This window comes from Agelaius phoeniceus, chromosome 6 (genome assembly GCF_051311805.1).
Source record: "Agelaius phoeniceus isolate bAgePho1 chromosome 6, bAgePho1.hap1, whole genome shotgun sequence".
Lineage (NCBI taxonomy): Eukaryota > Metazoa > Chordata > Aves > Passeriformes > Icteridae > Agelaius > Agelaius phoeniceus.
The window spans coordinates 20,116,766-20,232,760 of NC_135270.1; the positions used below are offsets into that span (position 1 = coordinate 20,116,766).

The 115,995-nt window shown below is 38.9% G+C and overlaps 2 protein-coding genes across 2 annotated transcripts; one reads left to right on the plus strand and one right to left on the minus strand.

Moving 5' to 3' along the window:
• Nucleotides 1-38,748: 38,748 nt before the first annotated feature.
• Nucleotides 38,749-51,948, minus strand: APIP (APAF1 interacting protein). Its single transcript, XM_054634572.2, has 8 exons — nt 51,746-51,948; nt 49,425-49,525; nt 46,506-46,554; nt 45,074-45,191; nt 43,879-44,014; nt 41,155-41,322; nt 40,498-40,620; nt 38,749-39,474 (listed from the first exon to the last, which is right to left on the minus strand). The coding sequence occupies exons 1-7, from the start codon at nt 51,848-51,850 to the stop codon at nt 40,521-40,523; spliced, it is 777 nt and encodes a 258-aa protein (XP_054490547.2). The 5' UTR covers nt 51,851-51,948; the 3' UTR covers nt 38,749-39,474; nt 40,498-40,520.
• Nucleotides 51,949-52,112: 164 nt separating this feature from the next.
• PDHX (pyruvate dehydrogenase complex component X) lies at nt 52,113-89,005 on the plus strand. Its single transcript, XM_054634573.2, has 11 exons — nt 52,113-52,295; nt 58,432-58,515; nt 63,350-63,450; nt 68,172-68,377; nt 69,641-69,739; nt 74,660-74,831; nt 76,243-76,390; nt 78,864-78,922; nt 81,601-81,759; nt 83,900-83,964; nt 85,225-89,005. Exons 1-11 carry the CDS (start codon nt 52,154-52,156, stop codon nt 85,487-85,489), a joined length of 1,500 nt encoding a protein of 499 aa, XP_054490548.2. The 5' UTR covers nt 52,113-52,153; the 3' UTR covers nt 85,490-89,005.
• Nucleotides 89,006-115,995: the final 26,990 nt, after the last annotated feature.

A 115,995-nucleotide genomic window follows, 5' to 3' on the forward strand; every position in this document is an offset into this window, starting at 1 on the left:
AATGAAGATGTCAGGAAAAATAAAAATTAAGAGGCGTGCCAAGTTAGTTATGGGAGAAATCTTCACAAACAGCTATTTGCATTCATGTGAAGCACCTTAGATTAATATTTATTTAATTATTAGCTGATAACAGATTTACTTTGTTGTTGTAAAGTGAAGATGTAGAGGCACGTGGAGAATCAGTCATCACAACTGATGGAGAAACATCAAACCCTTCCCAGAAGCTGACAAGAAGAGATGCACAGAGTTGCTGGGCAATGCACTTGGATACTTGAATTAAAAAAACCATCCCTAAATGGGACTCGTTGGTAATTGAGCACCTCACAACCATCATCACAGCACCCATCACATAACTGAGCCTGGCCTAGAGAGGAACAGCATATTTTAATGAGGGCAGATCTGCAGGTTGGTACAGGGGAGCACTGGGGCTGTCCCAGGCCACACAGGCAGTGCCAGGATGAGGACATTCCTGTGGCTTGTTTCTGTTAATCCAATACATTTGTCTTCATCGTATAGAAGAACATAGTCTAAACAAAAACCTGGCAGATGGGTGGAATTTTTGAGGTAGTTGAAACAGTGGAAGAATTTTATTTATAAACATAGGTGATCAAGTATTTGAGAGGTTTTCCCAAGAAAACACCAGCAAAAAACTGCTTTTTAAAGGCTTGGAGGAAAAATTTGGCAAAGCAAGGGCAGGTCACTAGGGAGCTGTAGGATCTCTGGCCTTTCCAATGCTTCTGAACAATATCCAGCAGTGAGTCAGTGCCTGGTGGAGGCTGGGCACTTGCTGGTCCCATGGCAGAGTCCCTGTAGGTCACACAAGTTTGTCCCTGTCCCCAGTGCTTGCTCAGCAATGCTGTGGTTGCTTTGAATCAGGTGGCCAAAAGGAGCTGCAGCTTTCTCCTGTGGTGACTTTGTTTCCCTTGGTTTACAGGCTGCAGTCATGCACGTTCCCAGAGGTAACAGGGCACAGCTTTGGGCAGAAGGCATACCTGATGGCTTTCTTTCTCAGTTCTGATCCTGCATTTCCTTCCATGTGAGCTGCAAAATTCTTGATTTCTCTATTGGTGGCTGGTATAACCCAATGGTTACCTTGAAATGCGGGTGTGAAGCCAAGTGCCTGGGAGGCAAAGTTTTGTGCCCAGGTTAAGTGTCCCCTCCAGTTTCTACATAGAAATGATAATTTTATTAATACCTAACATTTTCTTGTCTTTGTTACATGTAATGATGCTAGAGCAAACTTGGTGAAGTTGCAAAAGGAGCAAGTTTATCTGATTGTATTTGTTTTCCTCCACAGTTCTTTCAAAAATAATTAGATGTGATTAGTAATATTTGCTGTAGCCTGGCAATCCATATAGCGGCAACAGATGAGATTCAATCTCAGGTGAAACCGTCATCCCCAGCTAATGTGTGTGGGAAAGGCATGCAGACAAGATTTTCAGCCCATTTATTCAGTTATGTAATGGCCTTTTAAACATTTTCCATTTATAGTCCCTTTTTAGTTTACTCTAAGTTACAATGGCTTCATGTCAATCCAAGCCATAACATACACCAGACAGCCCAGCCATAAATCAGAGCAGCCTATGGTCTCTGTAAATCTCCTCTTTAATGAAAAAAATGTTCATTCCCTGCCCTTTAAAATGAGACTTGAGAAAATTATTATTTTGCTTGCTACATTGAACAAACCTGTTCAGGGAGACTAAATCTTCACTTAAAACAAATGTTTCAGAATATAATAATGGTTCAGAAAAGCTTAATTTTTAAAACATTTGAACATACCTTTTGTGTTATCTGGCTTCAATCATGATTGAGAGAGCAAACATGGTGGGGAAAATCAGTCATGCAGTATAACTTTCAAACTCTCCAAAGTCAGGAGCACTGGCAGGCTCTTTTTGCAGTACTTCCATACATCTCATTAAATGAGGTTTGGATTGGTGTGTAAATTAGGGTATTTATGGGGCTAAGAAAAACCCTGGCTCTACTGCAAACTAGTCACAACATGAGTTTCAGCAGTGTTTGCTTCTTTAATTATCTTCACTTTAGAGCTTCACTCTCTTCCTAACTTTTTCAACCACCACGTACCTAACACTGAGGATGTTTATTTCTTTTTATTAAACATGTCCATGGTGAGTTATTTGAGCTTCAGTGTTGGGAGTCAATGCTTTTCCTTCCATCCCCCCTCCCTCTGGGCCCTCACCATAGGCATGAGCCAGGATGCAAACCATGAAGATGGGGCCCTAAGGAGTGTAACCCAAACCCTGTGATACCCACCCTGTGTACCCCAGCATGGACTGTGCAGGGTTATGCAGTGCAGTCAGGCCCTCTGCAAGGTGCATCTCATACATCTTCCCCAAAAATGAGCAGAAAAAGTGAGGAACTGGTAATGCTGGTAAGAGCTGTGTTTTCAAGAAAATCACTGTGATGTCCTGGGGCTCCCATTATGTCAGAGCCAGCAAGTTCAGCTCAGGTGTGACTCAGGACAGGGTGCAGTGTTGAGGTGCCCTGGGTCATCCTGAGCAGCCAGGCTGGGGACAGGCTTTTGTGGAAGCAGGATGGCCACAAAATTAGCACAGCTGCTCTGCTGAACTGCCTGTGCACAGTGCAGCAGAAATCCATCCCCCGTGGTTTTTCACCTGCTGCCCAGGGCTGTTGTAGCTCCTTAATTAGCAGGGCTAGCCTCTTACATCATTAGGTGGATCTCTGTTTTAAGGATGATGTTGCTTCTGGTGTTTGGACTGGCTTGCACAATTTTGCATGGTACTGCTTGTCACCCTGACAGACAAACTGAAACATCTGATCAGATCTTTTGCCTCTGTACTGGGCAATGAAAGGCACACGGACAATTATGCACCCATCTTGTCAAGGTAGACAACCCATGTGATTAGAGAATGTGCCAGGGGGGCATGCAGCTGTGTTCCATTTGGTGTGCCCAGGTACTGGTGGCACTTGAATTGTGTGTACATGGCCAACAGCCAAACCTTCCTGGGAAATGGGATAAGCCTCTGGCAATCAGCCCATGCAGCACTCCATGCAACCACTGCTAGGTCTCCAAGCTCTGGGTGAAAGCAGCTGGGGTCTGGCCCCTCTGTGCTGCCTCCTGTGTGCCTCAGGATGCACCCCCAGTGCCCTGGGTGCTCCTGGTGCTGAGAGGCAGTGCAGGAAGGAGAGGCATGGCTGTGCTGGGGCACTGCTGAGCCTCCCTGGTTCAACACCCATGGCCAGGGCTCAGCCTCTCCTGCTCTCCACCTTTCACTGTGGTGCACCCCACATTCTTTTTTAATCTATTTCTCCCTTGCTATGAGGGACCCATGAAAACATAGTGGGCCATAGGATGGATGTTAAGGCCCTGCCAGCAAACTGATTGACAATGTGGGTGCCTCCCTTCCAGCTGCAGGCAGAGATGGGGATAAGGTCAGTCCCTTGCTGAAGGTCTCTGGACAGGTGCTCCCAGGAAACCAAAATGCTGCCTGGTCTGTCTGCCTGGGGGAGAGCAAGTCCCTTCCAGGGCATTTCTGAGGGATGTGAGCTCTGGTGGAAAACCACAGATCTCCAAGTTCCAAACTCCCACTATTTCAGTGTAAGAGGCTGGTCCTGCTCTCTGTTGGGTTAACAGCTGCAGAGGGAGACTGGCACTGCTCTGCCTGTTTCTGTGCTAATAAAGACAGACTGTACACTATATTTCTTCTCTGTATTGACTTTATCAGATTGAAATCTGATGGGTCTGGTGTATTTGTGAGAGCCTTGTGTGCATTGTTCTGCTGTTTGGTTTTGATAAAACGTGGTATTGTACTTGATGTTCTTTAGCTACGTCAAACCTTGCTTCATGGCTAATGCATGGCATTAGTCCATACCACAAGTTGTGCAATGCTTTACAGCAAAAATATTGATGCTTCTTGGGGATTAAGAGTGTTATTTCAGTGTAAGTTCAATTGAAGAAGGAAACGCAGGATTGAGGGAAGAATAATTTCACTGCAAAATTAATTTTGGCAAGTTGGTTAAAGAAAAATCCCCTTTTTTCTTTACCCATTCAAGCATTATGTATTCATCTGTTTCTAAAAGCAAACTTTTGTTTTCCTTTTTGGTTTTAGTTTCAAGCTGAAGCAAAAGAGTAATGATAAAAAAGGCAAAAAGTTAATGTTTTGTCTGGAGCCCTTCAGAAATCACACCTAACCCAGGCTGGGGGAGAGAGAGAATTATGTAAGATTTTACTGTATCTGGTCTCTTTCCCATTCAATATTTCCTGTAAAGTCTCAAGAACTGGGAGAGTTCAAGCCAGTAATGTTTCTTGTATCTGACCAAGTTTCTATAATTCTGCTGAAGAGAATGAGGTGTCAGCAGAGGTGTATTTAGTCAATTCTGCACAGACCTGGCACTTGAACATAATGATTCTGGGAAGCTCTGATGGGAAGTAAACACATATGGCCTCTGTGGTTATATCTGAGCTGCTAAATTGAACAGTGAAGAAACACTCCTTGCTTGATGGTTTATGCCATCACACTTTCACAACATCCCTGGCACACTTTTCCAGCAGTTCTCAGCATGTTTTAGGATGGGCTGCTCCCCACTAGAAGTCTGCATGGAGAGAGGGAGGCCGATGGTCCTGGGCACTGCAGGGTTTAGTTTGCCTGCAGGGACATGGTGGTGGGATCTGCAAACTGAATGGGCTTTGCAGTCCTACAGAAGCAGGGTGACGAAACCACCTGGCCCTTTGGCACCCCAGGCCTGTCTAGCTGAGCCCTTGCTGAGCTTGCAGCTCTGTGGTTTTTGCCTTTATGATGAGAATTTGAGATTCTTTTCCCCTGCCAAGTGGATAGCTCCTTTTCCTAGCAGGGCTGAATTTATTCTGCTCCTTTTTCCCAGCCAAAGAGGCCCCTGTAGTCTGGAGGGCAAGGACCAGTGTGGGTTAAATGGTCCTGCTTTACAGGAGAAATGCCACCTCCATTTCTACAGGTAGCAGCAAGATAATTCTCTCACATCCACCCTTTGGACTCTGATTCATGAGCTCTATGCATTCATGCTGGGCTGATAAAAGAGATTAACAGCATGATGGGCTGCCACACCTGTCTGTCTGTTATTGCTCTGCAACAGAGGCAGTGAAAAGGCAGAGTGTCAGCTTTGTATGCTCTCCAGGTCATATGCTGGTAGAGACAAACAAGCTGATTTTTGCTTTTGTTTTATGCTACTCTGCCTTAAAACAGTGTGTGGCAGCAGTGTGTGACACATGACCCCTCAGATAAATAAATAAATAGATTTTGCAATTTCATTTCCTGCATAAATTCTTTGAGACTTGTTCTGCCTTTTTTTTTTCCCTTACAAAGCCCAGTCTCTACTAAGACTGGCAGATTGTTATTAGCACTGCTACTATTAACCACAGGAATAATAACAGCAGTGAATACCTACATGAACCAGATGAGTTTATTAGATGCCACAAACAATTTTTATCACACGATGAAAACGTTTATGTCATATAGCTTAAATAGCTAAAAGCCAGACCACTGGCTTTCCTCCAGAGTATTTGTGACTATCCACAAAGTAATTTTGGGGTCAGTGTTGCACATTCAGAGCCAGGCTGTCTGAATCCAGAAGTTCAGAGAAGGATGTTCCACACTTATGCAATGACTTATTCCAGCAGGATCACTCCATCTTGCTCTAAAGCCAGCACTCATCCATATTACAGGGATCTTTCCCCACTGAAGTTTGCATGTGGTCTTTTTGCATATTAAATTCCCGAGTCCTCAGGTCATCATTTGCATCGTGTATCTTCCTCTCCTGGGCTGATGAAGTTGCAGTGTAACAACACTGAGGCTAATTGTTCCAGTGCTACAAAGATGTCTTGGAACAAAGCAGGTTTGGAGGATGATGCAGAGCAGGTGCTCTGCAGAAAACAGGATGATCTGTTGTCCAGTGGCAGGTACCGCATGAAACCATAGATGGTGTCCTTGGCATTGGCTACACTTATCTCTAGATGTTTCAAACCTTCACAAAAAAGAGAGGCAGCATAGACAACCTCCACAAGTATCTTCCACATCTAATCCTACAAGCATAACATTAATTTATGTTTTGCATAATTACGTGTGTTTTTCTTGAAGTAGATCTGCCTTTATTTTATTTACACCGTGTTACAGCTGTTACTACATTCAAGGACATAGATTCAAAACTGGATTTAATCTCTGTGGATAAGTCATCTTGAACAGATGAAGGGAGGAAATCCTGCAAAGTCCAGTAAAAATATTTTCAAGTAATACAAATTTTTTTTATAGGATTTTGTAATTTACCCTAATGATCCATAAAGAGAGATATTGCTGTAGCTGAGCTGCCTAAGGGTTTTAAAGTTTTTACAGAAAGATTATACATTAAATTCCACAAAATTTCCATGAGGAAAATGAGAATATATGCTGTTATGATGACTATTTGTCCTCAGGCTATAGTAAGAGAAACAAAACTTTAGCCAGTGAAAGCAGAGAAAGCTAAACATCACATTGCAGTTCCTTGCAAAATCTGTCCTTTTCTTTTAGCTGCAAGTATTAATTGGTGGTAAAGAAAAGTGAGTAAGGGCAGTGGAGTCAGATATAGCAGTAACCTTATAAAGGGCCACTCAATTTTTAAAAGTAATTTCCATATTCATATACCATAAAGTATTTTTTTAATATAAGCTTTGTTTTGTTCCTGGAAACTTGTAAGTTTCCAGGTTGTAGTTGTAATCAAAATACAATGAACAAACCTAGGAATATTAGAAATATTACTATCAAATTATTCATGAAATACTGACAAAACAAAAGCTGGAAAACAACTGTAGAAATCAATATGAAGGGGGTTTAGAGGTATGGTTGGAGGTTTTTTTGGTGGCTTAGTGGTCTCAAACCAAGATACTTTTCTTTGTGGTTTTTTGGTATATAAAGTATCTTATTTTTCTTCTTCAATATGAGTAGCATAGGATAAAGGAAAACCTAACTAAAATGCAGTAATTCCAAAAGTGAACCTGGAGAAGCTGTGCCATTATTTTACCCTGAAAGAAAAACTGTTTTAAGCTAGCCTGTGAAATTTACTGTTTGATTCAGCTGGACGTTCCAGGAAAATACCTTCCATATAATACCCAAATAGTTCAACTGCAAACACACTGGCAACTATAGCAATATCCAATTACAGTACTCTATAGTCAAGCAACATTGTTTTATAGCAAATACCTTTGATAGCAATTTCCTAGTGTTTGTTTTATGTTTAATTTAAAGCAGGCTCATAATAAAACACACTTATAATGGCATGACTCCTTAAAATATATATTTATATACTGTACCTCATCAGTTAAAAAAAATCCCAGCAAACCAAGAGAAATAATCATGCTTAGCAGAAGAAAGTGCAGGGGAAATTAAAAAAATAACAAAAAGCCCAAATGACATGTAAATGAGTAGTTATCTCTTATCCTGCAGTGATGTCCAGATGAATAAACAAGAATTAGTGTAAGCTTTTTTTTTTGTTAACAGATCATTCCATAGAATTATATATGTTTGGTTCATTACGAGCTTGTGAGCTGTAATTAGGGATTTTCTAGGTGCTGTGCAATGAGCAGGTAATTCAGTGTTGTAGTGGCTCTCACATTAACCCCCTCACATACATGTGCTTCCAGTGCACTCAGTATTAGCAGCTAACTAATGAAGTAAATGAGCTGAAATTACTGCATGTGAAGAGTTAATTAAGAGTTTTTAATACACTTTATGATCATAATTCAGTGTGCTGCACAATTACATACCTGGGAAGAGTAGAGCTTTCAACCTGATCAGAGGCTAATATGGTGGATCATTTCTCTTTTATAAAGGCTGCTGATTTAGCATTCCTTAGTTGATAGAGTTGATCTCCATAAAAATAGATGGTAAGAACTAGGTAGAAATAATAACTAATTGCATAAGGCTTTTGGGATATGCATTTGCATTGCATATATTCATGCCTACTTGCTAACTGCCATCTAAGAAATAGATGTATGTATACATATGTGCCTTATGTGAATGGATGAATGGGTGATTCATATTTTTCAGAAACTTTATAGACAGAAATTCAAATATTTATACTAGTTTTAGGAACACCACGAAGTTAGATTTCTTAATAGCTTGTTTTCTTTCTAGAGATAATGAATCACATTTTATGTTTCTTAACTACCTAGGAGTAGTTCATGAATAATCAGTCATGCAAAGCTGTCACACTTGGTTAAATAGCTCAGTCCTGTTTTTACTGCTTCAGTCCTTTATATCTTTAATTACCTTTATTTAGCTGATATGAATCACCCCAGAACACATACTCTCCTAGGCAGCCATATTTCTGCCTGAATTCTGCAAAGCACTGATTGCATTTCTGGCTGAAGTGCAAAACCCAACAATGTATCTCTTTTTCTTTGGCATGGTTATGGGAAGATTTTCCGTGGTTCTTAATCCTTTTATCTACAGAGAGCTTGTTCTTCCCCCCTCCACCTTCCTCCTTTCACCCCCTGCCCCCCCACTTTCTTAGACATATTTCACTGCATTGGTATTTTTGCTCAGTTGCTTTCTCATACAGATACACACATTTTTGCTTTATGCAAATCCCTTGTGAGAACACTTTTTCCAGCACCTTCAGTCCTGGAATAAAGTTCTTTGGATATTCAGCCCACAATGTGTTTGTGGTTCCTCCGTTTGCAGTCGACTCTGCACTCCTCTGTGCCCAAAGCACACTGACTCTAAAACCACCCCACACAGCTGGTCTCCAGCTGGCAGCATGCAACCCTGTGTTTAAGACAGCAATTCACTCAGAAGGGGCTTGATAATTTCAAACATAAACATTACTGACATAATAAATGCCTGAAAAAGCCGCTTGGCAGCCTAACCTACTGCACTGCTCGGGTACTTGTAATGAAAAAGTGATGATGGGTTAAAGTCATAGCAACTAGAAAAGCCAGTTGGTGACTGCCAGAAACACTCTCAGGCTAATGTGAATGTCACTTTCCATTTATTTTTTCATAATCCTGCTGTTACAGTGGACAGACAGATTTGTTATAATGGCTAGTGTCTGGAGATTAAGCGTGATTAATTCTCCAAAATGAAAGGACTTCATCTTCATGCAAAAAGTTAATTAAGCTCTAAAAATTGTCTTGCAAATCTCCAAAGGAAAGACTGTCAAAAAACCCCAAAGAAGATAAACTAGCTGGATTATTTCAGGTTGATAATTTAGTTAGATCTATTACTTCAAATTCTCTCCCCTTTTTTTGAATATGTTTTAACTTCTTTTCAAGGACTGCAGCTTATTATGTATACATGAATATAAACAAATTACTCTTCCTTGTTCATTGCAAGGGGTTGGTCTAAATGACATTTCAAGGTCCCAAGCCATTCCATGATTCCACTACTGTAGCTGAGAAGATGTGCTTTGGGCACAGAGGAGTGCAGAGTCGACTGCAAACGGAGGAACCACAAACGCATTGTGGGCTGAATATCCAAAGAACCTTATTCCAGGACTGAAGGTGCTGGAAAAAGTGTCCAATATTTCTGATTTTTTAACAGGCTTATGACCAAGGAGATGGTATTTCACATTTCTGTGTTTTGGACTAGGTAATGTAAGTATTCAGACAAGCTTTCTCTTCTTCCCAGTCCCCTTGAGTCCCCTTGAGCTTTTATCTTGTTTTCAAAATTTTCCCTTGAAACTTCCAGCTCATGAGTAATAGGGAAACATGTATAAAAACAACACTTACTTTGAAAATACCTGCTCAGAGATGGCTGCACATCAACAAGTCATTAGCACCCTAACCTTCTGATGCATGGTCTGACATCAGCCATGCCTGCAATCAGGCTGGCAGAAGCTGCTGTTCTGGCTGGTCCTGCTTTTTCAAATTCCTCTTTGCATATTCACTGCCAACTGCACAAAACTGATACGCCTTTTTGATGAAACAAAGGAAATATTATTGGACAAACTGCTGATAACAATGTGCTGTTATTTGCATATCTAAATGCTGGCTTGTGAGTAAGCACTCTAGATCTGGGAATGGGTGGGTTTCAGTCAGAATGCCTGAGACTGTACCTCTGCTTCAGTGAATAATACTCACCAAGTGTCCTCCCATTGTCTGTACACAGGAAGGTAAGAGCCACTCTTTCCAGTCCACCTCTCAGTACATACAGAAAAAACAGTAATTTTTTACTCTAGTGTGATTTTTCTTCTAGATGTTCCATGAATACATTGATAACCTTCATCCCAGAAAGTTACATGGAATGTTCACAGAGGTATTTAACCACGTTTGAAGTTTCTGATACCCACAACTGTGATTCCACTTGAGTGCCGTTTATTGATATTTCTAACACAAATGTGTTATCTTTTCCAAGCCTTGGACAATGAAGCTGATGAGGTCATTTGTGCCTCGGTCTGAATGTTTTACCTCTTTAATTGGGATGTGGTTCCAATGTTTTCCCATTCTTCTTTTCATCCCTACCTACCTGCTTATCTTACTTGCCTTTTACAGTTCTGCTCCTCCACAATTTCAGTGATAGGCAGCAATGTCCCCTCCAGTTCCTCTTGTACTTCCAACACTTGATCTATTTTGGTAAACAAGATGACAAAGGTGCTCTCTTACACATTGTGCCAGGTACAACATGGCTCAGAGTGCAGGGCAGGGGTTTTACCCACCTACTGCTTATTTATTCCCTCCAAACTGAAGCATGCACTTGGGAGCTAGCACAGATAGAACAGCTCCACATACCCACCCTTTGAAGGGAAAACCCCAGGTGAAAATCAAAATGAAACAAACTCTTTATGACCTATGGACCTGTTTCTTGTAGAACAGGTGTTTCCAACACTGGAAATTCAGGTGCTTTTTGCCCTGCTCCAGGCTCTGGAGGTGGTCCAAAGCTGCTCTAGGAAGACCCTGGTGAGACAGGTGTATTTGGCATGCCATAAGCCAATGTGTCACTAGTCCACAGTCTCTCTGAACTCCATAATTTCCTGAAAAAAGGATCTTCCTTCCAAGTCCTTTGATGGATGAAGACCTTTCTCAAGATACTGCAGCTTTCCACCCACAGAAGAGATTAATTTGGAAAATGCCAGCAGTGAGGCCTCACACTGGCAAAAAGTCTTCTGCCCTGCATTTAGCTGAGCAGCAGGTGCTCCCTGTGCCATCCCTGTGCACAGACAGGGGAACAAGAGTCCCCAGCTGTGGCACTGGGACATGGGGATGATAAGCAGGGGGTAGCCTGTGCCTGGGTTTTACCCTGGTGTGAGTTTGTGTGTGTGTGTGTAGCACTGTCTGAAATAAGATTCAAGGGATCAAAAGCTCCCTGTCTCCCAGGCTGTATGTGCATGCTTTACCACCAGGAAAGCTCTGCAAGTGGTGATATTGTTAAGGATTCTGGGACAGTGGGGATTGTGCTTATGGATATAAGCTTTGAAAATTCAAAGCTGTGAAGATGATAACCTGTGGGACTTTTTAGGAAGCACAGGAAGCAAGAAAGAAAAGGATAAATAAATAAAGGGGCTAATGGACTTTCTCCCCTATGTCTTTAGTTCATGCAACACCCAGATCTTTCAACTCTCATCTTCACTGTAAGAGCCCTAGTGGAAAAATAGGAGCTGGGTTGATGTTAGGAGTGCTGCACAGTAGACCCATCCATGGCAAATCTGTGGGAGATGATTCCTACCCTGGGTCTTAAAAAGCTACTCATGTTCTCGTGTTCTATTCAGCACTTTGTCCTTCCAAATGGTCAGGGCAGTTTGGAAAAGTTGGTACGGGAGTACTTGAACAAATAATCCCACAAAGTAGTGAAGGATGTTGATGGACAGGTCTGTTTAGTAGTGCCATTTTAAAGAATTCTCCTCTCTGCTGTAACCCAAAGTAGGCCATTTTCATTGTGCCCCTGCAGGAGCCCCTCTGCAAGGGCTGTGGGAACAACTGGAATCTGAGTTTTCAGAGCTCTGCAGAAGGCACTCCTACTGAGAGCAGCGTAGCTTCTCTGGCTATGACCGATCTGACCTGGTCTGCAGGCAGGATTGGGTAGGTGATGATGCCCTCTAGTGACTTCCTAAAGAGAAAATGGGATGGAGCAAATAATGAGGGAATGTTTTTGACCTATGCTGATAAAGAATTTAGGGCCCCTGTCTTTATTTTTTTGTCTGACTGAATGCAATTATTGTATTTATTGCCAGCAGCATGTTAAGCTGTTCCAACATAACGAGACCTTTGTGAAATATTGGGCTTGGTATAGTTTAACTCTTGAGCCTTTTTGTTAAGGAATTCTGCTCTACTCTAGTAGAGTATGCATAAAACAAAATAACACAGCTATACTATTCCTCTTTAAATAGCAAGATATTTTTTTATAATACAAGGGCTATGTTTTCATACAAACCTTATTACTCGTACTGTGTCAGTTTTCTTGCCAAGGGAAATTCAGATTAAAAGAATATAAAAACTGGATTTATTCTCTGCACTCATTTAGTGGTCCTTACTTAACTTTTGGGGATGTCTCCACAATTTCCTTATTTTTTTCCAGCTGAGTAAAATGGAATTTGAATCAGATGTTTTATAAGAACAGTGTTAGTTTTGTGGGCAGTGCTTTCTGAATGCAGCTGAGTCAGTTGTAAGGAGTGTAAGAACTGTGGGTATAAAAGGTTGACAACCAGCACGTTTGCATTCAAAGTACCCTGACCCACTCAGCCCCTTTGGTATGCCCTCAGTGCTCCATGAACTGATCTGTTCTGCAGAGATGCTCTTGTTTGCTCCCACACTCTCGTGTCTGTGCAGCTTTTCTTGTTTCCCTTGTAACAGAACATCACAAAAGATCCTCTTCTGTGAGATCTATCACATATACACATACTGCTTTAATTCTTGAATTACAATCAGAGTTTTGCTATATCATTTCTCTTGGAAAGAGACCTCTTTTGTGTGTGTATATGTGCATCTTCTCACTGAAAATATGCCAGTGCTAAATAAAAAACTCCAAATCATCTCACATCCAAAAACTCCAGTAGTTTCCCTTGTTGTTTCACCATGGTTGTTCATAGCTTTGTTTAGCCTCAGTCAGAGGTGAAGGAGTAGGATAATGAGGAGGGGAAAATATATCCCCTTTGTGCTTGGCAAAGGAGCCACCATCCTGCCCCTTCAGTGCCTATTATTTGTTCCCAGAATGTGTGAATATGGCGAAACATTTAACAAGCAAATATTGTACCAAATCTGCATCCTCTTTGTTTGCTTTACCCCTTGTATCTTCAAATACTCATCCTGCAGGATCTCCAGGATGAGGGGAGGGCTGTCCTCCTGCTAATGGATTGTGCCCAGCCCAGCATGGCCCTCAGCCCTCCCTGTCACCTCCAGACCAGCACTGTTCCAGTGGGTGGTGTGTGAGGTGGCAAGGGCTGCATGGGAAGCCTGCAGGCATAATGAGCACCAGGTAGTACTGGTGAGCTGAAAAGGGATGCAAAATAGGGAGAGGGCACTTAGAACAGAGGTGATAAATTGAAAAAGGTAGGGAAAGCAGAATTATGTATTTGACTTCCAATTCAACCGGGTTTTGTGTGTCTCAATGCTCCCAAAGTCTGGGAAGCAGAGGTGCCATGTTTGTAAGAGTAACAAGGGCGACAGAGGAGGAGAGAAATGCACAAAGAAAAGTGTGTTGGAAATGGGGCAGATAAAACCCAAGTACATGCCACAACATGCCCCAGCCTTTTATCTTTGCTGTCACTTGCCAAGTGACCATCTGAAATCATCAGAGGCTATTAATTAGATTGGCAATAAGAATTCAGTAGGTGGAAAAGTGGGACAATCTGCTTACATTACACATGTCAGCACGTATGACTTCTGTGCTAATTCAAGGTGTCTGTTTTGACAGTTCTTTCAAGCTGACAGAAAAGTGCTCTGGATGGAAAGAGGTGTACTTAATCTGTATTTCACTACTTACAGGTCTCAATTAGAAGAGGGTAAAAAGTGTCTTAGACCGTGTATTAATAGGCCCTGTGTAAAAAGGGCATTCTACCTACAGAACCTCCCATCTGAGAGGATAAAGTGAGATGTGAAATAGAGGGAGGTGCCTCTATTTGTTTGGCTTGAGGAGTCCTCAAGTAAGACTGTCAATTATCGAGGTTAATCTTATTCTTTGATCACAGTCTTTTTTTCATGTAGTAGCTGTCCTTTTTAATGTACACAAATGCTTTAAAAAAAGAAAGCCCTGCCTTCTTGGTACTCATAATTCAAATTGTTTTCTTAGTAACTTTTTGTGCACAGGTTGTTTTTATATATAGATAATATTTTTGAAAGCTTGAGTGAGTTCATGCAGTACTGGAGGAGAAGAAAGCAAGCCTGTGCAGGTGAGTTTGAAAGAGCAGGTCTCTTTAGGACATGTGATGTGCAAGTTCAGAACTGTATGACATGGTCTTTACTGGCTGCTCTGCCTGCACTTGTGGGCATCCCTTCAGCTCTCACTCTGCCTGATTCCCTCCTATGGAAGGGTGCTCTTTAAGGGTGTGCCTGGCCATCACCAGAGGACAGTTCCAATTTACTTGCTGTTTCTCCACATCAACAGTTAGTACAGATGGTGCAGGTGCAGGATGTCACACCTGTGTGCCTACATGGGGTGAGGAAGAAAATAGGTTTTCTCCTTGTCAGGCAGGGTGATGGTGAAGGAAAAAGTCTTTCCTAGATATACATTAAATATTTGAGCAGGGATTGACAACAGAACTGGAGAATGCCTCACTGCTATGTCCCTTTAGTTTAACAGGGGGAAAAAAAAGAATTAATTAGTAAATTACTTCTATTAGGAATTATTGGGGCAGGTTTTACTCAATTACTTTATCCCAGTATAAGGGCTTATCATGGACCTGGAAAATTTATTTCTGAGTGTTTACAATCCCTGTGTGTTGATGTATTGGGGTTTTTGTTTTCTTTTTAGTATCAAGTAGTAATCTCTGAAACTGTGGTTTTTAAAGTACCTCTGTGCATGTACTCAAACCACAGAGCTTCCAAGTTTATGCTTTTTCTTCATGCTGTATCTGAAAAAGCAGAATAGATAAAAGAAACACCACATTTTCAAGGGAATCAACACTTCGGGGTTGGATGGCTCTTACATTTAAGCAACTTGTTCTTTGCCTATTGTTGGAATATCACAGACAGACTGACAGGAATAGGTCTCTGCAGGCAGAACTGAGAGCAGGGTTTGGCTGCAAAGCCTGGATGACTGGGAAGGGTACACAGGAGGGCAAGAACCTGTGTTGTAATTGCATAACCGACAGTTGAAAAAAGCTGCCTTCAATTATGAACTAAAAAGTGAACAAGAAACACTGAGATAGAGATTCTTTTAATCCTACACTTTCAGTCACATGATGGGACAGGACCACACTTCGAGGCAATCTGATTTTCTTCCTATAGATTTAGAATTCTTCCACAATTCCCTAATTGCTGTGGAATGTTGGTAATAACAAGCAGGGCATTATCACTACATCTGAATTGTACAACACTAGAATAGTTTGCATTTCTTTAGTCTCATTTACCATGGGGAATTTAGATGTAACCTGACTGGTGAACCTACATGATTATATTCCTCTTTTTAGGCATGCAGAAATTGAGATGAACTGTGCTGGTATTTTTTTTTCCTCCACACTGTATAGACTAGAAAAGCCTGAGACTGGAACACATCCTTAAAGGATTAATTGCCTTAACCCCTAAAGTATATCTACAGCTTGCACAAAAAAATCATTCTCAGCTTCAGGGTCTTAGGCATAGTCCAAAGAAATTCACAGAAGGAACTTCTTTAATGGTTCTTAACTTCTGTGTTCTTTAACACAGAATAGGTTTTCTCAGGCTTTCAATATACATTGCATTTCTAAGAAACACATTAAAAATGTATTAATACTGAGAACATGCATAATCTCCTATTCCTGAGACCTGCTTTGTGAATGGTTGTTTGAGTGGTCAGATCACAGTTCTAACACTCTTTCTAGGGTCTATTTCTACAGCACACAGAATTCGTACACTTCTTACCTGCTGGTTTTGACTGCACTGTAAGACAGCAAAAGATTTGAACCAAGGCTTATTTGAACTAAATAAAAATTTTAATGCTTTTAAAATCTACACAGATTATTTCTAAATACCACTTCATTTTGAGCAAAATGTAGTATATCTTGTCAGTAGAAAGTGGATCTTTACTTTCTCAGAATTGACATCGGAAAAACTCTGCTCCTCTGGCAGATGAGGTTTACAAATTAAGTGAAAGTGTGTCATGCTGACTACTTTAAAATGCTTCGTTATTAATATCTCTCCTTTCTTTTTTTTCCTCTTGGAGAAACACATGTAATATAACAGAGTGGTTTGGATGGTGATTACCAGACAGTGGTAAACAAAGAACCAAATGTATTAAAGACAGGAGGATCATGTGTGTGTGCTGGGTTTGGCTGGGATAGAGTCAATTTTCTTCAGAGTAGCCAACACAGGGCAATGTTTGGATTTGTGCTGGAAACACTGCTGGTAGCACAGGGACTGGAGCAGCTGTGTGGGGTTTAGTGGCTGGCTGAGGTTGAGTCACAACACAGTGGGTTGAACTCTTCCTGTGAAATGCTCTTACACACTTAAAGTGCAAGTCACGAGAAGCAAAATGACAGTCTCTCCTTTCCATACAAGTGTGAAAACAACTAGATACCCTGTGTTGATAGATGGAGGAAAAAAATTACATAATTTTTGGGTTTTCTGTTTCCCAGCAGCACAGTTAGCAGTATGCCCAATAGCTCACTATACATTATGACCCCAAAAGTGTAAAATCAGTGTCACAAAGAAGTAGTTTTTGGTCTGATTGGTGAGATCTGGTGAGACTCAGGACCCTGGAGAGATGGGTATTTTGTATTTCCTTCTCCCCTCATTATTATTCTGAAGGATGTGTGCTGAAATGCCCAGCCCATTGCCCAGGATCTCTCAGCCATCTGGTGACCCTGACTAGCCTTGACCAGACTGGAATGATTGTTCAGCCATTTAACTGTGGGAGATAACATTAGCCCAAGTTCTTGGCCATAACCCCTCAGGTTCCAGGCTAGTGCATGTAGGCAAGATGAACCTATCACAGCTGTGGTTTAATGGGTAGAAACAATTAGGTAATTATAAATCAATGAGCTCTGTAACTCCGGCATTATAATAATTACATTTTAAAAGGCACTACTTAGTTACAATTCAGGAATTATTTACAGGCAATAATTAAGGTCAAACTGACTTCTTCCTGTTACATAGAGCATTTGTATGAGCAGCATGTCAAACTATAAATAATTAAAGGCAAACCTAATTGCCTAGTGTACTGAAGTGTGTCATTATCCTAGAGATTATGCTCTTGTGTCTATCACTGGTTATATTTTAAAGATAAAATATGTCTTTTTTTAATAAAAATGCAAATTGTCTTAATATGTTACTTTTTGCTTAGAATGGTATAATTTCCTTCAGGGTTTTCTTACTCAAGCCACAGGAAAGGGAATAAACTTACAGGAAAAAGAGTATGGCATATTCCATGTATGAAGCAATCCTATGAAGAAAGAATAGATGAGAAAAATTAGTGCAATCATTTTACAGGATTATTCCCCACAGTATATTTCCCAGTGCTTTGTCTGGTCTAGTTTGCAAAGATGCAAATGATGTTGGTTTTATTGCTTCCCTTAGGGGAGATTATTCCAGTCTAATAACACTCACAGTTAGGAAATTTTACTGATGTTCAAACTGTTTTTCTTTACCTGACTTTACCCCCATTGCTCCTAGTCATAAATTCCCACAGGCAATTCAGAATAGCTCCTCTCCTTCCTGGGTGTTCTGAGCCAAGCAACACACAAGTATTTCTTTTAATCTTCCACCGGAGTCTCTCTACACGGTGGACGCTGCAGCCTTGGAGAGCCTCCAGGCTTGGAGGCAGCCTCTGGTCCCTGCCCTGTGTCCCCACCAGGGTCAGTGCCTGGACACAGCTGTGTGCAGAGATGGCCATTCCTGCAATGCTTACCCCACACAGGGCCCTCATGGTACCCACTGACCCCTCAAGCATTCCCTTGCAAAAGGATTTCTTTTCCAGTTAGAAGAAAAGTCCCCTCCATGGTTGGTAACCTCAAGGAAAGTGAATCCATAGGATCAGCACAGTCATAAAGGTAGGGAGGGATCCCAGGAGGTCTCTGCTCCGACCTCCATCACAGAGAAAGGCAAACTATGAAAGCAGACCATGTTGTAGAAGGTTTGCCCAGATGGGTGTCAAAAGCCCTCAAAACCACACATTCCCCAGCCTGTCTCAGTGATCTGTTTGGACACTCCATTTTGTAATTGAAATAGATTTCCCTTGCACACAGCCAGAAACTAATCTTGTGCTTGGTAGTCTCCTAGGATTCATTTTATGTTTTAGCAGAAACAGCAGTCAAAAATTGTCTCGTGGGCTTTGAAAGGTAGAACACACCTCTCCAGTTCTGGGTCAGCAGAATGCTGTCAAGTTACCTTCTCTCTTTCTTTCCAGTCCACTGTCAATTTGTTTAAATGTTAAACCTGGAAAAAAAGTCTTTGCAGTAACATCTTAACGAAGCATACTTAATGCTTGTGTTAAAACACTTTGAATTTAGTCTTATAATTATGAGAGTCATTTCATAAAATGCTGCTAAGTTTCTAACAAAATATTTCACATTACATGACCATGGTTGTCACACTGTGCAGTGTTTCTGCATTATTTGTATGGAGAGTGGAATTTTCCACAGGGAATATTCTTCTCTCCTGTCATGATATTGACACCAGATGCCCTTGGTGACATCTCCTAAAGGGATTTGCTTTCAGAGTGTGGTGTACAACAGAGACTCTGTCACCAAACTGTCATCCCTGTCAGTGCTCCTCTGCTATCTCTGTATTCCTACTGCTGAACAGGAACTGAGCCTTTTCCTGCTCCATCTCACCAGTGCAAACCTCCTCTTTTTGATCTCCATTGCCACTGGATAATTAAGTCACTTATGGTTCCCTTCCCTGAAATATATTGCTGTATCTCAGAGTTCTGGCAGACTTGATTCTCACCTGGGAATTGTGCTCCTCCCAGATGGATGTGTCACTGATAAAGGGATAATACCTATCCTTTTTGCAACTGCAAGTGTAGTGCACATTTATTTGAACTTTTTTTTTTCAGTTAACAATCTCTTGTTCTTGCAGTCTTTTGGAGACCCCTGCCTCTTCTTGCTCTCCTCTGTCACTTCCGGATGCCATATTTATTGAAGTGGGATTATCAGTTCCATAGGCTCAGTATTTCAGCTAAAGTCTTGCAAACACTAAGAACAGATATTTCATGTGTCTGTCAGGCTGTGCTCTGCTTCACACATCTGAGGGTGATGTCAGTCTCTCATTTTTTGTTTGTGGCTGCATAATCTTTATTCAAGTGCAGCCTGGGCTTTGGTAGATTCCCTGCCTCCATGTACTCAAAATTATTTTTGAACAGTCAGTTTTGAATTGCCCATTCTCTTTTTGTTGAGTTGAACATATCTGTGTAAGTGTAGCATCCTCCACCTGACCCTTTCTCAAGTTCTAATCTGTTTTTCTTCCAGTTTCTTCAATTTTCTTATTGATAACTACAACAGTCACCATTGTTTTCTGAGGCTCTTCTCCATATTTTATTCTGAGTAAAGGGTTTTGTAAAATATAGTTGTAGTGCCCCATACACCAACAGAATAATTTGACTAAAATATAAAAGCCACGTTATTTGTAGTGGGGAAAATAGGCATTAGGTTAGGAACAGGTATATCTGTAAAGGGAACAAAATAGAATGCCTGCTTTATAAATTATTGCAAGGGAAAAATTATATGTCTCTATGATAAAAGGTTTCTAAAACTCAAGGATGATGTATTTCATACAAGGGCTGCCTAGGAAACTGTTTCAAAAATAACAAAATGAAAGAGTTATGTTCTAAAGCAAATGTGTTTATTTTTCATTTAACAAAATATCGGGTTGACAATAAGATTCTTTTGTGGAGATGAACAGATACGCATAGAATCCAAAATAATAACTTAGGGATACTGGAATAGCCTTTAGCAAAAGTATTTCAAAGGGGACAGGATTTTCAAAAACTTGGCTTTGTCTTAAGAACCAAATCAACTCACCCTGTTCTTAAAGACTTGTGGCACACACGGCTTTGAGCACTTCTGAAAATTTGCCTATGGAGGTGGATCCTGAGCACTTGAAAAAATTATCCTTGAGCTCTTTGGAAAATCTGGCTAGATTTTAGACAAATGCCTGTTCTATGATCTCTTGCCCTTTGATATACCAAAGCTTCTCATTGCTATTTGATGAACTGCTTGCTGACAGATATTTATTAGTTTTTAGCTGACTTTAAAAAAATAAGGGAGGAGGGGAATCCTGGATTTTGTAGATATGTGACTAAACTATAGAGGGAAAATAAAACAGCCAGCCAAGCAATCGATGGAATTTTTCAGTCTCTTGAGATGACCCAGAGGGTACAGTCCAACTGCAGGCCTGGAGAGACTTTCTTGCACTCCAATCTTTAGTTGCATAGAGCTTTCAAGGTTTTATTAATGTTACTGAGAAATGTTTGCATAGCCTTTTCCACCAGCAAGGGGTAAGAAAACAGAACAAAATTTTGTGCTTATGCAGAGAATGGTTAGACAGTTTGGGAAGTATTTAACAGGTAAGTACCATAATTAATCCCACCACAGAATAAGTTTTTTTCTGATAAAAGAAACAATAAGAGCATGTGTAGTGAGATGTATCCTATATTTCACAAAAAGCTGATTTTAAGTATCACTTACAATGGCTGTATTAATCTAATTAAGTGTAGCAGGCATTTATCAAGGTTTCTGGATAACATTCATTACATTACATTCATGTTTTTCTGGTACACATTTTGACACAACACATCATGCCTATTTTCCATCCTGACAGCATAAATGTTCACCTGGGCATTCTTTTCCAGCCTCCCACCCACTGAAGAGCATCTCAAGTGAATGTACAGAATACACATTCCTGTATATTTAACTGACAATTAAAATTTTAAGGCTTCCCTGCATTTCTGAATATATATTGGACAAAATGCAATCTGGTGCAAATTCAGATTGGATCAGCAGGGATATTTTGGCTGGCCTGGAAGTGTTGTAGGTGAAACTGTAAGGTACCTGCTGCAATATACTCCCAACTGTTACATGAGCAGAGGCTGATTCCTGCCAGACTGTCTGGAAGAACTCTGCTGAATTCTTTTTCATCCATGTATATTGAAATGGGCCATTTTTTTTGAACATGCCTCTCTTGCTGTACTCGCAGATGTTAAATTTACAAGAGTAGTAATTATTTGCAGGACTAAGTGGTTAACTTGCTCGTTTCAACTACCAGTGTTATCCTGACTAATCAGTATTTAATTCTGCATTCCACCTCTCTATTGACCTTTGAAAATACTTTTTGCTATCTATCAGATAATAGTACATAGTAGGAATTATTTCAGATCTTATGTGGATGATTAATTCTCTGCTTTTCAACATGGTGAGAAGGGTAGGCTTCTTCAATGCATTTCTCAAAATTACATTGAAGTAGTTTCTGACCAATAGAAGTGGCAGAATTGTGCTATGGGTGCAGTGATCCAAGCTACATGATAGAAGACAACATTAATGCTTTGTTTTTAGAAGTTGTTTGCTTATTCCCCATAGCCTCTTTTCAAAGATTATCCAAGAGATGCTTAACTATAGGAGCAAGGTAAAGATATGATTGCATAATACATATGGTTTAGGATGAGTTTTAATCTGTACTGAATCTTCTCACTAAATAATGAATGATATGTAGCTGATGGAAGAGATACAGGAGAGAAAGAGCAGCTGGTGTTTTGACTGATTCTATGATATTGTAATTATGTTTCTAAATCTGTGCCAGGTGCTTTAATAATTCTAGCAAGGATTTATTTTATGTGGATGTAAATAAATACAGATTGTGGTTAATTTTCCTGTTTCCTGAAATAAAACTTTATAGGTGTCAGTGAAAACAATGAGATTGAGGCCTAGGAAAAATAGGAGAATTTATTACTGGAACTGTGCAGCAAAAGTAATGGGGTGCTTGAGAGATTGAGTGGGCAGAGAGGGGTGATTTAGAGAACATTTAGCAGGTTATTTCAGTCCACCAAAGGGTCTCAGTAAGCACATGAAAGCTAGGAAGTGACCAAACTTAGGGCATGAGCCCACTGGGCAGAAACTGACTGGATGGGTACATATTGTATGGCTAAGTCATTAATCAATTGAAAAATGCCTTGCAGATTGATGACAGAAGCTAAGCAGCAGGGAATACAGGGGGGAAAATCAAAACAAACAGATTAGATGTAATTAAAGAGCAAGGCAGAAGAGATTTGCATACAAATTTTTTGACTCACCTGCTTGAAAGCTTGACCAGCATCATGCTTGGTTATTTACTGACTTACACCAGTACAGGGAACCAAAGCAACAGGTCTGGTCTGGGTTTAAGCAGGTGGTGAAGGGCCACTGGCTGAGTGAAAGCCCCTGCCTGGCAGCAGAGAGAGGCTCCTGCCAGGGGTGAGGGGCTAATGAAGGCACAGCCACGCCTAGAGCAGCACCCAGGGACCCCAGACCAGCGTCAGCGGGGCACAGAGGGCAAGGAAGGATTTGCAGCTGGCAATAGCACACGTATCCGTTTGAGGACATCTTAAATTATTATATTCTTAAGGGTTTAACTTGATTCAAATTTAGATATATATATTTTAATGCAACATAAGTCAGATAGCATTGGGAATAAAATGTTATTACTTACTCCCAAATAACTGTATTTAACACTGGTTGTCTCCACTGAAAGCATAGAAATAAATGAGAAAGAAACAGTCTTGTTCAACCCACTGTGGAAAAAGCTTGAGATTTTTGTGAAATGAGGTCATATTTTCTATTTCACAAAATTGTTTTTTTGGTGGGTTGTTTTTCTTTTTTCTTCTTCTTTTTTTTTTTTTAATATCCTCTAAAACCATATGAGATTATAACAAATCTTATAATTTTCCATTTAAGTCTTTATGACAATGGTTATTGTGCAATTTACATTTCAACATACAGTTATGCTCTCTGGACTTGAGCCCTACTGGAGCATGATCAACCTCAGGATAAACAACAAAGAGAGGATATAATTATATATACTCACAGGAGATGAAAATTAAAACTGTTTTCCAGTTTATAGATGTCAAATGGGCTTAAGTCAATTAGAAAAATCATCTTTTGCCATATGTTATAGCAGTTAATTAATTTTAAAGTGAGGGATGGTCACCTAGTACAACTTCTTCAGCAATTGTGCTTTTTTCAGTGATAAGCAAAGTATTAAATCTTTTCCTTGCTGCAGTCCCTAGCAGCAGAAACCAGTCCTTGCCAAAATCATAAAACCTTATTCCTTATCCTCCTCTAAATCCCTCCTCAAAACGTTTTTCTGCTGTGATGCTCATGAACCACTCCCATCAGTTAGACAAGTAGTGAACTGCAGTGAAGTCTGTTTGCTTTACAACTGTAAAGCAGACTTTCCAATCCACTCCCACCTTGTTCATCTCTTTCATCCATTGCTTTTATCCTGTCTGATAAGAACCCTGTTAGATCTGTGATGCAGGAACTCTTTCTTATTATTGTTTGCAAAATACCTAATTAAATGGAATCCTTTCATTTGGGGTTTCTAAGTGCAACTATAATATAAACAGTAAATAGTAACTTTGTGAGATTACCATTAATCCAAAAATCTCAAAATAAGACAGACCTCATTAGTAGGTGATGTGCAGTGCACTGGGGTGCCACAACAGAATCTCAGCACCAGACAAATCCTGCCCACTGACATGGAGGAATGTTAATAGATTTGTGGAACTGTGCATGTGTGAGTCTGCGCAGCTTGCTCTCAAAACACCATCCAGACTAGGATGGTAGAACAAAAAGTATTTCCATTGTAAGATATTTTGTAGTACACAGCATAGTACTCTGTACATACTTAGGTCTGTTTTATTGGTTTTCTGGTGCCCAAAGAGCCTCCCACAGTAACAGAGCTTCGAAAAAAAGTGTAATATGGGATTGCTCACACTGGGACCATAATAGCATATCTTGTCCTGCTGTGAAAAGTGTTCCATCCCAGAAGGTAAACCTTACAGGAGAGGTTGCAGGTGAAAGTGCTGGGTCATTTCTGTGTGACTGGGCTTTTAGCATGTCAACATGGCTGTGGTATTGATAATTAAGTCAGAACTGGCAATGAAAATGAATACCCAGGGCATCACTAAGCCAGGAGGAGAACACTTTGTCTTTTGAGAAGTCTGTGTAACTGGTCATACCTGTTCTAAAATGAGTACATTCTTTGAAAAGCATTAAAGGAAACTGACCTTACCTTAGTGCCTAATCATAATAAATGACAGACTGAGTTAATTATTACTTGGCAATTCTTTATTTAAACTTTGTACTAAGATTCATTTGCAGTATATTCTTTCATGCAGAACATAAAAGATGTAATTGTGTGCAGAGTGGGAGTGGTGTTTCCCTAGGTCAAGTAAGGAATAATTCCTTTATATATTTGCCCTGTATGAAAAATACATGCAGGCTGTACATGAGTATCCCAGTTTATGGGACTGCTTCTAGTAATTGTTTGCACAAATTGAGGACAGTCACTTTCCTAATGCTTGGGTGTCACTTTTCTTCTTAGACTGGTAGAAGGGAGCAAGATATTGATGTGTTTGCACAGTGCAGCAGAAACTGGGTGAACCCTTCAACACCCAGTCTTCATCCTTGCCCGCCACATGTATCATCAGTATTTCTGAATTAGCTGGTTTGGTCACTCCATGCCACAGTCTTGTAGGACCTGGTAAAAAGTCAGGGCTCAGACCTTGCTCCCAGGCCATTGATTAGCCATCCCCAGGGATAAAACAAAGGAATTTTTGCTGAACCTTTATACTCAGTGGACTGAAGCTGGCCTCCTGCCTTAAGAAACCTGTTACAGACCCTGTCTCACTGGATCATTTTTCTGACCCAAAACATGTGTGTAGCTTCGGTATGTGTCCCACATGTGTAGTTGTTGCACCATGAAATTTTTGTGAATTTACAGAGGTATAGGACATGTGGAATTAAATGTAAGCAAACAGAAGCAGAAGTCAGGTTGGAAAACATTAATGTAACTTTCTGAAAATAATGCAGCATCATGAGAAAGGGGGAATACTAGCAAATACTCTGGGGTTTTATTCTGCAAAGCAGGATTCTTCTTTTTATTTAGTCGTCCTCTTTCCCCCTCCCTAGCTCTCCCCCCCTCCAAATAACAAGTTTCACCTCCCTCCCTCCCCCATCCCCCCAAAATAAAAACTAAAAGACAAACCCTCTGAAAACTCCTGAACCTGACTTCCCTGGATAACCATCAGGTTTCTATCAAAATCAATAGGATCCTGTTGAGATTGAGATAATTCAATGCCAAACTTGTAAATAATTCTCAGCCAGGCATGAAAGATTTCTTCTCCTCAAAACTCCTGCCTTTTCTCCCATCTTTGAGGGCTCTTCCTACAGCTCACAGCTGTATTTTGAGCCCTTGGCCATTCCCTGCCTTGGGAATGGTGGCAAGCTGGTGGCAACTCCCTGGGCTGGTTTTTAGCAGGGCACGAAGCCTGCCATGCACGAGAAGGGTGAATGAGCTGAGTCAACATCAACACAAAGGTTAAGAGTGAAAGTCAAACCCAGCCACTTCAGTCATGGCTGGCTGATGTTTGTTAGTAATGTCTGGGCTGGTACAGGTGAGCTAGAGAACACCAACAAAAGCCTAGACTCCATTCAACTTTAGAAGTTTCCACGGAGAGGGAAAAGGAAGAAAAGTAATTGCCTTTGCTGCAGGGGATCAGGAGTGATGTCTTAGCTGCACTACACACACAGAAATAAGCTGTGAAAGTCATCTCTGGACATCCTGTGGGAGACTGGAACCACAAAGCTGCTAACAGACACTTTAATTAGTGCTAAAGTTACCAGCCCTCAGGGCAACTTCTTTTAGTAGCCTTTCTCTGCAAGTACTTTGGGTTTACCTACTCAGCTCTCTGGGAGTCTCTGCACTGTGGAGCTCTCATCTCAGAAGGGTCCAAGATGTGTGGCTATATCACAGAGGAATGCAACCAATTACAGAGGAAGGAAACTTGTTTTTCCAGCGTAGGGAAAATGATTGGTGTGCCACAGAGTGCTCATTGTTTCATCACAGAGCCACTGTTTTTTCTGTTATCAAATACTTTTATAAAGTAAATGTTTTTCTAAGCTCTACTATTTTTCTGCCCTTTAGATACTCTTGTTCTAGGTTCTTCACCCTATATTTTTCCTAGTGCTTTCTTCATGTGTGTGTTTCTTAATGTCCTCTTGGCATCTTTGTCTTTGTCTTATTTGACTTTTTCAATAGGCTTCCTTTTCCTTTCTTTTTTTTTTTTTTCCCCCTTTATTCTCTCTTCTATACTCCTCTCCCTTTCCCCCAGTATTGTATTTATTTATTAACTGTACTTAAACAGCCTCAGTTGACCACAACCGACCTTCTACCATGAGGGCATATTATACTGGTCACAATCTACAGAGCACAGCAGAAAGGAATTTTATCCTCTTTTCACAGATAAGGAAAACATGGCTCTGGCCATTCAGTGTCTTGACCTAACCCATGAAAGGAAGCCAGATGCTTTTTGGGGTTGAGAGGAGGACAGGATAGAATAAGATAGCATAGAATAGAATATTGTACTTCAGTTGGAAGGGACCTACAGTGATCATCTCTAGTCTAGCTGCTTGGCTACTTTCAGGGCTGACCAGAAGTTAAAACCTGTTATTAGGGAGAGTGCCTATATTATCAGGGAAAGTCCCAAATGCCTCTGAAATACTGATGGGTTTGGGGCACTGACCAACTCTTTAGAAAGCCTGTTCCAGTATTTGACCACCCTCTCAGTAAAGAAATGCTTTGCAATGTCAAGTAAGGGTTTATCTCCCCTGACACAGCTTTGAACCTGTCCCGTCTGTCCTGTCACTCAGTACCAAAGAGAACAGATCAGCACCTGCCTCTCACTTCCCTTCTTAAGAAGCTGTGGGGACCAAGGAGGCCACAGCTCTGCTTCCTTTTCTCCTCACTGGACAAAGCCAAAGACTTGGCCTCCTTGCTATAGGACATTCCTTCCAGCCTTTTCATCAGCTGTTTTGTCCTTCTCTGGATGCATTCAAGTACTTTCATATCCTTCTTAAATTGTGGGGCCCAGAACTGCCCACGGTGAGCAAACTGAGGTTGCACCAAAGCTAAATACAGTGGATTGATCACCTCTGGGGATGCTTTTTGGTGCACCCCAGGATGGAATTTGACCTCTGGGCTGTCAGGGCACACTGCTGACTTCTGCTGAGCTGCTGCCAACCAGTATCCCCAGATCCCTGCTGCTCTCCAGCCACTCCTCTCCCAATTTGTACTTGTGCTCAGCGTTCCTCCATCCCAGGTGCAGAATCCAGAATTTGTACTTGATAAATCTCATCCCATTAACAGTAGCCTAATGCTCCAATCTATCCAGATCTCTCTGCAAGGCCTCTTGTCCTTCGAGCCAGTCAACAGCATCTCCCAGTTTGGTGGTGTCAGCAAACCTGCTAATGATGCATTCAGCTCCTGCATCGAGGCCATTGATACAAACATGGAGAGAGACTGAGCCCAGAGCTGAACCCTGAGCAATGCTGCTGATGAATTGCTGCCAGGCAGGTGAAGCCCCCTTCACTACAACCCTGTGGCTTTCAAACACATCTTGTCCCAGCACACTGTGTACCTACTCACCCCACAGCTGGACAACTTGTCCAGAAGGGTACTGTGATGGATGGTATCAAAAGCCTTAGGAAAATCCAGAAAACCCAGATTGTCCATGACTCCCACTGATACAAGGCTATCAGTCTTTTTTTTTTTTTTTTTTTTTTAACCACACCCTCTATGTACACTTTGTTTCCTCTTTTGTACTTTTCCAGAGCGAACAGTACTCACCCCTGGCCACTTTGCTGAGTGGATACATTTCCACCATTCAGTAGCAAGGATCTCAGGTTACAGGATGTTTCATCAAATACAGAACACCTGTATTGCATAACTCAAGCAAGTTGAACAGTACACCCATCTTGAAATAACACTAGACACACAAGTTAATTGCATAGTTGCTGTGGAAAAAAAAAAAAAAACCGCCACTAAAATTAATTATTTGGTGGTAACTATTCTGTGGCTCTATCAGCAATGGCAATAACTTGCATGTTTAAGTTAAGATAACATGTTCAGTGCTTGCTATTTTCCAGTAATCATGTAACTGACTGATATTTAAACATTTTAAAATGACATTTTGGAAGAATGCTTGCACAAAAAATCCCAAGCTAACACAGCAAGAAAATGTTACTCCCATGACCTCTCTAAACATTACTGACAACTCTTATCATAACTTATTAAAAAACAAGTGGAAAAAAATAGAGTGAGTACCCTTGTTTAATTTTATCCTTGTGCTGCTGTAGGGCAATGGGGAAAGGTGCATAACTGGGGGAAAAGGAGGAAGAGAAGAAGTACTTGATTGACATGCATAAATGAAGATCAAATAGTCTTTTTGGTTTTGTTGTCCTCTTGTGTGGCAAATGATTTGGTTGAGGACAGGTTTTTTGAGTTTCATGGTGAAATTAATGCTCTATCTCATTTACAAAGCAAAAGGACTATTGTCCTTTTACTCTGGGTGACATTAACTCTCCAAACCTCAACTTCTACTTCTGAGAGCAAGATAGAATCAGCTTCATTTAATGGGAGTGGAAATGAAATATCCAATAGATCTAATAATTAGATTTGAAGTTCCTGATGTGGAAATGAATATTTGGCTGATAAGGGAGAAAATTTGATCTTTAGGCTCTCTAAAAAAATCCTGGTTCAGGACAAAAAAAAAAATTATTAAGAAAGAACCATTTTTTTTCAATTCTCTCAAAAGAAGTTTTGAAAGAATAGGTTTTCTCAGTGGATTTTAGCATTTATGGTTGCATGTTAACAGGAAGAGCCATGTACACCTACCATTAAAATAAATAGGATACAAATAAGAGATTGTTTATTCACATCCTCAATGTATGTCTGTATTGCAAGAAAAAAACTTATCTGTATTAAACCACTTGTTTTAGAATAGAAGACTTCACCGGTGGTTACAATGATGCTGTTACAGAGGTATTAAAAACTCCCTTCCTTTCATACCACACAAAGGGGCTTCTGCTTTTATTTCGGGTGAACTTAACCTCTTTCTAGTCAGAACAATGCAGCATTTAACACTGTAACATGACTGCATTCACAAAGGCACTATGTATCTGTGTTACTGCATTATTTTGAAAGTGCATTTACTCATTTTTACACGTCAGCAGTTGAATAGGGCCTGGTATCTTTTATTCTGGGTGTCTGGAAGATTGGGATTCAGTGTTTTGAGTGCTAATGTAATACAGAGATCTTGCAGGAATAGTTTCTAGTACAAGCTCACAGCAGCTGTTTTTCTGTCTGTATTTTGTTAAGATGCTTCATTATTAAAGGAAATTCTAAGGGAGTTGTTATCCCATATTAACACATAACAAGAGATTTCAATCTGTTATTGAGTCATAATAGCTACTGGCACAGTGTTTTTTTTTTTTTTTTTTTTTGAGTAGTAACTGGTTGGAGAGCAACTTCTGGACATGTTCCTGCAGCAACACCCACTCTTCTAGGGAAAAGGATTATCAATGCAAATTACAGGGGTGTGTTTATTAAAGGTTACTAATTTGAAAAATGAAAAATTTGCTGAGATGAATGATTGGACCAAAGGAAGATTATAAGAAACATGGAAAGCAAAAGAGGTTTTTGTTAAAAGGGTGGCCTGGAATCTGTAATTGCTCATTTCTTTAGATTTATTCCAAAGTGTTTATTCAAACCTCCATTTCAAGATCAAGGACTTTTCTCAAGCTTCTTAAGTATTTGTATTAGAGATATCAAATCCATAGGTTCTTTTCCTTGCCATCTAAATTTCTTCTGGAATTGTGTGCAATAATCAAAAGCCTTGAACAACCAAGCACATACATCAAATTTAAACCCTTTCAGGAGCCAAAATCTTGATGTCTTTGGAGGGTGTGAGCACATCTGGGTCAGGCTCTGAATGAAATGTTTTTTGTAACTGACACAGAAAAGAAGCTTTTACAATTCCATTTTATATAAATGACACTCATTCAAAAATCTCCAGTACAGAGTACACTGTGATTCCTTCTGCTGCTGAAGGTTCTTCATTTCTGCATCTCCCATGACAAAAGCTTTGCTGAATGACAGTACTTTAGCTTCCTTCTACTTACTCATCTTACCCTAGCTCAAGCTAAAAAAACCTGACCAACCAAGAAGTAGGACAGAGATGCAAGCATCTATCTATAAACTAAATCCAGAATAAAATTCAAGACTCCCCTGCCCCATGTAAATTACTTATTGCTTGCTTGAGGTTTCATAGGTACCCCTTGCTATCTCTTTCTGAGCCAGTGAATAATTTCACAGCATTTTCAGCCAAAAGGAATGAGAGTACTCCCACCAAATTTAGGATAACTAAAGTTTTAGCTCTTGTCCTGAGATGGGAGAAACGTAGTTGTACCTCCTTATTACAAAAGGGTACCAGGTTTTCATAATTCTGAATAACTGCCTTGGATACAACTTGATGGAACTGGTACTTCCTTCTCCTCAGGAAAAAAAAAATTCCCTGGTTACATTTTATTCAAAGACAGTGCTTAGTCATCCACCTTTAGGAATGGATTCTAGGTTGGGATTTCTCAAATAGGAGGAGGCTGCTATTCCGCTCTGTTCAGTCTAACACCCAGATATGGCTCAAGATTAAAGAGCTACTGCTGCTCCCATTGTCTGCTACTGGTTCCTTATTTTACTTCACATACAGCTTACATTTTAAAAATGGAAATTTTCTTCTATTGTTAAGTACAAAATTTTTACAAGGCAGTTCATTCCAGGTATCAGAAACCTACCTCCTTTTTTTGGGCAGCACTTTCAAGCCATAAATGCTTGGAAGATCCATAAGGAAGAACAAAACAGTTACAGAGCTTAGGTACATCACAGAAGAGTTAAACACCTGATATTACTTCTCTGAACAGGAATTGATTTGTACCCAACTTGGAAATCACACCTTTCTCTTTGTGCTGGTTTTGGCTGGGATAAATATAATTTTCTTCATGGTCCTTGGTGCAGGCCTGTGTTTTGGATTTGTGCTGGAAACACTGTTGATAAGAGAGAGATGTTTTTTGTTATTGCTCAGCACTGTTACACAGAACTGAGGCCTCCTTGCCCCACCCCACCAGTGAGGAGGCTGGGGGTGTACAGGGGAGAGGACACAGCCTGGACAGCTGACCCCAGATGGCTGAAGAAGTGTCCCACACCATATGGTGTCATGTTCAGCCTATAAATCTGGGGAAAGAAAGAAGAGGGATATGTTCAGAGTGATGGCATTTTCTTAAGTCATCATCCTGGCTGATGGAGTCCTGCTTTCCAGGGGATAGCTCTACACTGCCCATGTGAAGTGATGAATTAATTCCTAGGTTTGCTTTGCTTGTGCATGTGGCTTTTGCTTTACCTGTTGGACTGTCTTTATCTGAATGCTTGAATTGTCTTTTTTTCCTCTCCTGATTATCTTACCCAGCTCAGCAGGGATCATTAGGCAAGTGGCTGTGTGGGGCTTAGGCTGGGATTAAACCACAACAGGAACTTGGAGTTCCTCTAAGAACTCAACCGTTGGAGTTTGGGGAAGGATGTTGTGATTCTATACTGCTCTTGTGTTCTTGGAGCTGAATTCACTAAATATTTTAGGTAATCCCAAGAGCCTGTTTGGGTTATGGAAGCTAATTCCCAGGGATATCTGCAAATCCTGAGGAAGAGTTGAATCTCCTGCTGCTGAAATCAGGGTCTGTGCTCAGCCCCTCAAGGAGGGCGTGCAAGAGTTCTGCAAGGAAATCTTCAGTTGCTTACATTATTCTTTATCCTGGTGAAATTATCTCTGGCCTGATCTTGGATTTTTAATGTTTTAGTCTTTCTAGTTAATATAAAAAGCATAGAAAACTACTGATAAATTTTCTCTATAGATGGAATTAGTCTGTCTAATTAATTAGTTATAGCCAAAAGTACATTTTCAACACAGAGGTGGCAAGGTACAAAAATACAATTTATGAAACTATCCTGACTTTAATCTCTCCTGGATAACAGCATTTTAGTGATCCCTGCCATATTACTCGGATTTTCTGGGGTTTTAACACTGATTACTTGTGGCTTTTAGCATACTCCTTCCTGTTCATCTGCACCCTATTCCTCTGTTCAGGAATCTTGTGTTCATGGTAGAACTTTTACCATGTATGAATAGTCTGTATTCCTTCTTTCATACTGAAGCAGTTCTCATGTGTGGGCAGTTCTTCTATGAAAAAGTCTTTGTAAATCTGTCCCCTGTGTTGTTAGGATCAATTCTGGATATAGTACAAGGGGAAAAAATGAGACTGGTAAAGATGGGTAAGGCAGATTGGAACCTTGCAGAGCTTTGAAGGATTTCTGGAAGTGAAGCTGTGAATGGCCTATCATTAATAACAAAGGAAATAAGCAAAGTAGTTTTGGGATCTTTTTTTCCCCCCAGAGATTAAGCCTTCTGATAAATTTCTTCACATCAACTTCTGCATAGATTTCCAAATGCACAGAAAGATGATAAGGGAAAGCTCATGTCTTGCATAATGCTGCTATATGGCATAATGCCACAATTTTGGTCTCAGTGTTTCAGCTTGGGAACCTTCATCAAGTTAAACATAGGCTATTTTTATGGAGAGAAATTAAATATAGCTGGGATGACTGTCTTCAGTCTGTTGTCTCCCTATGGGAACAGGTTGCATTGTATTGTCATTTCATTGTCTTTGAGAATTTATTTTGTGCAATGTGAGTTTCAAGTTACACTGAGGGTTACACTCAGGTTACACTTATTGTCTACTCCATCAGCCTTTGTTCTCTTCTGCTTTGAATAGAATTAGCTCCTAATTTTCAGTATTAGATAGTTTTGCTTTTACCTTTTCAAAAATTCAGTAGGAATCAGTGCTGTATGAACTACTTAAAATGTCTAGACCTTCTTTTTCATATATAGAAGTCTTCCTTACTGAGGACTAGAAGTTTCAAACAGGACAATACATCTTAATGTAGGTTAGTATACAACTCTTTTATTGATAATATTGAAGTACTCAGGCTACTAGAGCTGTACTATTTTAATCATAGTTATAATAAATCATGGTACAATTTTCTAGTGGAGTGGAACTGTTTAATTGGTTTAAAGGTTTAAAAGGTGTTTAAACTGAAATGGACAGTGATCATCATGCTATTTGTTTAACTGTGCTTATTTGCCAAAGTTGCTACCGCTGCTACTAGATGCTTTTTTATTTAGGTGTCTGAGAGCTTAATTATAATCTCTCTTTTTGACTTTCCTACAATTAAATAATCTGTTATCATAATGTTTTGCCCTTTCCTCTTGTGCTATGGTTGGAGGCTTGATAGCCTGAGCTGTCCCTGAAGTGCTACTGAATGGGTTCTCCTCCCTCAGCTGCTTTTCAGAAACAGCAGCTGCCCTCTTGCTACACCTACACATCTCTTTGTATGCCCATTTATTTTAACCATGGCAAACAAACATGACAGCATTGGGATTTTTTTGCCTCTTTTTTTTCCCCCTGGTAATTGGATTTCTGGGTTCAAATAACTTACTTATCCAAGCAGAGTAAAAAAGAAAAAGAAACCAATTCTTTCAGGTATCACTAGAGCACTCTAGCCATTAGCCAGCCTCTAAGCCTGTTTACCTGGAGGAAGTACCAGGTGGCAAGTATGACAAATTCTTTGCTTTGATAATGAGATTCTCCAAATAAAACTTCAAGCATGTGCCTGAATTTAAAATGGAAATACAGAACCTCCAGCCCTAAGTATTAATCTGTTCAGAAACAGCACTGGTATGTGCCTTGATTTTTCATTGCTAATGTACTTTCTTTTGTACTTCTTTCTGCTGAACTCCTATGTGGACACTTCTTTATTTATATACAAGTTGAAAAAAGTACTGCATTAGGAAATCTCATTGGTTTTGCCTATGTTTTTCATATGTGTAGTCCTGAACCCCTGTTTCTGTGGTGCATGCAATATTTCTGAAGTTATCATAACCTGAAGGGGAGGGTATCAAATAAAATGATGACCCAAGAAGATGCTGTAGCTTGATTTTGAACATGTGACAGAAATTCATAAAAGGAATAGTTTTTTTATTGTATTAATTAAGTTGCAGGGACTGTTAAGTTAAACTTAAAATAACCCTTTTAAAAGTTGTTGAGGATAATGAATTACCCAGGAGGAGTTAGAGCCTGCTGCTGCCAACTAAAGTGCTTGGAGACTTGAGATAGAAGTGAACGATAAGGAGCAGCTTTCATGCATTCAAATAAATTACATGTTGGGCTTGGCCTAATCCTGGCAGCAGAATGATCTCAGGGGTTTTCCCTACATTATCTTGGTCTATGATTATGCAAATATCCTTTTAATGTAGCGACTCCTTAACAGGAAATTAGTCTCATACTTGCTCATATGCTCTTGCAATCAACAGACACTTGCTTGCAAAATCCTAGTGTGTCTGAGATACAAAAGACACATTAACTGTTTTAAGTACCAAAATTTTGCAAACAGACAATAACAGGACATGCCCAGATATGTCAGGGATGTAGCAGATGAATCAGGAAAGAGATGTTTGCAACACAAAAATATTCCTGGGTTTGAAAGTTCAACCAGAATGCAAATGGTACTAAGTTTACATTTGGTTTCAATGATTGTAAGGAAAACACCAGAAGGAAGAAAGTCTTACAGAAAAGCAGGATTAAAACTGAATAAAGCACGGAAATGAGACAAAGCATAAAGACAAAAGAAATGGAATCATTCGTGTTAAGTGCCCAGCAACCTGCAGAGCCCAGGCAATGCTCAGTTGTCATTCACACATATTCCTTCTCACAGTGCTCTCAGGAACTGCCATGCAATGGGAACTGCTTTGTCTGGAGAACAGGAAATAAAAAATGGCATTATAAAACAGAGGTTTCATCTGGAAAGACAGAGAGCTGGTGTCCTTTGGGAAGGGAGAAATTGGAGTCACAAAAATTGTGCTGTGTTACTTTTGGTAGTCTTAATGCACATTCGAGTAAGCAGGACAGCTCAGTTCCTGATTTCTTGGGTTTGTAAATTCCTTCTAGGTGAAATCAAGTTATGTAACCTTTTTCTTAACTACAAGTTTCTAGCACGGGGAAAAAATACCAGTTAGGTATTTGATATCAAACAGGGACACAGCAGTGATTAAGTTGGCAGCTTGTACTCAAGGTGACCTTCTCTGTTTTTTTTCTTTCTTACTCCTAATTGAAATAAAGACAGCTACATCCTTAGAGTTAAGAGGGGAGCCTAACAAAATGAATCCCATAACTTTCCAATGGGATTTAGGGTAGTATCTGATTCATTCAAGGTCTTTTGAAACTCCCATCAAAGTGAACTGTTTAAGGCATGACCTTAAGGTAACAGTTCAATCAGCCACAAAATCTAGACATCCAGCTCTTTGTTTTAAATATAAAACCTATTCTTTCTTCTATATCCAGTGTATTCTGTTTGTAATAACCAGAAATTACCATTAGAGAAATTGAAGCTAATCTGAGGCTCATTAAGGAGACAGAATTTATGCTTAACTACTTAAATAAATTCCTGTTGATCTGGTTTCTGGAGATTAACCTGTAATTTTATCTGTCATAGATGGGAGAAATTTGCTAGTCCAACAGCAAAGTCTCTTAGAGTTAAAAACCCCAACAGACATATATAAGTACAGAGTGTATTTGTCAATGGTACTCAGAGTATATGAATTTCCACGATTGCCCATCCACACAAACATGCTCAATCCATTTTTTGGACTGAGCATTAGGCAGTCACTGGTTTTCTTTGACTGCTCTAGCAAAAACTAGCAGATGCTAGATTAAGTGTGCAGACTATAGAAAAATTTAAAAATTTAATATTTGGAATTGCTTTTGATTTCAATAGATTAAAATCCCAGGAAATAGGCAATGGATGTGGTTCCACTAGAGGTTCCACCTCCAAAATAATTTTGCAATGGTTCACTCAGTATATGCTGAAACTCTGGCACTCATATTCAGCAGAAATACAAGCCTGTGCTAATCAAGTCAACCAAAAGCCAGATTTTATTTACCATCCATTATATGCAGTGAAACCTTTAGCACTACCAGAATAAATGCCTGAGAGCTCTTTTTCGGACTTAGGGACTTAAAAATTCACTCTTAAAAATCAGGTCAGGTAGCATTCTTCTGTAGTAACATTAAGCCATTAACATTAAGCCGACTTGAAATTTAAGCTAACGTCCAGACCCATGAAGGGTCAGATTAGCTGGTAGCAAAGTGCAATCACAGGCTCCTTTACACACTGTTACAAAAGTCTGTCTCAGCTCAGAGGGCTGTCCTTGAAAACTGCCTGGCTCTGTAAGGCACAACTTTCTATTGTACCTAGGAAAACAAAACAAAACCAAAGCCTGCAAGGGTTCACCTCCCCTTAGAACAAACCTGAAATACAAATATGAAGTGGCTTGAAAAATGAAGCATTTTTCAGAGGTTTTTTAATTATTTTGAAATCAGGAAGGATTAATATCAAACTATATATTTTCTTCTACCCCTCAGTATGGGAGTAATCCATTCAGAGTGTTCCAGGGATCTTTTTTCCCATTTACCATCTTCTGTAAAATAGCAAAAAACTGTTACAAACCTCTTTGCCAAAATATGCGGCAAAAAAACAATTTAGAGGAAGGCTACTGGTTTATTTGTAATGCTGCACTAGTCAGTGGGCTTTTTTAATATTAATTTTTTAATTAAAATTTCAGAGTTGAAGAGGATGCCAATTGTTCAGGCATTACAGCATTTACAACAGAACATACATTGGCATCATAACTGCTTATGGTAAGTTAAGAGTTCTATCTCTTTAACATTTTGAGATCCTGTATTCTGCAGTTTTATTTCCTTCTTGGAAAGCAAGCAGGATGTTTGCTAGGAAGTTACTTTTATTGAGAAATGTTGGAACTTACTTAGCTTTTTGGATGAGCCATTTAAATGGGAATTATGTCATTCTGCCATGAGCCTATCTGTGATACTAAACCTAGATAATCAGCTTTGGTGGAGATCAAGTCTTTGCTGCAAACAGAAAAACACCTAGCTGGCTTAAAAGCCTAATATTCACATCAGGAAAAGAGATAGACTTAAAAATTATGTGAGTCAAGAAGCTTTGAATTGTATGAGATATTTTCCTATTTTTGTTCTACATAATCAGAGCTGTACTGCCAGAGCTTTGTGAGCACTTCAGGAAACAGTAATCATTTCACAGGGTTATGAAGCCACCAGAGTTGTGAAGGCATTAATTTCTTTGATGAGGATTCATATGAGAAGACATGAGATGGGTACATTTAACTCGTTTCCAAATCACTGAATGGGACTCTGAGCATCTAGGAATCCTGTATGAAAGACCTTAACTACTACTGTAGAAATGTGATTATTTACAGATTTTAGAAAGGCTACAGAGCAAATTGTAGCTGCATGAGAAAGTGAATATTGTAACTAGCACAACCCCAAAGGAATATATTTGGCAAAAAGTACCTTTCCTCGTGAGTGTTCTTTTATGGCTTGTCTTTACATATGCAAAACAAAAAAACATCAAATGTAAAATTTTCTTCATGCTTATAAAACATCAGTATCATGGAATGATACAATTATCACCTATTCTGAAATCATCATCTGAATACCACACAAAGTTGTTTTTTGCAAAAATCAGACACTTTAAATAAATTATTAAAGGCCACAATGAATAGATGGCAGCTAGATTTCAAGACTAATTGGATTGTCACATGAAGTGTTTTTATTAGTACATCCACAGGGAAGAAAAGTTAAGAGAATTAGAGTCTGCTTTCCCTTAAGGTCAGCTGCATCTCTCAAGTCTTGAACACACTTCAGAGATATTTTATGCTTAAGTGAAGTAGCCTGTCCAAAGTCACCCTCTGGTCTAAAAAATAGCATTTTCATACAAGTTCTTACTGCAATCCACATACATTCAGAAGATATGTGATCACTGCAAACTATTTGCCACTGACAAATGTCTAATAATGAAAAAAAAATCAATAAACATATAGCAAGCAACCTGTAGTTACTCAGTGATAACCATTATTTCACCATAACCAAGGTCCCCCTAAGGGTTAAATGTTGCACACTGCAGGTACAGAGGTAAAAGAGGGAAGGGCAAACATGCCTAAGGTACACAAAACACTGACCTTAATTGTCATCCCCAGGAAAAGGGTTAGGGTTAGGGTTAGGGTTAGGGAAAAGGGGGAAGTGGTGTCTGCCATCTCTGCCATCAGCCATGTCCTCTTGCCCTGGCTCTAGGTTCTCTTTGGCCCCACCTTTGACTTGATTCAGTGTTTTTATCAATGGCTTAGTAGGAAATAATTGAAACAATTTTTCCCCCACTCCCACAGTAGTTTTATTTTAGGCTGAAGAGTTAATTCACCTCATGGAAGCTCCAAAAAAGTGCCAGAGATGATGGAAGGGAAAGTGGTGGGAATGCACAGCCCCTAGCAGAAACCAGGGTCAGCTGGCACTTAGCCTGGCCCAGCTCACCCTTGGGACTGAGGTCTCAATACTCAATTAGAAAATTGGTCAACTGAGCTTACACTGACGCCACCAGGGGGCTATTCCAGAAGATTCTGAAAGAAGACTCTGTCATAATTATGTGAGACTGTGTTTTAATGAGCAGGTTGATTAAATCTACCTTGGGGTGGGGGCTAAACAGAGGTCATACAAAGCTGTTATTCAAAGTGAAGGAATTTAAAAAGGTAAGACCCAGAGCAGTCCCTCAGTAACAACTGCAAAATACATGCTATAAAATTTCCTTCTCATTATAATGACAATTAGGAGAGTTTAAAAATACATATGCTACAGGCTTAATTTAAAAAAAGAAAAAAAAACCCCAAAAACATAAACACGAACATGGTATGAAGGAATCAACAGTTCAAACAATGCTTTAAACTTTATTAACTTCTAATTAAGGGGTTGTCCTCACTTTTTTCTGGAAGAATAAAAGCTACAATAACTTTCAGAAATGCAGACTTATTTCAAGTTAAATGATGTAGCATTAGGGCAGGATCAACAAGTGCAGGTTGTTAAAATATGAATTTTTAAGGCACAAAACCAAAATGTGACATTAGTTCTCCAAAGTTTTTCAAACTATTTTTGCATCTGAATTTTCATTCCTCCTACTGTGGCATTCGACAGGACTTGGAAATTGCAATGATTGTTCAGTAGTTGGGTTTTTTTAACTCTCCTTTAATTCCTGGGTGCATTTAACAGTTAAAAGTTGCTGCTGACATTTGTCAATCAGCTGAGGATCAGCACCCCCTTCTGGCTTCAATAGTGTGGGGTGAAAGCTGGAACTCCCATCATCATGTAAGAAACCTGTACAGGAGAAATAAAGTAAAAGCAGAAATGTTCTAAAACTTGTCACAATAAATAGGCAAAGGAATATTAATGCCACTACAGAAGCCCAACTTATCCAGTTGCAGGGGCTGAGGAGTAATTTTAGAATGGCCCTTGTGGGCCATGAGTTAGCTTTGTGCAGGAGTGGCATCCAGCCTGTCTTCATCACTGCAGGCAGCAGCAGCAGCACCCTGAATGCCAGCTAAGGCAGAGCTCACTGACAGCACACCTCCTGCCCCACTGCTTTGGTCAAGAAATTCCTTTATAATCTCAGTACTGGTACCTTTAAATTTGTATTTTCCAACTCTGAAATGTTATGCTACCACTGCATTTTGCCATACCAAGCTGTACATATGTGAGAATTGTTTCAGGTATCCTTCAGGTAGAGTGCCCTGATCATATTATCTTTGGGCTTTAACTTCAAAAATTTCTTATGAAAACTTTCAAAACTGATCATTGCTACAGTAGAAAACAGAAAGTCAATGTGATTTCCTACAGGAGGTAAACAGGTAACACTAATCAGTGAAACTCAACCAGCCACACTGAAGGAAAAAACCAAACCCCCTAAAACCCCCAACCAACCCACCACATAAGTAATATCACTGAGATGGTCTGAAATCAAACCTGATCCTGCAAGCAGAACAAATGTGGGTGTTCAGACATCTCTGTCTACATCAGCTCACTAGGCTCTGGCCTTTTTAGTCCATTGGCTTTTCTGGAAATACTTGATATTATTTTGTTTTAAAAAGAAATCACACTCCATGCTGTACATTGGCACTAAAGATCCACTGGACTTACCTAACCGTTAATACATATAAATTTTGCTGCATTGTGTGGAAAAGGAGCACTATTTCAGGCATAGAAACAACTGCAGTGATAATGGAGCAGACTGGGGGAAGATGAGCAATACTGAAGTTTCCTGAGTGGGAAAGCAGACTGAAGTGATGGTGTCATCTATAGTCTCTCCCTCCCAACAGATCATCTTTACAGATAAATTCACACCTGAGTATAAATGTTGTTGACATTTACAAGATCCCATTTTCTCCTGCTGGATGTTTTGAAGGATCCAGCCCGTGCTGCTTCATCTGCACTGCGATATCAAACAAGTAGTCATAACATTCACACCTAAAATAAATAGGGAAAAAATGCAATGTAAGTAAAGCTCAAGCCTTATCATGTTTTATGAAAATTAGTATTTTCCTTCCTTAAGATTTTATCACCAATGTGATAGTCTGACTGGACAGCTCTATTATTGTTTATTTCCAATGCTGTGGAATGGAAAGTGCCATTTTCCTACATAATACTGATTTGCTGCATTTCCATCAGCAGATGAGGTAAATTCCAAAAATGGGACTAGGGAGGGCTACACAAACAGTATTGGCAGGTGTCATATAAAAGCATAGACTGCCTGTGTGTTTCATATGAGAAGGGATTTGTTGACTTGTCTGAAAGGAAAATGTTGGCAACCCTATCAGCCAGCACTGATATAGAAGGAAAACCAAGCAATGGAATCATGGATGAATCCATTCCCAAAAGCTCCCTATACATGCAGTGAGGCCTTAATATTCTGAATCATTGTCCATGGACTGGAAATATACATGGCATTAAGTTCATTAAGATCTTGAGGCAAGAGACAGCATATTCCTGAACTGTACTCACATAGTTTTGGCTTTTTCCCATGTCTCTCCCCATACATAAACACCGTGACGTCTGACCAGCACAGCACAAGAGTCTGGGTACTTTTCCATTGCACGTGCCATTCTCTCCTTGAGATCCTTCTCTTCTGGTGTATTCTCAATAATAGGAACCACTAGTGTATCATCATATCTAGAAAAAAAAGACATCTTCATGTACTTAAAAAAACCCTGTGCTTGGATGTATGAAACTTTTCCCTAAGAAAGAAATTATCCTCTGACTGTGTAAAAAGTTTAATTCTCATCACTAGATTTTATTCTCTTCTCTTGTGAGTCATGCTGTAGCACGGGAATTCTCAGGAACATCTCTCACTCCCAAACACATATTATGCTGGCAATGCCTGAGCTACACTTGAGGCACAAAAAGAAAATAACACTTTAATCTATTAGGTGTAGCTGTTTATTCCCATATCACTTTGTAGTTGGGTCCCTTTACAACTTTTTCAAACTTTTTATCCTGTACTGGCATCATCTACAAGTTTTACCTCAGATTAAATTATTTAAAAGAATCCTATCATATAGAAGGAAATGAAGCTGTTTGCTGGAGAACAGAAAAAAATAATTTAGGTAGTCCAAAAAGCCCCTGGAAGATTGTCCTGCTAAGGCATATAAATAGAAAGTAGAGTCAACACATGAAAAATAAATTCTCTGTGATGGAGTCATTGGTGGGCTACATGTGATCTTAAGAGAGCCTGAGAAGCCCAGCTCCAAAGACAAGATGATGCACGTTACTCAGTGGAACTTGCCTAAGAGTTTCTTCTGAAGGAGGACTGGGATATTTTGGCATTGTTTGAACCTTAATTAACACTAGCAGAAACTTGTTTAAATAGTTTTAATAAGTCCCCAGTTCAGGTTCAGAGTTATCATTGAGATCACATAGATATTTCATGAGTGGATGCTAGTAGTACTTTCTTTTGTGAAACACAGAAAGCAAGCAATGGTAAAAAACCCAACACCAACAGCTTATATTTGAAATCAAATATTCAGAAGATAAAGTCTCATCTCTTACGGTTCTCAATGCTGACACTTTCTCAAGGGAGGCTATAAAAACAGTGAATGAAGAAAGTGAGGTGGTATTTGAAGCTCTGACTCTTATAAATTTGGAATGCTAAAATTACACTTGGAGTGTTTGTTACTAATGAGGCCAATTGAGTTAATGGATTGGCTTCCTAGTTTCTGCTTGAGCTTGGAAGCTGCTATAAATATCATAACTGATTCCTAACCAGGACTATAAGCTTTCTATCAAGAGCTAATACCTAAAAAATGTCAAGAAGACTCTGAATGAGCTAAATACTTGGGCTCTCTTTTTTTTAAAAATTGAAATATAAGCAGCCTATGTTTAGTCAAACATGGATGTAAAATACCTTGTGACAGTCTGACTTTCAAACCTGTTTACTACTGATCTAATTCTCTTCTATGGAAATCAAAGGTAAAACCAGTGTGCCATCACTGGAGTCATATTTAGGCAAACATATACTTCTGATTATTCTATCTGTAGCATTTTCCTGGACAGCTTCCAGAAAAGATTCATGTAACTAGAAACAACATGCAATCCCTTTTTTGAAAAGCGCCATTTTGTATTTTGAATCCAAGGACCCATTTTTCCTTTGAATTCAGTGGGGAGGCTTGTGTGAGGCAAGACAGTGGAATCAGTCTAGTGTGAATGAACATGTGCTTATGAACCATATAACCTGGAGCTTTGATTTCTTGGATTTTTCTGGTAAATTAATAGAATGACACAGAAAACTTGGAGGCATGGAACCCAATAAATCCAATGTTTCCTGACTAACGTTTAGGAGTGCTTGAGAGCTCAAAATGCATATAAAAAGTTGTTGTGGATTTAAAAAAAACCAATGTTGTTAGACAATTGAGTACAAGGGTTTGCATTTTACCACATTAAAAATGCACATGCTAATGGTGACAAGAAAGTAAAGCTGGCAAGTCAACCAAAATGGAATAAAATATGCCTGGGCATAAAATCACATATGGCTTTCTCCCTTGCCAAAGGGCAACAGTTAGATACAAAAATTAACATCAAAAAGTGGAAAGAATTTAGCATTTCAATTTCTCATCTCCTTGTCACATGTTATATAAATGTTGTTTGCAGATCCCAATTCAACTCTCTGTGGGTGGAGACCTCAAAACAAGCCATCACACATAATTTGGAATAACTCAGCACTTACCTCAGAGCTCATCCTTGAAAAGTAATAACATTATCTTTAATGAGCTGTTTATTCTGAATTTTCTTTCAAACTCTGTCAAGTAAATCTGAAATCCTCTACTCTCTTAACATGCCCTAAACTAGCACAGGCAGTGATATGTGAAGTCCACCCAAATGGAGTTTGTACATGCTATCAATCCAACCTGGTGTTGGCTGGCTCCAGTTTCAGCTGAATGTTGTACAGATGTGGTAACATCTCAGGATGTAGCTCTTTATTTGGCTTCTTCCTGTAGCTCAACAGACCACAGCAGCCTTGGCAGTACAAGATCTTATCTCAGATCTCTTACACAGGCTTCAGATCTTACAGAAAGCCAGTGGTGACTCATTCATTCCAGAGGTCTTTTTACTTCTTATTCTTAATACTTTGTATTATACACTTTCAAGTATATAACTCAAATGACTTGTATAGATATTGCTGAAAACAAATGATCAAACACCACACTTCTATTCCTAAATATAGAGAAATACCTGTAATAGCCTCCTGAAGTACACTTCTGGATTCCTTTTATCATCTCCTGATGGGTGATAGAGAACTCACTCCCTGGGTAAAGAAGGGTAGCCATAACAGCAGCCTTGGAATGTGTATGGATCACTGCGCCTGCCCCTAGGAGCAGAAAAAGAAAATTTAGAATTAATTTAAAAATGTCTCTATTATGAAAATTTTATTCACATACTTGATTAATTTCCTTTGATTAGGCATCTTAGCAAATGCTGATCTGCTGTATGAGAGGAAAAAATATACAGCAACTTAAATGAAAGTATAAGGTAATTACTCATATAAGGGATAATTATGGATTGTCTTAGGACACTTGTGTCAGCTTTCAGTTTGTGACACATTCCAGGAGAGACACTGCTTGTACAAATTCAAGCAGAAACACTACTTGAACACTTCTTTACATACTACAATGACTGAGACACTCTTAATTTTATCAGAGTTCTGAGGTTATAAGGAATTCCCAAACTTATTTGTTAAATGAAAGTTTAAAGCTTTTTACTTTCTTTTTATGTTTTCCTCAATTATCTGCTAATTCTCTGAAAAAAAAATCATCATCTTACTGTGTCATGATGGAAAGATAGGTAGAAAATAATTATAATTACTTATAAAGATGCAATGTTATTCCTTGAGGACACAATGTAAGCTGCTTGTGCAGGAAGACCAGAAGAGACTCCCAAAATCCTTTCTAAAATAACAGATGTAAATTTTACACAACATCAAAAGCTCTCTATTACTATCTACCTGCAAAAGAAAAGTTTCATACTCTTTTCAGTACCCATTCCTATTTTATAACTGTTAATCTCAGCCAAGGGATGCAAAAGGATTTGAACTGTAATAGCTGAATTGGCAAAACCACTGATGTAAAACTGCTGTAATCCTGGGCTTCCCCTGCAACCTACCAATATTCTGCACTAAAATCTGTGCTGAAAACATGATCACAGGCATAGCTACAAGACAAGATTAAATTGCAAATGATACTGATGGGATGTTACTGTGGATTATATCCCACTGTATATATATATACCTTTGCATATCAATTTATTTTATAGTTTCATGTTTATTCCACCCTAACTTCTAGGTATAAAGAATATGGTACTGATTAGCAATTTTGTGGATGTACATATACAGTGTTTCAGTCACTGCTGAACTGCAAACATTGCTACATACCTCTCATAGTGTAGGCATTCATAAAAAGAGGTGTGCACTGGCTTTTCTTTAGTTTCTTGTGCAGTGGAGGACCGCTGATGTCCTGTTCATTCATGTCACAAACAAACATATCTTCTGGCTGTAAGAAAGAAGAAATTATTTTGATCTGTGATAGTTTTGTTTGATATTTAACCTCAAATAGTTTTGTTTTCCCTCTAAGGAAACAAATATATACAAACCATGTATTTAATAGAGAATGTGATTTGAACTTTGTAAAAGTGCTGTAATGCTCCACATTTATTCCAGCTTCTAACACTATTTACCAACATTGTGTAATGGAAATTAGTATTAGGTACTTTTTCCTCAGACTGATGCCATGCAGATATTTGTAAAACTACAATTTTCTGAGAAAGGAGATAGTGTAGCTCAGTAATAACAACTGATCAAAAGAAAAAGTAGTAACTGATTCAAAATAAGAAATGTAGATGTACTTTTCCTTCCCTACTTAAAAGAACCAACAAACAACACAAGTTAAACTTAAAAAATAATACACTTAACTTGTAGAACTATTTCTTTTTAAAGTTTGCTTTTAGTAGCTTTACATGAATGTTACCTTTGCATCAATTAACTATTCATAATAGAATTGTACAAAGAATTGTTCAGGATAGTAATAAAATTTTAATGTTATTTTAAAAATCAGCAGAAAATACAATTACAGGAGATTTCCTCACTGACTGTGCTTAATCCTCTGTTACTGTGAGCATAGACCACAGCATTGTGGTTATCTTACATACCTTTGCCTGCCTTACTTCTCCACATCCCCAGCAAACACTGCTCTAAGAACCCAAGTTTCTATCAGAGAAGAAATTCCTTTCCCTCCTCACTGTATTTATCCTCAGATTTATGAGATGACAAATCCTTTCCATGTATTACTCTATCCTGGGGGAGTTCCTGCTGCCATAAAATAGGTATTGTTTACCGTTCCCCCCTCCTCTTACATTTTGGGTTGTTTTTTTGGAAAACAGAGACAGGTCACCTTTTCATGGGGAGAGCCTAGTTATTTACTGAGAATATCGAGACAAATATTTGCAATCACTCAAACGAAAATAAACAGCAATGAGGTGTTAATGTCTATTTACATGGGTAACTTGAAACTGTAGCTAGACAAGTCCAGCCAACCAAGCCTGACAAAGAATAAAGCTGGACTGGAGTAATGCTCCACTCTCATGCTGCTTTGTGTTAATTTAAAGCAAGGAGAACATCAAGACTAATCTACACTGGCCACTGAAACACATACTGGCTTCCTATCATAGTGGAGTACTGGGAGAAATCAGCAGTTGTTTCAAATGCATAACAAGTTTGTAACTTCACATAAGGAAAAATCAAACTCTAAACAAAGGGACTTTCATCCATCTCAAGATGAGCTCTGAGGTAAAAGCACAGTTTAACACACCTGTATTCTTTCCTTTTGGACTCCTGAAGGAGCGATGTAGATTTCATCCCTAGGAAAAGTTGCAGATGAGAAAAATCAGTAAACAAAGCTGAGCAATGACTGTTCCACCAGACAGGCATTCGAGCTCTTGAGCCACTGAAAAGGAAACAGCAAATCTAGACCCTCACAATTAAAAAACTTTCTTGTTCTTTCCATACATTGACAGGCAGATAGTTTTCAAAATAGAACCAAATTGTACAATAAATTGTAAATAAAATCTTTAACTTGCAGGGTTACAAAACCCTGCTTTCAACTTGACAGATATCCGAAACACATATAAGAAGTGCAGTCTTATTTTTCCAACAAAGAAAAACAGCCTTTCCCTGCAGTAACTCAAACTCAAATTCTAGAATTCAGAATAAAAATTAAATGACAAATTGCAAACAGATACTGATCTGTGACAAGGCGGGGGACAAAACCATTACATAAAAATCCATAAACTATCTTAAAACAGTAATCATTATCTGCAACATTTAACATTGTAAATACTTTTTTTTTAAGTGTGCAGGTTAGGTTTCTAGTGCAGTTCCATGTTTAGTTGTGTTGATAAAGAGATAGCACTAATTCAGTGTAATTAAATGACTGAAATTTAAGGAGAAGTGCATCACTTCTTGCAAGGACTACATGAACAAAAAATCATAAAAACTGATTGAAACTAAAATGATTTCAAGATGGCACTGCATTCTTTTCATTATTAGCACAAAATCCCCAACTATATTCTCTCTCTGAACTGCAATCACTATTTGACTTCCCAGTCACATACTAAATTCAGGAGCACAGAGACATCTAGTGAATAATTAGTCAAGTTACAGACACACTTCCTATGGACCATGGGATCTTTGTAGTTCTGGACAAGAGTATGGAGCTGGAGAAGGGTCTGGAGCACAAGTCCTGTGAGGAGCAGCTGAGGGAGCTGGGGGTGTTTAGCCTGGAGAAAAGGAGGCTCAGGGGTGACCTCACTGTTCTCTACAACTGCCTGAAAGGAGGCTGTAGTCAGGCGAGGTTGGTCTCCTCTGCCAGGTAACCAGTGACAGGACAAGAGGAAATTATCTCCATTTCCATCAGGAGAGGTTTAAATTGGATATTAGGAAAAATTTCTTCTCTGAAAGGGTTACCAAGCATTGCAATAGGCTTCCCAGGAAAGCAGTAGGCTCACCATCTCTGGAAGTTTTTAGAAGACCTTTAGGCATGGTGCTTAGGAATGAGGTTTAGTGGAGAACTTGGCAGCGGTAGGTTTATGGTTGGACACTTGATGATATTAAGGATTTTTACCAACTAAACAATTCCATGATTTTAATTCTTCCAAAAATAAAACTCTTAAGATGATGTACTATTCATAGTGATAAAATGTCTGTGAAGCACAGAAAAATGTGGCTTTATCATATTTGTAATTTTTGACATTCATGAATTAACACTGCTGGCGTTGCATTAATTTAGTCTTGATTCATTTGTATGAGCAAGATAAGAAATCAAGTGGTAAACTCAGTTACTTATGACAGACACACAATTTTTCTTGAACCAGATTTTTTTATTTTTTAGAACTTAACCAGAAAATCAGATGATAAAATAAAGTCTTCAAATACAAGATACCTCACAAAGAATTCTACATCAATTTTTAACATGCTATGCCAAGTCCAAATTGGCAATTTTTTTCCTTAATAGTTGATATGAACTGCACAGTGAGTAAGGCTGATTAAGATTACCTGGTAAAAACAGTTGCTATATTTGAATCACATTTCAACTGTTCCTTTACATTTTCCTTTCTAATAATGCCAAGTAAACAAGCTATAGAACTACTAAGGAAAACTATATTACTGTATTAGTGCATTCTCTGATAATGCCATTTGTCTTGCCAAAACCAACAGGAGTTGCACTGGAATGACAAAGAAAATAGGCTACATTTAGGTACTGATGACAAATTAGTGCTAGAAAGAAATTCTTCCCACAGAATTTACCCTCTTTTAATTCATCTCATTATTATTACTGTTGTGGCTTTGCTTGCAAAATCAAGCAGGGAGGTGAAATGACCTGCACAAAGTCCAAAGAACACAAGTATGAGCATTTAGGGTCTTTTATTCATATATATAAAATACATCTTTGAATAGCAATGGCTGTTTGTGCATTCATGCAAGTGTATACCAGAAAAATGAGATGTCAGATACTCTCAAGATAGTGTCACAGCCTGGTGACTAGGCACAGAACTGCAGGCACTGTGCAAGACTCTTTGCAGAATGAGGACTTATCTTTTTTTCAGTGGCCACTGAGAGGAGCTCTGTTCCCACTAAAAGGATTGGAGATTATGAAAAGGTGGGAGACAGGCAAATAAAAACACAAAGTGGTGCTTCTTCGTAGGAGACACAGACCAAAAATTGTTGTTACCTGTCATGCTTTAATTATATGTAAAGTATTTGTCTCCTTAGAAATTACCTCAGTGGAACAGCAATTTCCTTCTTAGAGGAAATATCTGGCCTGTAAAATACATCCAGGGTGAGACTGATCTTATTTAACCACAGGCATTTGAAAGTCATGTGCCTGCCTGATGTAACCCACTCTAAATTCCATAGTCAGTGAAGTGAAAAAGGGGGAACACGTTGTTCTTTAAAGGCAATTCATCTCCTTTAAAAAAAAGGTAGGAAAAGGACAGGATAAGGTCACTCTCTGAAGCTGTCTCTCCCTGTTGAAGGGACTGCAATGATTAATTCAGACTATTCACCTTCCTCCTATATGGTTAATTTTGGCACACTGCTCATTTCATCCTCTAACTTCTTGCCTACTCTCAACTTGCAAACACTTCTCATGGAACTGTAAAGCCCTCACCAAGTACTAAACACAGCCACCTCTCTCTCACCACCACATTATCTCTCTTTCATCATCACTTACCCATGTTTCAAGCTGATTCCTCCACCAGTTCCTGTTACCCAGCCTAAACCATAAAACAGCCTACAAAGCTCTGGGATAAGATTCCTTGGATGTAACCCATCCTAAAAAGAAAATAAATAAATAAATGAGAAACCATCAGAAACACCTCACACCTAAGAATTCAAGCTCTCAAATTGAGTTTAAAGGATTAGTACTTTCATACTGCAGCAAAATGGTCTAATTTATGCTAATGAACTTCAATTACAAAATAACTGCATGTTTACACAATGCCCTTTATGCTCTGCCAGGGACATCACACCTTGAAACAAACAAAACCCCAAAGAAGGTACAAGTCTGACTATCCTTCACAGAACAGATCTCATCTAAAGTTCATCTGAGTGCAGTGGGCCATAGCCATGATACTATTGCACAAAAAAAAAAGGAAAAATAAATGCATCTAACATTATCAATTTTTAAAAGCTTGACTAGTGGTTTTCCTATTAAATCAGTTTTTATGTAGGTTAATTTTGCTTGATTTACAAATTTCAGTAGAACAGACTTTATTAGTCAATACACATTTTTAAACAGCACTCAAAAATACCACAGAAAATACATGCTAATTATTTTATGAACTTTACATTCCTACATTTTTACTACGTGAAGTTACTTTACATGCAGTTTAGTCAGAAAGAAAATAGCATTATTTTAAAATTTCTTTAGGAGGAAAAAAACCCCATCTTGTATTTTTTCCATATTCCATTGTTTATTACATTAATATCCATATCTATATATCAACCAAAGGTATCTCTGGTAAGGTTTCTACCTACATTACCACAGTAAAACAGCTGCTTTTATGGTGTGCTTTTATATAGGATTCTTTTTTTTTTATTGCAGCAACTAGAAGCATTAAAAGTTTTTCTAAAATGACAAATGGTTAGCTGCTCTACTGCTCACCTCAGTCATTAATGCCCACCAAAAACATTTATAAGAAAAATATTCTGTTTAGCAGCAAGAATCCACCTTGGGGTGGGGAGTATTTTGTCAACACCAACAGAATAGAGCAACCCAAAGCAAAAGCAGCACACAGCAAAAATGGCAGGCAGTGGTTACTTGGTGCCAATACCTCTGCTGAGATGTTTAGAAAGAAATGCTTCCAGGTGGTGGTGGACTTGCACAACTAAGGGTGGGGATGGAACAGGAGCACAAGGCAGAGGCAGTGGAGAGTGGGAAGGTGAATTCCTGGAGATGGCAGCCTGGGGCACATTTTACAACGTTTGGAATCTCCTGCTCTAACCTCATCTTTACAACCTCCAGTGACAGTGAGATGTGCTCTCTCTTACCAAAGATGATAGACATGCAGGAGATGGTGTTCCCTCTCACCTACACTGTGACAATGTTTTCTGTATTACAACAACTCAGTCTGCTGCCTTTTTTTTGCTTTGCTTTGTTGATAATGAACTGGATTATTGCCCACTTTCCTGGCAGGCCACATTATCTAGGCTGCTGATACCTCTCATCTCCCTGCTGTCAGCTCTGGCTGGTTTTGAAGCTTGGGCTGGTCTCTCCACCAGTGTCACACACAAACTGGAGAGGTGTCTGAGCTTTGTCCAGGCAATGCTTCCATATGCTCAAAGTTTGGTGAAGCACAGCACTGCCAGCTCATGTTCTGGTTGTGATGATACATAAAACCCCAATCAAAGACCAATTAAAAAAAAAAAAAAAAAACAGAAGAAAACCAAATCACAAAACAAACCTAAACAACTCCAGTTAACACAAAAAGAACCATGAGTCCTGTAGATGCCAGACTGACAGCTGGCAACATTCTGGAAATTGGCCTAAATTTTACAACACGTTTATATAGGTGCACAGAACTGCCAGGGTTGGAAGAGACCTTTGGAGACAATTCAGTGCAATCCCCCTGCCAAGGCAGGGCCACCCAGAGCAGGTGACACAGGAAAGCCTCCAGCTGGGCTTTGAATGTTTCCAGGGAGGGAGCCTCCCCGACTCCCTTGGGCAGCCTATTCCAGGGCTCTGCCAGCCTCAGTGTAAAGAAGTTCATGGCCGCGTTGAGGTGGAACTCGTGTTTTAGCTTATGAACACTGCTCCTGGTGTGCCGGACACTGCCTCTGCCCGGATCCTGCTGCCTGAATTTCCTCTCGGCCGCCAGGGCACGCTGCCAGCTCATAGTCAACTTGCCATCCACCAGTACTCCCAGGGCCTCTCTCCTAATTAGCAGCTGCGAGGCTGCTGGCCAGTTAGCGAGGTTCAGGAGCAGCCCAGCCCCGCGCTGACGGGGGCTCTCGGAGCGGTGGCGCGGCCCCGCCGCCCCCCGGCCCCGTTACCTGCGCCGCGTCCCCGCCGGCGGCCGCCATGGCGCGGCCAGCGCGGGGTCCTTGCTCGGGGGCTTCTTTGGGGCGCCGCGCGGGCGCCTGCGGAGCGCTGGGCATGCCCGGCCGCGGGCACCGAGCCGAGCCGCGGCGGGCGGGATGGAGAGGCTGCTGCTCTCCCCCCGGGCCGGGAGCCGGCAGGGACCAGAGGAGATGGGGACGAACCGCCAGGCTGGACGCGGGTGTCCGCGCGATTAGATTTGCCCACGCCTGAGGCGATCGAGGCGGCCAATGCCATGGCAGGTGCCGCGGGCGGAGCAGAGGGGCTCGCTGAAGCCACCCCCCGGCGCCGGGGGCGTGCCCGGTTATTTCTGCTCAGGCAGGCAGCGGGGCAGCCCCGGCGCGGTCGGGGGGCGGGGGAAGATGGCGGCGTCCCTGTGGCTGAGCGGCGGCGGGGAGCGGCTGCTGCGGCTGCTGCGGGCCGGGCGCTCGGCGCTGGGCGCGGGGCTCTCCCTGCCCGCCCGGCCAGGATGGAGGCACCTGCACGGCACCTGGGAGCTGCTGGGTGAGTGGCAGGCTGGTGCCCTGCTCTAGGTGTATCTCCGAGGACATGCGGCGGAGAGAAGGTTGAGAGTGGTTGCGGCGGGTTGACCCTGGCTGGATGTCGGGCACTCAGCGGAGCTCCTCTACAGCTCCCCTCCGCAGATGGGCAGGGCAGAGAAAGTACAGCAAAAAGTTCAGGTGCTGAGATAAGGACAGGGAGACACCATTGCTCCATTACTGTCATGGGTAGAGCAGACTCGACTTGGGGATATTAATTGAGTTTATTGCCAATCAAGGCAGAGCAGGATAATGCAAAGGGGGGAACAAAATCCCAATACCAATACACCTTTCCTTCACCCTGCTCTGCCCTCTCCCTTCCGGCTGCGCAGGGAGACAGGAACGAGGGTTACGGTCACTTCATCGCATGCTGTTAATGCCGCTGCTCGGGGAGCGGAGCCGGAGCCCCTGCCCTGCTCCAGCGTGGGCTCCGTCCCCCGGGACACAGCGCTCCGTGAGCTGCTCCGGCGTGGGCTCCCTCCCCGCGACACAAACCTCTGCCCGTGAGCTGGGCAGAGGCACAGGGAGCTGCGGTGCCCGGGGGGTTCCCGGCGTGGGGAGGCGAGCTGGGCACAGCTGGGCAGGGCCCCGGGGAGCTGGGTGAGCCGCCCTGCACGGGGCTGTGTTCGCCTTGGTCTCTGGAGGGACTGAAAGCACATTGGCATGTGTAGGAGATGAGCTGGTAGGAGAACTCGGAGAGACATGTAAGAATTGTTAAAGGTCTAGAAAGGAAGGAAGTGAAATCTACAGAGGAAAATAAAATTAAGCCTAAATATATATAAAATATTTTGTTGGGGATGAGGAAAAGTTCTCACCATTGAAAACAGGAATGTGTTTTCTAAGTGGACGTATAGCTAAGCACTGAAAAAGAAAGTTTTTTCTACTTGGTTATTTTGGTCCATGTTTGGTAATTCCACCACATTTTTGTCATCTTACTCTCCTGATAATGTTTCAGGTAACTGGAGAAGGGTGTGTGATGTATTTTTTATGCAATTCTATTTGGTTCTTTAAGGGAAAAATAGAATTTATTAATTGCACGTCTAGCATGCTTTCCTACATAGAAGTCAAGGTGTGAGGTTATGACAACACCCTTTCAAGATGTATTTTTCAGGAGTTTGCTGTTACACGAATATCAGGCAGGTCATTTACCCTTCCATGTTTTCCTCTGTCTCTAAGGGATGTGGGAAGTTACAGATCCTGAAATGAAATGTGATCTTTCCCTGCTTGCTCTGTAAATTACAACTTGTCAAACATTTAAACAATGATCAGGTGCATTGTCATGAAGTCCTGGTGTGAAGTACCTGAACTCTTTGAGGTTTAAGTGTACTTACACAAAAGTGAGCTTTCGTTAACCTTTTGTAATAAAACTCAGTAGTAGTTCAGAGCCACTTTCATCATTGTGGTTTAGACCTCAACATCCCCTTCTTTCCAGCACTGGTTGCCTTTGCTACTTTGCAGTATGAAAATCTTTTCCTTTGTAAAACCTGCTTTGTGTGATGCAGGGAAGTCTGTCCCTTTCTTGAAATAAATGTTATTTGTTTCCAGATTTTATTAGAAAAAGCTTGCTTCTTTCTGTATATAATTGTATGCAAATATAATATAATGCATGATAAACTGCTTCTAAATTGGTCTTATTATTTAACTCCTTAAATAACTTTTGTCTACAGTTCTCCCAGACAATCTATCGTGTTTTTTTATGTTGAGAGTACTTAATATACAGCTGGAATTAAATTTCTAAATTTGGATAGGCGAGTGACTAATATCTTTTAATTCCTTACAGTAAGCTCTGAAGTGTTAGGGTGGGTAGATCACACCTTTAACTCATTCAGGCTTTCCTCATTCAACCCTTCTTAGTGTACTTACAGCTTTCTAAGGTGGTATGTATTTTAGTGATACCATTTTGCTTAACTTCATTGTTGCTTCTAAAATTAAAGATGAGAAGTCATAAATTCCCTGGTAAAATACAGCTCATTTGGACATAAAACTCACCTTTGATCCCTAGTTTGACAATGTAAGTTTAAGTAAATTTTATTTTAGCATTGCTTTTATTTCTCTGCTTTTCTGTTTCTGAAAAAGCCACTATTTGAAGTATTGGTTAATATGGATCTAGTTTTTCAAGTCACATGAATTTTTTTTTCTTTCTATGTTTCTGTCCTTGTTTGTGGTGCTGGTAAAGTTGTTTTGTATAATTAAAACAATTAATTCAGAATGTAATTCCTAGTTGTTGGTCACAGAGAAATAGGAAAAAGAGAAAATAGACTAGCGTGACCTCTTTATGTTAAAGTGTGTCAATTTTTCTTTGTTTTTAATGTTTCATAATCTTATCGTTGGTGTTAAGTTGCAGTACATTTTTCAATTCTCTACTGACTGCAGAGTGCGTGTAGGAAGTTATGAAATCTCTTTCTGGTGGGACAGGTTAAATTTGCATTGAATTCCTTCACGGAGAGAGAAGGCAGCAGAAACATTGCCAGACTCGACTTGATGTTTAAAACGTGTCACCAGGAACAAATTCTCTTGGATACACAGAGAGCTGTCTTTAAAATAACAATCTCTGGTTTGTGTGAGGTTTGTTTGGGTTCTTTTTAAGTCTTCCTCCTTTTATATTCACATAATTGAAGTGTAATAACACAGCTGCTGTTGATAGAAGTAAAAATCAGTGGGTGGTGACTGGAAGTTCAGAAGTTTTACTTGCTTATGGTTCTAAATTCTGATCTGCCCATGAGCTTATCCTTTGAGATTCTGTGCAAATTGCCAGAACTTTTTGCTGACCCACAATTGCAAAGCAATAATATTTACTTCCCAAAGTGCTTGTAAGGGCTGCCTCTACAGTGCAACTAACTTATGGAAATGCAGTGATTCCTTTCACTATCCCCTTTTTTAATTTAATGAAGGCAAATAATATTTGGTGAAGGTAATTCGACATTGTAAGGTTGCTTTTCTTTGAGGAGGCACATTGAAGCCTGGTTTGTGTATGGTCATTAACTCAAAAGTAACTAAAACAGCTCTTAATTGCAACAGCACTGAACTTCTCTGAGCATGAGCCTCTCTGGACATAAGCATTAAATGGGTGCACAAGGTCCTGTCTTCTACTTTGTATCCAGCTTTATTTATTTGTCCATTTCCTAGCTACTTGCTGCTGGAATTCCTCTCCTAACCAGAATGGATTGTATGTTTTGTGGTAGTTGCTCATAACATTGAAGGGAAAATGTTGCAGTGGCACAAATTTGTTGCTCAGTTTTTGTATTTGTGCCAAAGTACAAAGCATATTCTGGGAAATGGATCAAGTAGCTCTTCATGGAAGAGAAATGTAAACCACTGTGTTTAAAAATTAATTTTTCCTCATTAAAAATGTGGATTATTTTCACTTTTTAAAATGAGGTCTGTCCACTAGTTCTCAATAAACCTAGATATTTGTGGGATATGACTTCAAAATAATGTTTTGATTGTCAAAGTCAGACTTGTCAAGTTAGACTAATGAAACTGAGAACACTTCTTTGCATCCTATAATGTATCATATAATGTATAATGTTTTCTACTTACTGTTATTGAGAAATATTATTTTAGGGTAAATATGTATAGTACAAGACAATTGTTAACTCATACTTTAATTTGTCAGTCATACTTCAAATACTAACTACAAAACTTTATTTGGTAAATGAACACAGATAAGCATTCAAATACAGAACATAGTTCATTTTTCTGTTTATTAGTCCTAGATGAGAAGTTGCAGAAAATTTTTTAAAGAAAGTGCATGGAGGTAATTCAGATGGAAATTGTGAGTGTTACAAGGATACATTTCTAAACATGACAGTCATGAGTAATATTAACTGAAACTACCATGGAAAGACTGAGGAAAAAAAATGTGCATCAGCTCATGCAGTCTTCTGGGAATATCAGCCATGCAATTGAGCTCATTTCCACAAAACTCAAGTGGTTTTGGTAGCATTATCCTGATTGTGTTGCTGTCTTGGGGACTTTAGGGAATAACTAACATTCTGCTCTTGGTGCATTTTGAAATGTAAGGATCATTGATGGCTGCTTAGGTCATTAGAGGTTTGCTACAATGTTTCCATCACATTTTAAAAAAATTTTGGAGTGGTTTGGATTGGAAGAGACCTTTAAAGGTCATCTAGTCCATCTCCCCTGCAATGAGCAGGGACATCTTCAAATAGACCATATTGCTCAGATCCCTATCCAACCTACCAGTGATGGGGCATCCACCACCACTCTGGGCAGCCTGTTTCTATGTTTCACCTCTGTCATTGAAAAAATCTTCCTTACAGCCAGTCTAAAATTCAAACCACTACCCCTTGTTCCATTGCTGTGGGCCCAATTAAAAAATCTGTCTCCGTCTCTCTTAAAAGCCCCTTTAGTTACTATTGAAAGACTGCAGTAAGGTCTCCCTGGAACCTTCTCTTCTCCAGACTCAACAACCTTGACTTTCTTGATGTTTCTTCATATAAGAGGAGCTTCCTCTCTCATCATTTTTGTGGCTGTCCCCTGGACCCCCTCCAATGCATCCGTGCCTTTCCTGTGCTGAGTATTCAGGAGCTGGATGCATTTCCCCAGGTGGGATCTCACCAGAGCAGAGTAGAGAGGCAGAATCACTGCCCTTGACCTGCTGGCCACACTGATTTTTGTGTCCCAGGCTGTATTTACCTTCTGGGCTGTGAGCCACAACCTGCCACATCACAATTTTTCATGTGCAAGTACCTTTAACAGATTTGTCACCAGTGTCTGTGGGGGCATTGAGATGATGACCACTACCCTGTGGATCCAACCCATTCCTCACCCATGAAACAGTCCACCCATCAAATCCCTATTTCATCAATTTACAGAGAACAATGCTGTAGGTCCAGAGAGGTGACATCCATAGACCTTCTCTGTGCACTGGTGGAGTCATTCTATCCTATGAAGCCACTAGTTTGGTCAGGCAGGACTTGCCCTTGGTGAAGCTGTTCTGGCTGTCCTGAATCACCTCCCTGTTCTCCATGTGCCTTAGCACAGCTTTTGGGAAATAAGGGGGCAAGGAAAAAAAAACAACTTAGAAGAATTTTGAGCTGAAAAGCAGATAATAAGGAAAAACCTGAAAATTATTAATTTCTAAGTTTGTTTTTTTTTTTTTAGCTGTTTCTAACTACTCCAAGCAATACAGCAACTAGGAGAAATGTGGTGTTGTTTCCTATAGAATGATAACAATCCTTAATGCTGGGTATTAGAGAAAAGGGAATATGAAGCAGAAATAAGCCTTGCCATTGTATACAATGTACCTTCTATGTGTCTATTTCTGTTCTGTAACTGAACACAAATTCAGACATAATAGTTCAAGAAAGCTTCAAAAGTCAGGTAGTGGAAAGCTGCTTTTACAAAACAGATCTAGAAAGATTCTTCTTTTTGGCCTCATAAGTATATTTAAAAGTTCAGAAAGGTAGTATCTCTCGTATTAATGTCCTCTTTGGTGTAGAGGATCAGGTGACAAGAGGTGTAATTTGCTGTGAAGCCAAGCTCTGTGCTGTATCCTGAGCTCTGCCCTCAGAAGAATCCCACTAACAAGGCACACAATTGCTGTTGCACAGTGCTGCTTCTGCATATGGGTTTACTGAGCCAAGACAAAATCACTGAAACTTGAAATCAAGCAATTTTTGCAAAGTAGATATAATTTTATAGTAAAAAGGATAAATAAACATTACCAAACTTTATCAGTGAAAGAGGTGTGTCATCAGCATCTGCAATGCTAGGATCACAAAGGCTTTATTAATTTAAAAGATATGCTTTAATCTGGAAAAAATTTCACAGCCTGAGTCAAGGAGGAGAAGGATGACAGGAGAACGAGGGTGTATTTTGATATGATCAACAAAACTTCAGGTCTAGGAATTCAGGGTTTGTGAATTTCCCTTTCTTTTGTAATGTGCCTTTTTTTCTTTGAGCTCTTTGGTGGACTTGCTTGTATGTAAGCTTAAAAAGAGCATGATAGTGAATCCTTAGTTCAATTATCTTTCAGATACATGCACTTTTAATTTCTTTCGTGTTAAGCAGTTAACTGAGGAAAGAATTATACTGAAAAAGTTCTCAGTTGAGATAACCACATGCTTGTTTTGCAGGTACACCTGGTATTAAAGTTCTTATGCCTGCACTTTCTCCAACAATGGAAGAAGGAAACATCGTGAAATGGTTAAAAAAGGAAGGTAAGATAGCATTTTCTGTGGTCACATTTCTTTGTAATTTTTCAGCAATGTAAATCTACTCTGTAAAAAATAAGATAATTCTTAATAAAGAAGACAAAACTAAGAGAAATAAAAAATAAAATAAGATAATTCTTCCTGGTTATAGATCAGTATAGTGATCTATAGTATAGATCAGTATTTTGAAGCCAAGTGTTTGGTGTGGGGATTCTGTCATGAACTATATCTGCTTTGAAATTGTTCATTCTTGAAATTTTTTTTTTTGCTTCATTGTCTTCCAAAAGGTTGCATTGGTCATATTTTTGAAAAATTTCCATTAGGCTCCTCCAGGGTTTGAGTGTGTGTGTGCTGTTTTTAATTCCCAGTTTTGTCATGCTGCTCAGTAGCTTTGGAAGTCTGAGAGCCATTGACTTTGGGGAGGGTCTCTTTCATTATTCTGCTGTGTTATGGAATACCATGAAAGAGATGCTATTTTTGGAATATCTTTTCTAATATCTTAATTATAGTCTACAGTTGAAACTGAGAAAAATTTAAATTCCTTTCACAACCCTAATACCAAATGGGGAAATTTTTTCCTAAAAGAACCCAAACTGAAAACCAAACTCCTCATCCAAAAAAAGCCTGAACTCTGTGCTCTGACAACTATGCTTCTGCTAAAATATTTTGGAACAACTGGATAAAAAGTCTGGATAAAAGTCAAGTTTTGCTTTCACGTAGGTTGTATGTAAATGAAAAATGATCTGTAGAAGAATCAGCTGTTCCTGTTCTGTCAGGAGACCTTTGTCCTGTTTACTCCTGCCCTGTCCCTTCTTCAATTTAATATTAAACCTGAATTTTGACTGTAGATTTGGATTCCAGATAGGTATTGTTCATTGTGCATTGTAGGCTTTTGCATAGCAGTAGGAATGTATCTTGTTCACAGGCATTTTTAGATTTCCTGAAAAGATGAATACATCTGGAGAAAAGAAAATATGTTAAAGCTTATTATCTTTGACAGACACAATTTGGATAGCTAAACGTGTTTTGGCTATTGTGCCTAGATAAACCTTTTCCTTTGGCTTATCCTTGGAAGTGTTGATACAGCTCCCATTGTTGTGTTACTGGAGAGCTTTGCTTTCCTGCATTTTGAATACATTTTGAGAGGTGGCTGGAAGACAGCTTCTTGCTCCAGTAGTGGACTTGGCCTTTTGCTCATGAAACTTTTAGTAAGAATTTTGCAGAATTTACTGTGAACAATTCAGAAGTTTATGTCAATAAAAAAAATTGCACCAGTGTTCTTGAGACTTGAAGCTTTAGTTAATAAAGTCTTGCAAGATGATGCAGTCCAAGATGATGCAGAGAGGAAAGAATGATCCAAAGTCCTTTTTATATTTGTTAATTGTCAATAGTTGTAAAATTTAAATATCAACAGTAACCTGTTTTGCAGTAATTATAGCATTCAAAATTTCAAGAGAAAACAAAGAGAGCATGGTAGGAGTTGAAGTAGATTCCAGTTTGCTCCCAACATGAATGAGTCCACTTTCCTTATAAAAAAAGTGTTACAATGTAAAAGCTATACAATTTTTTTCTCAGTCTTTCCACTAGCCTTCCACCCTAATACAAAAGAAAAAAAAGCTTCACACCTATTTTAATTAAATTACAACCAAGTCTTAATTGATATTAGACTTTGAAGAAAACGATGTTAGTATTTTTATTGCTCGATTTTCTATTTAGAAAGAAGACCAAACCCAAATAGAGTATTTTGTCTTATTGGCCACATCTATGCCATAATTAATTCCTATCAATACTTTTGTTTCCTGTAACAGTCTGGAGAATAAACATAAAGACAATATTAAGATGAATTTTGAAGAAAATAGTGAAGCGATTTAATGTTTACACACCTCTCTGTAAGGAATGCTCTTAACTACTTAATTCTCTAGAGCTTTTGCCACGTCAAAGCAGTGTTAATGCTTAATATGGATGTTTGACAATCTCATGTCCAAGAAAATAAATATTTTTAAGTGGATGACAGAAGCAAGCTTGCATACGAAATGTTTTTCCCACTGTATAACCAGAAGGGGTCAGTATAATACTATGTTGATAGTCTTTCTGTTCTTTGTGTAAGTCTCAAATGTTTTCATCTCATGGTTTCACAGGATGGACAGATAATTTCACTACTACAGAAGGGAAGGCACTGAATTTAATTGATAGCTTTACTTTTCCTTCTCATGGTTAATGCAGTTTCATGTTGATTCCTGTGGGTAATAAAGTCATTCTCACAATGATAAAACTATGTTTCTAAAAACTTGTATTTATTATGTATGAATTTAATGTTGATGAAAGCTGGTAGACTGACAGCCCAGGAGACCAAAATCCTCTTGTTAATGTGGGCAGAGAACAGAAGATACAACAGTGCTGGCAGCATCCACATGCAGTGTAACTCTGCCACCTTTTGAGACATCAGCTCCAGGGACTTCAGTATCTGTGTTCAGTCAACTCTGATTTTATGCTCAGCATTAAGAAATGCTGTTTGTATCTTGTGATTTGGATACTTGTCTGTCAGTAATTGAACAGAGCACCAAGGCTATTGGATGCCAATTGGATCTCCTGGAAGGAAACTCTGCTTCAGTAGAGATCCTAACCATTCAGCTTAGCTATGGGAATTTAATAATTAAAACCAAATAAAAAACAAATGAAGAAACAAAAGAAACCCCAAAAACAAATAAACAGAAAACCTGAACCCCACACAAAATTTTTCAAGGGCATTATATATATAATTTCAGAGAGCTTTGGTTCAGGCAGCTTCTGTTGCAAATACTACTTGGTTTAAAGTGCAAAAGCAATGATATGGTTTGCAAGAGTGTTCTTTCAGATCTTAATTATTGGGAAAGCTGATTTGTAATTGACATCAACCTGGACATTGATTAGAAGCTATCACAAATATTGTAATCTCTAATGAAAGTAACTATGATCCTATCTATTGCACTTGGGTACTGAAACAGGCACAGGACTTGAATGCTGCACTGAAGTCAATTCTTGCAGTCAACACTGCATTTATTCAATTGCCTTTCAATTTTGTGGTAACTTTGTCTGCAGCAATGAAAGGAAAATTTAAAAAAAGGTAGTGGAAAAGTGGTCTATCCAGTCCTCTGAAGATTCCTTGCCCTCCCTGTGCAAGATGAAGTTAGTTTTCTGGGAACATCTTCAGGTACCCAAGTTGAGGTGTGACATGTGACAAACACATGGATGAAAGTATTTGCTTGGCTGGCCCACCCTGCTGGAGGTACTGCTGTTGGTCTCTGAGCACTGAGATTTCTTTTTAATGGTGCAGAACACTTAGAGTCTGATGGCAGATTAAGATACAGAGTTAACCTCCTTTCTGCTTGCCAGTCTTAGCTCTGTAAATTGCAGAATTTGCCCAACAATTTGATTTCTTAACAACTAAGAAGTACTTGCCTAATGATCTGATATATGGCCTACTTGAATTAATGATCCAGTGAAATTAAAACACTTATAGAGCCTAGAGTTTTGACTTCCTCTTATAAACTGTTCATGCTCTAGTTATTGCAAAGTGGAATGTGGCTGTTAGATTATTACATTAAAAAGATGAAGTATATTTCTCTACCAATTTCTGTAATAGGAACGTTTATGACTTATAAAACTATGTAGGTAACTGAGCTTTTGATGTTTTTATTCAACACAAATGAGGTACAACACCTCATTTTCCCTTTCTAATTCATGTAGTCCTGAAACAGGAGATGTTTTTTGTATTGTTGTGTTTTTTATATTTTTATATATATATATATTTTTTAATATTTTTATATTTTTGTCTTTTATAGTGTTGTCTCTTGCCTAAATGTAGGTGGTAACCTGCACTAGGTTTTAATTCTACTCCTTAAGCACAATGGAGTGATATCTGTAGTTCAGCTAAATGCTTAGACAGGTAATGCTGTTGCAGCATTTCTGGTAATGGGGAAATATTAGAATTTTACTTTATGTGAAATTGTAGGCATGTTTTAGGCTTGGATGTCTCTCTAAGGAAAAAAAGCTGTATTTTGTTGGAAGGCAAAACATTCAACTACCTAACAGTTTTTAATGTAATTTCAGTTTTAATGTTGGACATCTAGTCAGTATTGATTTGTTGAAATAATAGAGACACATAATATCTTTATCATCTGCTAGCAGATACAGATATTCTTCAAAAGCAGAGGAAGAGTATGCTTCAGAGTTAATCTTGGATTTGTGTAATGGAGCAAAAGCAATTTCTAGCACTTGTGCATATTTTTATTTCACAAAGTAAGAATGAATGCTTGAAAAGACCTGTCTGAACTATATAGGAGATTAAGCAAGCTTGCAGCTGTGCTTTCCCAAAGACATTAAAATTCCTGAGGTTTATTTGAATTTCTCTAATAGCATAGACACCAGTTACTGAACTATGATACCATTGTCCTAAGCAGTTTTAGATAGCTTGCTCTGACTGGTGGCTAGCAGTGAGTATGGAAGGCTCAGTATTTTATTCATGGCAGTGCTACTGAGTATGGGGTTCTGAAAATAAATTTTGGGGTGATGATTACTTATTGAAAAGATTGTACTTCCCCTTGGAAAGTCTGCTGAAAACATCAGTACTGGGAACATGTCAGTGTTCTGTCACAGCAGCTTGTGATTCTTGAATCTTGGTGATTTTATTTGGAAAGGAAAGATACAATATGATAAGTAATGATGGGGGATCTACTAGCTATAAAATTTATTAAGGAATACAAAATAACTGTATTCTATGGTGAATATCTATCTTCCATTGTTGAACAAATCTGAAAGGAAGTTTAGGGTAAGTATTCTCAAGTTCTGTTGTATTTTGCAGGTGACACAGTGAATGTTGGAGATGCATTGTGTGAAATTGAAACGGACAAAGCAGTGGTTACCATGGAATCAAGTGATGATGGCATATTGGCTAAAATACTGGTAGGAATCCTGCATTTCTCAGTAGGGTGTTATAACTTCAGACTGTTGTTTAGCATATTGCTTCAAAAACTAGTTTAGATAGCTGAATTTCTGCTCAGCCTTCAGAAAAATGCACTTGCTTGTATTCCTGGGGAGAAATAATTGCCCCATTTGTGCCATGTGTGTACCAAACTACTGGTACATGGTACATGATTCTGTATATATTTAATGGATTTTCACTTAAGCTGTTGTTTTGTATGTTTTACACCTGGTGAATTATGTCCACGAAATGTTGTAGTTTATGACACCTTTTAGTCTGAGTTATAGGAAAACAGTTAACAATCAGTTGGAATCTGGAATTTTGGGTGGTACTTTACCCAGGATGTGTCATCTCTCTGCTAGGTTGTCTTGTGCTAGTCATTCAAGGTGGCATGTTATACAACATGGGCTGACCCAGAGAACGGTTCTTGGAGTTAATAATTTCCTCTATCAAAATTAGTTTGATTAAGCTTAATAGAAAGAAGAAGAACTGGGATGAGTAGGAAATTTTCTGAAGCAGTCTCAGCTGGTGGTGTCTTGCAGCTGTTTCTTCTCTCCCTCCACAATAATTAAACAACATGGTGAATTGCAAGAATTTGGGAAAAAATGAATAAAAATGAGAGATGAGTACTTTCAGTAAATACTATGTCATTTGGTTAGGGAGGTCTCATCAAGGGCACATCTACCCATGAGGTGTGGATCACATAATCATACAAATTAGGCATGCTGGTATTAATTGCAGTCCAGCTACTTAGGAAACAGCAGAATGGGAACAGGTACAAACTGGTTCATGGAACCATGAGAAAATTCTACCCTATGCTCAGTCAGACATGTGTTTGGGCTACTATTACAAAAGCTTTTTGGATTGGTATATTAGACTTCCTATCTCTGTTCCAGCTGCATTTTCTTACATCAGCATGTATTTGCACAGTTATCCTTTGCAAAAACAGAAAAGGGAGAGTAGTTTGCTCTGTGGCAGCATTTGAAAAGCAATGTTCTGTTTGGTATCTTCCTCTTTTGTATAAGCAAAGGCAACATCCTTTGCAAGAATGAAAGTCTTGAGATAGATGGGGGGCTGGGGTAGGGAGGAGAGGGGATGTAAGATAGAACTCAGCTGGAAATGAAGTCTATTAGGGCTTACAAAAACTCATTAGTCTTCAATTCTACAGGATAACTTGTATTTAAGCACAACTGCATATAGACAAGAGTTTTTAAAATATTTTTCCTTCTTTTAATTGTGTTGCTAAATTGGTGTTCAACTATGGAACAACACATTTAATAGGTTTCAGAGGATATGTTCTGCCATGCCAGGATGAAGTCTCACATTAGACATATTTTTCAATCTGTGTTTAGTTTCCATGTAGTTATTTAAATAATTGCTGGGCAATGCTTTCACTATTTTTAAATCTCTCTTCTTCAGTTTTGAATGTTTCTGATAATCAGTTTGCCTCTGCATTTGCAGACACTGCTTTGCTAGATAGTGTGAGGGGGAGATATGGGGATTCTCTCTGTCAAAAGTATTAAAGAATTAATCCTAGAGAGATTAAATTGAAATTTGCTTAGTTTCTTTAATAGTAATTCATTATGGCTACAAGTAATGTTAGTATTTCAGAAGCTGTGGGAGTTTTTTGTTTCCTGTTTTGTATTTCAAATGCATTGCAAATTTCAAAATTTCTCTGTGTATTGCTCTTGTGGCACATTTTTGATAGATCAAAGCCAGACTCTCCAGCAGCTAGATGATATCAGTGTCATGGAGCAGTGACATTCAGCCTTAGTTATATCTATATGATCCAGTAACAATCCAGTGCCAAGAGCTGAACCTGAGAAGGAGATAGCAGGAGGTAGAAAATAACTATAACATCTTTCAGAATAAGGGAAGAGAGACAGCTTTGTTGGGGTAACACGAACAGATCATTATGCAAACCCAATTTTTAATGGATTCTTTTAATCCTTGAAATCTAGAAATGGTGGGCCTAAGAGTTAGAGTACATGATGGACAGGCTTTTATTCCAGTCTCCTAAAAAGTACAGAGAAAACCTGATGTTTCAGAAACTAAAATAATAAAAGAGCAATAAGGTCAGAAATTTTTAGACTTTTTTTTTTCTAGTGTGTGATCCTTGGTTGTCTTTTTGCACTATCTGGTGGATATTTCTGCTCTGTATTAAGTGTTCAGTAGATGTTTGTGTAAGGCTTATAAAATGAGCTGTGTCAGGTTTGTGGATGGGGTGATGATTACTTACTGAAAAGATTGTGCTTCCAAGGGCCACTCAGAAGTTTCACATGTGATGTAGTTAATGGGAATTTAAAAATGTTTTGTGCCTCTGAGCTATCATCTGGCTGGATTTCACTCACTTCCTAAAGAAATGAGACAAAAGTGTGTGCCTTTGATGCCAGCTACAATTCTGAACCATCTTGACAGAGTTCAGAATGGAAAACTTGGGTCAGATGAGCATGCTGTCTGCTTAATGCTTTGGGTTTTGCATTTAAGGATAAGAGGTTCATTAGGTTAAATTAATTCAACTTCTGTAACTCTTCTTGGTTTTTCTTGACTGTAGAATCTATGTATGGTTTAGGAAGAGCAGTCTAACAGTAGAATAGAAACTCATGCATATATATTTCTTCTCTGTATGAATAGTTCTTTTAATGATCACATCTGATTCAGTGTAAAATGCAGTAAAAGATTAAATAACTGACTGAAATATTAGAAGGGTAATTTCAGAATGATGACTATTCTTGCAGTAGAGTTGCTTCTTAAATTAACACTGATTTTTTTTTTTTTCCTTAAAATATGGTTCAATTTGGAACAAAACAGATGATGAAGGATTGTTTAAGAACTATAATTAATTGTTGAGGAATAGACTTAGAGCAGGTAGTGGGTGTGCAGCTGCAGGTTTTTCCCTGGGTAGGGGATATGGTGGGAGCACCAGAAAAGGGGCCTTGACCTGGTGCTGACCCTTTGCACAGCAGAGGGCACAGGGGACCTGTGGCAGTGGCCAAGTGACTGGACACTGGGACACAGCAGGAGCCAAGGACTCAGTAGGAAGAGCCCAGACTATTGGCAGCACGGACTGAGGGTATGAAAGCACAGGAATTCCTTTGTTTGTGGTCCTTCCCTAGAGGCACCAGCTTGAGCTGGTTTTGTGCTACTGGGCTACAATTAAAATTGCTTTGGGGATCCAGGTGTCTGAGATTGTGCTTTGGGAAACCCAGGGTCAATCTGGTGAGGAAACCCTGTCTGAATGTGTGGGCAGGGTGTGCAGGGAGCCACGTGAGGCACCCATGGGGTTACTGGCTCCCACTGTAAAGGGGCTCTGGCCCCCCCTTCACGTGGTGGGACTGGGACTGTGGCTGCCAGGGTTGCTCCTGGATGGTCAGACAGGAAAGTTTCCCTAACATTAGTATCTGTTACCATTTTCTCATTCATGACCTAAATGAGAATTGGTATGGAAACTACTTTGTATAAAAATTCCACTGCAGAATGAGCCAGCATAAGTTCAGTCTCTTTTTCTTTCCAGTGGAGGAAATAAACATTTCAGTATCTATTTGTTAGTGACTAAAGCACTATGCTGCAGTGGCAAAAGCCCCAAGGGAATTTTACTTCTCTATTTGCTTTATCTCCAATTTTTTCTCCCTGTCACGGTCACCTGTGCTTTGTTGGTTTGGTAGCAAAGCTAGGATTCTTTTGACTCTTCTTGCCTACATAGAATCATTAAATGTTTTGGCTTGTAAGGGTCCTTAAAAATCATCTTGTGCCAGGGATGCCATTCACTAAATTAGGTTGTGCAGGGCCCCATCCAACCCGGCCCTGAATGCTTCCAGGAATAGGGCATCCACCACCCTTATAGGCAACCTGTTCCAGTGCTTTTCCACCTTTGAGTAAAGCATTTCTTTCTAATCTAAACCTGCCCTCTCTGATTGTAAAACCATTGCCCCTTGTCCTGCCTGTATAAAAAGGCCCTCTCCCTCCCTTTTATAAGACCCTCTTAAGCACTGGAAGGTTGCTAGAATGTCTCTCCAAAGCCTTCTCTTCTCCAGGCTCAGCAGTCCCATCTCCCTCAGCCTGTCTTTGTAGGAGAGGTGCTTCAGCCCTCTGGTCATCTTTGTGCCCCTCCTCTGGACCCACTCTGAACAGGTCCATGTCTTGTTGAGGAACCCAGACCTGGAAAAAGCACTCCAGGTGGGGTCTCACAAAAGTGGAGTAGAGGGGCAGAATCATCTCCCTTGCTCTGCTGGCCACAATCCTGTGTTTGTCTCATCCCAGCACCCTAAAGTCCTTCTATTTATTTCAGCTCTTTCCACAGCTGAGATTCTAGGGTTCATTGAGGTTTATGTAGAGGTTTTCTTATTGTGAGTAAAGAAAATGTAGTAGTGACTCAAAAATCCAGGAGATGGAAAGTTAAGCAGAATTGTAATAATTTTTCTTTTTCTATTCTAGTTCTGAGCTGCAAAGGCTGTGTGTATAAAAAGTTACTTTGATTTCTGAGTGCTAACTTTAGGTGTATGGGATTTGTGGCATAATGGATTGTTCCTCTCCTTATAATAGCAATTATAATTAATTTCAGTCATGAAATATCTTATTAATAGTAGCAATAAATATATCTTACTGATGAATTGTCATTAATATGCCTGAAACTTTGATGTCTACTGGTTTTAGTCATATCAGAGCAGACAGTGTAATATGTAACTTAATGTTCTTAATTTAGGTGGAAGAAGGAAGCAAAAATGTTCGCTTGGGTTCACTCATTGGTCTGCTGGTAGAGGAAGGCCAGGACTGGAAGCAAGTTGAAATACCAGCTGATGCTGGAAGTCCATCTTCTGTGGCTCCACCAGCACCTGCACCTGCCTCAGCTCCTGCAGCTCCTTCAGTTTCAGCTCCTCCTCAACTGCAACATCAACCTGGGAAATTGCAGTAAGTTTCTATGTTTGTTATGAAATGGAACTCTTCATTAGATCAGGAGAACTGAACCAAGAAATATTTTTTTGTCACTTTTTACCTTGTAGTAGGCTGTTTTTTGAGGGTATTTCAGTATGAGTGAGGTGATAAACCTTGCAGGCCTAGACTATGTCTTTGCTCATAAGCCCAGTAAGTCAATTCAAACAGCATAATGTTATTAGAATTAAATGTACTTATATTCTGTCCTGCAATTAAATTATGAAGGATACTAAGCTTACAGTTGGAAAGAAGTAGTGCTAATACAGGATGGACAATAGTGTTTATGCATCAGATGCCAGATGTACCTGTGACTTGTTTTCTATTTGTTTGAGGAGAAAAAAATAAAGAAACGGCACACTCCAAAGTCCTTACAAGCTCTTGCATTTTCGATATTAGAAAAAAATTATTCTAATATTTTCATAACAGTGGAGTGCAAAAAACTTAAACCAGTCAGTTTATGTGCTCTTTGTTAGTTTGGTTTGGATCTGTTGGTATTCTAAGCATTGCAAACACCTTGGAGGAGGGGTCAGCTCCAGAGTGTTAGTCAGGTAGCAATAAGGCATAATCACTTTGTGTCCCAGGATATATCTTGTTTGGAGGTATCACTTCTTATTTGTGCTTATTTTTTTTCCCCCCAAACCTCATTATCTTTTCTGTCTGCTGGTTTGCTGTGTTCTAAATGCTGCCAGCATTTAGGCTTTCCTCATGCAAGTGGACGGCAGCTGAGGTCATTGCCCAGGCATTACCTGCAGCAGGAGGATGATCCACAAAAGGATTCTTGGAAGGATTATGTCTTTCATTTTAGTACCAAAGAACACAAGTGCTGTTTCACTGCAACTTTAGAGATGTATCAGCATGTTTGGAACCAAATGATCACTTATGACATGGGGTTTTTTTGGCAAGGGCTTAATGGACCATTCTTAAAATTCAATGAGGTGCAAATATAATCTCCTTTGGGAAATAATGAATAGGGGATTTTTGTGGAAAGACTTGAAACCAAGTATTTATTCTTTTATGAGTGTGTGGTTGTATCTAAGAATTCTAAAATAATTTCTCTAGATGTTGGCTTTTCTCTTCATTTCAGAAAGTAAATAATATTAAGATGCACTAGGTACTCAGTACCAGTGTGCTGTGCTTTGTAGTTGACCAGAGAGAAATGTAGTTTCTCGTGATGTGCATTAATGAAATAAGTTAATCTTGCAATTTAAATAATTTAAATTTTCCCCTTCATTTCTTGAGGGTTCGCTTAAGTCCTGCAGCTCGCAACATTCTGGAGACACATGGACTAGATCCAAGCAATGTTACACCTACTGGGCCTCGAGGAATCTTCACTAAAGAGTATGTAGAGAATTTGCTAAACCTACAGCTTTTGATATTAGACTAACCTCCATTAGATTAAAGTTTGCTTATTAAAAAAGCCATGTCTTTTTTTCCATTTTTTTGCTGTGGATGGGTATAGTTAAATTTGAAAAATCTGTTGAAAAGATAGGGAGAATGGGTTAGGCAGTATTTGAAAAAGGCCTTAATTAGAAAAAAACAGAACACATTTTTTTTTTTAAGTCCCATCTTGGCTGTGTGGTACTGCTGTCACATTTCCTGCAGCTCAGCCTAATGGTGCCTATTGCCTAGTAGTTTTTTATACCCTTTTGAGTATTGCAATATAATGATTGGCACTCAAGCCTTTGAGTGAGAAAGTTGAGTATAAAAAATGTGGTAGATTCGGTGCATTTAGCCTTGAAATGATGCATTCTCTTCACATGAGTATGTATGTTATTGGAAGTGAGGATTTTGGCAGAAATAAATAATTTTGTTCTCAGTAAAATTATTTCTTTTGACAAGTACCATCATTCACTTACACAGACTTTGCTGGCTACTGTTATTTTAGTTCCATTCAGAGACAACCAGGACCAGGTCAGTGTAACTTGGAGCTGGAGCCAGAAGAGTGGCAGACAGTTTTTCAAAGCTTTTTTTTTTCCTTATGACCTTTGGCTGAGTTGAGATGTAATAAGGAATTGAATAGGTAGAATATGCTGTGGAACAGCAAATCATCAGAGAGAGTTCTTTCTTAATTATGGAAGTGTAATGGTAATTTATGGTGTGTAATGAGGCTATGGCAGGTGGAAACCCTCTAGGACTTTGAGCTAACAAATTAACACTTTCTAGTTGTCATGGAGATCTAGCAAAGATTTTTCTGTAGTTATGACAATTGTCTAGCAAAATAATTTATTTTTAAAACTGTTTTTTTCATGCAAAAGATTTGACTATGAAATGTCAGCTTAAGATGAACAATGTCTGGGGCTTTTTAACCATTCTTTTGAAATGGGGTTAATCTTTCAGATGCCTACAGACTATTATTATATTCAGTTTGAAATGAAATTTGCAGATTTTTATAGAGAGCTGCTGCAGATATTCAGGGAAATATTTCCTTTGCTGCACTCACCAGACTACAAGAAAGAAAGATAGTGAGTTACATAAGCAAGCAAGATTCTTTCCCTCAACTTTCTATCTTTAAATTCAGTTCACTGTAAAACTTGCAGCAGCAGTTGGAACTTCCACTCTACTGGTGTTCTCTGTCATGACTTTCTCCCTCAGGAGGCCAATACTCTATTTTATTTATCTGGATACTTTTATTTATTTATATTTCTCTTATGTGTCTGTTCAAGGCTGAATTACTGTTGTTTTTTTCCTGCCTGTTTTGTTGTTGGTTTTGGGGACGTTTTCTTTTTAAGGAGCGGCAGGGTTTTTTTTGTTTGTTATTTCTAAGTAATATCCTCTTATTTCACTTAATATAATTTTCTTCCAAAATGTCCTAGAAATGTCCTAGAAAATTGGTGTGCCAGTACAAAGTAACTCAAATATTCTGTCAAAGATTGTACCATGTTTCTACTCATCAGCTCAGACACTGTTTGGGAGGGCTATATTAAAATGGATTGTTTCAGCTACCACTGCCCTTTCCCATTTTGTTTCATAGTGGTCTAGGGATTTATAAATGCAGCCATGAAAAGGCTGGCTATTGAGAACCGTGTTTTTCTGAAGCCCTGTTGCTCCCAGCTGTTAAGTCAGTGTGTCTTGGGATCTCTGAGCTGCTCAGGCATTTTCAGCTTGCAGAGAACGCATAGCACACCCATGGAGTGCTGTTTTTCTGGAGATGAAATTCATGTGCATGTATGGAGTATGAACTGACCCTGGGATCTCTGCTGTGTGCAATTTGTTAGCTGCTATATGGGAGGAATGAGTTCCTTCTACAATCATAGTGCAGTAGATGTGATACCTGGAAGTTTCTGATGTGCTCTGAATCTCTTCTAACCATTTGCCTTCTTGCAGGGAATCTATGAATGAGTAAACAGGTGTAAACATGTGGAAAGGGAATCTGAAATATATGAAAGGGGTTGGGTGCAATTTAGTAACAGTAACTGCCACCACAGGAAGCTTGTGTCAATCTAGGCATCTCTTGTTGCACTGTTGGATCCTCGGTGATCCTTAGGTGTCTGGGTAACCTAACTTGTATCAAGAAAAGTATTTTGAACACAAAATACTCAGTTTGCTTTCACCATTCTTTGGGTTTTGGGTAACATGAAGTAAAAAGACTACATGCTTCTGTAGTAGTGGTAAACCGAAGTATAACAAAGTTGCCAGAATCTGCATATTTCTAATAATAACAGTTTGGTAAGGCATATTTTTGTTTAAGAAATGTTTAATAAATGTTCATATCTTTTCTGCAAAGTAGGCTGCTCTTTCATGTTTGTTGCCTCTCTTCTCTTCCTCTGTTACTGATCCATGTTGATAGAAGTCTATAGAGTTGTTGGAAAGATGTGACCAACCCTTCCTTTTCCAGTTGTAATAAAATATCTATTTCCCTGACTTTAAGTTAAAGCTGTTTAATTTTATGTGCTTAGATGACTCTTCTAACTCTGCTTATATTCAGGCTTGCAGTGTTGCAACCATGACAGTCAAAACACTCCTGTACCTCTTTTTCTTAACCAGTTAAATAATTTGGAATTGATGGAGGGATCTCTATTCATATGTATGTATAACAAATACATGTGAACTTTGATTTTTATATATGTGCCTTTTGTACAAGTTAGTTTCAGAAAGTATTGAGCGAATCTTTTAATCTAAAAATAAGCTTAATTTTGGCAATGTTTTCCAATTAACACACTAAAAACCACCAAAACCAGATGGTCTCTCCTATGACTGCCGAGTGCAAGCCCTTAAGAAATTTTTGGTAGCTTCTAAATGTTAACCAAAAAGCTTGTATTATGTCATGCAGTTACTTTTTATGGCTCAAATTGTCATGCTCAGGAATGATTTTCATTCTATCAAATCTAATATTTTTCCCTGATGCAGTAGTTGTGTCAAATAATAAACACTTAATTTTAAAACAAATCTTGGCCAGCATATTAATTTGGGAAAACAAGTAACAACTTTTAATTAGGAAAAAATTTATCTTGAGCTCATTTGCTTTTTTGTTTTCAATATTGTTTGTTGAAGTATGTGTTGAAGGTAAGAATAAATTGAAGCAAGTCAGCAATGGTAAGAGGCATTCGGCAGAGGTTGTCCATTTTTAATTCTTGTTTCTGGAGTGCTACTTTTTAGGAGGAATGAAGAATGCATAGTTTTGAGATTTTGTTCTGTCTGTAAAGATTTAATAACAAACTCTTGGCTGTCACTCAAGAATAGTCTCTCAAGCAGTACTGAAATTAGATAGCTTTGTTTAGTATTTATGGCTTGTGTTTCAAAACCTTGGAAGTGTTGTAAGGAGTCTGATTTTTAATTTATTTTAATTTCCTCTGCCAATTTGTGGAATTGAACTTTTGTGTACATGCTGTGTCTTGGTGAAATAGTGTGGCCAGCAGGAGCAGTGAGGTCATTCTTCCCCTGTACTGGGCACTGGTGAGGCCACACCTTGAGTGCTGTGTCCAGTTCTGGGCCCCTCAGTTCAGGAGGGACATTGAGAGGCTTGAGCATGTCCAAAGGAGAGCAACAAGGCTGGTGAGGGGCTTGGAACACAAACCCTATGAAGAACGACTGAGGGAGCTGGGGTTGTTCAGCCTGGAGAAAAGGAGACTCAGGGGTGACCTTGTAACTCTCTTCAGCTTCCTGAAGGGTGACTGTGGTGAGCTGGGGCTCGGTCTCTTTCTCCAGGCAACAACAGACAGAACAAGAGGACACAGTCTCAAGCTGTGCCAAGGGAGATACAGGCTAGAATTAAGGAGGAAGTTTTTCACAGAAAGAGTGGTCAAATACTGGAATCATCTACGCAGGGAGGTGGTGGAGTCACCATCCCTCAATGTGTTTAAAAAAAGTGGATGTGGCACTTGGTGCCATGATCTAGTTGAGGTGTTAGAACATGGGTTGGACTCGATGATCTTAAAGGTCTCTTCCAACCTAGAAATTCTGTGATTCTGTGAAATGATAGAGATTTGTCTAGGGTATATTATACAGGCTTCTGTTAGCAGATCTGGAGAATAAAGAGAGGAGATCTACAATTGGTAGGGGTGGTGGAAATGCAGTTATTGCTGTTCAGCCTCGTAGGTGCTGGTCTTTAGCTTGTTGCTTTATGAATGCAGTGCACCTGGAGCAAGACACAGTGTCATGGCTTGGAGATAGGAATCTCTCTTTTCTCTCATACTGTGCCCACAACAGGAAAATTTTGTCTTGGTAGCTGTATCAGTAAAAAATCCTTGCAGAATGCTTTGGCTTTGGTTCTCCAGTGTGGTGTTAGGAAGTATGGGCCTGTATAACATCTGTGCCTCACTCTGCAAATTTATGTCAGAAAGGTGCAGAGAAATGAGTGATAAATGTATTACTCAATTTTCTCTTAGCACTAAGTAATTACATTAAATTCCTATTATTACAAATACAACAGATGAAACAGCTTTTACTTTAGACTTTGTAGGCTGAATAAATGTGTTCTTTCATTTAGAAGAATTGTTAGTGCAATTCAGAAATCACTTTGCATGCTTACAGTTAGTGATGATGATTGTTATGCATCTCTAACACAAATGTTTTCCGTTACTGCATATTCAGGCCCTTTTATTCATAGAAATTAATGAGAATTTACTAAAAAGATACCACAAAGGCAACACAAAATTAATATAATTTAATAATAATCACCTTCTTAATGTTTGGTTTGATAGCAGGAATTTAAATGTACAGAAGTGGCTAATTAAATAGAATAAGTGATGGAATAGAAATACTTAAGTAATTGTTAAGTAGTTTCTTTGTTGTCAGTATTTCACTGTGTTTAATCACCAGGGATGCTCTCAAACTTCTGCAAGAGAAGCAGAAGGGTAAACCCAGTGAATTGAAACCTGTGGTTTCTCCAGCTCCTGCTGCAGTGCCTTCTCCTTCACAAGCAACAGCTGTGACTTCTTATCCAAGGCCAGCAATTCCACCAGTTTCCACACCAGGACAACCTGCTGCACTGGTAACACTTCTGCTAAGATTTCAGCATTGCTACAACTGAATAGTGCAAAAGCTGCTTCAGTAGCCCTGAGATCTCTAGATCTAGAGACAGGAAGGAAACTAAGGCCACCCAGATGCCAAGCTCAGGGATGTGCAGTTTTTAGTATGTTTCAGTGATTCTAAGGAAATGTAATTAAAACTGTGAAATCCTTGAAATGATGGTCTGCATACTATTTGGTGAAGCTTGCAAATTGAAGTGATGGGAAAATTTATATTGCAGGCCTTGGAGAAACTAGAATGATGATTTATTTTTACTGTACTTGATTTGTTTGCTTTCCTGCAAGATATAAGTGTCCATTAATGAATTGTCAAGAGGTGAGGAAGGAAAAGTCTTCTTGGTGGTTGCCTTGGAGAGTAATTGTGCAAACTCTAGGACTTAAGTAAGTTTCTAAGTTAAATTGAAATGTTAGAAATACCAGAAAGTATTTTTTTAAAGAATAAATGCCCTTGATGAAATAGACATCAGTGGAAATTGAAAAGCTTTTATGAAAAACGTTTTCTGTCTCTAGAACTAAATTTGATGTATCTTTTTAGTCTGAAGTTTACAATGTAGCTACAATTCATAATATTCAGAAAATGCTGCCCTTTTTTTTGCACTGTACAAAGAGCCAAACAACTCAAAAGCTCAGACTTCTATCCATTACAGAATAAAACATTTCTATGATTGCACCGGAACATACATATTGTAATTTATTGTGTTGAGTAGTATTGAATATGTACTAAGGATTCTATGAATCCTTGTAAGTTCAAGAGATATGTGCTAAAAATTAAGTATACAGAATAATGTTTTACAAAATCATTTATCTTCTTGCTTTCTGTAGTCACTAATATTTTAAGAGATTTCTTGCAAGTTGACCTGCTTCTAGGAAGAACTTGGGAATTAAAACATTATTGGATATATCTGGAAGGAGAGAGAAGAATAACTAAAAAGATGCTGTAAAGCCTGTCTTAAGGGAATTGAAAAAGCAGTAGTTTACTGAGGAACTGTTCTTTTATAATTTAAATGGAGCAAAGCATAATCTGAGCAATATGCCAAACCTGGAAGATGGAACAGTGCTTATATACTCTGGCTGAAAACAAATGCCTCAATATTTGGATTATTTTTTTAAAAGCAAGGTTAATTCTATGCAGTAAAATGTAATTGTTATGTAAAACCTGTTGTGTTGATCTTAGTTAATAGAAATAGACTAGAACACTCAATGGTCTTTGTCATGTTAATTTAAGTAGTTGGAATGTATCACTTTTGGATACCTAGGGGATAGTTGACATGTGCAGGAGTCACTGATGGTAATGTGTAAATGCTGGAGTACTTTCAGCAAAGGGGAACTGTTGGCTGTCCTGATATTTAATATGCAGCATATGATTTCTTTCAGGGCACATTCACAGAAATCCCAGCTAGCAACATCCGAAGAGTTATTGCTAAGAGATTAACAGAATCTAAAACCACCATACCTCATGCATATGCTGCTGCTGACTGTGCCATTGATGCTGTTTTGAAATTAAGAAAAGAACTGGCCAAAGGTAAGTAGTCTGATTTACTTTAACATGTGGTAATACTAATGTGGTTATACTATAGTTTAATTTTTCCTGTTTACATAAACTTCCCCAGGAGGTGTAGATTTTGTCTAGGTAGACCACTATGCATTCAAATAGATTTTTTTTTCAATACGTTGGACTCAAGCTGTAGTTCCTGTTAGTTATTGAATTGGACAACTTGTCAGGATACAGGAAGACAGAGGTGTTACTTTGCCAACTCACACATCACTCTGAAGTCTTATTTTCCACAATAACCAGACTGCATAAGCACTAGTGATGCTCTGTTTGGTGATGGAGACATGCACCTCCTAGACTGGTACTAAGTTTGTGACTTGGGTAAAATAATTTTAGGTCTAAGACACTTAAAATGTTGATCTGAAGCTTCACAGTTGCTGTCATGGTTTGAAAGCTTATATGTTCAAATGGTAGCTTTACTAAGCCATGTGAGCTCTGCATTCAGAATAATGCAGCAGAATATTTTAATTTACATTTTTATTGCTCTACTGATTGAGAAACTGAGGCCAACTGTTCTGTACTAGTGACTAGCCCATGCTTGTTTATCTGTTTGTGGGGTCTAAAATTAAATTTGACAGGTGTATTCAGGTTTCCTACATGATCATAGGGAGCTGCTTGTCCTTCTACTGAAGTTTTGAGTGACTAATTTTTAATGCAACAGTACCCAGGTCATTTTTCTACCTATATTTTTCCTAATGGTACCTTATTCACAATTGAATGTCAAAGACATTTTCTAATGCTGATATTTTCTTTAAACAGCAGCAGTTCATAAGGAATGAACCAAAAAAGGATCTTAGTTAGGAATACTCACTTGATATTTTTCACACCTCTCCTGCTGTTGTTGATTCTTAATGAGTATTTCCTTTAAATGCAGAGGTGGAAAAGCCATATGTCTTTGCATGAAATTGAATTACAGAGCTTGTCCTGGTAGATTTTTATGTTTCCTCTGATGGAAATTGTGGGGTTTTTTACTATTATAAACTTAAGTGATGCAGGGTAAAATATTACCAGATGTGGATCATTTAACTGTATCGCTGCTCTACTACACTGGACAGTGACGTTTTTGCCAGGGATTAGGAATGTAGTATGTAAACAGAAACCAGTGTATATTTGATGATGAAGGTACAGGTTTGTCTGATGTGAAATTCTGCCAGTGCAGCATAGAATTGAAAGTTCCATTATGTTCTGTTGGAATGCTGTCTCTCTTCTTATACATAGATTACTAATCATGGCAAATGTTGCAGGCCAGTTATATGGTAAGTGAATACTAGGTTCACTCCTCTAAATTTGTGATGACTTAAGAATGTTTCACTTGATATAATTATCTATAAATTATTTTCCCTTGCAAAAATATTTCTAAAGATGTGTATGTTATATGCTATGGAATAATAATCCAAATATTTCCGGGTGGGACGTGCCTGGCCTCGTCTGGCCTTGCTGCTGGGCCAAAGGCGGCAGCTGTGGTGTTTCACCTCAGAGGTACCTTTGGCCGGCTGGATGCTGCAGCTGGGCACTCAGAACAAATCCAGGCTAGTAGGAACTCAGTTTACCTCTGGTGGAAAAGGTTCAGGTGACAGTGAAGAGAAAGGAGAGGATTCTATCGTAGAGTCTTAATCCAGAGTTTTATTGCAGGGTGGTAGACCTCTGAAACAGCTCCCAGCAGAATCCAGACCGCATGGTCTCATTTCCTTTTAAGCCCCGGGGACAGGGGGAGGGAAGGGACAGGTGAGGGCCAACCAGGTGTGAGGAGGGGAAGGCTCAAGGGATACAGACACTTGGACAGGCCAATGAGCCCGGACCTGAGGGGCATCTTTTGAACTTCTGCCAACCACACGACGCCCTTGCTGGAATGCTAAGATTGATGGACAGCTCTTAGCAGGAGGGCACAAGGGGAAAGGAAAGGCTGGCACACCTGAGGGGTTGGGATAGGTGAAACAGGAAATGGCATCACACTGCAACAATATGCCATAAACCAGATTTGAAAATTGGGCAGTTTTGCTACTTGATCAGTTTTGCTGACAGTGGTGATGGTGGTGGAAGGGTAATGTAGTTGTTTTGTATTGTGAGAATGATGAGTTTAATATTGTGTAAATGTCATGCATTTCAGGGTAATTTTATGGCCTAATCTGCTTTGTATCTATTATCCCTGCTTCTGATGCCACTCCTGATTTTAGTTACCAGTTTTAGTCCCCTGAAACTCTGAGTGTCTTTGCATGAGATTTTTCTTGATGGATGTACCTTTTGTCCCAAGGGGGGGGGGGGGGGGGGGAAGTTTTCCGTCTTTTATTGTTGGATTTTGAAGATAAGTGACTTTCTGTTAATGCTTCAAAGAAATAAACCTGCTGAATCACTAGAATCTTGTCATCACACAAATGCTGATAAAGCAAATCTTACGAACAATGATTGTTATCCTTTTTTAAAATTTTTCTGTTTCCCTTTGCAGATGACATTAAAGTATCTGTAAATGATTTTATTATCAAGGCAACAGCAGTTACTCTGAAGGTAAGCAAATAATTGACTTAAAAATATATTTTAGTAGTAAACTGCCAAGGAGACAAGAAAAGTATTTTGTGAGTATGTGGAGGTATGAGTGGGATCACAGTAAAGCTAGTAATTCTGTATTACTTATTGTCAGGTTTTTTTAGGTTTCCAGGTAAAATTCTCTTCACTGTCTACGCTGTGAACTATAAAAATGAGAACTTCTTAGTGAAGATCCACTTACTGCAGTTAACATCTGCAAATCCCAGTAGTTGCTTAGTCAGCAGACTAAAGCCATTGCCAAGATCATTAATTTAATCTTAGGTAGATCTTATCTCTTTTAGTTATAAGCAAGTCTTTATCTAACTCTTACATAAACCTTGTTATTACCTCAGGTGTATTCTGACGGCACATTGAGTGATACCTGCTTTGAAATAAAAATTCTTCTGGCAACCGCTCTGCTCATTGCTAGGAATTCTCATGGCCTGGATTACCTCACAATAATATAAAAACATTGGAAAGGATGTGAGAGCTGGTTTTCTCATTTGTGAGGATAATTCAAACTGTTTAAAGGTTGAGAGGAATTTATGTTTAAGTTGGGGGAGTATTCCTGTGGATGTATGAAATTGATAGAACACCGGACTGGAAAAGACTTAACAGATTTCTAGCTGAACATGTACTAAATATTAATGTATAATTTGAAGAGGTATAGCTTAATGTATAATTTGGACAGAAAATAGACAGGATTCTACACAGTTTCATAAGCAAGTGCCTGAGAGAAATTTGAGGCCTTATTTAGACTGGAAAAAAAAACTCTGCGAGTTAATACCAAAACCAAAAGGAGGGGCTAAATATGTGTGCTGTGCTTTTGTTAGATGTGTACGTAACAAGAAGTTTTTTTTAGTGGTCTACTGAAACCTTTTGTGAGGAAATAGTGACACTCAAAGTTTACCATGAACTGCTGTGAGTGTTGGATTACTTATCTCTGCACCAGAGAGCAGGTAAAAGGAACAGGAGACAGAGAGCAAGAGGTTTTGTGTTTTGTCTTCTGAGGGGGCTCTTAGCTTTTGAGCTGATAATATTGTGTTGATATGGAAGTAATCAATAAAGTTCTTCTATCCTATTGCTTTGTTAGAAATCTATGCTAGCATTTGTTTGACTATTAAAATAATACATTAAACAAGACCCAACAGATTTAACTCAGTGTATCAGGAAACAAGTTCATGATCAAGCTCACATCTCATCTACTTTGTATCAGCATTTTAGGGAAAGATGTGGGCAACTGCTTTAAAAAAAGAAAACCCACTTCCACCTGTACCTCTCTTCCCTGAAACTGGGTGGTGTGAATACATCTTCAAGTTTCAATTCAAGGCAGTTCAATTGACTTTTCTGAGTGCTCTTCAGGGAATATTTTGTTACTATTTTATTTCTGAACAATGAAAAATGTGTTCTTCTAGCTCTAATGAGCTGACTGCAGCTGGTTTGACAGTTTGACACACCTCAAGATACTGCTTGTATTGGTTCCTGGACATGTGAAATTTCTCCTTCACTTAGGATATCACAACTCCAGTTATGGCTTCTGTGTTTCAGCTTGGTCTTGACATTTGACAGCCAAGATTTTGTGAATGTGCCAGTGGGCTCACCAGGTGACAGCCCAGTAGAACCATTCTTCTTTCTGGTACAAGGAGGGAAAAGGATGCAGGAAGGAAGTAAAACTTCCAGGCTGATATCCTGAAGTGGCTGGGCTTTGTAGCAACACCTCCTATAGCAGCTGTCCTTTAAAAAGAAATCTTCCATTGTTGAAGTGACAAATTCTGTCTCTACCATCTCTTTTGAATACCTTTATATAAAGAGTTTGAGTTGCACAGCACCTGCTTGAGAGCATCTTAAAACTGTGTAAACTGTAGGACTTCTAGAAGTTTATTTAGCTTGCAAAGAAGAATACTACATACTTTTTTCTTCTTTTCTCTTTCCTTTTTTTTTTTTTTCCCACTATACATGCTGGTGTTGAAGAATAGGAACACAGAGTACTGTCATACCACTTCTTCCCAGGAGTGCAGTTACTTTAGATAGACAGTCACTTTTGATATTGTGTCCCTCCCATAATTTTTCTGGAATACCTTCTTCATTTCATTGAACTCAAAGAACTAAATGAAATTATCAGTGAACATCTCAATTTTAACTTAGTCCACCCACAAAAAAAAAAAAATAAAATCTGATGCATTTTAGGAGAACATCTGAATAACAGTGAGTGTACCTGCAACATATTTTATTTGTTGGGAATCATGCTTGAGACATCAGTGAAAAACAACATGTGAGTATAGTAGGATGTCCATTTCCATGCTTTAAGATCCAGCATCCTGTGATTTATTTTGTGGGAGAAGTTGCACTGCTTTGAGGCTTTACATGTTGGCCATCATAAGGTGGTATTAGTGAATAAATTTACATTACATTTGAAGTAATGTGGGTTTTTTTTTTCCTAGCAACACCAAACAAACTTCTGTCTGTCCTGCCATTTTTAGTTTCTGGTGCATACATTTCCTTCTTTTTGATGAAGTAAAAATGAATAAAATCAGCAAGCTAATTCGCTTGGTGGATTCCTGTAGGTAGCTATGTGTCTTAAAGGAATTTCCTTTTTCTTAATAACTGATTGCACTGTTATTCTTCTAACAGCTGTCTTTTTTTTATTGTCTGTGTTTTAGCAAATGCCAGATGTGAATGTAACGTGGGATGGGGAAGCCTGCAGGCGGCTGCAGTCCATTGACATCTCCATTGCCGTGGCAACGGACAGAGGGCTCATTACACCGATCATAAAAGATGTTGCTGCCAAGGGAATAAAGGAAATTGCTGCCTCTGCAAAGGTGGGTCTGAAATGTGCAGCAGGCTGAGGAATGGAGCAGCTGTATGGTTTTCTGTAGCAGAAAATGTAGCGTGACCCAGATACACATCAGTAATAACAAAGGCAGTGGAACTAAAGCGGTTTCAGCATTACTTACACTTCAAAATTCTTATTAATTTTGCAACTCCATTTTTCATCAACAATAATATCGTGTTATTTAGTTGAATGGTGGCTAGACTGCTTGAAAAATAAACCTGTGCAGACTTTTGCAATTTAATATAATTGAAATTCTTTAATCCTCAAGAGAATGCTACTTAGTGCTAGTTTCATTAGTATTTCCAGTCTTGGGGTTTGAGATTTTGGGTTTTTTGTGTTTTTTCCCTTTCCCAGAAAATTTCTTGTCTGCTTTTTCTCTCTTTGCAGTTATATTATGAAACATATTTCTGTCTGCATTTTTTTCAATATGCAGTTCAATTAAGGCTGTAACATTAAACTCCTCAGACTAATGAGCAGTACTTTGCATAGACCAGGTGCCAGTCAGAGTGATATGTGGCAGTTGTTGCCAGATAAAGGAGTGGTTTTTGGCAGGCAAAAGTAGACTGAATGATGTCCCAAGACAGGCCATTTTTTGTCATTTAACGAGTGCTAATTAAAGGCCTACAGCATCTGAGGAATGCAATGGAAGCAGATCCTAGGACATAAAAGTGTCCCCAAACTCGACACTACTGTACTTTGTAAATTCTTGCCTTTTGTGTGAAACTATAGAAGCCATAATAGTCTGTGTTGATGGATGGGAACAGCCAAAAAGGTGTGGCAGAAAAAGATGGATCATACCACAAAACATTCATCAATGGCTGTTTTTAAGATTTTTTTTCCAGTCCATATTGCTTACTTTATACTGAATGTGTTGTGAAAGCAATTCCTTACACTAGTAACCAGTTGAGGAGGAAGGTCAGTTGAGGTGGTTGTGGGGTTAGTGATAGAATGACAAGAAGAGAAGCATTGTTCAGTGTTGTACTTTCATTATAATCCCCAATACCTGTAATAGTGTGCAGCATTGTAAACCTCTCTTACCACAGATCAATGTCCTGCAGTTCCCATGATGGAAATGCAGCTTGTGTTATGTCCAATGGGGCCATGATAGTGAGCATTCCCCTTGCCTTTCAAGGGGAATGTGTGTGACATAGGTGTCCACACCAACATCATTTTGCTTTTCAACTTCTTCACTGAATTACTGAAATAAACACTTACCTGATATGCACACACTGGAACTGCAGATGCTTCTCTGTCAGTCTCCCTTGTAGTTTGGCAGGCACTGTCTTTGTGTAATTGCTTATCTGTCCCTTCTGTTGCATGTTAATGTTGACTTCTTTCCAGGTCATATGCATCCTGGCCCTGGATTGTCATCATTCAAATAATGCAATTGCACAAACGCATCATGCTTCTATTGATCCTGTTGTGTGAATGCTGTTCCCATGGCTATTGTCTTCACCAGTTATTCAGAGATGAGAAAAAGCCTAAACTGAAGCTCAGTGTATCTTTGTAACTTGACATGCTTATTATGAATTTTAGAATTTTTTACAACTCTGTGATCTTATCGTGGAACATAGTATGACCTTCTTGGGCTGTATTTGAAGCTTTCTTCTGTTGTATTTTAAAGAAAAGTCTCACAAATGAAATGGAGATCACAGAAGGAGTGGCCTTAAAGGCAGCCTTCAAAAGGTAGTTTAGCTGGGAGAAATATATTCATTCAATCTGATAGAAAGTTCTGAAATGGTACATGTCAGTTTCTTTAAACAAATATGTTAAGAATACTGTAAATTTATCTCATCAGTATTTTGCTAGATAATCTAAAACCACCAGAGAGAATGGTGGTTTCATTGTAAAAACTGGATCAATATTTGTAAGGTGAGAGAACAGCTTTTATTGAACAGCCAATATTGGTGGGAAAATGAAGTTTTGTGTTCTAGTCTCTTTGCCAAATCATTGCTGATAGAACAACAGTGTTGCTGAGGTGCTTCCCTAAATCCAAAAGCAAGTGATTTTTGCTTACTTAATGTCTGTATGGTACTTAAAATGTCTTACTGAAATAAAAAGAATTAGTCTATTGCAACATAATAATTTTTTACTTTTCTCTGCCTGTTTTCTTTCATTTTCTGTAGGCTCTAGCAAAGAAGGCCAGAGATGGAAAACTGTTACCAGAAGAGTACCAGGGAGGATCTTTTAGGTAAAACTCTAGCAGCATTTAATACATGCACCATGGGTTCAGAACTGTTTTATCCTCAGCTATTCCATTGTCTTTTAATGCATTGCTTTTAAAATGTTGCTCTGTTTAGGATGAAACTCCTTCTGATGATTCTGAGGGTCAAACCTAGACTGGGTGTCTTGTATCAGGGGGAAACAATTACCCTGCTACGGGTTCATTTCATCTGTACTTGGCACTGGTGAGGCCACACCTTGAGATCTGTGTTCAGTTTTGGTTCCATCCCCACAAGAAAGACATTGAGGTCCTGGAGTGTGTCCAGAGTAGGGCAGTGGAGCTGGTGAAGGGTCTGGAGCACAAGTCTTGTAAGGAACAGCTGAAGGAACTGAGATTGTTAAGTCAGGAGGGACCATATCACTCTTCACTCTTTCTACCTAAAAGGAGTATAGTTGTAGTGAGGTGTGGGTTGGCCTCTTCTCCTAGGTTGTAACAGGAGGAGAGGAAATGGCCTCAAGGGACACCAGGGGAAGTTTAGATTGGATATTAGGAAAAAATTCTTCATGAAATGGATTGTCAAGCATTGCAAGAGGTTGTCCAGGGAAGTGGTTGAACCACCATCCCTGGAAGTGTTCAAAAAGCAGGTGGATGTGACATTTAAGGACCTGGTGTATGGTGAACATGGCAGTGGTGCCATTTGGTCATTGGACTGTACAATTTAATCCTTTTTCCACTCTTTGCTGTAACTGTAACTAGGAAGGAGGAGATGGTGGGCCACCTTTCTCCATAGACAACTTGTCACAGAAGAATCCAAGCCTTTCCTAATATACCACTTGACAGGTGGTGACACAGACAGAAATGTTTTCATGTGATACCTGAGTGATACCTGGATGCCCAAATTTTATTGCTTAGGGGATACCAGCAGACATTGTAACTTGCAGCTGTGAGGTTCAGTCTAAAAGATATTTGGCTTGTAACAGGGACAGGCAAAATATATTTAAAGACATTGCTTTCCTGGTTTACTTTATGGTTTCATTGTGTGCAGGGCAAGACTATATTGCTGTAAAGAAATGGGACTTTTTAAAAGGTGCATAATTTTTAATTGCAAAAATTCCAAACCCTTAAGAGTCTGAATGTGCTCAACTGAAAACTGTTCAGATCTATTTTTAATTTAATGGGTTTTGCCTTGGAGGAAATTTAAATCATAGCTGTTCTTGTATATAGATTATTTCCTGGAGGGGTTATGTAATTTCTGATGTTACTGGAACTCTTTTCTGTTTTATTCAGTATCTCCAATCTGGGCATGTTTGGCATCAGTGATTTCACAGCAGTCATAAACCCTCCTCAGGCCTGCATCCTCGCTGTGGGCCGAGCAAGACCAGCGCTCAAGATTGTGGAAGATGAAGAAGGGAATGAGAAACTTGAGCAGCATCAGCTCATGACAGTGACTCTCTCGAGTGATGGTCGGGTGGTGGATGATGAACTGGCTTCAAAGTTTCTGGAGACCTTGAAAGCCAATATAGAGAATCCAATGCGACTGGCCTTAAATTAAACTCAGTGAAGATTGCTTCCTGTTTTGACAACATAGATAACTATTATATACTTAGGGTTGTTTTTCTGTATAGAGGAGTAAATAGCTGAAGACGGACAGTTAAAAATATTTAATTTATGAATTAATGTGAAATACTCATGATTTTAGTCTTCTATAATAACCAGGTTTCGTACTGTAAAGCTAAAAGACTTTGAAGTTAACATACCATATTTCTTTAAACACATAGTACCAATGGCACGTGTTTGCATAGGAAAGTCAATCTCATCTGTAAAAAAAACTCAATAAAACTTCATGAAATATAAAAGGGAATAATAGAATAATTTGGGTTGCAAGAAACTTTTAAAGGTTGTCTAGTCCAGCTTCTCCTACAATGACCAGGGATGCCTTCTGAGCCCCACCCATCCTGACCTTGAATGTTTCCAGAGATAGGGGATCTTCTGCCTCTCTGGGTAACCTGTACTGTCTTTTACCACCCTTGCTGTAAAAATCTTCCTTATATCTAGTATGAATCTACCCACTTTCAGTTTAAAACTATCACCCCTTCTCCTATTGCAACAGGCCCTGCTAAAAATTTATTCCAGTCTTTCTTAAAAGCCTCCTTTAAGTATTGAAAAAAACCAGAACTTAATTGTGCAAACAGTGTTCTCATAGAGGTCCCAGTATAAAAGGTCAAATTTTGCACATTGAATAGTTGCTGATTAATGCTGTTCTTTGCATGGATGGAATGTAGATGTAAGTAGAAAGTGTTTCATCATCAGTGTATATTGAAATGTAACTCGGAGGCTCAAGTGCAGTGGCCTGATCTTTAACAGAATTAGATTGGATCTTTCTTACATATAAATATGGAATCACATATTGCATGTAAATGTTATGAAATAACTGTGTTTACAGGACCTCATGAGAATATAAATTGTCAATAGAATTATGGGAGTTTGTCTTATTCTGGTTTGTGCAATTGCTTTTTCCTAATGATTTGTAGGAATTAATTATGGCAGCAACTCAACAAGTAAACAGCTACTTGCAAGACAGCCTTTACTTTAAACTGAGGTGAGAGTTTTTGATAAATGAGTTTGCCTCTTTAGCTTCTTCTATCATAAATTTCACAAACTATTGGTTTGGAGAGATTTTTGATTACCAGATATAGTTTACTGTGCCAGAATGGACATAGCCATTCTGTATTTCCAAGAATTTTTTACTGATAAACCATATTAAAGATTGGTTCCTGAGGATTAATTTGCAATTTGAAACGATTGACTTCCAGTTTTTCCAAAGCTGTTTGTTAACCTCGTATTACTGTGGGGAAAAAAAAAAGGATCAATTTCTATATTGTCTTTAATGTACAAGATCTCATTATTTGCTGAATCTGCTCTGCTCAGGAGATTTTTCAGGCCGATTATAAAACTGATTTCCTGCTTTTCACTTGTGCACGTGTTGCTGCAGGGGTGCTGTGTTTTCCCCAGCCCGCCCAGGTGGTGCTCCCGCAGGTGAGCGCTGCATGGCTGCTCTGTGTTGCTGCAGTTCTGCATGCGCTGCGATCCCTTCTTGCGAGCCAGGGCTTTTCCTGCGCCCTCGGAGCCACTGGAAGGCGCTGTTGCATGCAAGGATGGGATGGGATGTGATTTGTGTCCCGTCTCACCAGCTCTCATCCCCTGTGCTGTCCCAGCAGGCAAGGCAACTTCTGCAGGTTAAATAAACCTTTGGAGCTTCGGAACTGGGCAAGGCTAACAAGGTTGAATTGCAGTTTTTGCACCTGCCGGCTTTGCCAGCATTGTTATTTGAAGCAGATATAATTTGTCAGTCATCAGCCTGTGAAGGAAATGTGTGGAGTTCAGATGGGTGATAGCAGTCAGATCTTAATTCAGAGGAAGTGTACCCTTTAGCAACATTTAGCACTTCAGCAGAAGTGAGACAGCAAATATGTGCCCATACAGATTAAATATTCAGTATCTTCTTGATGATTTGGGATAGGAACAATGGGTAAATTGCCAGAAAGTGAATAAGTAGTAATGGGTATGCTTGCTTTTGAAGCAAATTTTCCTCAAAGTAAAATTTTCACAGATTAAAAATTTAGCTTTCTGTATTTTATTCTTTCAAATGTCTTCTGACAGCCTATTCTTTACATACCAAAGCAAGACATACAATGAAGACATCTACTTTTGTGAGTAATTTTTTAAAAAAACATTGAAATGGAGTATACTAATATGTGCTGGAAATGTGTGCCTTTAGGATACATACTATCTTTGTATCATTTTCCATTGCAGGAGGCATGATTGAAAAAAAAAGCTATTTTGGACTTCGTGATTGTTGGCAAATATTGAATTGTGTGTCACACTTTAATCCCTAATTGCAATGTCAGAATGTTTGACTTATGGGCATTTTTTTTCCCTGCGATCTACTCATAAAATAAAATTTCTATAATTCCTGCTTGATGCTGTATCCTGCACCTCAGGATACAGTTGGCTCTTCTGGCTGCCAGGGCCCACTGCTGACTCATATGCAGTGATGTTCTATTCTGTTTGTCCCTAAAATGTTGAAGGTATAGAAAGCAGATTCCTCTGATATAGCAGTTACATCCATAATAGATTAATCAGGAAAAAAAACCTGATACGCTGAAAGTATCTTTCAGCATGTTCTTTAGTTAAGCATACGTTTTGAACTTTAAACTTGGGATTTCTTTCTGTGTAGTCATGCTTGAGTGAATCAGGAGGATGTTCATGGTAGCAGATGTGTAGAAACATGTCCAAGAAACACAAACTTAGGATCTGGGTGAAATCACGTGTTGATTGAACTGGGGTGAAAATCGCTTACTGGAAGCTACAGGCTGCTCTGCATGTTTACTTTACAAAATCTGCATCTTTCATCTTTATCAGTGAAAAGCCATCACTGTTTGCCTGAACTCCGTTTGCGCTCCTTCGCTTTTACGTCAAGTTTGTTTCAACTTGTAGGTGTTGTGGTACGTAATTATTCAGCTACAATAACCATACTGTTCTTCCCTTTCTCCATAATAATGGCCCTACCTGGCAAGTTAAACATTTGTGTCATTATGAGAAAATAAGTAGCTGGAAAATGACGGACATTTCTGTTTGTTCAGTACCTGTACCAAGGAAAGTGATTCATGCTACATTAATGAATGCCACTATTTATCTCCTTAAAAGATAAGAGAACAATAGAAGATTCCCTTTTATACTTTGGAAGGTTTTCTTGTGTCCTAGACCTAGACAGGAAGAAAGGGCAGCTGTGAACATTTTTATTTCTGCTCACTGTTGTATAAGGAGTGAAGTGAATTGTTAAAGCAACAGATCTCTCCTGCAGTTTCATGATTTTTGCATTGCCTGTGTGATGTGCATTACAGCACACTCTTCAATTTGCAGGGATCTGATTAATTGAAGGATACTCTCCATTGACCTAGCCATCAATTCCCGTTTCAGTTTCCTATTTTAAAAAATAATTATGTTTCATTTTGCAGCTTTGGTACACTTTAAATTTCTTCTCTGCCAAATAAATGATAAGCTTACATATCTGAGGAGGCTGTTTGTTTCTGCAGATGCTTATACTAGCTGTGTCACATCCCAGTCTGCATTAGCAGCATGCGCTGACTTTCTGGAGGTTTCTGCAGACAGCAGCATGCTGTTTCTTCCTTCTTGCCTGGAGAACAGGAACTGGTCCCTGGGTTGATCAGAAAAAGAACTCTTCTTACACTCTTCTGAAGTTTGTAACTTTTGACTTACAGTGTGAATTTCAACCCAGTATTCTGAGTGCAATATGTTACTTGGTCATTCTAGGATAGTAGGAAAGAATTCTACAGCACCTTTACTATTCTTTTAAAGTACAAACAATGCACAGATTCAAAAGAAAGTAACATTCAAATTCCACCCCCACCCCCAAGAGTATTTAGAGAGAGAACTAATTTGCAGTTATTTTGGAGCCAATTCAGAAGTTAATTGGTTGTGCCCAGGGAAATTCATCAGATGTTTTAACACCTTGCATTTCCCTGTTGACAAATATAGAGGAAATACAGCTTTTTCAGGTAGATTTAGAGTCTTTTTTTCTGTCCATTCATATTTTGAACCTACTATAACTATCACTGTCTTCAGAGCAGGTGGTGTCTTACTCAAGCTCATAATGAGGGCTAACGATTCTGAGTGACTCCCAGGCTGGAGCAGAAGAAACATTTCTGGATATGTGAAGTTATCTGAAACAATGCTCTAAGGTACCTCCTTGGCTGCTATCCATATGCATTTGTGTCCTCTCTGACAGCTGCAAACAGATGCCACAGAGGGTCGAGGCCCTCTTACTGAAGTGGATAATACTCATAGAAGAGAAGTGATTATTGAAATTCACCTGTCAGGGCTGTCTCAAATATTCACATGGCTTAAATTTTAAGTGTAGTCTGAGCTGAGAGAGGCACTTTAGCCAAAGACTAGATTTAAGCAATTGCAGAAGACATCTTTAATTTTGAAGACAATCCCTATTGTAGAGGGTAGAAGAGATGAAAGAAAGTCAAAAGAAAGGAGTCTTTTTCACCTGTATTTGAACAGCATTCTTTGTGTAGCATTATCTCTATTTTATTCATTATCAAGAAGTGCCTGGATTTCTTTAAGCCATAAAGTATAAGCAGATGATCTCTGACTGTGTAATTGTCATGGACAAACTCTAAAGGAAATAATGCTTCAAAACTTTAATATTCCATAATGCATTTAGAAAGGGAATTTTACTTCTTGGACCTCCTTTTAAAGGAAATGCATAATTTGTGTGTGTGAGGGCCCATGTACAATCTCTGTGTGTGCAGAGACAGGTAAAGACCATGTGCTGCTTTTTAAACTGTGTTTGTTAAAGCCTTTCAGATTTCGGCTACAGGATGAACAGGGGCAGGCTTCTGAATTCCCCTGCTGAGACTTCAACATTTCTGCTTTAATGTTCATGTTTCAATGTGTGTGTGCAGGTACAACCCTGGGGGAGGCCTGAGAGAAACCTGCCCTGATTACATTTGAAGAGAGTAATTGCAACATTGCATCTGTTGCTCAAACAGGAGTGATGAGACAGGTGCAATGATAGCTGGGAGCAAATACTCTTGGCTAAGAGAGACACCCTGAAGAATCTGTGAAGCAATCTTTGGGTGAGAAAGCAGCCTTCCCTTGTACCTACCTCACCACAGTATTTTGGAGCTGTGGTTTTGTGAGAATAATTTGTCCAATTGAAGAGGTTTTAAACTTTTTTTTTTTGGTTAAATAATAGAAAGACATCTAACCGAGTAAAACCCTCAATAGTTGCGTAATACTCAACTTACAGATAAATCTAACATAGATTACAGAGAAATCTAACATATCTCATCTGAGAAAACATAGGGTATTGGGACTGATTTAGGTATAGGCTAAGCCATTATTTTTCTCTGTCCTTTTCTAAGCATGAGTCCAGTTTAATTTTTAAGCTGCCTAATGTGGTAATTGTCCTCCTGTGGATGTGCACTATGTACAGCTCAGTAGTGTGTGTCTGTGTATACCATTCAAATCAAACTGGTCATGGATGGTAATTGATTATTTACTTTTAATTTCAGAATTGTGACATCAATGCCAAAGGAAATGACATCTCTAAAATAGCAACAAGCAAAACAAACAAAAAACCAACTAACCAAAACCCCCCTCCTGAATAGCTATAATGCTCCACTGAGACGATAGTTTGCCTAACTGGTGGCAGAAAGTGACATTAGGACAGGAAAATGGAGAAGTCAGTGACATAAGAACTCTGGATTCTTGCATACCTAAACACTGAGAGGGTGGGGAGTGTTTGTTTTGAGGTTTTTATTTTCAGTTTTTAGATTAATTAAATACAGAAAGATGTGGCTTTGTTGTAAGTGACAATTTTTTCCCCATAGCAACCACAAGTTCTAATTAAAAGTTCTAGAATGCGTTCTTTTGACTCTGGAAGTTTTAGGGATTTCTTCTGAAGTTCTTGTGGTATTAAAAATAATTGTTTTCATGTGGTTTGCCATTATTTTTGTGGTAATTTAGAATGCTTGGCTGTAGTTTCATAAGCAAAGAACAGATTAAACAACTAGAGATTGCAATTTTCTTTGCTTGAAGTATGTAACTGCTAGGTAGGTTTTCTGGAGTAGGTGCCCCTGTCACCAACAGTGGGAAATGTAAAGATGGCCTTTTTGTAGGCTTTCAACCATGTGAGAACAATATCTAATTTCTTCTTGCTCAATTTCCTTTTTTTTTTCCAGTTAAAATTTGTTTCAATGTACTGAAAGAAGCAGTGACCTAGTTTACCAAAACATTTATAAATACAATGATGTTTTTACAAAATTTTGAATTATATCTGCACATAAAAATGTTTTCATTAGAATTCCGAAGGACATTCCAAAGATGCTCAATTGCACAAGTTTAGTTTCAGATGTAGATTTATGTCAGCAGCAAAGTGTATGCATAAAGATTATTTTAGTACTGACCACCACTTTTAAAGTAAGAGGTCATTTTAGTAAGAGGTCATTTTAGTAAGAGCTCATTTATGTGTCAGCTGTTTAAATAATTTGAGGAATTTCTTATCTGGCAATGTGTAATCAGTTTTTACGACAATCCCAGAAAACCTTGACTCACCTCACCATGAAGTCCTAAGAATTTGTGTTATCTCTGAAATCCTTATACAAACAGACGTTTTTACAATAGAAGCATATTTGGACTTGAAAGAAATCTTCAACTTTTTTTGAAGGCTGTGAGGAGTCAACTTTCTCAGAAAGAGTTAAATTTTTGTGAGTTTCTGTCTATCCTTCTTTTAGCGACTGTTTTCTTGCTAGTATGCAGAGAATGTAGATTTCTGAAATAAAAATAGCTCTGGGACTGCCCACAGAGGTGCCAAGAGACTAAAAAGATTAGAATAGCAGCTCCAACTACATCTTAAAAAGCTGCCTTTGGCTTCCAGTGATAATGTGAAATATCAGTGAGGAAGCCCTTTGTTGTTCATGTGTCTCAGGTCTCTTGGGGCTGCCTCACATCTTTCAAGTAATCAAACTGTGAGAAGGCACAGAAAACAACTGACCACACAGAGAAAGCTGAAGCATCTCTCAAATGTTTACTAGCAGTCCTGGCTAAACAGGGAGGTCTCTGCTGGCTGGAATTCTGCAAAAGCATCACCCATCTACAGAATGAGTTGGAAGGAGGATTTGGGGAACCACAGGTCTGTCAGCCTGACCTCAGTGCCAGGGAAGGTCATGGAGCAGATTGTCCTGAGTGAGATCCCACAGCAGGAACAGGGCAGCCAGGGGATCAGCCCAGCCAGCATGGATTGGGAAAGGGAGGTGCTGCTTCACCAACCTGATCTCCTATGACAAAATGACCTGTTCAGTGGATGAGGGAAAGGTTGTGGATGTTGTCTACCTTGTCTTTGGTAAAGCTTTTAACAGCATTTCTCATTTTCAGCATTTTCTCCAGCATCCTCCTGGAGAAGCAGGCTGCTCATGGCTTGGAGAGGTGTTTACTGGGTAAACACTGACTGGATGGCTGAGCCTGGGGATGCTGTGACTGGAGTTACATCTGTGCTGTCAGCCATTGGAACAGGCTGCCCAGGGAAAGTATTGAGTTGTCATCCCTGGAGGTATTAACATACATGTAGATGTGGCACTTAGGGACATGGTTTAGTGCTGGACTTGGCAGTGGTAGGTTTACATTTGGACTTGATCTTGAGGATCTTTTCCAACTAAATGATTCTATGATCTGCTTCAGCTACTTGGGGACATTTTAAAGATTCCAGAAATTAGCATGAGAGATATTTTACCAGAGAGCTAGATTTCTGTTTTCCTTGTGCTGATTTCAACAGTGCCCCACACTATATCTTAAATAATAACAATTTCTCCATCAGCAGAAGTGTGAAGTCTGGGTGTTCCTGGGGCTGAGCTCATTCTGTTTGTGATTGAGATGATCTAGAGGCACTTGGTTTGTGTTTGTTAGATGTAGTTCTTGAAATTTCAGACAGTTTGTGAATCTTATGGCAAAAACCCCACAGCCTTGCTGCCTCCTTCTCTGGAAGCCCAGGCTGCTGTCCCTTCTCAATCATTAGGTCCACTTCCCACGGCTCTGGATAATCCTTGCTCATGCTGTTTCTCCCTGAAGCTATCTCCTGTGCTTAGCAGCACTGTGGCACAAACTGGTTGATATTTATCTTCACAGTTCTGCAAAAGGAGTAAAGCAGTGGCTTTAAGTAAGAATTGGTGATTATTTTCTATATATATATATGTGTGTGTGTGTGTGTGTGTGTGTGTGTGTGTGTGTGTGTGTGTGTGCTGTTGTATTCATTTGCCTGGCCAGAAAACTCTTTGAATGGTTTGTTTTGAGCTAAGTACTAAAAGTCTGTGAAGCAGGGAGAAATATTAAGATTACTTTATTTCCTCCTTTGTAAACTGTTCATGTAGTCCAGCAGAATTTGCCACTCCTAAATAATTCCTTTGTCTATCTGTAAACTGGTTTAATTCTTTTAGATTCACTAAAGCAGGACTCCTTAATGACATAATGTGTTTTACATTTTAGAGCAGGGTACCTCTGACTGTTACCAAATCACTTTACTAGAGACTGTTCACTGACTGATATATAAAATACATTGTTGAAGCTAGCATGGTTTATAATTTTATTTCACTGTTTTTTTTTTTTCTTTACTTCTCAAGCCATGTTGTGATTGTAGTGGCCGTTTACATCTGATTAAAAAAAAAAAAAGCTACAGGAATAGGGGACAATAGTTGCTTTTCAGCAGTAGTGGCTGGAGACCAGATGGGATATCCAAAGGTGTGTAAAATAACACAGAGGCTTGCATGTAAACAACAAACTCGTTTCTAAGTTACATCAGTAAGCACAGAGAGAAACCACTGCTAGGTTTGGACTTGCCATTCCTTGTTTCCCTAGAGAATAAGCTTGAATGATTTTTTTTTTATTGAATGTTGGTTTTTCTTTTGATAGGACCTTTGTACTTTCACTGTAAAAGGTAAGAAGTCATTTTGAGTGCTATTCTCAACTAGATAACAAAGGATTTGCTGGGAAACAGCTTGATTTTATTATTGTTCTGGTAGGTTTCAGATTTTCATAGCAGTGAACTGAATTTCAATGGAATAGAAACAGGAGACACTTTCGTCTTCACTTTTGATTAAATCATCCAATCTTCAGCATCAGCTGCTGTTATCTTTAACTTGGAGATTTGGATCATGACCTGAAGGGGAGGAAAGCTCTGTCTAGTGAGTCCTGGCACAAAATTAACTGTGTACAAATGACTGTTGAGTTTTAATTTTAGGTGCCCAGGAAACTCCAAACTTCAAACGTAGTATCACCCCAGATTTCCAAGGACTGCCTGCTCACCAGGTGCTTACCAGACTATTTACATATGAAAGAAAACACAGAAATTTTTGAAAATCAGGAACTGAAAAACATGTAACTTCTACTAAAACTGTATAAGGTATGTGCAAAAATAAATTAGAAGCATGCTCTGATTTCATATTTAACACATCCAGCCAAGAAGACAATCATCTTCTTTTTTGAGTATTTAGAGTAGTAATAGCAGTTAAAATTTAATAGTTCTCCTCAGCATACATAGGAAATTAATGTGAAACATAGTTACTACTTCTGTACAAATTTTTTTGATTTTCTTAAATGAAAAAGCCCTCAACCTAGACATAAAAAAGACAAAAATCTCACTAAAAGTATACAGACATTTTGCAGCATACATTACTTTCCAAAACCTAAGGATGATTAGCTAGGCATCTCTTAAATACTTGGCATGTACAATAAAACATTTTTTTAGTGAATAGTAGGCTGACACTGGGGCAGGAGAACAGCAGGGGAAGAAAGCAAGAGATGCATGTACATGTTGGTGCTGATTACAATACACCAGCTTTGTTGTCTTAAACCAAGAACATCATCAAACCAATGCCTTTGTTCTTAAACACCAAAGCAAATTAATTGCTATAAAATGCCACACAAAGGATTTTTTTTCCACTACTGTTCCAGCTGATTATATGGAATAAGAATTAAATATTAATTAACATTATTGTAATTCAAAGTTAGGTAATTAAGTCGATAATTAGGTCTGATTTTTAGAACAGATGAGAATGCAATTCCAACTGTATTCCAAGGAAGATAAATTGTCTGGAGGGGGAGTACATGCTGGGAGTTGAGATAGAAGGTTCCAGAAAGAGACTTGCTAAGAGAGTTATGGATTTCCAAGAAAAAAACAGAGACTAGAGATGAATATCAAAAATGGAGGTGCAGGTGACCTGGCTGGCACTGTAGGAAGCAGAGCAGGTCTGGGGAACCAAAGAAGAAGTTTGCCTTAGAGTTGTTCACTGTCCCCTTGTGTATTCCTCATGAGAACACCATGCTTCAAAGATTTTCTGCCTTTACCTTCTCCAGCCGTGTTATTAAATTCTGACATGTCAGAGAGTCAAATCTTTTATCTACATATCAACACCTTGTATGGCAGATTCTTTTATAAAATTGTTCATGCTCTCTAGCTGGAAAAAAAAAAATCTGGACTTTACACAGAAGAAAATCTTTCCAGAATAATTAACAGTAGTTTAGGTACTTGTGAAAGAAGGAGTTTCTCTATAATAACTAAATACCTGATATGGTATGTCACCCCTAAGGTAGAGTGATTAACCTCCAGTGGGGGTATCATTCATTCTTTCTGGAACTTTGGAAATGGTTGTAACTTTCCAGGCTGCATTTTACCAGTGTACGGTTTATCATTAATCTGCTGGAATTTGAAGCAGGGATACCCTTGTGTTCTGATTCTGCACCTATTTCACCAAGCAAGTTCAGTTTAATCTGTTATAAAGTAAGCTCTGTTTTCTGGAATGCACCAAAGGGTGTGGAACACTCTCTAAATATTCCTGCACTAGGGACAGAAAACAGAATTACATAGGAGGAAGAGAATTGCTGATACCTAAGACAAGTTAAAAAATCCACCTACTAACGTACTGCATTACCTTATAACAGCTGGAGTGATACAGAGAAGGATGTCTGGAAAATAAGTCATTTGCAATTAAGTATGGACATAGATACATCACTCATAAGTTTTCAATTTCTAGTATGGAGAGAAAGAAGCAGGAATTAAAGCCTGTAATGCAGCTGTCCCCTAGATTTGGAAGAAACTTGCTGCTTCTTGTGACCTGAATTTTCCACAGGTTTTTTTAATCTTCAGCCTATAATAGAATAAAACGTTTACTATCTTAAACTCTAAGAATGTCACGATTTCCATCCCTGACATTTAGATCCACTGCCAAACCACCAAAGTAACTGCTGTTATCCTTAAAACAGCAGATTAATTTCTATGGCAGTAAATAAGCTAAGGAAATGACAGCAGTGTGTTAGAGAGAGTCAGCACTGCTGTGTCTTCTTGAGAAAAGTTCCATTGTGCTTCATAAATAATAAGCTTCATCTCTAATGTTTACTACAGTGTTACTGCATCTTACTGATTCGTTATTTGCAGTCTGTCTCTGAGAAAGAAAAGTGCTGCCATTGCTCTTCTGTCTGAGTTGCAGAATTGTTATAATATGCCAATGTGTTTCTAACAGCACAAATGCACTACGCCCTGTGAACACCAGCTCCTCTCTGCAGTTTTCACAAACTCCAGAAAAAACAGAATCTTTGCACTGCTGATAAACTTCTGGTGATCAACCATGGCATTGTGACTGATGGCTGCAGCTGAAACAAAGCAGGAGCTATCAACTCAGTCTTCCACATAGGGGTCATTGAAGTCAGGGGTAGATAGCCAGAAGAAGGGGCACATTTCTGCTCAATGCAACCAGAAAATGGTTCTTTGGTAGCTAATGTTTTATTTGTATGGAAGTAGCCATAAGGGCTCTGTTTGCAGATTGCTTTGCACAATCCACCTGTCCTACCTGTTGCCGCCCTTTCCAGTTCCAGCAAGCTGTGTGCACCCACTGTTCTATTTTCCAGACTGCCTCATCTTCTTTTCTCATATCTCTTTCCTTTCCTTCTTCCCTTGAGGCAGTTTTCTTCCTTTGCTCTGTTTTGGCATCTGTAAGTATTTTGCTGGATGGGTCTTATGCTTATGTGATGACACAGTACCACCAAAGGAACCATGGTGAATGATAATTGCAATATTGCTGAAACCCTCAGAGGGCTTCAACAAAAGACATCACCTTTATAAATTTGTGTAGAAGAAAACTCTTAAGGAAAACCACCCTTTTCAGAGTGCATAAATGAATTTCTGAGGGTGTATACTGCCTTGTAACAGCCTCAGGCTGACCCGGAAGTCAGTACAGAGAAAAGAAGAAGAAAATAATCTTGAGCATGTTACTTGCAGCAAAGTCCATTCTGGAGAAATAGCTCCAGAAGGATTTAAATTCCTCATGAAGCTTCTCAGACTGCAGAAAGTAATTTGTTAAGAAAAGCGAATTACAGACATTGGACCCTGGCTGTCAGTAGCTTATCTCCTGGAACTGACCCTTTGTACATAGATGTACATACTTTTAATTATGGATTTTCAAATAAAAATGTGAAAAAGGCAGTCCCAAAGTTCAGGCCTACATTCTCCTCTTGAGGCCATTAGCAGATGCAAGACAAGCAAGTTTTTTCAGCTTGCTGTGGATGCAGCTGCCTTGATGCTGGCCAGAGGAACCCTAGGACATCTCCAGGTGTTCTCCTGCCTAGCTGACCATGCAAGTCTGTGGCTGTTGTTTTATGCTCTCTCCACTACCTTCTTGTCTGACAACTGAGCCTATTTTCAGTGACTGCAAAGCTCTTTTCACTCAAAGCTCTTTTTTCCCAGTGCTGATCCAGGGAATGGTTGGCAGCCTTGCACTGTGCACAGCTCACCCATGGGGCAGGCAAAAGCCTGATGCAGTGATCTGCCTGCCTGCAGTTCTGTGGATTCATCCAAAGCTGTGGGTGACCTTCACCTACAGGAATCCAGACCACTCTTCTGTCTGCTTTCTTCTGTGGCTCCCAGTCTCTGTGTATAGAGGTAAGTTATCTCTGAGAAGTCTCTCTGAGTACAGAAATAGTCAGGTGCAGAGAGCTTAGGTTCACTAGAGCAGGAGTTCCAGTCACTTGTTTTGGTCTAGCAATTCAGTCTGGGAGATAACAGCTCACTTCTGCGTGCTGTTCTCTGTAGTGTGGTATGACAGATGAGCTAAAGTAAAACAGGAACAAGACACATGAGGAATCTATTCAAAGTTATACATAGAGGTGGGGAGAGGGAGGGAGTTTTGCAGTGATTACACCCTGGCTCATGAGACTTAATTATCCAGAACAGTCTGATAACTAATGAAATTTGTTTGCATAGCTAACCCCCTGGTTAGTTCTGAGGAGGTGTGTGTCTTTCTTTCCACTTCAGGGAATTTCTTGTGTAAGTTTCTTCTGAAGGTGACAAATATCTTATTTCCCTAAATGCAGCAGACTCTGAGAACCAAACTCTGAGAATCAAGCTCTGCATTCAGCAACTGAATTTTCAATTTCTTATTGTTTGATAGTTTCATCTGCTCAGAAGTTTCTTTCTCCTTTTCAGTACATACCCTGTACACATTATTAGCTCACACTTCAGCCCACATTATAATATCTTTAAATATTTTTCAGAGTAAACCTTTTTCAAAGTAAACCTATTCAGCTGTGACGCCTCTTTCCATAATTTATCTATTCAAATCTCTGGTGTTGTATAAGAAAAGACAGAATTATCACAACCACTCATTTAAATGGCAAAACATCTTGGGAACACCAACCTTTTTGTCGAAAACTTAATTGTATTGTCATCTAGATTTGGGTTTGTTTTTTAACAAATGAGCAAATTGTAGTGCTCATGCTTGGTGATCTGTAAATTGTTCAGTACACAGAGCAGGTAATCTCTTGACAACACCAAACTTTACAGGTCAATTAGTGGGAGATCTCTTTGAGAAAGTCATTTTTAAGACCTTCTATTTTGGTGTTTGTTTTGCTCATCTAAGCACATTTCTGGACACTTAATGGAAGAATTTTTTTTTCCTTCTGAAAGTCAAGGCCTCAGCCTGGCATAGCAAACTGAGTGAAATCAATAAGAAAAAAATTAGTACATTAGTAGTGCCTCTTTATGCTTGTCACGTCTCCTTTGAAAGTAACATTTGAAATGTTGACTGCAGCTCTGTATTAACATGGGGACAGAAATAGAGATGAGTTAATCCTCCCACTGACTTCATGTCATGCTGAACTAACTGCACTTTAACAAACAGAAGTCATGTTTTCAGGATGAAGTGTGCTGCCTCAGTTCACCTACTTTCCAGACATGGCTGTTTGCTAGTTCAGACAATGCAACACTTGCTGCTGTCTGTGTGCTCAGATGTTGTGTTTTCTGCTGCCTTAACTGAGCTATGGGATCATAATCAGGAGAGCACACTCTAGTGATGTTGTTTGCCTTCTCACCTGAAATTGTGGATATAGAAGAAGGAAAGAGAATATTGCATGAAAGCTGACAGAGGCTTTTTTTTTTCCCTCTCAAAGGCATAAAGAGGAAAAATCCACTCATCATGAGAACAGGATGTAACACTCCTCAGACTGTGATCAGAGGTGCATGCAAGGAGGCTTCTCATTCCAATGAAATCTTGTGGAGTAAATGTTAGCTACACATGAAGGAAGAGTACAGGTTTTTGTCATGCTTTTGCTATGATTGTAATGGTCTTGCCCGGTGAACTTTGCATGCAGAAGTTGATTTTTTTCTTGCCATCCAGCATCTGAACATTATGAAGGGGCAAATAACACACTCCTGACTTTCAACACTCTGCTTTACAGATTTTGAGAGAATATGTGCTTCCAAACAAGGCAATCAATTCACTGCTTCTTCCAGAAGGAAGAGACTTTGGTACATGCTTTTATAAGAGATTTTCCCACATATTTAGCACACAGCTGTCCCAGTACTAACAATTATATTCCTAATTCATGCCCTAGATCTCTTAGTCTCTTGGGCTGTCAAAATTACTGAAAATCTTGGAAGCTAATGAGAGAAGTCTAAGTCTCAGATAAAAAAGGAACATCTGGACATTAAGCATCATGCAGTACATGGACAATTGGGCTAGAAGTCAGTCTGGTTGTTTAAGGCAGAGTTAAAGAGGACAAGAGAAGTAATTCTTAAATCTGGCCTTTTTTTCTGTGCTTGGAATTCTACCCTAGTCATTCCTTGAAATTCCTGGTTAGAAACCCCATTCAGGAGCTCGGAGGCCCATTTGCCCTTTCAGTTGGGATTCTGGCTCAGTGGTGTGGAGTTTTTAGCATGCATTCCTTTGAAAGGAAATCTGACATAGACTTGCTCAGGAGTAAGCCTATGCCTTATTAATTATTGCTTCCTCTAAAGAAAAATTATCTTACTGTTCAGTTTTGGTTGAAAAGTAAAAGTGGTATTTCCCATCAATGGTAAGAAATCTGATCACACTTTTAGCTCTCATGATCTTGGTGAATTTTGTAATTGGACTTCCTGAGCATATTCAGTAACAGGAACCAAAATTATTTAAAGGACACAAGCCATAGATCTAATCTCTCTCAAAGCTGAAGTTAGATTGTTGGCAGTCACAGCCTTCAGCTGAGATCTCCCTGAATCCTTTCTGGTTTTTAAGAGTCTGTTTTGATCTGGTTCTTTTTAGGCACATATTTCTTGGGTTTGCTGTCTAATTGTGAATCAGTGCTCTGTCATTTCAGGTCTTAGAGAAAAGAAGAGCCAAACATTTATCAGAGAAAATAGACATAACCCTCCTGCCTGCAGCCTAGTTTTCAGTGAGAAGGGATGTCTCCTGCAAAAGAAAAGTGTAAATATCTTTTATTCTTCCTTTCAGCCATAATACTTGATGGGAGAAGGTGGAAGTGTTGTCTTCTAAATGATTGACACCAGTCTCTAAAGGTGTTTCTTTATGAAGTGCAGCATCAGAGAAGTAAACATTTGAAAGTGCCAAGGGAATTGCAGCACACTGTATCTTCACTCTCAGTCTTTCTGGGTGGAATAATCCTGGCCAAAGATGACGTGTGTGTCAGCAAAGGAATTTGTCAAATTCTGAGTGTGGTAGCTCACAGCAAGTGAAGCCAAGGGAAGCCTTGGATTGTGAGCAGCTCGACTGAGCTGACAGCAAAGCCTGCGTGCATGGGTTACATGAGGATGATTATCCCCCTGCCACAAAGTTTTCCATGATTGTACTACAGAGCTGCAATCCACGCAAACCTTGCCCTGCTATAGCAACATGACTCATTTGTTCTTTTAAAGATATTTTTATTACATCAGGGAGACAATTTTTGGAAATCTGATAATTTTCACTGAGTCATTTAACTGTCTTGTCTTCTTGTCTTTTCCAGATGTGTCTGGTTATCTTCTGAGTAAGCTTGGAGAATGTGAGGATGAAGGGCAGTTGTTGGGGTCTGTCTGTCTGTCTACTGGCAGAAAATACCCTGAGTAAATACCTGGTTTGTATGACGTGCTGGTATTATTCATGCACATACTAACTACGAAAGAGAACAATTTAGCAAACCAGTAAATTTTTTTTTTTTTTTTTTTAGTAAATTGAAGAATGCCCTTTAGGGAAGAGAGAACTCCTCTTTCTCAAAGGACTTTTCCAGGTTGTTTGTGCTTGGAAAAATAATTTTTAAATTAGTACAGAATAACTCTATGACAAAACTCCAAGTATTTCTCTGTGTTATACAAACTGCACTTTATGAAAAAGCAACTTTGTATCACAACAGATAAATCATAGGTAGTAAGATTTAAGGAATTTAAATGTTGATATGATAAAAATATGAGGTTATTTATTATCATGTTGTCTATTTCAAAATTATTTTTATTAAGTATACAGTCCAGGATATTTTCTCTGAATTTTTGGAAATTTTTTAACTAAATTTTTTTACCTGAAGTCATCAAAAGAATTTGGTTTTATATCAATTTCTATGCATGGAGAAGTTTATAATAGAAAGCTATCTGTATGAGAGTACACTGATGTGTGTGCTATTTTACAGAAAAGACAGATTTTCTTGTTTATGAAACATTAAGCCTGCAGTAAGCATTTGATATAAATCAGAGTAAGCAAACAGATAAACAAATCCCACTGAGTAAATTGAAAACAGTTCTGCCTGCATGCTGCCCATAAGACTTGTCTATAAATGGACAATGATATATCCTTGTAACTGGAAAATATAAAAATTAGAGTGAGGCAAGGCTTTTATTTTTTAAAAGAATTGTTTTCTTAAAATGGCTGTAAGGAGAATACAGGCACTGATTTTTAAATACTACTGTTGTTGTGTTGCTTTACTGACATAACTATTCTGCAACAAAAAAATAATTCTGTGCCCAAGAGGAATTCAGGGAGTGCTGGTTGTAATTCTCAGTTTCAGGTAAATCTCAGCCTAAGTACTTATGGAATGGCTTGTGACTGTCTCGGAGCTGGTAAGAGTTACAGTATGGAAAGGGAACAGCAGGGGAGTCCCCAGGCTTGGTGCTTGGTAACTTAGAAACGCTGATTCCCTTAATTTAAATTGCTTAAAACGTGTCTCTTCTGGAAAGCTGGGTTGTGCAGGCTTGGAGCCAGCAGACCACTGCTGTCTCGGGGTGCTCTGATGCGCTGCTGGCACTGCAAACATTCCTGTGACTGAGTCTGGAGCTACAAGCAGGAGCTTTGCTCAGCATCACAGCAGGCAGGAGCAGCTGAATTAATAACTGCTCAGCTATTAATGCTGCTCTCACAGCATCACCATAACCAGCTCCTAAGAAATAACATGTCTCAGCTTGCTGGGTTGCCTTTAGTTTTACTTTCCTGCATGCAAAGGCAGCTCTTGCTGCAGCAAACAGCAGCGTTTGGGGCTTTAGTTTAATCTCAAAATACACATAAACTTTCTAATGAAATGATTCTTTCAAACTCTTACTTTATTCTAGGACCCTCTTTTAAAATTTTTTTCACATCCTTTTCTGTTTGCTTTTATACAAAATGAGATGAACCAAACACCTGTGAAACCTGGAACAGAAGTTGCAACTGCTCGCAGTTATATGGTGTCTGCTTGGCATTTAACTGCAGGTAGGTCAAGATCAAAAATAACAACAGAGAGCTCCTAATTAACACATAGGTGCTGTTTTGGCATCCAGGAGCTCTTAAAATATGAATTCACTGGATAAAGCTCTCTCAAATCTTGTCTCCCCTGTACTCCAACTTTATATGAAAGACACATCTGCAATTTGTTTTCTGCATTTATTCATATCTGCTTTAAAATGCAATATGTTTAGTACCTCCACAAAATTTTGCATGCAAATCACTTAAGATTTGATTTTTATAGGCATTGATTGGTCATATTTAGCTGGTTATGGGGAGACTACCACAAGCTTTAATCCTGCTGATGCAAGCCAAAAACCAAGCAAGCCTACAAGAGGACACAGGAAGCATCTGGAAAAAAATAGCATAGAGAGTGCAGGTACTAAAATGTCTATGCATATGTCTGGGGGCTGGTTTTGTATTTCTTCAAAGCAAACTTTGTTTTAAAATATTTTGCTGTGGAAAAAGACCAGTTAGGATCTTTAACACTTGAGAAAACAAGTGATTGTTTTCTACATATTTTCTTTTTTTTTCCCACGCAATGAATCATAAACTTGTTTTGGAAATTTTTTATTTTTTTAATCATTACGGGAATGGGCCAGAAAGAAGCAATAATTATATGATGCATTACAAAATAAGGTACTGTTGAAACCAGGAAAGCAGCAAAGCAACCTGCTTGTGGTTTATTTCCTGGGTGAGAAAAACAGCTTAGGGTGTGACTGGGAAGAGGAGGTTTTTGCCATGGAAGTGTAGCAATCACCACCCATGAATAAGGAGCTGTTGAATAATGGACAGTGAAATTTTGGGGTGCAGATGACTAACATCTTATTTCATTATTGGACCTTATTTCATTCTCTGCATCCCGCCCATGGCTCTGAGAAGGGTTCTCCATATATTCTGCCCATCTGGCTGTGCATTTTGTTTCAGCCAGGATGAAATCAGCTGCACACAAAATGCTGATGATTCACTTGCTGTGGCTATACAATGAACATTTCTTTGCATTTAAGAGCAGGACCCAGAATTCTGATCAGATTCAAGTCACCATGTTCTTCCTCCTTAAATTTTAACACATATTCATCTGAAATAAACAATTGTCAAAACAATGTGCTTTCAATCAGCTGTTGTATTGCAGTGACAAATTTATCCTCAAATGTAGCCTGCAGTTAGAGTAAATTGATTGTGATGGACTGCCAAATAAATAGCAATTGTTGTCCATTATAAGTACCCATAAAATAAATGTTGACTAGATATTGCTGTGTGAAACTGATGGATGGAGAAAATGAAATTGATATGGTTTGTATTTTACTTGGTAGTTTTAATGTTGAGATGTGAATTATCTGTTATGAATGCCAAACAGCATCCTAAGTTAGTTTACTTCATGCCAGTCAAAAGGTAACAGCAAAATCCTGTGACCCATTAGTATAAAATATGAAGGACACTAAAATAAAGTTGAGGTCTCCTAAAGAGATAAACCTGGTGGTGCTTGGAACATAGTGATCAGGAAATTAAAAAAAAAGAAAAAAGAAATATTACTAGAATGGAAAGTAAACCTAACAGCAAAATGAACTTCACTATTAGAGGCTACTACGTTAATTACATTTCTGATGAATAATGCTGGATTGGCAGCTTGGAATGCAAAGGGATTTTTAATTAAGAAAAAAAATCCTGCTCATTTAACAGTACTTTAGAAATGGCATTAGATCAGTAGGGTTGAGCCCTATAAGTAGAACAGATAAATAGCTGGATTGCTTGATTCTTGCTACTTGAAAGAATACATGTTGCCAGGTCTTCTTCTCTTCCCTATTATACTGCCACATTTTGCTCACTTAAGGTATTATTTTAGATGGTCCTTTAACTTAATTCCTTCATTCCTTTAAAACTTTAGCCCTGCAGGATGTTTTTTTAAAGTCCATGTGTATGTGAATCATAGGAATCTTTACTAGTTCATGTTTTGGGCAGTTGTCACCCATATGTAACTTGAATTATCTGCCTTTAGTGGATGCTAATTAGGGGGAAAAACATTTAAAACACCTTCAGAACCCAGGATTTTCCCAGTTTGCTGTAATTTCCCATTGTCAACTCAAGATAATTCTGTTACAATCTGCTGTAGTAACAAGCAGCTGGTGTGCAATCAGATAAAATTTTTATTAATAGTCCACAGGGCCTCCCTCAGTTTCTCTCTCTGTTTCTCTCTTGGCACATGTGATCTGCTGTCTCTGTCTCCTTGTGACTCCCTAAGATTAAACTTTCTGCTAATTGTATCAGGACATTCCCCAGTTGATAGGGGATCTTGGAACTGGAAAATGCCCACTCTGGAGCAGGAGAAGAAAGTCTTCCACAGTGAGGCATGGGTTTATTTTGTGTTAAGGATTTCCTCCCTCTGAGAGGTACAGGAGGAATATGTTTACTGGATTTATATTTTGAAGAGCCCAGATACTGTCTAAAAATACTGTAGCTGAGGTATTAAAGTGGCATTTTCATTTGAATGGGCCTCTGCTGCTCTGCCCTGCAGTGGTGCCTCACTGTGAAATTGGTGTTTGGAGGAATAAATGGAGAAGAATTTTCTAGGCTTGCTTGGAGATGGGTGTGTGCAGGCAGAGCAGTTTTAGTCCTTTAGCAACAGGCTATACTTTATTCTAGATGAAGGAAATAAGGATTTTCTTGGGGAGAGATGCTCCAATGTGTGAAAGTTGTGTCCATTCAATTCTATCTTGTCAGTAGAGGCTCTTAGAGGACACAGCCAGTTTGACTGGAATAGGTCCTTTTGCTTAAATGTCAGCTTGGTAAATAATTCAGAAACTCCAGGGAAAATGGGGGATTTGGGAGGTGTTCTTTATTAATCTCTCTCCTTACTAATCATGTGTGAATATTCACATGTCAATAGCTTAAAACTCATAGCTCTCTTAGCTGTTGCTTATTTCTGGTTTCCCCACTCTCAGTGTCTTCAGGCTGGCAATAGATGGCCCAAGGTGCCCCACTAAGTATCCCAAGAAACCATTTGAAATTAACTAGAAAAGAAATAAACTGATAATTATAGACATGAAGTTTGAAGAGAACATTAAGTCAGTCCCAATGGCAAACATTGGGAAGCAGCAGGAAATAGGAGAAACAGGTTTATCTGTGCTTCCATTTTTGTAGCTTCTTTCTACATCTGATTACAATTCTCTTTTTCAATGCATATCACATGCTTCCTTCTCTGCTAACCCTCCCAGGACCTCAGGGATGCTTGCTGCATGACATACACAGTGCTGCTCACTTAACAAGCATCTTTTCAGTATTTTGCTTATGCCTCATTTTTCTATGATTGGTGTTTAGGGCTGTGTCTGATGACCAAGATGTGCTTTGAGATGACTTGTGCTTTTCTATAGTGCCTGAATGCTTTAAAAGCAGTTTTTCTTCACAAAGGCCCCTGAGACAAGCAAATCTTATCACCTCCAGGAGGTTTTATGATTAAAAGAAACAATTACCTTGATTTGAGACAGTGTAGTTCTGACAAATCTGAAACATGCAGGAAATCTTGTTTAAGGATGTATAGGAGTAAACTGAATTGCATACTTTCAAAGTATAGCTCTCTCAAACTTCACTTGCAGCTGTGAGCCAATGAGATTATTTCTTTACTGGAGCTGCAGCTGCAGTTCAGATACCCAGAAATTAACATGCAGACTTCACCTGTTTTAAAAAATAAAATATTAGATCAAGCCACTTCTCCAGTTTCAGGCAGAAAATATGAGGCAGAGAGAGGAATTCAGTTTAACCTTTAATTCTCAATGCTGAGCACACCTTTTTCTCCTGCAGGCCCTTCCTTAGTCTAACTGCTGCATGCCTCCCAGTCTCTGTGAGGATTATGGGTGCTACCAACAGAGTAATCACTTTTACTCCAGAGCTTTCCTGCCTTCCCAGAGTGTTTTGTAGCATGCATGCTGAATGAAGTATTAATTGTGAAATTTTGAAGGTGGTTTTTTATGCAAATAGGGAACAGATGCATCAAGAGTGATTCATGAATATACACCAATGAATGCTGGTATTTCCTCATTTTCATAGAATCATAGAAAGGCTTGAGTTGGAGGGGAACTTACAGATCATCAAATTCTGACACCCAGCCATGTGCAGGGACTCCTTTCCCTAGACCAGGTTGCTCAGACCCCATCCAACTTTGCCCTGAACACTTCCAGGGATGGGGCATCCAGAACTTTTCTGGACAACCTATTCCAATGCATCAACACCTTCTGAGTTAAAAATTTGTTCCTAATAACTAATCAAAATCTCTCCTCTTTTAGTTTCAAACCATTTTCCTAACTATCTGCCTGTGTAAAGTGTCACTCCCTATTTTTATAAACCCCCTTTAAGTACTGGAATTCATCTAAGGGGTCCCCCAGGAACCTTTCCTTCTCCAGCTGAGTTATCACAGTCCTTGCATTACCAGGACTGTTTATCTGTGGTAATGCTTGTAACCAGACCATCACTAGAGGGAAAGTGAGGGAGTGGTACCTGACAGTGAGGCTGTACTCTAGAGGAACCATATTTCTGGAAGGCATTTACTCTACATCCAGTGGGACACCACTTCTGGCAGGAGAGGAAGGGCATGAGTGTGGACACAGCTGCAATTCTTATTTATTTCAACACAGAGATGAGCTTTTCTACTCCTTCTGCTCTACACTGTGATTTCCCTCTTGTTTTCTACCCTTCCCCCTCACTGAGTCAGCCCAGGTTTTCTCTCCCTGCCAGGTCTTTCCACATGCTTCCTTTTGCAGTCCCCTTGCATGTAGGTCAACTCTTGTCCTCTCCTTAACTCTGGCAGCCTCTTTATTTCCCTGGAGTTTGTGTGGCTGTGTGGATTTCAGCAGTTTCAGGGATAGCTGTGCTTAGCCCTGTGCTTGGGCATGCCCTGTGGAGGTGGAGTATTTGGTAATCATGGCTGCAAAGAGCCATGGGGTGTATAAGGGAGTCAGCTGCAATTAGAATTTGAGCAGCACTCAGAGGATTGGAATAAGGCATACTCCTGATGCAACAACCACTGTGTAAAACTGTGAGTGTTAGAAGAATTGGGGAAAAAACCAAACATGTCAGAAGTATGGATATTTGAATAAAACACTAGTTTTTTCTAATGTTATGCTCTGAAAAAAACAGCTATTTTGGCTGAAATTTTCCAAAACCTATAGTTACTTTACACTGCAAACACACAGAAAAAAAAATTCATTTCAAAACTTAGCAGACCTAAAAATACGATTTTTAAAATACATATAGTTACATAACTTCAATAGGTAGAGCTATACATATGGTAGCTACTAAGCCACCAAAACATGGAACTATGTCTCTATCTACATGAGATTGACCAGGAACCCAAGCAATAATCTAAAATTACAGGATTAAGTGTTTTGTTTCCAGTCTCTGAGCCTTAAAATGTATTTATTTCAGGATTTTCTTTCCTCACTAGAAGGCACTTCCCACATAGTCAGTCTTGTCTCTCCCTCTTTTCTTCCCCTTTCCTTACTGTAATAAACTGTTTTTCTTTATCTACAGTATTGAAATGAGATTGAATCCTGCCAGGCATCCTTCAAAAAGAGAGATGTAGGAGGATACTGGAGTTATTAGTTAAACTTGGTATATAGAATTTTTAATTCTCTTTTAGCTGTGCTTTGTCATTTTCTTAGTGCTTTTATTCTTTGTAATAACATGACCTAAAAGTACTTCACAAAAGAAAAAAAAAACCCCAACAACTAGACGCTTCATTCTTAAATGGAGGAAGAAAAAGGAAATATTCTTGCATAGTTCTGAAACATACAGGCAGAGGAAATGAACCAGATTTCATTCTCCTTTGGTAGATTTTGTTTGAAAGTGGTGAGCAAAGATAAAAAAAGTCTTGGAACTTCTCCAAGTTTTTTAGGAGCTAGTGTTTCCTTTGGATTGCCTCAAGTATTTTTAATATCAAATAAGTCAAATACCAATTTAATACCAAAATAAGTCAAATATACAATATACAACAGTGCTCATAATGCATAGCTCTGGTATCTGTTGCGCAGTTATTTGTACCTAAATATACTCCAGTGTTAAAAGTTGCTGGAAAGATTTTATACTTTCTCCCCTTGATTTCTTTCCCCCCCTTCTCTTAATTCTTCTACATTTCTTCTTTTTTTTTTTTTTGTCTTTCTCTTTTCCACAATTCTCTACCTCCTTTCTACCACTCATTTTATTGCTCACATCAAGCCATAGTTAAGATTAGATTATTGAACTTCTATGTCATTACTTGTAAGTCAAAAGAGTACCTCTTTGTTAAAAAGAAAAAAAAAACAACAGAAAAACCCCAACTCTCCACCATGTGGAAATTCCCTGTAGAGCTTTTGAAGAATTTCTAATCCCTTCTATCCCATTCACAGAGAGGCTCATGTGACGTCTGTTTTCATGTCCATGAGGGAAAAGATGAACTGAGGAAAATGAATTCTTCTGTTTGGAAGAAAATAAATTCAAAATGCTATATTTGTATTTTCACAGCTGGTGACCATACACTTAATGGTGGGTATATTAGAATGCGACTTCCAGGTCTTGAGTGCACAGTAATAGAACTGCAAGGAAATTCATAACAAAAAATGCTGTGTGAGAAAAGGACAATGACTGCCTTTCTAATATTCTCTCTTCCAATGCCTCTGAAAAGGAAAATTAATTGCTATTTTTAGTCTTTTTTTTTCTGAGATTAAGAAACTTGGAAAATTTCATCTGCAAATCAGCACTGCAGTTGGAGATTAGTGCAAGTCCATAGGCTCCCTTTTTCTGAGCCAAATGATCTTTGTCAAATGCTGCTAAAGCAAATTTTCTCTCACCAGTGTTGACTTTTCATTAAGATAGCTAATATTTGTTTGAGCCGTCATTATTATAATTATTTAGAACTTTATGAGAAGAACAACCTTTGAGATTTGAAGTGCAGATTTAGAAACCTTGGATAATGGCACAGTAACAATCTGTTCAAGATTCTTTGTACTGTGTAAGTACCAAACCACCTTTTGTACCTTTTTCCATGTCAAGGAGTTGAAAAGAAATGAACTAAAGACAAAAGAAAAATCGGTATTTTGTTTTCTAGATTCATACAAGATATTGTGCTGTGGCCACTGTTACGTTCTTTTCTGATTAATGTTTGTGGTCCCCCTAATGTATCAAGGAGTCATTTTGTCATGTATGACACAGAGACAATCATAGAAAAAGATCTTTCCTCATCCCCAAAAAGTGCACTGCACTGTAAGAAAAAAAGCATGACTAAAGCTGGCAGAAAAAAATCAAGCAGTGCTTTAGTCAGTTGTTGGCATGAAGAGTATTACAATTCTATGGCCTCGTTCAGTAATGAGGCTGTAAATCATAAATATGACAGAGGAAAAAAATCAGCATTACTTTTAAATAATGTATGTTTGCATAATGCATTATAATTATTATGCATTTTTGCATAATAAACTGCAAAAATCCTAGAGTAAGACATGGCAGCAAAATTATTATTGTCTGGACTTGGAAGGAAAAAGTGAAAGGACATCTCAGGGGGAATAGTGACAAGAGTCTGCAAAAAGCTGAAGGATATTAATGTCAAAGAAGGAGAAGAATTTACTATGATGTAGAGGAAGTACTGTAAGAATTAATAACCTGAAAAATTTGAAGGAAGTATAACTATGAGACTGCAAAATGCTCTAAAATAGACTTAAAAAATAAGACTGGGCGCATGTCTAAAAATTACAGTTCAGGAACCAGCCTGAACATCAGAACTGAATATTTTACAGTCATATCTGAGCCTTGTAGACTTCCTGCCACCACAGCATTTTTCTGCCAGTAACCTCAACACTCATAGAGAACTGATATGTTGCCCTTCTGCCTGTTATATTAATAATCAAGAACTGCTCTGTGATAGGCCATGTAAAAAGAGATAAAAGCCTAAAGACCAACCTACTAAAAATAATCTTTAATCCAATACCAGGAGAAATATTTGCAATGATAATGAGAAAGATGAACTTTAAACTGAAGGAGAAATAAAGACTTGTGAGATCTCAAGGCTCAGTATTTACTCACCAAGAGCCTAAATCAAGTGAATATCTATACAACAAAATGCAAAGGAATATGACCAGTGGACAGAAAGTCAGCAAAGGGAATATGCAGATAAAAACAGGGAACAGTATAGGTACTGAAGAAACTACATGTCATCTCAGAGACTGGGTGTAGTCAGTGAGAAACCAAATATTTATACACCAACACCACAGCATAGTAACACAAGGGAGGAAGTGGAGCTGGAGGGGGAAATGAAACTAGACGAGTGGAGGACTAGAGGAACGTGGTGGAATAAGAATCATGTTGGTACCAGTTGTTGGCACTGAGATGTGTGCCATATGCAAACTCCATTCTTTATACATTGTTAAGGCAGATGGAGAGTGCAGCACACTCACAATATGATCAGAAATAAACAAACAAATAAGATGTAGTGTGGCTTTAGTGGAATAGGTTTGAGTCAAAAGTAAGTCCATTTTAAAACAGTAAATAAGTTATTGTGTGCCAATACTATAATTTGTATAGATTTTTTTTTTATTTTTAATGGTGTTAGGAAATACATTTGGAAATTGCTTTATTGATATTTTTGCTTTTGCTGATAGAGTTGAAAAATAGGTCACACAACCATAAGCTTTAGAAATTCTGAGATTTGGTAGTTAACACATCTCGTCACATACCTGAATTAGAAAGGGATGATGTTATTTAGCTTGTTTTGGGTGCATAATAAAACATGCTACAAATATACTATAGAGGAGTCGGTCACAGAATTTACTTGTGACTTGAATTACGTCAGCTTGATCTGCTGTAAATCAAAGGAAAGATAAAAGATCTTTGAATAAGGCCTTCAGTTTTAAGAGAGAGAAAATGGAATAATTTTCTTGTATGAATGAATGGGGATGAATTAGTCAAGTTACTTGAGCAGGAAAGCTGAGAATCTTGCACGAAGACAGTACTGACACTTGCTTAATTAGAATATTGTGGAACCATCAGGAATTCCCACGTTGTGCGAGGAAAAACTTGAGGCACTCTGTACCTTACTAGATTATAGGTACCTCCAGAGAGATATTACCATAAGTAGAGCTGGGAAAGAATGGAAAATGGCCTGCTTGCCAAAAATACCCCATATCTTAGACAGGAACTATGTAGCTACAGTAAGAATCAACAGAAAGCCGGTTGAGACAGACCTTGTTAAGGCCAGGGCAGATTTCAGAAGATTTTTCAGCCATGTGAATTGAGAAGTTTATAGGGAAAAATGTTCAATGCAGTCAAGATGTGGTCAGGAGTACAACTATTTCTCTATTGTGATTCAAAACCTAAATCTGTGCCCAAACTTTCACAGATTTCCAAGTTGGCCAGCATGCAAAAAATTGTGAGGCTGAGTTGCTTTGTTTCATTATACAAGAGTCAGGTTAACATTAAAGACAAACATATGTTTTTATCAGCACTTACAGAGGAAGGGGTATTATCTGCATATCTGTAGGTGCATTAGTTTAACTTGGAATAGAAAAAAACTTTTCAGAGCAAATTTCAAGGACAAGATTACTCAAAGATTGAAAAGAAGGAAGCATCCAAACAGTGATTTTGCAAACAGACAGGTGAACCACATAAATCTTTTATCTCTCCCTAGAAGATTAGGGAACTATTTGGCAGTGGGGACAACCTGATTTATTTGAATTAAATGCAACATATATAGAACCACATTAGAGGCTATCCATGAAGAAAAGAATGTGTGCAAAATTTCAAGTGGAGAAGAAGCTGATAAAGGAGCACCTTGGGAGTGAAGAGTTGGACAGATAATGACAGAGATCTTAATCTGTTGTCATCACAATTGCACAGGTAGGCTTGATTGCATTGGGTACTGGAGCAAAAGAAATGAGATCAAATTCAACAGTACAGTAGAGAGAAGCACTTGATGGAGAGACTAAGCACAAAACAACTCTGGTAGTGGGCAATTAGGGCAGCTTAGAAAGAAGATGAATTTAGGTGAGAGAATGGACCGCTATTAGTTGCTGACAAGATACACAGCCCTGGGAAAAGACAAAAGTCTTGGGAGATATCATTCAGAGCATTGCTAGTAATGATGGAGGGTATTTGAACAACTGATGGAAGCTGGGTGCAACAGATGCTTAAGGGAATAGAGACAATCAGGAGAAATTTGCATTCTTTGGCTTAGAAAGACAAAGAGGAAAAGGGGATACTGCTCTCTGCACATGAATGATGAGGATAACCAGTACCAAGGGATGACATCTTACCCCAAGGAACACATGATCAAACAGATAGAGGTGCTTTGTCTATATGGAATCTGAAAATGAGAACAAGAAGGCTCTGGAGGAGCCCTTCATTAGAAATAGTCTAGATACTCATGAGATTTCTAAGACAAAGATCAGAATAATATGAAAAATCACTTTTGTGCCTAGGTGACTGTTTGAACAGGAAATTGATCTGAATAAGCTTGGAAAATCTTTCTAAACTTGCAGTCTAAATGTGTATTCAATCATTTGTGAATACTTAGTCTCTGATTCCCCTCTCCAGTTCCCTTAGTCTACAATGGAATGGAACTGTTTAGTTCTTCCATGTAAACACACTTCTCAGTAAACATTTCCCAAGGTTCATCCTTGTTAACACAACAATGAACTTATTCATAAATGTAGTGGGTTAAGTAGCATTTCTTCTAGTAGGCAAGGAGAAAAAAACTACTCTTTTTTTCACCTCTGTCGATGCTATGGAAAATCCTGCAGGTAAAAAACCCAAACCCTTTCATTTTACTTTATTTGAATGGCCTGTCATCATTTTAATGACACCAAATACTGTCTCCTCAGAGAACTGCTGGCCTGCTGTGTCTGACGAATTGCACTGGTCAAAGTCTGAGAAAGGGGGCAACATGCAAATTTCATCCTGCTGAGATTATTTAAATTACAACCAAAAAATGCCCCTCTTAAATATTAACTGGGTATTTATTTTATACTACTCTTTAGTTAATCACCTCTTTCTCCCCTCCTCCCCCCCCCATTTAGTAATTGAAAACATTGTTTTACTCCTGCAAGAAGTCCGTAAGTGGCACAGGACATCACCATTTGTAATTGCACAGGTGAGAAATTATTGGCTTTGCTACATCAGCAGAGCTATTCTGAGTGGCTGAAGTAAATAGAAATTATGTACTAAACTCTTGCCTGTTGAAGGCAAGAGTTTAGTACATAATGCTCTCTCTCACCTTGTTCATGTATTTTTCTTGCTAGTGTAGGTACGTACAAGATCGCTTGGAGATGTGGTGTTTGGGGTTCCAAGGGCAGCCAGAGTCGTCCTTGCTGGCAGCTTTGGTGTGGGAGGAATCCAGCAAGTTTGTGATTCTAGGAGGTGGCACCCACTGTTGGCCACGAGCGACTGGATGCGAACGGTGGCCATTTTCCATGGGGAAAAACCTCACACCCCCATTATCTTGGGCTCAGCTCAGAGCTGGTGCCTGGGGCTCCAAGGGCAGTTTGCCACTCTTAGTGTCTGAGTTAATGGCATACCCAGAGTGGCTTCGTCAGCCAGGAATTTTTATGTGTAAATAGTGCATAAAATGATGCAACATATAGGAAACAATAAAATACAAGCACTGTTGATCTGGTAAAGTAAATATTACATTATTGTTCATTATTGTTCATCAGTTCACTTTAGAAAAGTCTTGCAGAAGATTTCAGTTGGTCAATGCATTACATTGTCAGGAAGTGGACATGCATTTATAGCCACAATTTAGTTTTGCTGTGCTGGATGCTGAATAGGGGAGACAATTGTGCCTGACAGAAAACGAGACAGTGGTGGAATTGCACAGAACTATCTAATCCCCTCAATGCAGCAAAGTCATAATCAAAGGGAAACACTCTAGGATGGTTGTGGAGAGGCTTGAAAAATGCAGGATAGATAAAGGGAAGGGAGTACAGAACAATGTACTTGGTCTCAACTGCTTTGAAATTTCTCTTCTTGTAGCCTAGCCTAGCAAGAGCTTGAATAATTTCACTGGCAATGTCTTCATCTAAATGTTCAAACCCTAAGTTAGAAAAAAATCTTCATTTCTACAAGGCATTTGATTTCTGCAAAAGCAACACTTAATGCTTATTTCATAAAGAGTATGAATTGCCATAAAACATCTGGGTTTTTTTTGTGAAATTGAAAACCCTGAGATTCCTCAGGTTCAGTGTAATAAATTCTATTCAGAAGAAGTAACTAAATTTGTATGTTTCAGAAGAGAAACCTGTGTCAGAAATTCAATAATTTTTCATCTATCTGGTGAAAAATTTCTGGAAACCATTTTAGAGGTTTTGAATGATAAAACTAAGCCATCAACATTCTGCCCAGGGGAAAATTCCCCATAGGCATCATGCATAGTATCAACTAAAATGATGTAATTCTTTTCTGGAAGGAACACATCAAGGTCAACATATAAAGCCCAGAAAGTAATTTTTTACGTGGTGATTTGCTTTTGTAGATACAA

Bases quoted from the DNA above. Each gene is read 5' to 3' on its own strand.
- PDHX (XM_054634573.2), top strand. From the start codon at position 52,154: ATGGCGGCGTCCCTGTGGCTGAGCGGCGGCGGGGAGCGGCTGCTGCGG. The intron at 74,832-76,242 runs GTAACACTTCTG...GATTTCTTTCAG, and splicing joins CAGGACAACCTGCTGCACTG to GGCACATTCACAGAAATCCC. The intron at 76,391-78,863 runs GTAAGTAGTCTG...TTCCCTTTGCAG, and splicing joins AAGAAAAGAACTGGCCAAAG to ATGACATTAAAGTATCTGTA.
- APIP (XM_054634572.2), bottom strand. From the start codon at position 51,850: ATGCCCAGCGCTCCGCAGGCGCCCGCGCGGCGCCCCAAAGAAGCCCCC. The intron at 49,526-51,745 runs GTAACGGGGCCG...TTTTCTTTTTAG, and splicing joins CCGGCGGGGACGCGGCGCAG to GATGGGTTACATCCAAGGAA. The intron at 46,555-49,424 runs GTAAGTGATGAT...AACTTTTCCTAG, and splicing joins GGAATCAGCTTGAAACATGG to GGATGAAATCTACATCGCTC.